The sequence below is a fragment of the Conger conger genome, chromosome 10, assembly GCF_963514075.1.
Source record: "Conger conger chromosome 10, fConCon1.1, whole genome shotgun sequence".
Classification (NCBI taxonomy): domain Eukaryota; kingdom Metazoa; phylum Chordata; class Actinopteri; order Anguilliformes; family Congridae; genus Conger; species Conger conger.
The window spans coordinates 31,902,405-32,046,583 of record NC_083769.1 but is presented as its reverse complement, the minus strand read 5'-3'; the positions used below and the strand labels follow the sequence as shown (position 1 = coordinate 32,046,583).

Here is a 144,179-nt window from a genome sequence, read left to right as displayed (position 1 = left end):
TACAACTTAAGTAGCTATACGACTGAAATAGTCTTAGTCCGAAATCCGGAAAGCTGTGGTGATCTAGAGAGCACTGTAAGACAGACTGACTGAAGTCATGCAAAGGTAACATTTATGTTATGGACACTCCAAAATGGGTGCGTGCTCACTATATGAACTTGGAGCACGGAAGTATGCGATTATTTATTTTGGATTACTACATTTCCCCTCGTTCTTTATTTTTCGGAATTTACCATTCGATCCTGTTGGCTGATTAAGCCATCAAGACCACCACAATCCAAAGGTGAAATCTCTCTAGAACTCACGCACTGCACTGTACACACATTCTTCTAACCCCCTATAAGCCTTTCACTGAAGCCGATTATATGGGAGTGCCCCGACTGCCTACAGTGACCAGAAGAACAGAAAACACAAACTGCTTCATTTGCTACCATATTGAACGGTTATGAACTAGGGCACTCACCATCCGTCTGCAGGGCCGCCACCAGCAGCTCCCGGCACTTGGTGCGGACATTGTCAGTGGTGACAGGAGGAGGCGGAAAGGTGGTGAACTTCGGGGTGGTGGGCGTGGTTGGAGTGGTAGGGGTAGTGGGAGTCTTTGGGGTTTCTTGTTTTTTGCTTGAACTGAAACAGAAAATAGCAAATACTTCAAACATGGTTACATATGTGTATTTAGATACAGAATAAATATTCACAGTTCAAGCCTGGTTTCCGATTAAGAGTGCGCAGTCCTGAACTGTTTTTCATTTAAAGCCGTCAACAGGAAACAATGCACTTGGCAGTTCTGAAAGGTTTACGGTGTGAAGCCATAACAAAGCCGTCATTCACTGCACTGCTAAAGCATGGTGGCCTCTGAGTCATTGAAATGCATTGTATGGAAACATTGCAATGATGTGTGAATAGTGGTATTAAAACAGCCATACCACAAAACCACCAGCAAAATGAGTCGCTAGCATGCATCTGAACCACCACCAGTTGTCATGCCCTGAGGAAACCTCAGCTGTTCAAAAAAACACCTAGCCCCTGGCTAAAGTCGTTGCTGAAATTCGTCCTCATTCTGTCTAAAAGCGTCTAGTGTTCGCAAGAGAGCTCCCACAGAGTCTCTGCATAAGTATTGCAGTGGTCAGACTGTCAAGATGACATACTTCTTAAGTCTACAACCTAATTTTCAGCTTCATACATTAATTATGGTAAGGTTATGCAAGAGAATATTTATCGTTTTATAAAATGATTGATGGTACTTCAGTTCTGCCCTATTTTCAGTTCAACACTTACGGCAAAATACATTTATAATTGACACTTATAGTTTGAAAGTTTATAAATAGAAAATTTATATTTACAGGTAAAAATACATGTGTATTGTACAGTTCAACCCACATTCACAACATGATTTTATTCTTCCAAATCGTCTAAACTGTACAACAGTACATAGAAGCAATGTGCACTGAAATATATGGAATGGCTGAGTTTGTGTCTAGAAAAATGCATTCCACCAATTACAGGTACTGACAGGCATTAACATAATATCAGTAAACCCAATGTCAAATGCCCATTCATGTTCATCAGTATTCACACTGCAGTCTGGGAGGATGCAGACGAGCAGGTGGTCTCCTCCTCACAGCTCCTCTCACTGTTGCTTACCAATCAGGCAGATACAGGCATTATCTGGAGAAACACACTTCGTTCAGAGCTCGAAAGGCAGGGCACAGGCACCACGTCCACCTTCTGGGCTTCAGCAATGGGACACAATCTCCTCAGCTGACTTAAATCTGCCCTTCCCTGTGCATGCATGCCCTGTGGGGCCACCGGCCACATTCTACACTACCACTGGCACCATCCACTCCATAGCAGACTGCGGGGGCGGTGAACGGTGCCTCAACAGGGTGAGCCAGCCAGCAGCTCAGATAATACATTTTGTAATTAAATGCTACAGTTACAGTACTGTAAAATAAACTGGGTTTAGAACTTATTCTAAATCTATGGCCAATAACACAGCCTTAATTTTAAAATATACAGTCGATTAACAGTTTCAATGACACCATTAGGCACACACATACCAATGTTATCCTTTGATAACCCAGTCCACTATTAAAGACACTGAAATGCTCAAATCAGCCAAGTTGAATTAATTTTGCCTTATTTTGCATGATATGTACCCACGTTTGAGAGTATGTGAGAAGGCAGATTGGATGACATTCAGAATCTTGGCACCTTTACTTTTTATTTTCCTTTCCAGACTGTCACACTATACACAACGGTGATAGGTTTTTGTTTTTGGCAAAAACAACATCTCTTACTTCTTGGTTGTTAAAGCCTAGACACTTGCCAAAAACGAAGCTTGAGCTCATATTTACTATATTCAAGATGAATGCAGATGCTGTACTTTCCCTAACCTGTGTGCAGCCAATGAGCACCTACCTCCCATCACTAGACCCTGGGCTGTCTCTGGAGGAGGACGTTAAAGGACAAGGGTCTTTTTTCTTCTCCATCTTGCTGTCAGAACCATCTACAGCCAAATAGAATGGTTTATTTTAATCATCCTCAAAACTGTATACCCTTTCACATTGCAACCAACAGAATTCAACATTATTTCTAGTCAAGCATGATTTATAGTCCTGTACCTTCCCATTCCATAACTTTAAATAGCTTATTGAACTACTGCTAAGAATATATATTTCAATTAGTATATTGAGCTCACCCCACATAAACAGCAGAATGTTTAAGTCACTGAAATATAAAAGTCAGTGACTCGCAGAGACAGAGACATCTATGCAGTACTTGCATTTCAAGACTATAACAAACAGTAGAGGCTCTGTTGAAAATACAAATGCTTCTTGACCCCACAAAAGCAAATGCACTTCACCCCAAATACGTTGCATCTGATAATGAAATAATGACAAATCGCTGTACAGCGTGCGCGTCCATACCCAGCAGTTTCTTCCATGACTTTATGAGGGACTTGGCCAAACTCTGCACTTCCTCCTCAGCGCTCTGCTTCCTCACCGCGTTCACCGACATGCCGATCCTGGTGGACTGCAAGCACAGCGTTTTCACAGAGCCGCACATCCATGGCACAAAGAGACAGAGTCTGTTCAACACGAATGGAATATATGCTTCAGTTCACCTGCAGCGTTTCCAATGACATTTTCATGTTTTTCAGCTCCTTCAGCAAATCAATAGCCCCGTCCTGAAAAGACAAAAAGATCACAAGGGAAGAAGGGAAATAACTTTGAAAACTGTTTTTAAAGCATAATGTTTTTACTGATCATTCAGCCTGTAGTTAAAATAATGGTTCACTAGAGTGCGCGTCTGACCAATTGGTCCATCTGGTTTCTGGCATAGCATTTTCTGAGGAAGAACTATGATAATCTTGTTTTTTCAGCTACCCATTAGGCAATTATTTTACAATAGAAAACAGAATATATTTTCAAATAACATCCCAAATCATTTACCATTTTTAAAGCTTTCTTTAGACCAATTTTAGTGTTGTGGGTTCTTCTTGCAAATATTGTATTGTCCATTTAGAATGGATATTGTTTTGGAAGGGTTTATGTTAATTAACGTGCAATCACTGGATAAACAATTTCAAGATATGCCATGTATCCCACATGTGCCTACATCAACATTGAATCCATCCAGAATCCACCCTTTCAGTGGGATGGATCTACATTATCTTGTATCAGTATCAAACCCATCCTAATCTCCACTTTAGAAATCGTTTTACTCCACGTTCTCTGCCCTTTAACCGGTGTATAATATTTAAATCATTGCCTATTTCCAGTTGATCATTATTGTAAAAATGGATACAAATCATTTACATAAAAAAAAAACATTTTAGCCATAGCGGTTTTAACCAGATTTCGATCGTTGTGTGTAATTTTGAGAGGAGGCCAGCAAAAGCATGCATGTTTTTTTCTGTCTACTGTGATTCCCCAAAAACCAATGCATTGTCGTTTAAGGCGATAACCGTTTGTCGCAAACAACAAACGCGAAAAGAGGTAAACACTCGCACTTCTTTAAGGTCCTGCAAATGTCACGGAAGACCGTTCTGGAGAAGAACCAGCTGCCACCTCATCAGCTGTAGCCTATCGTAAGACCAGGCAGATGAAAATCAACAATGAAGGCAAATGTTATGCTACATTTAGCGAAAGCAAATAACGCCGTCAGGTGTTATTAATGACACACTTGATTTGCAGTCAATTTTAATATCCGTATAGGTACTAGCTAATAGCTAGGTACCACTAACCAGCTAATCTTATAGGTACTAGCCCGCTAGCTAATCATTGTCTGACTCCAGCTAGCTACCGAAAGTAAAACCGTCCGTTTAAGGGAAGTCGTCTGATGTTTCAGCTTTAACACGTTTGTTTGGCAGTTACTAATGTGCTTAAGCTATACTACCGTTACCTATATCGCCACAGATCTTTTTTTTTCATTCCCTGAAGGAAGGTGTGGCAGGCACCGATAGGGTTGGATAGCAACGTTAGCTAGCTAGCAAACTGTCTACCACTGCTGCCCGTTTTAGTAACGTTAAGCAGCCTAATAAAAATAGCAAATAAAAATATATGTCGTAATATAAGATAGATGTGTAACAACATTAAACCTGTGATTAAATCAATATGCGATCACCATGAGCAAACACCTTGTTGTAACCTTAGCGAACTACTAACGTACATTAGCAATACCCTCTTGATTTGGTCATTCTCAATCAACCTTTCAATCAGGTGCAAATTAGCACCGGTGTAAATTATTCCGTGTTTGAGAAGCAAAAATTAAACAATCTCAGCAACTCACTAGCTGCTCTACTCAGCGTAACATTATGTGAGTCAACTTATTAGCTATGAATTGCAGGAGTTTAACAATTTAGAAGAAATAATGAACATGAAGATATTATAGAGTAACAGTTAACGCTCGTCTAATTATGGCTGATGGCTACATAGATAGCAAACTGGCCGGTAGTAAAACTCCAATCAAGAGCTAGCCAGGTGATGCAACAAAACGCTCAAAACCCTCTACTGCGGAGAACTTCCCAGAATTGTCCAGCTAAACAAATGAAAATGCAGGGTTAACCCACAATAGGCAAACGATACACGATAACATTACACGATTTCGAATGCTTGGAGGATTCGGCAAACTAGGCTGTCAGCTAATTAAGACTAGCATACTTACTGTATTTTTCTTATTCACCATCTTATCAAGCTTTTTAGCAATGCGCTCGACTTCTTGTTCCTTCGCCATTTTAACAATCTAGCTATGTTTTCCAAACACCCCCACACGCTACAACATCCTCCATTTATATCCAAAATGTGTCCACAGTTTGCTCTTCCCAGTCTACTGCGTAAACGAGGTGAACCGCTGCTATGTTATGCCGCAGTATGGCGCTCGCCTGTCAAGAGTCAGGGCCAACCATACGGGACCAACACAACAGACGAGTAGTAGCACGAAAGAGTTTGGGACCTGTAGTTTTTTCCACTACTACGGTGGCGGGGTCTGGGGGTGGAGTCACATAATTGTGTCTGTGGGTGGAGTTCTACAAGTGTAGGTGGAGTTGTCCTGGGAACCATAGAGACAGAGCAGGGTTCCATAGAACTGATCTTGTAGGATTCTGTCGTCGACCCAATACACGAAAAATTCGTACTCCTTGAGTTCACTACCACCCTCTACTTCGTGCCAGAAGCCGATCTTTTTGGACTCCCTCCCTCCACTGTCTCCACTATGTATAACATGGTTCCAACATGGATCACCCAATATGAATGCGACTACACTCAAATTGAAGGTGACCGTCTGCACCTCAGATTCATTGTTTAATTTCAAATCCAATGTGCTGGAGTACAGAGCCAAAAGAACAGAACTTGCACTTGTACAAATACTTACAGGCTGCACTGTACATGCTGTGATACTGTTGTACTGATTGATACATACTGTAACACACCCAAACCCAGAATACTGCACATTTACTGCATATTTACACACATACACATATTTACATATGCATTCAATGTATGGTTGTCAGGTAATATGTCTAGCCAAAGAAGCAGATCTTTGTGACCAGAAATGTGTCACAGAAAAAAATATTTGTGAATTTCAGGAGTTCTAACACATTGTGAGAATGGTTTATCAGAAATTAGAACCTACTAGAAGATTAAACGTTTAAATGGCTAGTATTTAAGCACAATTAACGATATAAATGAAAATACTTAACTTTTGCTACTTTTATTTGTACAAAACTTGGAATCTATAGCTAAAACTTTATGTACATGCATCGACGCTGTTCATTTTCAGGGCATAATGTGTATACAGTGCATATAGTAGCGTCATGAAAGGAAACTTTAAATGTGGATGAGGATGTTGCCACTAGAGGTCACTATACCACTGATTTTCAACATCCAATTTCTACCTACTGGTCCATGACCCACTTTTGAATAGAATGTATATTGGTGTGATTCTCGGGCTATTGCTATTGTTGTTGTCCTCATATGGATCATAATAACAAAAAAGAGGCAACAATTATCTTAAAAGCAAATGTACTGTGAGCTGGAGCCACTTAAATTAATCACAGAAAGTGCACGCACATCCAAAGTCTCAGTCAGGTGCCGAACTCAAAACCAGACCAAGTTGCAACAGCTTTAACTAGCATCAGAGATGGTGGAAGCTTAATTGCTATACTTATAGTAGTTGCAGCAGTGCTGGTGGGTTCCGTGCTAAGATCGTACTTGTAGCAGAATTGTAGCAGAATGATGGTGGCAGTGCAGTTGCAGTTGTAACTGTTGTACAACAATGGTGGTAAGGTTGTAGACCAAGCTGCACCGGTAGACAGTATTGTTGATGTGGCTTATTCACAGGATCTGGGGGGCCCTGCTCACATGGACTGTGTGGGTAGGGTGTAACACAAGGAAACCCCACCTCAGCGGGAGCCAACCTGCTTTACAGAAGACCCACCCATCGCTACTGTTAGCTTTTCAGATGAATAGATACATTCCCCATTGTGTCTGAATCACGTTTGGCATTTATGAGGGTTAATCTGGCCTGTTTGGCATTTTGAGATTCTCACAGTTCTGTAAAACATTTAGGTTGAGCTCCGATGATGTTAATTTGTTATTTTTGGCATTGCAAATCTATATAAGATCATACACAGTCAAATAGAGGGCCATATTATTTCACAATCTTTAAATCATAATAATATAAGATGACGACTCAAAAAAGAAAATATACACATTCTAGCGTAATAATAATCTGTTTCATCCATCTTCTTTTCATGGATTATTTATACATGACCATTTTTCTACAACTCAAAAGCATCAGTGTCAGTGCAGTTGTTGTCTTCACCAGGAAGGAGTCTGTTGAGTAATCACAGCATGGGTTTTAATGAAGTTTGTGATGTTGTGCTTTGAATAATTTATTCATTACAAGGTTATTATTCAAAGTTAGGCCTTTTTAACTAACTTAAATTCTGTGCACTCCCATTGAAAAACAAACTAACAGAATTCCACTGTTCATTATCAAATCAAATACTACTTATCAGTGATTCCAGTAGCCATTAATAATTGTCCATTACAATTATTAATATAACTTTTAAATTGCTGTTATAAAATTCAAGTTAAGCTAAAATCTGATAGGTCTCCAGATTTCTTTTTAATTTGGAATCAACGAATCAATGCATTTTATAGCATGTTTACATTTCTGTGAAAACAAAATTAATAGAAGTATTCTTGCCCAGGATGCAGAGATTTTGTTGTGATGAGAGAGATATTTTTCTGTTTAGCACTGAGGAAAGACATGTGATATCCTTATACCCATTGGTGTATTAGGTTTTGTGATTATTCCAGTTTATGAAACATTGATTAAATGATTGTAGACATTAAATGGAGAATATTTATTCTAAGGAAGACAGGCCTATCAATGAGTATACCATTCGTCAAGACACTGAACTCTTGGAGAGAACATGAAAATGTAAAAGATTGGGTTACGCCATAATCCAGTCTAATATGTATCAGATGTGTGTGTGTGTGTGTGTGTGTGTGTGCATTTGAATGCCTTAAACAAATAAATGTGCTGTAAATGCGGCATACAGTAAATGCTTTATTTTCAGTCTGTGCAATGCTTCCCCAGTAAAAACTGGTTTGCTTTTGGTCCACTAATAAAATTGCTTAGATCTCATAGACACACAAACAGGCGCATGAGTTTAAAATTGCGTGGATAAGTTGTATTGTGCAACACCACAGCAGTTTTAATGCACATGGACAAGACTGGGATATACTGTATAGGCGAGCTAGATATGACACTGTTGAAAAGCAGCATTTTCAGTGTAGATAGCAGTCAAATTACTGTATCAAAGAACAGAATGTCATCCTCCCAAAAAGCCCCAGATCTGTCTTCTAATGAATACTCATTTGCTTTAATTTGTTTCAGTAATTGTTTTCAGTGAGCAGTTTGTTCTATTTTTATGTGAAAAGATTGTTTGTCTGATTGAAATCGTGAGGAGGCTCAGTCTCTCAGGAGCCGGAGGCTCATGAATAGAATAGTCAGTGCTCAGAAGTTACACTAACACTTCATTGTTGAATTAAGCAAATTGGTTTGGGGAGTACTGTAGAGTAGTGTAAAGTTGTGTAGAATAGATCTGGTCAAATTAGCCAGAAATCAAGAGTAAAAATGGAAGTGTGTGCAAATACGCATGCTATGGGTGCTAAAAAAGAATTTTTATACCATAACAACTTTTTTTCTCCACCAAACCACTGTATAAAACATTTTTTCTGTAAATCCCTGCAGGGAGATCTGTATTCACACACTTTTGGGAAAGAAAGGAAAATAAATATTATGTATGTAATTTTGCATTCCTGTGGAAACAGATGAAATTGCTCATGTCACCACCACAAGCATTGTCCAAAGCACACATTTTCACATGCTGCCAACACGCATCCACTAAGGTCTATCTGAATGAGGTGAGGCCACATTGTCAATTCAAATATTACACCACAAAAACTACATCAAATACTTCATTTAATCAGGACTAACGTGTGTACAGAACATCTATAAATAAAACATGAATGAAGAATAATGCAAATTTCAATTTTCTTTCTCTTACATGTCCATATGCTGGTATGAAAACAGAAGAGCCTTGTCTAATGCTGTAGGAGACAGAACTTCTGGAACGGCTGTGGATTCAGTAACTTGGTCCTTTTTCTTGCATGAGGCCAAAAAGAGTATTTTCCCCTTTGCTTTTGAACACTTCAGAGTGGATGCATCTTTTCAGTTTGTGAGCACAATACTTGCTGCATGTATTTTACAGAAGATCATCAAATTTTTAAGAGCATATGTTATGTGCATGTTGATATGTGTTAATTATGGATTTGTGGCTCTTTTCCAACTAGGGCCCTGCCACAGCTAGCTTTAGCCAGCATGTATGCTATGCAAGTCTTTTTATTCTGTGTGTGCCAGCTCTACCTTTTTTGAGACAAGCACATCATGATTTTCTCGTATGAGGTAACAGAGAGGCAGTTGCTTTGACAAACGCTGTACAGAGTTGGCATGCTGTGCTGTGTTTGGTATATCGACTCTTTTGTCTCATTTGAAAGGCCCGTTCAGTGGGAAATCCTTTGGTGAATCAGACTGACAGATACGTGCATGAAGAGATACAGGCAAGCCACAAACAAGAGAGGACTGAAAAACATCCAAGACTATTCAAAACAATGAATCATTATCGTGCTTCTGTCAAGAGTCTTCACTGTCTACAGAAGTGCATGTTCTAAATTTCAAACACATGTTCCAAGGCAAAAAACATTATAAACAGTATCATGGACAATCTTGATAGTCCAAGTGAATAGTAATGATTTGTTTATGTTTTGTATCCCACAAAGTTACTGTATATACCTGTTAGATGTAAAAGTTAAGTTAGCCTATATAAACTTTTTTGCTGAATACAGCAGCTTATTAAAGTGGGAAAGTAAAATAGAGAGTAGCTTTATTGTGTTGAGTAGGTAATGAACACAATTTTGTCCTTCCTTTGTCCCATTTCATGAAGCAATATGGTGAAGCTCAGAATTTCTGCAGTATGTTACTGTGTATTTCATGCATTCTTGATGAGGATCCATGTGAATTGTGCTGTGTCAGAACTCTGCGCTGTGTTTCATGAAACAAAAAGGTCACATTCTCACATTAAGCACAGCTCCAAGCCAGAGACAAAGGGCATACTTGGTCCATGACTGATGCCATTATTTTTGTGTTTATCAACACACTTATCAATAACACCTCCCCCCCCCGCCCCCCACACACACACACACACACACGCACACACAAACACAGCACACGGCCCCACACACACACACCACAGGAGCCATGACATCACCATCCTGTCCCTGAGATTGAGATTTAACTGTCACACAAGGGCATTTTTTTTTGCCAATTCCAGTGGCAGGAAGTACAGTGATACAGTGCACAATGGTGCCATGCCACAATGCCCTGCCCCCCCATCTGCCCTCCCAGCACAGCACCCCCACCCTCCCCCCAGCACATCCTTGGCCGGCTCTGCTGGGGAATTATAGTACTTCCCTTTGGAAGGTGGCCGGTACAGACCCGCTGTGGGAAGGCATGGGTCGCTGAACTCTCACACAGAGTTCTTCCCATTCCACACTTCCTACATAGCCTGCTCAACACCAGATAGATGCGTTTCTCTTTTTTTCATAACAAAAAAAAAGAGTGCAGCGTCCAGGGGGGATTCTGAGAAGAATAGAAAAATGAGGCAAACTACAAAGTTGCGCGTTTCCTTCGCATGGCGTCCCTGGAGTTGGCTCTGGGGTGACATTAATGTCTTTTAGCTGCTACCATCACTCCATCACTCCTGTTACCATTTCAAATTTGAATTGACTCTATACTCCACACTTTCAGATGTGCAATCAAACAATTCACATGTCAGCTCCTGTTTTTCTTTGGGCTCTAATAGCATCATCATTTCTCTTTGCAACACATGCTCAATTGGATTCAGACTGGGTGGCTGACTTGGTCAGGAATTTTCTGGTATTTGACATTATAAGCCCCTTTGATTGGGATCATTGCCTTGCTATCAATGCTTCTTGTAGTATTGTCCAATGAGTTTTGAGGCATTTTCTGGGACTTGAGCAGATTTTTCTATTTATTTAAAATTATTTGTTTTAATTGTCCTTTATTTAAACAGATAGTCTCATTGAGATTGAGATCCCTTTTTCAAGAGAGATCTGCTGACAATCAACATGCACTCACTGAGCACAGGAACAGGAACACCTAGTTATTCATGCGTTTATCTAATCAGCCAATCGTATGGCAGCAGTGCAATGCATAAAAGCATGCAGATACGGGTCAGGAGGTTCAGTTAATGTTCACCTCAACCATCAAAATGGGGAAAAAGTTTGATCTCAGCGATTTCAACTGTGACATGATTGTTGGTGTCAGACAGACTGGTTTGAGTATTTCTGTAACTGCTGATCTCCTGGGATTTTCACAGACAGATTTAACAGTCTCTTGAGTTTACTCAGAATGGTAAAAATAACAAAAAACATCCAGTGAGCGGTATTTCTGTGGACAGAAATGCCTTCTTGATGAGAGAGGTCAATGGAGAAGGTTCAGACAGGTTGAAGCTGACACTAATGTGACAGTAACACAATTGTGGTATGCAGAAGAGCATCTGTGAACACACAACGCTTCAAACCTCTAAGTGGATAGGCTACAGCAGCAGAAGACTTAATAAGTCTAAAACTAAGTCTAATATGAAGAGGAAGCTAGTCTTTTTTTTATATATAATGAAAATAGAAATGGACCCAGGATAGACCATTGTGGGACACCTTTGCTCATTGCAAGAGACTTAATACCAGACTCAGCAACAGCTGTATTCTACCTCTGGTCTACCTGAGAGATGCATAAAACCAATTAATGGAAAGGTTTTCCAGTTGTCTAGAAAATAACTTGTACAGTAAAATATTATGACAAAATAGTATGCCTTTGATAGGTCAATAAAAAATAGTTTTCGGTTATCACCACTGTTGTAGCTGTTATTGTACTATGACCTGGTCTAAATCCTGATTGCTGGGATTGTTATTTGACATCAGGAAGGCCCTCAGCTCAGAACTAATAGGGACCCTAGAATGTTGGATAGGTAAGATAAATTTGTGATTGGACAATAATTGTTAATATCAGCGGGATCTTTTAGTTAAAGGGACAACCTGCAAAGCCTTCCACACATTTCGGATTTTACCAGGGATGATTGTGATGTTGATAATGTACATGAACAGTAGAGGACTTAAATGGGCACTGAGATACAGGAGATAGAGATCCGGATTATCTTCACCCTTAGACTTCTTGATATCTATGGTGATCAGGGCCTCATGAACTTCTCAGAAACGTCTATGGAAAAATATGTCCAGGGTCATAAAGACAGCTGGGGATGATTCATTCAGGGTGAGCAGTTTGGTAAACCATGTCATGTCATGGGTATGCACTTTGCACTTTGCACAGTTGAAATCTTTGCACATATCTGGGTTTTTTTTGTTTTGTAAAGGATTTGTAAAGGTTTCTCCTAAAATTCACTTCACCAATTCATCTTTCCGTACACTTTGGAATTCATTCATTTGCATGTTTTTTCTTTGTTTTCATGCATGTTTTAGTATCTATAGTTATGTATATTTTATAGTTTGGTCAGTGAGTGTGAGTGTCAATGCCCATTCATTTGTTTCTTTTTATGCTTGTGTGTGTGCCCACCTACTCTCTTATTTACACCTACTCTCTTCGCATACTTTTTCTTTTAGTCCTATTGGACTTTGATACTGATTGAATCTGCTCAAGTGTTTCCTCACAATTATAGTCTCCATCTGTTTCAGATGATGGCTGTCCTTGTGATGAACACATTGCTGTTGACTGATGATTTCTAGCACTAAAGATAGCTTCTTACCACAAATATTTGCACCTTTACCTTTTTCAACTACACTATTACACAGTTTTTTGTATCATGGCAATATATTGCAAACACACACATTTAATGTAATGCTACTGGTGTACTGGGGAATGATGGGAGAGAAAATGAGAGAAGCTACATTCAATGACATGTTTCTATCTTTACCAATTCTTAGTAAAAACCAAACCAAAATTATTCGAATAAAAATATATATATCTTAAATTCTTCTATTTTGTTTTTGGTATGTTTGAAATTCACATTGTCTCTGATATATTATTTAATTTTTTAATCAAGCATACCATATTCTGTAAGCACAGACAAATGAAAATATGCAAGGATTGCTGTTAGCATGTAAGTGCACATTGTTTCACCTCAGAGCCTGGTCTGACACTAATTCAGCGACAGGTGACTGCATGTTGACCACTTAAATTGGCCTCTGTTTTCCAAAATCTGAACATCCGCCCTTAGTGGTTGAAGTTAACAGGACATTTGAATTCCCAAACCAAAACTGAGGCTCTCCAACGCGTGCGTACAAAACTTTTTTGTGTCTCTATGCTCAATTAATATTGTTAGATCGTAATCCTAACCCTAACCCTAACCTCTGTTGCTACAATGTTTTTGCCATTTGCCTGCAGATTATGTGTAAGTACATATATTATTTAATATGTGTTCATATTTTATATGTATTATATTTCTCCTTGCAGTTGCTGAATGTTATCGTGGGGTGGCGGTTCTCCAGGATTCGGTATGTGTGAACCGATTTCCAGGGCATGAAAAATCGGCGCGAGATCATGTTGCACCTCAAACACATTGGCATTATGGTCTTGTTATATGACCGTGTGCCAAGATTAGTATCGGGGGGTTGGGGCAACAAGCCAGATGTCATGCAGCCAGTTTGATCTCATCCATATATGAGGAAAAAGTGAAAAGGCCACACTTCTTTTTTATTAGTAACAGTTAGACACCCCCCTGCTATCCCCACCAAAGCAGCACAATTCCCAGAAAGCCCTTGGCCTACCTTTGTCATCCTCATTCGGGAATCTCATGCTGGGCGATTAATCTGACAGACTCATCCAGCTCACAAGCCTTGGACGAACCTCATTTCCCTCACGACTCTCATAACTGTGTGAGAGGTAGTATGTGCGTTGGGACTGGATGTGTATGTGCGCATGTGTGTGTTTTCCACCCCTCGGTGTTGTACTGCAGAATCAGCACCTCTGTGGTCCTCTTCTCCACCCACGGTCCCCTCTGCCGGCAGCTCGGAGGCTCCAGACCTCGGTGAGTGAACCCTGAGGTCACACTGGAATATTACAGTGAGGTCCCTTTCAGATGTTAAACGTTAAAAGTGCTATATTTAAATCTAATTGTTGTTGTGGAGACTGTAAGAAACAACACTGTGTTTTCATTCTCCCAGCTACACTCCAAGCTCTTTCACACAGACTGTAGTTTAAAACCCCCTCCCTCATGTATTTAACATTTTCCAAATAGCTGTGTAGACCACAAAATAGTTTCCCTAGTTTTGTGGTGAGTGGAATCCTGGAGACTCTCCCTTTCTAAGATGGTTACAACTGAATTTAACATGCTGCTCTACTGTAAAGCTATACTCACTTATTTTGGGGGGTTGACAATTACAGCACTGACACCACAATGGATAAAAAATAATTATCTGGTGGTAACATGTTGTACTAGATCTCGGCTCAGCAATATAATAATTAAGTTTGAGACCTTCCATCAAACCTAAAAAAAATAAAAAATAAAATAAAATACTTACATTAAATAACACATATGCAAATAAATGTCACAATATGCAGTTGATTTCTAGCTCTCCTCAATGTTTTTTTTTCGTTTTCATAAGCTTTGGTCTTTCAGCAGGGTTTGGCATTGCATGAGAAAAAAGAACTGAACAAAAATGAGCTGAAAAGAAAACAAAAGTGAACAAAACGAAACAGCACACACCTTCCCAGTGCCTGCATGCAAAAGTTCCCCGACCTCTCTGTAGATAAAACTGCAGCATATCCAGACAAAGGTCAGAGCAAGTAGTGCAGCAGCTATCCCACTCCCATTCATTATCTGCTGTGCGTGAACTAAAGCCAAGTAGAAGTGTGTCCTGTGCTGATAGCATTGACTTGTGGGTCGGTTTGGGAATCACCAAAATCTGATTTACGTTCCCACAGCGTAATGACAAAAGAAGCGGGTTATCTTCAATCCAGTGTTAGCTTTGCGTGAAACATTTTTCTTATGACCAAATTCTCTGTTTCGTTTTGATAAGCATTCGATTGCAAAAAGAGATTTGTTCCGGAAATGGATATGCGGCAGAAAAATAGTCAGTTTACTGAAAGACGCCCACTCAGGAAAAAGCCAATGCTAGAAATCTTTTGTTTGAGCTACAGAGGGATATGTGAAATATTTCAAGTCAACAGAGAGATGGATATCTGAATGGCTTATCGAGATCATATTGAATTTGTAAAACATCTTTCTTAGGTCTTCATTTCAGTCAAGTAATGTTCAAGAAATGCTCAAGTGGCCCTGACCATGGAAATTAATTTAATAGCAAAATAATATGTTTGTTTACAGAATTTTTGGGGGATTATTCATCTTCCAGGTTGAGTGCTCTGGGTGGAATTGCATTTATTGCAGTAAAGCTGTCAAAATGAAGCAACCAGTTTTGATGTTTTGGCATAATGACATCACAATTGTGGCACAGTGTAAGCTTTAAGGTATTCTGATAGCATTTGGGTCAAACAAGAAATGTAATGCTTTGTAAGTGGTGTGGAACACCATAATGCTGTGTCTATAAAAAAACAAACAAATCTCCTTTATCTCTGTCCAGTTCCCTCTGTGATAATATGACCCTTTAGGTTTTAAAAAAAGGAAAGAGCAAGAAATTGAATTATCTGAGGCCAGCAGATAGCAGTGAGTCATTGCATGGGAAAGTGACCTGTACCCCACCCTAAATAAGTGAGCATGCACTTTTCTTGTCTTGTAACAGATATTTCTTGAGTGTATTGCATGGACAAGACATTCAATATAAATACACACTTCCTGAAGTGCTCTCCTTGCAGCAGTGGCATTTTTCAATCAAGTTAGACTCAACTTCCTGTATACTCTGTCTATATTTGTAGGAAGAGGCAGGAGGATGTCAGAAAGGGGAAATGTGATTAGATATCCTGACTTCGGCAGAATTACAGAGGTGACATTTGACTGGGTAAAAACACGGGGTTGTTCTCTTCAATTATTTAGAAGGCTTTGGAAAAGGAAGCCAGTCTTTTTTTTTACTGTTTTGTGCTGGCCATAAAATTTTGCTTCTCATGAAAATTGACTGAGTGGGAAAACAGAATTCTAGACGTCTTGACCGTCAGACCTAGCAGGTATGATAAATGAAAGTCTTGTTTTATTATTTATATCAGTGTTATGGTGTTTTTAAAGGGTGAATGGATAAATATGAAGTCATGAGGTGGAGACTGAACAGAATGTGTCACAATAGCTGAAAGGCGCATGGGGGCAGAGGTCATGGGCATGGGGTTGTATCGCTAGTGTGAGCTCCGCGTGTGTCTGTGAGAAGAGAGGGAGGGGAACTGGGGTGAGGGGGATTCCCGAGCACCATGTTCCATCCATCACCACACTTCCCTCCTTGAAGGGATCTAAAATAGCACCGTGTGTGAACCTGACCTCTCCCACTCCCAATGCACAAACTGGAGCACTCCTGTGTGTGTGTGTGTGTGTGTGAGAGAGAGAGAAAGAGAGAGGGAGAGAAGGATTGAGATTGAGAGAGAGAGTACTCGTGTTGGTATTCCTGTGTGGTCTGTGTGTGTTTGTGTCCCTTTGTGGTGTATGTATGTGCATGTGTGTGTGTGTGCTCGTGTGCTGTTTCCCAGTGTCTCCCTGTCAAAACGTCTCAGTGTGTGTTCTCTCCCTTACAGAAAAGAAAAAAAAGAAAAGAAAGAAAAGAACAAGAGCAGAGAGAGGTTCTTTACAGCCACTGAGTCTGGAGTCGTGGCCAAATTTCCGCTGTGGTGTAGGTGTGGTGCCCCAGCTCTCTGGCAGCATGCGAGGGAGACGGGGGTGGATAGAGACAGAGGAAGAGGGCGAGAGAGACAGCCGTGTGGAGGGGGGCGCTGGTCGGCGCACTGGGCCTGAAGCCAGGTCCGTCCGACGCCAGGGCTGGCACGGTAGCCGTGGGTGGGTGGGCGGCGTGGAGGTTGAAAGAGGTAACCCCCTCATCTCCCCAGCCACTCCGTCCCTCCCCGCCAGGCGCTGGGTCCAGCTCTCACCGCAGCCGATCTTATCGGGTCGAGCCACGGCAGCCAGCAGGAACATCCCTGCCTTCCTGTCCTGGGCTGGAGTGGGCTGGGTGGAGTGAGAATGTGTGAGAATATGCGAGGAGAAGCAGGGGGACGCAAGGCACTCTGTCACTTTTCTAATGTTCACCCATGACCATGACGCCACTTACCTCCAGAAGTCTCCCTGTCTGTCCCCTCTCCTCCCTTTCCAGTAAAATGACTGTTCGGCATGGGTGTGCCTCATATCTCCGTTAAGCAAGCGCACACACACTCACACACACACACACGTACACACTAACATACACACACACTCACGCACACACACACTCATACACACTCACACATACACTCACATAAACACGCACACACACACACACACACACGCACTCACACACACACAAATACACACACACACTCACACACAAATACACATACAAAAAAAAACCCAAACACAAAAACACACATACACACAAACACATACACACATCCACACATCCACACACCCACACGAAAACACACCTACAAACAAGCACACTCACACACACACACACAGACACACAGACACACATAGACTTACATTTGTGCACACTAACATTTTTGCAAACTCAAGTACACTTTTTTGCTAGCCTTGCTGATTTTGAAACCTTCAAAGAGTTAAAACAGTTAACTACTGTAAGTCTTTTGCCTTCCCTGCAGGAGACAGAGGACACACATCTGAGCCTGCAAAGTCGGTATTCCCAACACAGAAACATTGGGAACATTCTGCAGTTCAACCGTGGCTATACTGTAACTGCTGAGTTTCTATGCCAAATTTTATGACATTTTATACTATATTCATGGACATATAGTATGTCCCTACTTAAAAACAAGGCCAACATACAGTATATGACTCATATATTAGATTTCCATATGGGAGTAGCCAGATGCACTATATTTGAAAATATTTGTATTAAAATGAGACTTAAAAAAATAAATAATGTGACAATGTGACAATTTTCTGAGGTTCATAGAAAAGCGTTTTAGTGCTGTTTTAGTGCAGTTTTAGTGCACTGGAAAGTGCCATATGACCCCAGCTGACAATCAGGTATATGTGTTTGAACTGATAACCTCAGTGCTTTTGTTTCAGATTAGCAGATTGACACAATTTGACGGCATATATCCTCCATTAAGAGAAAAGGCAATATGGGGGTTAAATAGTTAAGTAGTTTTTTTTGCCATGTTGAAGAGTTGAAGAAAGTAGGATGCATTCAGCAGATGACTTCCGCTTGAATGATATTTGGGGGAATCCTTCGTGACATGGATTTAGTGTGATCTTTGTCACAGGAGGAATGAGGGGTAGCCCCTGACCCCACAGCACAGTGTGAAGGAGAGGGCTGTGTGCCCTGCAGCTCCTGGAGCCCATGTGAGGAAGAATGGAGCAGGGTCTGTGTTTGCAGTCCTCATTCAAGTTCTGCTTATGTTTGATATGATCGGATGGGCTCTTCATCAGTCACCCTGCCAGGTCCCTTTATGAGGGCATTTACAGTGCCATTCACATTGCCTAATGTTGTGCTGCTCCCTTAACACTTCAACAGTGGTACAAAATTAATTTAACCTATAAAGTGCTACTTCTGTCAGTAATAAAAAAATATTCAAATTACCCTTTTTTTCATTTCAGAAAGGCATTGAAATTGCAATATAAAATAGTTTTACATTAGTTAGTTCATAGTTTGGCATTTAAACAATTTCATAATATTTGCATGCCAAACAGCAAAACAAAATCCAAATTCATCATGAATTCATTTCATGAAATGAAAGATTCAGAGATTCAATTGTTATCTGAGATTCATTTGGAAACAAAATGAGTGTTTTTCTTTTAAGGGCTCTGGTGGTCACACTGTTAATTAATGTAAATTAGCACTTTCTCATTAACACAGGCCTCAAATGAGTATGACTACAGCTGAGGTCAGGCACAGAACTTCCACACTCACAGGAACCTGCTGGGTTTTCCTCCGCAAGTGTGCTGCTCAAAGTATTGTCCGGACTACTGTTCAGCGTAGGGTTCAGACTGCTGTTCAGAGTACTGCTCCTGCTCAGAGTACTGTTCTAAGCGCTGTTCTTGTTCAGAGCATGGTTCTGTGTGCTGCTCAGAGTACTGCTACTGTTCAGAGTACTGTTCAGCGTGCTGTTCAGAATGTTATGTAGTGTACTGCTCCTATTCAGAGTGCTGTTCAGAGTGCCGTGCCTGTTCAGACTGCTGTTCAGCCTCTGTAAGAGTGCTGTTCAGACTGCTGTTCAGCCTCTATAAGAGTGCTGTTCAGAGTGTCGTTCCTGTTCAGAGTGCTGTTCAGAGTACTGCTCCTGTTCAGAGTGCTGTTCAGCCTCTGTAAGAGTGCTGTTCAGACTGCTGTTCAGCCTCTGTAAGAGTGCTGTTCAGAGTGTCGTTCCTGTTCAGAGTGCTGTTCAGAGTACTGCTCCTGTTCAGAGTGCTGTTCAGCCTCTGTAAGAGTGCTGTTCAGACTGCTGTTCAGCCTCTGTAAGAGTGCTGTTCAGAGTGTCGTTCCTGTTCAGAGTGCTGTTCAGAGTGCCGTGCCTGTTCAGACTGCTGTTCAGCCTCTGTAAGAGTGCTGTTCAGACTGCTGTTCAGCCTCTATAAGAGTGCTGTTCAGAGTGTCGTTCCTGTTCAGAGTGCTGTTCAGAGTACTGCTCCTGTTCAGAGTGCTGTTCAGCCTCTGTAAGAGTGCTGTTCAGACTGCTGTTCAGCCTCTGTAAGAGTGCTGTTCAGAGTGTCGTTCCTGTTCAGAGTGCTGTTCAGAGTGTCGTGCCTGTTCAGAGTGCTGTTCAGAGTACTGCTCCTGTTCAGAGTGCTGTTCAGCCTCTGTAAGAGTGCTGTTCAGACTGCTGTTCAGCCTCTGTAAGAGTGCTGTTCAGAGTGTCGTTCCTGTTCAGAGTGCTGTTCAGAGTGCCGTTCCTTTTCAGAGCTGCGTTGCTCTCCTGCCTGCGCTGTCAGTGTGGGGAGGAACAATGGCGCTCTCAGATTACACCCCTCTGTCGAACAGTGGGGCGGGCTCCTCCTCCTGCTTTCCCAAAGGCAACCCCCTCCTGCCTCACTGGCGTCTGATTGGTGCAAGCTTCGTATATTTACACCACGGGCTTAACAAACCTCACCACAACTTTCAAACTCTGGGATAAAAAAAAGCTCTGGACAAGTTTTGTACCGTGTGATTTTTGTCAAGATTGATTTGTTTAGGTTTTTGCAAGTATTTTGCTGCCTATTAAAACCCTTTAGGTTCATTGAGTTTGTTGTTTTCTCTTGCACAATTTGTTTGATGAAGTTTGCTTTTTTGTTTATCTTACTTACAAAAAAGAACTACACAAAACGTTTGACAAACTGAAGGTTGTCTTGCTGGAATGAATATATCTGAGTCTAGTTACTGTCGAGAGGAGAGTTCTCACCCCGTGGGCGAGGGTTCATGGGTGCCCGTCCCCAGCCCCGGCTCAGACCGCGGGCTGGGATTTGACCAGACCCTGGCTGGAGACTTGGGGCCCACAGCTCCAGGGAGAGTGGGGCGGGGAGCCGGAGGGGGAGCGCAGGGCAGGACAGGGAGCCCCGATTCTGGCCGTGTGGGAGCTCCGGTCCTGGGCAGCCCTGTGGGAAAGACAGGAGCGGAGTCTCGTATCCGCCGGCCCATGAACGCCTTCATGGTGTGGGCAAAAGACGAGCGCAAGCGACTGGCACTGCAGAACCCAGACTTACACAATGCTGTCCTCAGCAAGATGCTAGGTAAGAGCTTCCACTTGCCTGTCATTGCGTCACTTTGCTGTGTTTGCACTAGCAGCATTCAGCATTCCCTTTACATTAAACTATTCAGATATGCTGTGACTGTGTGTTCTGATATTACTGTGTTTGTGTTAATTAAGTGCATACAAGTTGTTACAGCTCTACTGTAAAAATATAGGTACAGTTCGTAGACTATTTTCATGCGGATGGTATACGAAAAATAATTTTCTACAATCAGGAAGTAGCTGTTAGATGTAATTTTGGGCAGTTTAAGTACTGTATGAATTAAGTCTGAATGGACCATGGCTAGTTGCTAACGCTTGCAGTGTGTGCGTCTGCAGGCCAGTCATGGAAGTCCTTGAGCACCCCAGACAAGAGGCCCTTCGTGGAGGAAGCAGAGAGGCTCCGACTGCAGCACCTCCAGGATCACCCCAACTACAAATACCGCCCGCGGAGGAAGAAGCAGGCCAAGAAAATCAAACGCATGGAGCCCAGCCTGCTGCTCCAGGGCCTCTCCCAGGCCTGTGGGGGCGCGGCGGCCGGGGACAGCTACGGCCAGCCCAGGCACCCCCACCACCTGCTGCCCTCCCTGGGGCACTTCAGCGACCTGCACCCTGGCGCGGGCCCGGACTTCGAGAACTACGGCCTCCCCACACCCGAGATGTCGCCACTGGACGTGCTGGATGAAGGGGGAGACTCTGTCTTCTTTCCCCCACACATGCAGGAGGACCTGAGCCTGGCGCCTTGGATTAATTACCACCCCCATCATCACCAACACCACCCCAATCCTCACCTCCACCCTCACCACCCCCACAGTCACGGGCACGGGCACCTTCACCCGCTCCACGGCCAGAAGGCGCCCCACGAGCCCCGGCCCCAGAAGTGCCACCTCCCGGGAGCTACGAACGCTCACTACCCCCAGAGCCAGCCGGGCCTGCCCGAGGCCACGAAAGGAGGCTCATACTATGGTCACCTCTACGCTAGTGGCCCTCAGGGTGGCTTCACCTCCCACCTGGGCCAGCTCTCGCCCCCTCCCGAGTCCCCTGCCACAGCCACCACGTCCCCAGCCCCTGGCCTGGACTCTGTGGAGCAGCTAGGACCCCCCTCTGAGTTCTGGACTGAGGTGGACCGGAACGAGTTCGATCAGTACCTGGACACAGGCAGGACTCGCCTGGAGAGCCCAGCTGCAGCACAGGGCTATGGCGCCACCGTGTCTAAGGTGTCCAGCAGACACATATCCTGTGAGGAAAGTAGCCCCTTGATATCCGCTCTGTCTGATGCCAGCAGTGCCGTCTACTACAGCGCCTGCATTACCGGCTAGACCGAATGTCCAAAGTCATACCATTTCAGTGCTATAGATAAGAATGTGAATATTTTATACGTTGTATTGAAACCTATGTATCTACCTTATGTGAAGGATTTTTATGTGTTTTGTTGTGTGTTTTTACTTTTTTATTATACTGAATAACTGGGGTAAAAACTGCACTGGGTTCCGGAGGAGAATACTCTTTGAAGTGTACATACAATACTTTGTTGCGAACACCTTGCAAATACATGTGTGGTTTTTTAAATACTGATACGTTTTATACAGAAGACTGGAAATGCAATTAGAAAAGAGTATATGTTTTAAAAATATGGATTTATAATGGTTTATAGTGACTATAAATTATTTTCCATGAGTATTTTACTTTTACATTTAACTATTCCTAAAGTATTTGTTTTCTTTGTTAAATTGATTTTACATCCTGCTAGGCAGCACTTGGAAAAAATCTGATAGAAATCTGATATTAATTAAGTGTTCCAGTGCTTTTTGCGGTAATTGGTGGCAATAATCTATAAGTAATGGTTGGAAGAGAAAACAAAATAACTTGGAACATTTTTTTTAAATAAATTGAAAACAGCCTGTTGTGAATAATATACATTTTCTACGCTTTGCCAGAGAGAAGATTTGATTTTAGGAAGTATAGTTTTTTTGTATGTACATATCTATTTTTTAGAGACATATTTGCATATCAGGATTTGCCTTGATTTGTTTTACTAAATAAAATGGTTAATAGCAATATTGTCTGTGAGATTGTATTTACTACTGTATTGTAAGGATATGTGAAATACCATACTTTTAAAACATATTCTTAAGCATTTGTTCTTCTTGACATGTTCATGTTTACGAGCTGAAAGTCATTCCAAACATGAGACTTTTTAAAAAATATAGCCTCAATGTTTAAAATGGTGGATGTAATCCACTCTACTGTCTGATTCTATTTTCTTAGATTTTTGATCAACCACAAAATGAGTTTGGCTCATGAAGCATTTTTTCCCAAACCACTGACAGAAAGAAAACATTTTTTAACAGGGGAATACGCTTCAACTTTTTTCTTCCTCCTCGTCTTCTTTTATATAAAGAAGATTCTGTTTGAAGATTAAAGAAATGGCCCAGTTTAAGGAAAATAGAATGCCATTGTTCTGCTTGTAGACATGATTAAGTTGCAAAAAAGTCCAGCTTTGTAATGTTTTGGCATGTTGAGAAGGGAAAATAAAGCTACAGAAACATGTTTTCTTTTGAGTGCTGGGAATGCAGGAACATGTAAAGTCCACCAGGCAGAACCGAAATCTAAAACTTTTTTGAAAGTGGACACTTCAGTTTTTAAGAATTGCATTTATACGTCAAATAAGATCCCTATTTGTACAAGTATTTCGGAATTGTGTTGTATTGCTGTGGATGGTGTGGTCAGCTGAATTATTTGTTTTCATTGGATCTTAAGATGTTTGTACTCTCAAGCTGATGGTTCTTGCTGGCCAACGCGCAGAAACATGCACGCGCATAATCATGGTCAGTTTATTGTGCATATTTAAATGCGCTAATATGTGGACTGACTTTAATGTGCTGGAGGTGATGCTTCTTCTCCAGAAGACATAGGAGGAACGTAATGGGGGCAGGAATGGCCCTCGTTCTCTGTTGACCGGGGTTCTGGCAATGTGGCCAGTGTGGAAGCCGTGGTCAGTTGGGAGCCATAAAGTTTCATATGGCCGATTAATTAATGATAAAATTAGTGGGAATGGCAAAACAGAGGAAAATCCTGTCAACCCCCAGGAGGCGATGAGAGTCTGATTTTAAATGTTTTCCTTTTTTGGGGGGAGGGTAGATATGCCTCACCTCTGTGCACTGATGATGCTTCCCTTTCTGCCGAAAAAAAACAAACATTTTCCGGTGCATCGGCAGGTCGTCTGATTCTTCTTTCCCATCTGGATCCGCCCGTATTTTTATGTGCGTTTGTGTATCTGTACGCATAAAAAGTCAGAAATCCCTGAAAATTACTTGTAGGACGATTAATCTCGACACAGAATTATAAAGATGTCATATACTGATCTTCTGAATGATTTTTTCTGCTCAGAAAGGTGGCCTTTTGATTACACTGACTGAACCTCTATGGGCGGTTGTGCACTGCTCAGTTGGCTCTGGGACACTTATAATACAAAATACAATTCCCAACGATGGGCCACATCGTAGTCCTGAACCCCCTCCATCATGATTAGCTGGCAAAGAGGTGCATTTTAGACTACAATAATTACTGTGACGACTATGTATATGTCAAACATACAAGCAAATGATTTCTATATTATTGTTACATTATGACATATTAATGACTTCTACTAATATGTTGCATGTCCAGATCAGAAATAATCACCATAGAGCTCTTTCATATTTTCAGCATAGAGCTCTTTCTTACACTATAAACGCAAGAGAGAGGAGTTGTTATTGCTGTAGTTAGTCAAGCCCTCGCCCTCTGCTTTTCCATGGGCTCTGCTGTCTGTGTGCGGCAAAGTCAAGCGGACATCATGATGTCATCACATGAAAGAGCCAGGATGTGTGGCCCCTTCCATACCCTCTGTTCCCCTAAAAGCAGGACGTAGTCCTAGCTAGCCATCCTGTGCGTGGGGCCGAGGGGTTTTCAAAAGGAAATGCCGTCCTTTTATGGCGCGCTAGGTCAGACGCTGCTTCACAGAGGTTGACCAGCTCGATGGCTGAATGCTGAACACGAGCACTAATGTTATTTGACTGTTCTGATATCAGCGACGTTCATGGTCACATCCGCCACCCGTTAAGTTGTTTGCCACTGTCTCTAACAGTACTCCAGAAGTTTGTTGTGAAGTTATACTTAAACTTTCTGTAAACTTTACCAATGAAAACAAATGACACATTAGCATTTGCCTGTGCATTTAGGTGCAGTAGAAGTCATTCACTTGAAAAACTGGATAATTCATCAAAATAAATCTTTAAAATCAAATTAATCTTAAAATGATCTTTGACTACCCTGTTAATGATACATTCCAGATGGCACAGCAGGATTTGGGGGGTTTTGTCTTCCCCCCAATTTGTTCCTAAATTAAAATGAGTCATTGCTATGCCACCCAAACCTGAGCAAACAGCATCTGATGCAGTCGCTCCCAACTGACACACTTATTGAATATTTTCCCTACTGCTGGCATGTCCACACTCCTGGACAGCACATAGACCAGAGGAGAGGTGATGATATTACTGATGACTACTGGTTTCCTGCGCACACCACATGAGAGCTTGGGAGGGGCTAATCGAGCTGTAACAGTCTTGACTCAATGCTAGCCTGCCCTTGGCAGGATGAAGACAGCTGTATCACAGGCTGCTAATATTTTACGCAATAGGGTGCAGTTTGCACTTGTGATGAGTGTACTCACCAAGCCACTGAGAACACAGTGAGTGTTTTTACTGCACATAGGCTCCTGTCCATGACATAGGCACTGAATCATAAGTGTTCATGTGGAAACCTTAAAACCATATTGTATTAAACGGAACAATTGTATAGCCATTTCATTAAGATGTTAATCCCTGAGCAATATTCCCTGTGCGATATCTGCAATGCTCTTTGTAATATCCAGATGGCCTCTGAAATTATGGGCCAGTTTCTGTGAACCTCAGTGGTGGCACTGAGCAATGCTTTCGTGAGCGTCAAGCACAGAGGCCAGCGCACAGTAACAGTCCAACAAACTGTTTTCTCTCTTCGCCACTCTGGGGCTTTTTCCATTCCCACCATGGAACAACAGAAACCAGTACCCTTCTCCAGTTACCTCTCTCTTATTCCCAACATATCATTCTGTTTGCACCAAATAGGTCTGATGCACTCCAGCCTCTCCCACACACACCACCAGCAGCCCAGTGCCTCCTCAGACCAGGGCTGGAAACGTGGTCACGGCAGGGGGACAGTCTTTCCACCGTGCCCTCGGCAACCCCAGCTTTCATCCACACAGCGCCGTAAAAAAAGTGCCTTTCCCACAAATCACATTCATCAAATTTCCTTACTCACTGACTGTATGGAAAACACAAGTTGTTTTGTGTTCTGTTGTTGTATTGCATTTCTGCCATGTATAATTTCCTCCCACTTTAATATTATTGAATCAGATCATCTACGTACATCTGTAGCATTTAGCTTGTGATTTATTATTTGGATGGTAAATGACTGTCTCTGCTGTGATATGATGGAGCTTTTAAAAATGGAAAACATTTTTTTTTTCTGTTGTTGTTTGCTTTGAGTGGTTTCTGCTGTGAAAAAAATATTGCAACCACAAGAGTGTGGTGAGTGGAAGGTTGCCAGGAGAAGCTCTGTGTGAGAGAGAGAGAGAGAGAGAGAGAGAGAGAGAGAGAGAGAGAGAGATAGAATGAGGGGGGAAAGCTGTGTGTGTGTGTGTGTGTGTGTGTTTGCAAGTGAGAGAGAGAGAGTGAGAGAGGGGGGAAAGCTGTGTGTGTGTGTGTGTGTGTGTGTGTGTGTGTGTGTGTGTGTTTGCGAGTGAGAGAGAGAGAGAAAGAGAGAGAGAGAGAGAGAGAGAGAAGAAAATATAAATGGGAGAGAAATATAGAGAGTGGGTGCAGAGGTAGTGAGAATGACAGAGACAGGGAGAGAAAATGAGAGAGGATATGTTTCTTTATAGAGCTGTGTCCCATGGGAGCAGTGGGAAGAGGCTGCAGTAAAAGTGGCATTCATCCCTCTCCATTCCCACAATTTGCTGCTATATGCCTCCCCAAAGCCAGTGACAGCCAGCCATTCACTGGGGCAGAGCTTCCATAGGCCAGGGGGCATCAACAATGCCACAGGAGCATGACTCAGTTGATCTACCTAATTATCCTGTTTATCTCTTCATTCATTTGGGCTGTCATTTAGTCTCTCTGTTTGTATTATCCCTTTCTTTTTTTTTAATCCCATACCAAAACAGAAGGAATAATAGGAATTGTGGAAAGTTTCTTGCAATCCGGCTTCCCAGGGACTGTAAGCTCATCTACTATCCGCCCACAAGAGACTCAGAGACACATCAAACAGAATGTGAATTTCTTACTGAAAGCCAAACATTTCCTTTTTTCCCCTCTCAGCATCATTCTCTCTGAATGAACTTTAAAACACAGCACGCTCCAGAATGGCCATTCTGCATTGCAGCTGGCTGCAGCCTTTCTGACTGGCCTTTAACATTGTGAGTGACCACCATCCACATAATGTTTGTTGATGGCCCTCTGCTTCATGTCTAAACCTTAATGAGTTTTTTTTTTGTTTTATTCTTGTACACTTTCTCTGTGAATTTCTAATTACCAAGCATAATTAACTGAGTTGGCAGCTGTTTAGAATATTTGCATATTTTGTGCTGTTATGGACCATCCATTTGTTTGGTCTCATATCATTTTGTGACTTAGTGACTGATGTTATTGTTTATTTTTAACTCAAAGTTAATTAACATGGTTTAAAATTAATCAGTGTGGGAAAATGATGCAAATGGGATATTTCATGATTCATTGGATCGGTGGTGGGTGGTGTTCTTACCCTGCTGAGATACAACACAGATTTATAAACACTTAACATCTTTCCCCAAAAGCAAGTTCCATTCTCCCATTTGTTTATAACATTGCATGATAGCAATCATTAGTGAATCATATTCATTTCAGAGGGCAATCTGTTTCACTTGATTATTTGATATCTGTATGTCATTATTGGGACTCAAAATCAATATACTCCAGAATAAATATGATATACTGTATATTCTTTTTCAGGACAAGGCTGGTGTTTCCCTAAGAGGATAAATAAGTTAAAATAAAATCCAAAGAGAATATTTTGCATATACACCAGGAAGCCATTGGATTGATAAATGCTTATGCTTCATGTATGCCATGACACTCATTCCTGTTTTTGTTTCTTTGATTTGCTTTGTTTTACAGAAGGACCATATGTCCTCTCAAATGATATTACTCTCCAGAAATGGGATTTGTCTCTGCTGAATGCTTCCTTTACGAGATCTTTGAGCAGACATTTCATTCAGAACCTGGGACTCAATGGAGTTCTCTACAGAAATATTTGGCACTCCATGGCAGTGCAGGTAGTGGCAGTAGGACTGAACTGAAATAGACTGAGCTAAACTTCCATTGCCGCCCTTCCTTAAACTTATTCAGAAGTATTTCTAATGCCATTCTGCACTTATGAATTCCACTGGAATTATGAAAGTAGTCATAAGCATCAAAATTGAATGGCAGCTAGATGACCTATATAGAAAGAAGCTACACAACAAAAAAAAAGGCTCTTAAATCTTAAATCAGATGTGTATAATATTTTGCCTGCTGTTTTCAGCAATCTGAACACTTTACCGCAAGCGCCGGTGAAGCCCTGTTTATATTATCTGTAACAAGGACAATGACTGTTATGAGACCTGCACATTCTGAAATGTTTCTGTGATCTCAGTAATGTTCATTCATATTTCAGTGGGGTCCAAAATGTAGGCACCCCAGGTTTAAATATCTGTTACAATTAATCTGTATGTGATCGAAAGCAAACCAGAACTCTAAATGAGTTCAGAGTTAAACATGAGACCTTTCTGCCAATTTTAAAGCAAGATTGCTTTTTATTTTAATTTTTTACTGTTTATAAATTATTTTAAAAAGGAGAGGGCCCTGTGCAAAAGTTTGGGAACCTTTTTGGATTATACTTTTAAAAAGATGATTACTAAGGCCCAGACCCAGGTGATTTACTTGTTAGGGCTTCAATCAATCCGATGAGAATAATTCCAGGGCTGAAATTTTTATTCTGAAGTAACTCAATGCTCTGAAACCACACATCACTGCAAAAAAAGAGTAGTAGACACAGGTCTAGCTGTTCAAGGGACAACCACACAATGTACATTAAACAACAATGACCTACATGGTTCTACTGTTCCAGAAAGAATAACCTCAACATAAAATTAAGCATCTGCAGTATGCAAAAGAAAACACAGAGAAGCCATCACCAAAGAAGGTACAGTATGTTTGGAGGGTGAAGGGTGAAAGGGTGAAGTCTTTGTAGAGAAGAACACCTTGACAACTGTGAAGAATAGAAGTGGATTCATTATGCTTTGGGGTTGTGTGGCAGCACAGGGTGCTGGAAATATTGTGCGAGGGGAAGGAAGAATGGATTTCACCAAATATTAAGAAATTCTAGTGACTAATGTTCAAAGGTCAGTCCAGACATTGAAGTTTAAGAAAGCTTGGGTATTCCAGCAAGACAATGATCTAAAACATACCTCAACAGCAACCATGAAGTACCTCCAGGAAAGACAGATGAAGGTGTTGGAATGCCCACCACAGTCCCCAGACTAGAAAAATATGTGGAGTGATTTCAAACATGCCGTACATGCAAGGAGGCCGAAAGATATTGTTCTGCCAGGAAGAATGGGGAAAAATTCCCAAATGAGAATTGACCCCGTTGAGGTCAGAACTATAGAATCCCTCCCCACCTTCAAGCGCAAGCTGAAGACACACCTCTTCAAACAGCACCTCTCCCCATCCCTCCCTACCTCCCTGTGAACCTTAATTGTTGTCTCTGTGACTTGTGTATCAGTATTTTAGTTGGCTAGGTAAGCAGTGTTTGGATAGTTAACTTTGGTGACTTTTGCTCTGTTTGTTTGTTTGTTCAAAAAAAAAAAAAAAAAAAAAAAAAAAAATGGCCCTTGTCCTTATCTTTGTTGTACAGGTAGCAGTTGAAATTGTACTTACCTCTAGGGTCTTTCAGCGAACTTATCCCTGGTTATGGGTATGCACTTTGTTGTACGTCGCTCTGGATAAGAGCGTCTGCCAAATGCCAATAATGTAATGTAATGTAATGTAATGAAAGACTATAGTTGCCCGAGGAGGAGGTACATACTGACAGGGTTCCAAAACTTTTGCAGAGGGCCTTTTTCCTTTTTTTTTTAAATCATTTTGAAACTGTAAAGAATTAAAATAAAAAGTAATCTTGCTTTAAAATGAGAAGAAATATGTTATGTTTAACATTGTACCACTTAGAGGTCAGGTTTGCTTCTGTTCACTTAGATATTAATCGTAAAAGGCTTTTTGACCAGGGGTGCCCACATTTTTGCACACTACTGTAAGTGGGAAGCCTAGTTGGATTGGACTTTTTGACATGTTCCTTGTGGATCTTTTCATTTGGTGTCTTTTTAAGGTGAGATGGAGGGTGTTTGGGAGGTGAGCCTGAAATTTTCCGTGCGCACAGTGGGCTGGCCGTGTTGCACTCCCCTGAGGTTTGTAGCTGTACCTTGTTCCCCGTCTGGCTGCGGTGCCAAACGTTCACCCGTGTTTCTCCTGATTTGTTTAATCCAGCACTGACAGTCCTGTTTCCTCTCCCCTGTTATTCCAGTTGGTGCTCTGCTTCCTGCCCCCACCGCAGAACTTACAGTAAAACGACTGGAACGGAAACAAGCTTGGAAGACAAATCATGGAATTTTGGCAACCGGACATGTCGAGGCTGAACTTGCGTAATATTTAGTTAGTATTATTGCCATCATTATCATAGCTGCAATAGTTTGCCTCACTTGTACCTGCATTCCACAATGGATTTGTCATACCCCAAACAATGGCAGCTGAATTCCAGGATTCCAGGAGTATTTCAGTGAATTGTTGTTCAATGGTATATTCAATGTTTGTGTTTTCAGGAGCTGACTTGATAAATCTAGACTGCCAGAACTGTATGTGTGGATTTCATCATTAAGCAATGTGATTTTTGTTCTGGAGTAGAATCCCACTCAGGGTGTGTATTGTGTCATGATTACGGTCGATGGTGGTGAGCTGGTGTATGTGTCGGTTGGTTTCCTGGCTGTGTAAGATGAAACGAGACCATGCTGGGCGCACTATAGCAGCCCTGCCTTTTGACCTGCTTATGAGTGCTTCAGTCATGACAGACACCAGTCTGAGAACCCTGCTATTCTTCATGTTATGGTATTTCAACCTGATCCTCATTAATGGAAAATTGCAGCATCCTCAGGGACTGCTGAAAGCTGTGAGGAAAACAGGAAAATACGCAGAATGTGATGTTGACGGAGACACTGAGAGCGTTGCTTTGGGAGGGGTGTGGGGGGGGGGAGAGCACAAGGACGCTGACAGGATATTCTGAAATCAGGCAGCTTGAGAACCTGCGTGAGTAATACTTAAAACACCCTTGTGCATGTGTGCGTGCATGTTTGTGTGCGTGTCTGTGGGCATGCATGTATCTGTGAGTGCATGTCTGTGTGTGTGTGTGTGTGTGTGTGTGTGTGTGTGTGTGTGCGGGCATGTGTGTAACTGTGTGTGTGTTTTTGTGCGTGTGTGTGTGTGTGTGTGCGTGTGTGTGTGTGTGTGTGTGCGTGTGCGTGTTTTTGTGTGTGTTAGCAAGAAGTACATATTCGAGACAGGATCCGCTTGTTTGTAGGATGTGGTTTTGTCCACTAAACCACTAAGACAAGTTCACAGGACAAATGTGAAGCATAATGACAAGATGAGATTGCATCTCCAGATTGTTTGCGAATTAATAAAAGCTGCATGAGTGCATTGGTGGTTTATCAGATGATGAGCAGATTTTGTTTCTCATCCCTGGCCAGCGCCGGTCCCTGAACTTTCTGTGATTTCATGAAGTTCATGTCAGGAGAAATATAAATACAGGAGGCAGTCAGACTGAGGCAGAGAGCAGCAGAAGAATGACAGTCTGGCTCCTCTCGTCATGGACAATGACCAAAAGGGAAACGAAAACAAGAGCAGCACAAGTTCAGTGTGAGAATCAAAATTCCACACTACACCTTTTACATTTCCCCATTTAACACCAGAACAGGAGGGACAGTGGACTTCCCTGTGTTTATGTGTACTGTATGTATGCATCCATGCTTGCATGCACATGTGTGTCTGTTTAGACTATGAAACACAGTATGAAGAGTGGGACAAGGTAAGAGATGAAAGTAAGGGTGGGGGAACACACACGGACACTGGCAGGACACACAGACATCCATTCAGCGTGTATTTGCAATGATATACAGTACCTGATCATTTTTGTTTTTGCTAAATAAAAACGTCAACATATATAGTATGTCATAGGATTATATTCCTAGTCCGATGTAAGTATCTCTTTATAATGTTTGTATTGTTCAAGTATTGTAAAGTATTGTATACGTTCAATGAAATGAAATATTTACCTGCCTTCAGAATTATAATAAAAATGTATATTACATTTTAAATTAAATTTTAGCGAATTTGAATGAAGGAATGTGCAAAGATTTCCAAACTCTAAATGTAGAAAGCTAATACATCTTTACCTGAGAAGCTATAATTGCTACCCTACGTATCATGGCAACAAACACTTTTTCCATTTCAGAAAAATATCCTACCAGACAAATTTCTGTGTCAAGGGAGGGGGGAGGATATTAAATATTAAAACTTAAATGTGTAACAGGAAAAAATGAGAAAAAGTTGAAGAGGGGTGAGGCATGGTGAATCAATATTTACTGTATTTATTGGATTGCTGTATTGCTTCTGGATTGCCTAATTTACATAGCATAACATGCCATAACATGCATAACATGATATTTTAAATATTCAGTATAGTATGTGACCACACCTTCTCTCCTGGCATTATTTCAGAGAGCAGTCACAGATGGCCTTGAAGAAATGAAAATAACAATGACAGCATTGCTCAGGGACAGATACCGCACCACCAGCCCTGAAAGCAGGCCTTGAGTGTTTCACCAGACAGCGGGCTGGACTGCAGGGAGTGGATGGCTCCTGCCCATCTGCCCCTCCACTGCGCTGTAATAACAGAGGTCAGAGGTCAGCACACAGGCATCTGAGATGTAAAGGGCCGGTCTTGTGTCATCCATGATTGGGATGGCAGATGGAGCCAGGGATGGACACTCAGGGAGTTGAGCGGCAGAGGGGCAGTGAGGGAATCAGTACCGACGTCATGTTTTCGTTTATGTCATGTTGTTTCCTACAGAATGGGAAAATATGGTCCTCCGCCAGGTGTTTGAATCCCTCCATCTCAGACCCCCCCTCCCCACTGCAGGTTTTTCCTGAGTCCTCATTCAAACGGGAGGGGGGCAGGAGGGGCATTATTGACAGGATGCACTCCCTGAAACCCAGCCTGAGAAACACAACTCTGGAAAAACACACCGTGTCGTAAACAATGTCCACTGAGTCCCCCCATCACTTTAAATGGATTCTTTATGCAGCATTATTTATTTACTCCCTGATTTCTCTTTAAAATAATCTGTTCATTGTTTCGCAGATGCATAATGCACTGCTGCGGAACACCTGGTAAATGCATTCTGTTACATTTCACAATGGCTTTTCTTTCCATTTCCACAATGACTGCCATCTATATTTTCAATGTCTAGACAGGCTTATCTGAATGGAGCATCAATTGAGAATAATACGCACCTATAGAAGTTGTCTGTGGGTAATGATACTTCCTTCTCTAGAGAATTGTTGCTCTGTGTGTGTGTATATACACTACTGTATGTGTTTGTCCATACTCGGTATAACTGAAATATTTAATTCTGAAACATTATTATGCGAAATGTTACTTTGAGATTGATCTTTACCCATTGAACCCATGTTCCTTTTACATTATTATGCCATGTCCATAACACTGCAATCTGTCGGTCCCACTGAATTCTGACTAATCTTCCCAGGTCTGATTATCTGTTTGGCACTTTGCTTTTACAAACAGTAAGAGGCATCTCTGAGCAGTGCAGGGGACTGATCCAGTTGAGCCACTAGACTGGATTTATAAGTCTGTCTGCGGGGAGCTGCGACTGTTCACTCTCGCTCCTTCGAAGGCCCTTTTGTTGTGGCTTATCGGCTGAGACAGAAGCGGTGGGCCAAACCTCCGTCTGTTTACACGAGGCAGCTAGCCCGGACAGCTGCTGCAGAGCTGATAAGAGCAATCGTCTAGGGCTGACCTTGGCAGATGGACACGTTCCTGTCGGGAGCTAATCATAGAACTTCCTTCTTCCACCATTACACAAGGAGGGAGAGAAAAGCGAGAGAGAGAGAGAGAGAGAGAGAGAGAGAGAGAGAGAGAGATGCAGTCAGAGGGTTAGGTCAGCATAGGGGCAGAGGAACACATAGACTATAAATGCAGAGAAAGAGAGGGGGAATGGGGTAGAAGGTGAGAGAAATAGGGTGAGAGCTATGGTAAGGACAGAGCAGATAAATGGGTGGGAAGATATATAGTGAGGAAGGTGTATTGGGGCTATTAACTTCTATGTTTTGGGAACGTTTCCCCATGAACCATTTCCAACCGTTATAAACTTGTGATTCAAGATGCCGTCTGCCTTTCTTTTTGCAATGCTTTGGGACAGATTCCAGATGTGGTGGATTTTATTTTATGGCCACATGTTGTTAGCCAATGCTAGCCAATCTGAGTGTGCATGATTATGTTGACAGACATACGTAGGATGGAGAACTAATGAGTACTGGAGCTAATTAGCCAGCTAGACGGGTATTGCACCATGACACTCCAAGATACTGAATATGACTACAACATGTTACTTGTAATTTGTCTGTATATGATATGTTAAAATAGTACCATTATTGCTATCGAGCAGTTTCACTGTTGGCTGTCTACATAGCCTTAATAACCAATACTTAGCAGGCAAGTTATACAATTACTGTAAGAACTGCATTAACCAGCATAATACAGCAAATATAAGTTCACAGACATTTTCATTTAAGGTGATATATTCACCAAGTTTTTAATTGATTTTAAATAGATCTCTACATGAACTAATATTTTAGCATGTGTACACACTCCTGGGGACATTTTGTACATTGCTAGGTACAAGGCACAGGCATGCTGACGTCAAACTTTCCTATATCCTACCACCACAGCTCATTTCCCATCCTCTATAACCTTTGGTCTCTTGCAGCGATTAAAACTGCCCATGTGCAAAGTAATTGGATTTAATTTGGATGACAGAACAAGGAAGCAATGTGCTTCAGCTTTGCATATGCCATCCAGCATCGACATGCTTGCTTCATCTAAACCTACCGATGGTACATTGTAGTACAACTAAAAGCTGGACAGAATGGCAAAAGGACTGTATTTATACAGCACTTTTGTCCAAAGCCCTTTACATTTGATGCTTCTCATTCACCCATTCACACACACACTCACACCCCAATGGTGATAGGCTGTCATGTACCTATCGGCTCGTTGGGAGCAATTTTGTGTTGCTCAAGGGACACTTCGACAAACCCAGGGCGGGGGATCGAGCCGGTAACCTTCTGACTCAGGAGGACCGCCTTTACCTTCTGAGCCAATGTTTCCCCAGAATACTGCTTGAAGTTTTCAGAAAACAGAACACTGTTTGCAGTGAGGAGCTGGCTTATATTGCACAGTGTGTATGCGAGTTCCCATAAACACCAGTAGGTGGCAGCAGTGCAGCACCTGAGATAGCAGGAGCAGGGTTGAGAGCTGTTGGATTGTGAAGATGACTATGGTGCATTGATCGTGTTAGAGAGCCTTTGAGCTTGATGAGGCTACTCTAAGGAGGCAGTGAGTCAGGCCTGTGCACTGTCTCTGCTGATGGCCCTGTGTCTGCTGATGATCCTGTTTAGGCCCTGTCTCTGCTAATGGCCCTGTCTCTGCTGATGACCCTGTGTAGGCCCTGTCTCTGCTAATGGCCCTGTCTCTGCTGATGACCCTGTTTAGGCCCTGTCTCTGCTAATGGCCCTGTCTCTGCTGATGACCCTGTGTAGGCCCTGTCTCTGCTAATGGCCCTGTCTCTGCTGATGACCCTGTGTAGGCCCTGTCTCTGCTGATGACCCTGTGTAGGCCCTGTCTCTAGTGATGACCCTGTGTAGCCCCTGTCTCTGCTGATGACCCTGTGTAGGCACTGTCTCTGCTGATGGCCCTGTCTCTGCTGATGACCCTGTGTAGACCCTGTCTCTGCTAATGGCCCTGTCTCTGCTGATGACCCTGTGTAGGCCCTGTCTCTGCTAATGTCCCTGTCTCTGCTGATGACCCTGTGTAGGCCCTGTCTCTGCTGATGGCCCTGTCTCTGCTGATGACCCTGTGTAGGCCCTGTCTCTGCTGATGGCCCTGTCTCTGCTGATGACCCTGTGTAGGCCCTGTCTCTGCTGATGGCCCTGTCTCTGCTGATGACCCTGTGTAGGCCCTGTCTCTGCTGATGGCCCTGTGTAGGTGCTTTCTCTGCTGTTGGCCCTGTGTCTGCTGATGGCCCTGTCTCTGCTGATGGCCCTGTGTAGGCGCTGTCTCTGCTGTTGGCCCTGTGTCTGCTGATGGCCCTGTCTCTGCTGATGGCCCTGTCTCTGCTGATGGCCCTGTCTCTGCTAATGGCCCTGTCTCTGCTGATGACCCTGTGTAGGCGCTGTCTCTGCTGTTGGCCCTGTGTCTGCTGATGGCCCTGTCTCTGCTGATGGCCCTGTGTAGCCCCTGTCTCTGCTGATGGCCCTGTGTAGGTGCTTTCTCTGCTGTTGGCCCTGTGTCTGCTGATGGCCCTGTCTCTGCTGATGGCCCTGTGTAGCCCCTGTCTCTGCTGATGGCCCTGTGTAGGCGCTGTCTCTGCTGTAGGCCCTGTGTCTGCTGATGGCCCTGTCTCTGCTGATGGCCCTGTCTCTGCTGATGGCCCTGTGTAGGCGCTGTCTCTGCTGATGGCCCTGTGTAGGCGCTGTCTCTGCTGTAGGCCCTGTGTCTGCTGATGACCCTGTGTAGCCCCTGTCTCTGCTGATGGCCCTGTGCAGCCCCTGTCTCTGCTGATGGCCCTGTGTAGGCGCTGTCTCTGCTGTAGGCCCTGTGTCTGCTGATGGCCCTGTCTCTGCTGATGGCCCTGTCTCTGCTGATGGCCCTGTCTCTGCTGTTGGCCCTGTCTAGCCGCTGCGTCTGTGGGCTTTTTAAGAGGGCACTAGAAGCATGAGCAGAGCGGTGCGTTTGAAACATGGACTGGTGCCCTCCCCCCCTGCCCCAACGGTGTGATTAGACCACCAGCCAGATTTCACCACATGATGCTCTGCTCCCACTCAAACTCTTTATGTTGCATCTGCTTTTTTATTGTTGCGAGACAACTCACAGTGCAGAAACATATCAATCTCACAAATCCATACAGCTGCATTTCTACTTGGGTTATTGCTTTCTGGCTGCAAAGTTACAAGCTCCTTTCTGCAATACTGTAACAATGGCTCCAGTCAGATTCAAATCAAATGGTCTCAGGGCCCAATTTCCTGACTGAAGTAGTTTGTTTCCCTGTATCCAATGTAGTCTTAAAGAATATGAGGAGGAAAAGGGTGATAGGATCAATGTTCAATGGTATTATTGACACAAGAGTGTGTGCTGAGCAAAAATACTCTATACTGCATGTTTCTCTTGAATAGTTTCATTGAACATACGTTAACCACTTGAGTGTTAACAAGAATGAACTTAACATAAAACAATAGTTTTTTACTAAATAATTTACGTGCGTTCAATAAAATACAGCAGTTCTAAATTATTTAAATAATCGGCATCACCTATGATTACACACTACAAGCCACAAACCCCTGTGCATATTCACACCTGTATTATTTACTGTACTAAGTAGCAATATTATTTCAGTGCGTGCCACCATGAGACTGGGGTTCTGTAATAAATAATATAATCTCATAAATAGAACCACTGCAGAGAGCAAAAACATTGAAAAGGCATTTAAATTGAGTTATTGTCAAAGGCCCACAAATGAATCTTTGTGACTGTGGGGGAGCGAAGCCTTTGAGTAACCCTGCCTAATAAATAGGTGCACGGGCAGACATTACCTCAGGTGTTCCCTCCGTGATGCGGTCTGACTCCGCTCCGCTATCCTCACGAGTCGGCGCAGCCAGTTCCTGCCCCCGACGTCATTAAAAAGAGAGCGCGGAGCCACCAGCCCACCCCACGCCAGACGGGAGATGATGAGGGTCAGCGGGAGGCCTCTCTCTCAGCTGATTCACAGCTGAGCACTCCACTAAACGCAGAGACTCCCACCCCGGCACCCCCTGCCCTGCCAGCCCCTTGGAAATGATACATTTGGGTCCAGAAAAGGCCCTTAATGGGCATTACTTCATAAACTGTTTCACAATGAATAGAGACAGAAAAGTGGTCATTATTGTGCAATCATAACAAAAATCATTGGTCAAAGTCATTTTGAATAAATTGCTTTTTAGCAACTCTGGAAAAGGAATGAATGTGTTGTTGAGGCAAAGCTGTGTCTTTCCAAGCCCATGAAGGTAATTCATATTTCCCATATTTTCGTCTGCTGATATATTTCTGGGTATTGACAGGTTGGTACAATATGTACAGTATTCTCCTGAAATGAATCCTTCTGGTATTACTGCTGCTGGCAAACCCCTTATCCGAGTCACAGACAAATTAATGTGCAGCACATTGATCAACAACTCTGCCAATGTTCCCTCAGTTCACACTGTCCAACCCACTGTCCAATCCACTTCACACTAATACTCTAATACTCATACTAATACTCCCACTAATACTCTAATCTCTCTCTCTCTCTCTCTGTTCTCTTTCCATCTTCCTCACCCTCTCTCTCTCTGTCTCTCTCTGTTCTCTCTCTATTCTTCTCCATCTTCCTCACTCTCTTTCTCTCATCCCTGTAATCCTTATTCTATCTTCTCTCATTGCCATCTTTGTTGCTGGAACTTTCTCCTCCCTCCCCCTGCTCTCTCCCCAGGGCCATGTTTAAATGACAATTGTCTTCCACTCCAGTGCTCTGATGAGATTTTGTGTAGATGGTGATACCACAGACACCACTGTGGTTAGGGAAAAGAGTGGAGAATTATTTTTATTTTTTAATATACTTCCCCTGTGAGCAGGAGATAGGAGAAGCAGATCATTGGCTGATTGTTTCCTTTCATAGTTCATATTCCTTCTATTAAATTTCATTTTATTGCTGAATACCAAATAGCTATGAAAAACAAATTACATGAACGAGTAAGGTCAATTGAAAATAAGGAGTGTTTAATATAGGCTGAACAGTGCCTTTTATCTATTACTACCCTGACTTTGATGGGACCGTTAGATATCCTTGGTTTTCCATTGTGAACGGAGACTGGAGTGAAAATGTCACAGCCTATCTTTGTGAGAATTTTCAGGAGCTTGTACTGGGTTCATGCATATGCATCTTTTTGGCTTTTAAATATAGATACCATGTATATGCGTACATGGTATTTATATTTACTTTTTTTGGGAACAGACACATGCAAATACTCTCAGTGACCACATTATTAGGTAAACATGTACACAAGCTTATTAATGGAAATATTTTATCAGCCAATCATGTGGCGGCAACTAAATGCATAAACGCATGCGGTCAAGAGGTTCAGCTGTTTTTCAAACCAAATGTCAGAATAGAGAAGAAATGTGATCTAAGAGACTTTGACCTTTGAGAAATTGCTGATCTCCTGTGATTTTGTAAGTTTGTAGAGAATAGTATAAACAACATCCAGTGAGGAGTAGTTCTGTGGTCAGAGGAGAAGGGCCAGACTAGTCAAAGCTGACAGGAAGGTGACAGTAATGCTAATAACCACACATTACAACAGTGGTATGCAGAAGAGAATCTCTGAACACACAGCAGAAGACCAATATGTCTGAAAAATATGTCTAGAAAATACCCAATAAAGTGTTTATATTGAATAATTAAGAAATTGCATTCTTTTTATCCTGAACTACAACTATAATCAGAGTATATGAACCTAAATGGTTCTGATGAATGGATTATTGGAATGTTTTTTAAACACCTAAACAGAATTTGGAATATGCATTTTAAATTTACCACTTTCTTTTTGTCATTGAAAAGCATCTCTGTCAGACTTCACACAATCTTCTCTCTGCCGAGCTGAATTAGAGATCTGCAGAAATGTCGGAGCAGTTGATTTTCTGATTTGCGTGGGGCAGCCTGCCATTACAGCAGCATCTCCACCTGGGCTGCCCAGGGACTGTCAAACTGTGACGCATGAGTAATTACCATCAATCCCTTCATTTCGGACCTCAGCGCCCCAGCAATCTCCACCTGTCAAATCTGTTTTACTCACCCAACTCCCCACCTCCAAGCCGGAACAGAGGGGATTCGGCCCGCTTCTGTCTGAGAGGTTATTAATAAAATATACCCACAGCCTCCCCGCATCAATAATGCATGCTTTAGGGTTACAGTGCATGTCTCTGTGTCTCAGTCGCAGATTGACAGTGCACTTCTTCACGCTCGCTGCCCTCGACCCCCCCCCCCCCACCCACCCCCGCACCCACCCAAAAGAGAGAAACGCTGTGATTGGTCCCGAGGCCAGGGTCAAGGCAAAGCTATGTGACCCACTCTGTGATCTCTTATCCTCACGTTTGATAACTGCACATGGAACTTAAGAAGAGTTTAAGGATATGCGTTGAACACTCTTCCCTCTGCCCCAGTAAAAACTAATTTGACCCATGTGATAGTCTCCCGGCCTCAACCAGCTGCCCTCCCTCCCACTCGCTGGGTGTATGTGGGCCTGTTGGTTCATTTCCAGGGAAACACTTTCGCCACTGGCTCTGGAGTTTGAAACGTACCGTGCGTCGGTGTTCAGAGCCTAGACTCGACTGGAGCCCCCGGTTTGTATTGTCACCTGTAATCCCCTCGACTCTGACAGTCACACACATGCTCACTCAGAGCAGTAAAGCACCAGAGACTTCCTGCACTGATAAATGCCATTATTCCCCTAGGTGAGGGAGTCTGGATGCCACAGTTGTCTCAACCACAAAGCTGTGCTGTATGCTGTGTGATACCTTCAGCACACCTCGTGAATCCTGGCATTTCCATTCAGCTTTACCCAACTATTTTACATCCAGGTGGTGAATGCCATTCACCAGCATAGTATGACAAGTCCATTGCAAAGTGCTCTGTAAAGAAGTAGATACAATTGATTCTTGCGGATCTTGGGCAAGCCCCACTCCTCTGAAATCATCTCAGGATTGCACTTAATTAAGGTAAGAAGCCAATAAATTTAGCAAAGGAAGTGATTCACGCTCTTACACACATAAGGGTTTTTTGAAAGTGCTGTGATTGCATAGCGGAACAGATGACACAAGCAGCACAGAACTGGATCCCCACTGTGTGCATTAAGTAATTAAACTATAGAATAAAAAAACTTTCATAAATTAATGGCCCCAAATCAATTCAATGAAATGTATGGTCAGATGCTATAACTACTGTTTGGCAGATGAAGCCTGGAGACAATTTTCATTAAGATCCTGCCTAAACGCATTCAAAGTGCTGACTGGGACTCCAAGGATTTCCTGGAATTAATCTTCTTCTCCTGATAAAGACTTCACTCCCCTACTTAATTCATCTCTCAGCACACTGCCATACGTACACTCTTTCTCTTTTGCTCTATCTCACCCTCCCAGTTTGTTTTATCTCTCTTTCTCTTGCTCCCTCTCTCTATTCCTCTCTCCTCACATTCTACAAAATCATGATGAGAGCTTCACCATTTTAAAAAAGAGGAATTGAAATACAGTATTAGCAAATGTATTTAGAATTATTTACCTGCTTGCATCTTTCAAAAGGAATAAAAGCTTTTATTTTATAGGACCCACAGACATCTAGGTTTTGTAAGAGATTCATTTTCTTAAACAGTACAAATTGACAGTATGGTATTTCCACTCAATGAGCACTTTATTAGGTATTTATTAGACTTATTTTCTTCTGCTGTTGTAGCCTATCCACTTAGAGGTTTGATGTGTTGTGTGTTCAGAGTTGCTCTTCTGCATACCACTGTTGTAATGTGTGGTTATTTTCATTACAGTCACCTTCCTGTCAGCTTTGACCAGTCTGGCCCTTCTCCTCTGACCTTTCTCATTAACAATGCGTTTCTGCCTGCAGAACTGCTGCTCACTGGATGTTTTTTGCCTGAAAAACAGTTGAGCCTCTCGGTCATACATACATGCTTTTATGCATTTAGTTGTTGCCACATGATTGGCTGATTAAATATTTGCATTACAAGCGAATGTCCAGGTCTGCCGAATAAAGTGGTCACTGAGTGTATATTGCATTGTTGCATTACCTTATTGCAGCCCAGTTTTGCAGTTGGCAAGACAAACAGAAGTCTTTTTTTGTAGACATGTGGTCTTTCAAAGCAACATCACCTTATGCTTCACCCCCAAAAGATCCAGTTCAAAATCAACTTACTCATTTTTACCTCAGTTATGTAACCTGAATGTTACAGGCTGCTCCAGTATCAGTAAAAAGAGAATATACGGTATTCTCTGGCTATGCCACAGCACAGTGACACTGTATTGTATTTATCAGGAGTGATTCCCTTCAGTCCAGATTATTTATTTTAGCCTTGTATTTATTTTTGTAATATCTTTGAGTTCTTGGTGGGTTGTATTTTTATCTTTGCTATGGACTAATCTTCCCTTGGGACAATACATTTAAAAGTTGCAGTACAAGTATTTATTGCTGGCAAATGATTCAGATAAGAAGGCAATGCACCCCCCCAACCCCCGCCCCCCCCCCGACAAACCGCTCACCTCCCACCCACCATTACACACTTCCATCTACGATAAACAAGATGCTCAAGATTAAAATTACAAAAGCTGCTTTTGTGCCATTTAGATTCTTTTGTCATTCTATTCATGTTGAGTCATAAATCACTGGTTGAAGAGAAGTTGATAAAGTGCAGCTTAAATTCTGCCGAAAAACAATCGATCTTGACATGTCAGACAGCCCTCCATTATCACCAAAGTGGCGATGACAGCCCTCTAGTGATGTACTTTTCAAGCAAAGAATTGTATTGTATGGAGGAAAAAAATATTACAGCACTGTGTTGCATAGAACAGCATTCAATATGACCAAACCCTTATCTTGTAAGCAAAGGGTTAGGTCTGCTCTGACCCAGAGAAAGTGTTGAATTCAGTTTGAAAATCTATTAGAACTATAACAGAGTCTGCACTGACAGCTTGCACAGCCTTACATAGTTTTATCATTTATTTACTATGCAGACACAGCAGCAATATAGTGTAATGGTTAGAGAACTGGGCTTGTAACCAAAAGGTTGTTAGGACACGGCTGTTGTACCCTTGAGCGAGGTACTTAAGCTGAATTGCTTCAGTATATATCCAGCTGTATAAATATACTATGTAAAAATGCTAAAGTTGTGTAAGTCGTTCTGGATAAAAGCATCTACTAAATGCCTGCAATGTAATCCAGAGTAATTATTCAGGGGTGCTAAGATCCAAAAAGCAAGTTTTATACTGATTATACTATGCACTAAAAGTGATTAAAAACATGAAGACTGTTTCCTGTTAAAACGGGAGAGTGATGAGTCTGTGTCCCTGACTCATGAAATCAGGAAACTGCAATGTCAGAGCAGCATTCAGTTCATTCTACCGCAGCCAAGAATCCTATGCTCCACAGCATCTCAAAAGAGCTTCACTACGCTGAATCAGGATGAAACAAGTGTCCAACTTTTGAATTTATACGTGCTAAACTGGCATAGCTGCCCCCGATCTTTTATGGACATGAGTTGTCTTGCTGGGGATTTCTGCATGGATCAGCCCCTCCACCCCCACCCACACAGCACGATTTTTAAAAAGCTGTAATCCACGGCTCTGCAGTGGAGCTGACGGGGCAAAGGGTCAGAGCGAAACAACGAGAGGCTGTGGCAGCTGCCATGCTGTAGCAGCCCCGCCTGCAGACACACAGAAAACCCACGGAGAAGCCTGGGCTGAGACTTTGCTTCAGACAGAGCCTCTCCAGCAAGCTCCGGGCCAAACCAGCCCGTACATCCAGCCGGGCGGCCAGCAGGTACACTCGCTACCTCGAAAATTACAAGAATTAGTAGCGCAGTAAATGGTTGCTCACCTGGTCCTCTCTCCCTCACAGATCCTGCTTTACTCCATCACTCATGAAATATGTCTGTACCGGCAACCAGTTTTAAATCTTCTGGCTTCGGAGGGCAGTTTGTGGTGCGCGGTCTTGGGCCTTGAGGTTTGTGGGTTTGAGATGGTCTACTGCTGAATCCTTGAGAGAGGCAGTTCATCCCAGTTACTCCAGGAGATCTGAGACTGCTGGAGAAGAGCTGTCATCGTACCGTGAGCCTGGCAAACAGGAACAAAGACATGTAATCCCAAAGCTCATTTTCACCCACTCCTTTTGGTCTACCTGTGCCTATAGCAGAGCCTCACTATCTTTGTTTGGTGTTGAAGACTTAAAACAAAGTTCCTCAGCTGTGCCTCCTATCCCATCCCCATGAGTTCCTCTGCCTTGGGAACACTGGCTCCACATCTCCATCCCACCTTTCCATCACCCCAGGGGCTACATCAAATAATGCTTCATTTCATTACATATACACTTGATTTTAATTTGACTAAGCTCCAACTGAACACTCTGTGGTTATCTGCGTTACTGTCACCTTCCTGTCAGTTTTGACCAGTCTGGCCCTTCTCCTCTGACATATTTAATTAACAAGGTGGGGGTTTTTTTGCCACAGAACTGCTGGTCATTGGATGTTTTTTGTTTTTTTCAACATTCTCTGTGAACTCTAGAGACTGTTGTCCCAGGAGATCAGCAGTTTCTGAGATGCACAAACCACCCTGTCTGGCACCAACAATCACTCCACAATCAAAGTCACTTAGATCAAATGATTGGCTGAATAAATTATCACATGAATAAATAGATGTACAGGTGTTCCTAACAAAAGAGTTAGTGTATGTGAATAGAACAGGGTCTGTAGTCATTTAATTTCCATTTTAAAATTATTTTGGTTATGGAGCATTAAGTACAGTCCTCTCAATATTGCTTCAACTAGCATCAGCACAGACTCATGGTAGCTCATCTTATTTACCATACAGAATAAATGATTGATCAGTAATATCAGAACTTCATGAAGTTGGGGAGCTCCTAAAATATGTACTCCCAGGGCATTTTCTTCCAGTGTAAGTGGATCAAAGCAGCGTTTTAATTTGATGCCTTATCTTGGACTAAATTCAACAATGTTCAGCAATGCTATGTCTGTGCACTTACATAATAGTAAATGTCCATGTGATAGAACACAATGCTATCACAGAAACTGCAGACAGGAAGCTAAGGGCAGGGGTGTCACCTTTTACCGAGTCAGGGGAAATCCTCATCTGAAAAGTGGCTCTCCCCCAGGTTTTTACTATGGATACAGCCTAAGCAGCTTTTAGCTGCGTTGTGTTACAGTAGTTAACGAGCTTAAGCATTAAGTTGCTTGCAGTTTAAGAAATCATTAAATTGACTTTAGGCAAGTGAATGCGATTGCTTTGGTTTTCATTCAATCTAATTTATTATCTTTTCTAAGGATTAGGCTGTACTAGTTTTAAACATATGCACATCCGCTATAATTGAGCTGGTCAAGCAAATCATTTCTTTCGAATAAAATGTATAATGTGCTTTGTATTTGGAAGCATATGCAGCAAGCAATCTGAAGGCTTGACAGAGAAGCATTTGAACAGGATCCTCGCGTAGAGATGATGGAGCATAAAGGACATCATGCTCGAAATGAGTCGCATCTGTCTTTAATCAATACCTTATAACGGGAGCCCTTACAACACAGACGTACATACGGTATATCATGGAACCATGCTTTAACCATTAAGCACGGGATACTGTTTCTCCTGGCCTGCGCAAGGAGGAGCCTAACTGCACAGAATGCTCATACAGCTAGAACATTTCGTCACGGCTGTACGAAGCAGAAATTAAATACCGTAGCCTGCTAGATTAACATGCATTGCTGATATGGTCTACATAAGAATGGAAATGAGAATACGCTGTTCACAAATCAAATATGCATTTCTTCTATGGCACTAGTGGGTATGCTGTATTGAATTAAGCTACAATATTTGTTTAAAACAACCTTTAGCAGATAAAAATTATAAATAAAATAAAATAAATACGTTATTAATTATAATATCTGCCATAATGTGCAAGCAGCAGACTCTCCCAGGATAACACGAGAATAATTCGAGTTCACTCTACATTTTAAAACAGACTTAAGTTGTTTCTAATCAATTTTCTTTCCGGGTTGTATTACTGTGGACCTCCGCCCCTTTCCATGAGAACCAGGCCAGAACAGCGAGTCAGCAAACATTCGAAGCTCCACCAACATGCAATGGGAAGGAATGGCACTCCTTCTACAGCCGGGAGTTATTTCACCAAACATCTGAATATGTTATATAGAAAATACATATTCATGCAATAACATGGTTGGTTAATTTGTAAATGCAACCAAAGAATCTAAGCATAAATATATTAACCCAATTTGTCCCGAAGACCTGGCCTCGTACTCGCTTTGCCTCTCTCTCTCTCTCTCTCTCTCTCTCTCTCTCTCTCTCTCTCTCTCTCTCTCTCTCTCTCTCTCTCTCTCTCTCTCTCTGTGTGTGTGTCTCGCGCGCGCGCACATCACCCCCTCCCCCTACACTCTCTCGCTCTCCCTTTCCTACTCTCTTTTCTACAACAAACATGGCCGCTAAATCGGATGGAGCAGCCGTGTCTGTGCAGGATGAAAACCCACCTCGTTGTCTGGCAAACCTCGAACAGCGCCCACTTCAAAATCGCAATGCCGGAAAGCGCTATTCTCTCCTGGACTGCTGCTGGGTGCTGTGCGCCCTCTTGGTCTTCTTCTCAGACGGGGCCACCGACCTGTGGCTGGCCGCGGACTACTACCTGAGGCAGAACTACTGGTGGTTCGGGCTGACGCTAGTCTTCGTAGTGGTTCCCTCCGTTGTGGTTCAGGTGTTGAGTTTCAGGTGGTTTGTCTACGATTACTCGGATATCAACGGCAGCGGTAGCGGAGCTGCCGCCGTCAGTGCGGCTGCGGCGGCTGCAGCGGCATCGGGGGGAGATTGCAATTTCAGCACCAAGGGCAGCGAACAGCGGGGCGCTGGCAGCACTGCTGGGGCCAGAGTAGCGCCTGCGACGGGCACTAGGAGCGGTACCCGGAGGTGCTGCAGGATCTGCATGTGGCTCTTCCAGTCCATCATTCACATACTGCAGCTTGGGCAAGTCTGGCGGTAAGACATCTGCTACAGTTTATGCTATATACGCTACATATAAATAAAACACGTGTATCCAGGTAGGCAGAGGAGACTATCCAACAGCATCGTGCTACCTATATTTTAAATACTACAGTCCGTGGAATGTATAGTCAAGACATATTAGCATAGCCAAACTTATGTGGTACTTGAAATTGATAAAAGAATCAGCTGTGGCTCTTTGCTTTACTTGAGGTTTATGTATACCAATTTTCTGTTTGATGCTTTATGATTATGGTGACTGATGCATACCCAGGCTACATCACTTAGCCAGATTGGTGAATGAATCAGTGTGGTCATAAGCAGATACTGAACCTCAAATTGTTCCCAAAAACACATTGCATTGGCTTTGTCCCCATAGCCTAATAAATGGCTGCATAATGTATGGTGATATTATGGATGAAGACATATGCTCTGGGTTTGTGTGCTGTATGCAGCCCTTGTGCTGAATAGCATTTTATAACATGTTCATTTCATGCTTTTATCTAGTATTTTTGAGAAAATGAGAACTGGGTCTTCCTTAACTTACCTGGTTAAAGTCAAAATGAAAAAAAAAAAATCACGACAAAACTTGTAAGTGTATAGTTGAGGATATACCCCACTGTATATCATATGTTGTGACTTAAACTGACAAAAATTCATAAATGTTTGAACTTTGTGTTGTGACAGGGAAGAACTAAGCAATAGTGTGTTACAAGCTAGAACATGTGTGAAGGTGGCCATTCTTAACCTGAAATGTTTCAGTCGTGGGGTTTACATATCCACACTGTGCTGGGTGGTGTCTTTAGGGATACACGTGAGTTTGAAAGGCACCTTGTTGGGATATTAGTATCACATCACCTGTCTCTGCTTTGGTATAGTCATTGGGTCTCTGTCATATTTTTTTTAAATTTGGTTTTTTAAACGTATTTATGTTTTGTAGTCCTTGTGGCCTTTTCAGTTATTTACAGTGAGGCCTTGGAGAATGTGCCTCTCAGCATTTATGTGAGAGAGGGGATAAGATGTTTCCTGCCAACATGTCATTTAATGCGTCTCAGTCACTTATCTCCCCAGTGGGTGCAGACCTTCTCAGGAGAATCAATGGCTTCCCTCTTTCCTTTTTTACACTTAATGGTCAGTTGGGCGGTGTTGCAAATTAAATACCATATCAGTGGTGTTTGTGTGCATGTGTGTGCATATGCATATGTGATAGCAGGACATTTATTTTGCTCAAAGAAAACCCAATCAAGAGTATTTTAGCAGTGATTTGAAACAAGAAAAGTTAGGGTGGGTTGGGGAATTTTTGCAATTCCAATCAAAACAATGGAGAGCATGATTCTATTGAAGTATCCCCAGTTTCATTAGGTTAAACAGTCCTACTCTCAGTCCCCAGTGCTTAAGTAGGCTAAAAATCCACATTTGGAATTGAAGACACCAGACAGATTACAGTCACAGCAGGGTGTGTGCATTCACAATGAGGAGCACAGCCTGCCAGGTCCCATTATGAGTATCAAGATTCTGCCCAGAAAGGCAAAACCCTTCAGTCCCTGTGAGCGACTGGCAAACAAACAGCCTGTACCACTTTCCCCTAGATTTTCATGATGCGTTTCTCCTTTTGATCTCACATCTTGGATTTATGTTAATACTTAATCCCCAGGGGGATGTTGAGGCCTGGCACAGTGCTGGTAAAAGCACAGACAGACAGATGAGTGATTTCTGAAGGCTCAGCAACTTCTCAGCCTCTGTCAGAAGGCACACAGATGACAGAGGAGCAGACCAAGTCGCTCTCCAACAGTAAAACCTCACTTCTATTTTTCACACTGCTTCTGCCTGAATAGAACTATTGCTACATATCCGACAGCACGTATTTGTAGCTGGTGCAACACCAAGCAAAGTATGCTCAGGTACAGTACTCATGAGCATTTCTTTGAGCATGGTGAATTCTGTTTGCAGCCTAGGAGAGTTAGCCCAGCAAAATACTAGTATTTGATCGTATTTTTTGGTTTAGTCCATGTGGATTGTTAAAGATATATAAAGTGACATTCTCAGGAGTGGTTTTCTCACTCCACTAGGGCTTTTTTGGAATATCACTGCTGGGATGCCTACTGCCAGCTGTGCAAGACTAAGCCCTTCTGTTGTCCAGGAGACAACTAAGCTTAAGAACGTTCACAACACAGACTGCCACTTATGACAGGTGCACACCTGACTCCAGGAAGGCTAGCTTTGCATCTCCACATCGGTTTCCAAGTGCATCAGCTCTGTAATCAAAATGGTCAAAGCCCATGGTGGTCTCTAATCAGGACAGCCTGCAAGTTGTGAACCTCATCAAGCTTGTCCGTGCAACACCTCGCCAATATGGCATGACTCATTTATCTAGTTGTCATTGCTGTTACCCCAGTGCTCATGGACACTTTTAATGCAGCTTTAAAAAGCTTTATTGTTCCGATTCCCCACCTCTGACCCAATTTCCATTTCGCATTTTTTACTTTGCAAAGTGAACACGGTGTTTCAGTTCACCCCTGGCATTGAGGAATGGCTGCCCTGTGTGCCTCACTGGAGCCTGGCCCTGCTGGTCCCCAGCTGAGGGCTGTGCCACAGGGCTGGGGTGGCTGTTAATGTGCTTCAGCATTACAGTTTCTCTCAACAAGGCAGGGAATTATAATCTGGAGAGTCATATGTACAATTCTAAAGATTCTGGCATAGGTCTGTGAAATCTTGTTTTTCACTTCAGATATTTCATGTCGTTTAAGAAACGGCCGTTCCGCTCCAACAGCTCTTAATCTCCTGAGTTTTCCAGGTTTGACTTGAATTTTTAATTCTTCACCTTCAAGCAAGGCTCCAAATCATTAAAACGCCTGTTCATTGGTCAATAGACCCCACAGCTTCCATGGCTGCCGGTTGACAAATCAGTTTCAGGATCTGTAATGGGTGGACAGTTGGTAAGGGGATTTTGTAAAGCATATTTGTTTTCAGATTCACTTGTTCTGAGGCTTTCATTCAGAAGAGATTTTGTAGAATTAAATTATGGAGACACAGCTTGGTAGCTGGTCACCATGGACCTCTGTCTAACTCAAACAGATGCAGATGAAGTGACGGTTTGAAGTTACATTTTTAACCTGTAGGAAAGGTGCTTCATCTCAGCTGTTCTTCTTCGATTCAGCGGTGCTAATGTGGGAAAGATTTATTGTAGATAGTTTGTGATTACTGTGATGCAGAACTGCACATGCTGTTCCAGACAGCAGGCAATAATCCACAGCTTCTGATAGGCTGGTGAGACTAACCATAGTGTGAATTATGCTCAATGCTGCCCTCTCACCTGTGTCTCCCTATAAGCCTTTTTCATTCTTCCCAGTAGAGTCATGCAACAGTTCTGCTGTGGTGCTACAATAGCATACGATACAACCTATAGGATAGCAGAAGAGGAAAAAGAGAGACTGTGTGTGCGTGCGCACGCATGTGTGTGTGCGCGTATGCATGGGCGTGTCTGTGATATCACCATTTAGTTATGCCCAACCATTGTTATTTGTATTAAAAAAAAAAATTTTTAATTAGCCTTGGCCTTGCTATAAAAATCAAAGGAGTTAGTACTAAGATGGATAGATGTTGATTATGTTTAATGCCCGTGTTATGGCGGACCGAAAAAGTATGTCTATTCTTCTTTTTTCTCCTTTTTTCTTTTTGAAAAGTAGGGCAACTCTTTCTTTTGATGATGCATGACAGCTGTCATCTTTATTGTGAGCACAATGGCAGTAAACTCTGCCTTCAGCTCATGACAGTAGTTCAGCGCTGAAAGTAGGAGGATGTGTCAAAAAGTATTTTGAAAGAATATGTTCACTGTGGGATAAGTGCTTCCCCACTTGGAGAATGCATTGCTTTTTCCTGACAGGATACCGAAAAAACAAGCCTGATCTCACATACAATCTAATTCAGTTAATCTTCACATTTAATTAAGTTTTCTTTTAATCCCACATTACTTAATTTATTTATAGGCAAACATTCACTTGGTGAAGTGCATTGGGTAAAAAAAATTTAAAACTTTTTTTAAGTTTAACTTTTGCTGTGCTAAAACACCCTTTTAGAATGCAGACTTACTAGATCCATCTTTTAAGAGCTCATGTGTAGCCTACTGCATACAGTATATGCATACAGAGGTGGGAAACAGATTCATCTTGGGATACTCTTCCAGTTTGCTATTTCTGACACCTGCGGTAATAGAGGGATTGTGTTTCCTTCAGCATTCATATACATACAGTACAGGCCTTTGCAGAGCTGTGTGACTCTGCTGTGGGGAGTATCCCTGCTGGCCTGAAGCTTGCCCACTGAAGAATTTTAGAGTTGTGTGACTCTGCTGTGGGGAGTATCCCTGCTGGCCTGATGCTTGCCCACTGAAGAATTTTAGAGCTGATGTGACTCTGCGGTGGGGACTATCCCTGCAGGCCTGATGCTTTCCCACTGAAGCATGTTAGAGCTGTGTGACTCTGCTGTGGGGACTATCCCTGCTGGCTGATGCTTGCCCACTGGGATGTCATGCTGAAACCCATCCACTCGCTGTGTTTCACAGACACGGCAGAAAGCCGATCCCATCTGGTGCTGGCAGTACCAGGCCTGCTCGTACGGGCCCTGAAGCGAGGCGCTGTCAGTAACGCTCGCTCTCCCCATCAACAGACAGCCCTCGGTCTCCTTCTCTGCATCGCTCTGACAGAGGCCTGCCCCGGCCACTTTCAGCCAGCAGAGAGACCAGCCCCTCCCTCCTTTACTCCTCTTTTACTCACATATCTGTTCTCTCTCTTCTTACCATCTGCACTCCACTCGCCTCTTATCTCCACTACTTTTATTATTTCCTTCTGCTCCTCCCCTCTCCTGGCTTGTGTATTCTCCTCTCCTTTAGTGCCCTTCAGAGGAGATAGATACGCCATTTTGTAATGGAGGTTCTGGTATGATCTTGGACTAAATTTCCTCCCCAGTGAGCAACTTTACTGCCATCTTATTTCCCAAACACATTTCTAAAGGCTTATCAAATGTTGGCCCAGTCTATTACACAGCATCAATGCAACACTGTGAAGCACACACGTACGCATACGCTCACACTATCTGCCCAGCAGGACATTGTGAATCCCAAGTACACAGTGAACCAGTACATAATCTCTTTCTCTCCTCTTCTGCCATCCGTTCCTCTCCTCCCCTCTCCTGAACACGGGGAAACGAGAGAGCCGCTTTCAGTCTGAAACAAAAGGCAGATTATCCAAATCCACTTCATTTAGTGGAGCGGCTGTTGAAGCAGGAATCCCAGTCAGCATATTTCATACAACATCATTCCAATTCACCCACAAACCAGCCTAACTGGCGCATCTGCCTGTACAGGCACAGGCTGTGGGGATAGCTCCTGTCCACATCTCCCTGTGGGACATTCTTATTCGGTATTGCTGTTTTCCTTCACAGATAAGTGGGGGTGCTGACATGCTGAAGCGTTATAGCATTATATCCTGAAGGATTTTGGCTGCCCATTGAATAAAAAGCTCTCCTTACTAAACTGTGCGTGATGCTGATTTGAAATATTTCATTAGAAATGCTCTGCTCATATGCAGTGGCTGCCTCTCCCCTTCAGGCATACAGTAAGGAAAGGGATGGAACAAGAAACCGTTTAATTTATTTGTGAACACTGCCACCAAGGCTTAATTAGCTGGAAACAGATAATTTACAGAGGTGCAACAATGAAGCCCCAAAATGCTTTAGTGCTAAAGACAGCCTATTATTACCTCCATTGGAATCGAGAGTTGCCCAGCAGTTTTCTTATTATTGTAATTTATTATAATGGCCTATTCTCTTTTTGCTCTGCTGAATCTGGATCGTCGAAGCAGAGGGCAGAAACTGAAAGTGGCTTTTGGTAGCGGGGCCTGATCACAGGCCTGATCACGGGACATGGTGAAGGAGTGCTGTAACTTAAAGCCAGGCTGTGACGCAGTGGCAACCAAACCATGGGATCACAGAGAGCCTCAGTGGTGAAGAAATGACTTCCTCCACGGAGTATCGATTCAGATACTCCATTTTGCAGGGGTTTAAAAGGACCCCAAACGGCGTATGGTTACGGAGTCACTTGGTCTCGTGTTGCAGTAACTGAAGTGTCAGCTCTCTCGGTGTGTCTTACTGTACATATTCATCAAAGAAGAAAAGAACATGCAATGTGGAAAACAGTGCTTTAATTGTGCCTTGTAAGTAGGCTGATATCATGAGAGGGAGAAAGAGAGTGAGAGAGAGAGAGAGAGAGAGAGAGAGAGAGAGGGTGGATTAGCTTAACTTATTCCTCATAATACTTTCACAAAAAGGATAGGCTTAAGTTATTACCATCTCTTTTTCATCTACACTTCTATTTGGTATCAGAAATACGGTAATAGAATTTTTGTCTATTTATTATTTGTTTAAGGATAAGGAAAGTAATACTTTCTTGAGTACATTACCTATGATATATTTGATGTGGGTATGCGTGTGTGTGTCTGTGTATGTGTGTTTGCATTCAGAGCATATGTTTTCACTCTGGAGCATTGTCCATACTCCCAGCAGTTTTCTGAGCACTGTAGTATTTGCTGTGGAGGCACTTTTCCAACAGAAACAAACACAGGAAACTGCACGCTGAAGCTTCTGCTTTTCATACTGTCACAGTGATGTCTCTCAGATTGTGTGCTGCATGCTTAGGTTAAACTTAAGAGACTCTCTGTCACTCATTCCTGAAATCACACAACTGCGAGTGAGCAAGACTAGAAAGACACACAAAGGTCTCTGCGACTTGGCCTGAATGACAGATTTATTCCCCATTGCCTTTTGATGACACGAACCTCTTTCTTTTTGAGGCTATGACTCTGGGGAAAAGTGAGGGTGTGGCATTAAGTTTGGATTGGAATTACGGTAATGCTATTAGGGGCTCGGCTAGACAAGGCTCTGACAAGCTGGTTAAGCGCTTACCTGTGCATTGTCTGTGCAGCTGTGTTTAAGAGTGTTGTCAGTGGTAAGCTCTCCATGCAGCCGATCTTCCCTCTTAGGTCTGTCCCTGATGGCTGTAAAGCCGATTTGTGTGCACTGTGCGTGTCTGTACGTGCGGCAGATAGCTTAGGCAGTCAACGGTAAAGCTGCAGGAGCAGCAGTAGGTACTGAAAAGTGGTATTTGAAGAGAACAATGAATCCTTTGTGCCTCTGTGCCATCACTAACATTCCTCTTTAATGCCCCCTGGTGTGCAGGAGGACATGGTGTTTCTATACATTGCTTCTTGCTGTATTCGCTGTAAACCCAGTACCCCACTGTCAGTTGCCAGAGGCCCTACCTTAGAGCTCAGATGAGAGACATACTGATGAGAATTAAATAAAACTTTAAATGCCATTTACTCTCCTCGGCTGTAAGTCGTAATTACTGGTGCGTATGAGGAACTGCGCACTGAGATACACTCTCTGTGCGACCATATTTTCCTCCCAGAGTTTTAGCATGGAAATAATTGCCTACAGTATATTTCTGCTATAAGTGTGGGATGTGTTCTGTGGGGAAATTAATTATTTTTAAATGCCAAACAGAGTAATTGGGCTCTTACATATATTGTGAATGTCAGGGAACATTTCCATCATGGCACCTTTGAATAGCCTTCCGTGTAGGGAAACAATGCATCATGCCTTTTAAATAATGCTGTTTGGAGGGGATGAGAATGATCATTGCTTATTGCTAGTAAAGGTTAATGAGAGATGGAGCGAGCTCTGAAAAACGATCATGACTGAACACAACACAGGACATGGTCGATACAAGGACTTATGGAAATGGGTTGGGATCGTATTGTTGTGGGGCGGATCGTATCCCATGTCCCTGTGTCCATGTCACATCAGAGTAGCACACGTGTTCTCAGACACGGTGCGTTGGATGCCTGGGGCAGTGCTGCCCTTCACTGCGCCCCCGTGAGAGAGAAAGCAAACAGTTCAAGGGCAGCCTCAAGAAAGGCGTGAAGACACGGAAGGCATCCACACTCCATGTAGACATACATACAGCGCGTGAGCATGGTTAGTGGGCAGTCCGTCGGCTGGAGAACAGTTGTCTTGTTCAGTTAGTGATGTTGCTGACCTAGTGGCCTTAAGGATGCCAGAGACCTGTTACCATCGTAGTTGGATTTGGGTGCAAGAGAATGAGCTGGCAAGACAGCCCAAACTCACGCAGCCAGTTAGTCACTCATCAGTCCCGTCTCTCAGACCCTCCCACATTGTTCTCTGTTCCGCAGGAGATCCACTTTCCATTGTGTGAAGCTTTCAAAGCCTGTCCCTCTTCTGCTGTGAAGATACTCATGCTGCAGTAGGGTCAGCATCCCTCTCCACTTTTCCCCATGTCAACTCCAGTCCTCAGGACCCACTTACCAGAAGGCTTTTGTTCTAACCAGGATCTAACACATCTTATGTAATGACTGAACCAATCAAACCACCGAAAATGCCCCTGATTAGTTGGATTAGGTGTGTGAATTCCTGGTTACAGCCAAAAAATACTTTCAAGCAAGTGGGTCCCGAGGACTGGAGTTGAGAGACACTGTCTTAGATCACATGATAATGCATCTTCATTGTAGAGGGTGTCCTCCTTTCAATCACAAAAGAGAAAAGGGTTAGAGCAGAACACTCAAAGGACCTGGAGAGGCCCTGGAGCAGGAGGAGCTGCATTGATTCGAATGGGTCTGTGATTGCCACATCTTTGTAGGAGTGGAAACAGCTCTGGAGAGAACAGTAACCAAGCCAATTAGTGTCCTCTCACAACTGACCACAAGCTCTCAACATCCTCCCCGGTTTCCTGAGCCTCTCACATGCAGTGCGGTGCTTTTGCAGCTGTGGTGCTCTTCAACACTGCAACGAGATCCAGTTCTCTTTTATGGCACTCATTGGGGAGACATGCCACTCCATTCAGCAAGTCTAATACATGTACAAAACCGGTATGCAACTAGTGTACATTTGACACATTTCAATTATCAATTTGGGTCAAAGCCAGTGGCATTGGGTGTCTAAATGGCATCCTGTGTTCCTCCGGATGTTTGTACTTTTAGAACATTTTAGAACCAGATCGTTAGATCACCTTGCCTATTCTTATAGGTGTGAAATGTCCTGTGTGAGATACAAAAACCATAAAAACCAACCCTTAAAACAACCTAAAAGAATTATTCAACTAGTCGTGATCTTGGCAGATCTTCTTCTAGCAGTTACTGGCTAACTGCTTAAAAATTGTTAAAATATTCTAGGAAAGGGGATTTTGAGCTAAATGTACCATGGATTGTTCATTCGGTCAATTTGATATTCAGAAGGCATAAGAACTCATTATAAAGGAGAAAAAGAGACTATTAAACCCCATCAGTTCACGCCTTCAGAGTGCACTGTAAGGTGTAAGCCTGAGGCATCTCATAATTGCGCTTACATTTCATACACTGCCCTGTCAGGAAGTCTCACCTGCATTCCATTCCCAAGACCAAAATACAGCATTCCTCCAGCGCAATAGCCCTCAGAATTATTCTCCGTCTTCTTGTTGTAGCCCAGATTGACATTGGGTAATTTCCATAAAAATATATATATATATTCTTAAGAGGAGTTGTTAGGGTAAAATAATGATAATATCTCCCCTGGCGTTTTTTGTGAAGACAGTACATGCATATTTTTTCATCGGTGGGGAAGTACATGACATCTTTTGTATCTTTAAAGCTTCATTACTGCCGAAGAGGAGCTACATTTACTCATTTTGTGTCACTTGGAGATATATGATGCAATGCTTTATTGAACCTTGGTTTTAAATAGCCTGGTTCACTCTTGCAGAAACTCATCTTGTCAAAACTGAAGCAGCACGGGGTCCCCTACACTGCAGGAGGAGGCAATAAAAGAGTCAGACCAACAAACGGCAGGGTGGGAGCCTGCGCTGTTTCAGCGCTGAATGCAGCGCGCATGCAAATCCAGGCCACCCTAGTGCTCCATGCGTGATGAAATATCAGCAGCCGTCAATGTAAGTATGCGTGGAGAGGCTGGTGAGGGGATTAGGCAAACCTACTGAGGGGGAGGGGAGCACAGCTGGCACGACACCTCCTCTAAGTGTGGCTGTGACATAGCAACATAACAACATTAGCACGGTGCCTATCTGAACTGTGTGCAGATGTGTGCAATGCAGCAGGCCTGACCATGCTTCCACGTGAAAGTGGACCCACCATGTCACCTCACCCAGCACAGCGCACCACTCTCTGTAAGAGTCAGGGTTCTGCAGCGCAGTATGGAGATTGAGATGATTTTTTTGTCATGTCATAGTACTGGTACACAAATAAATGTTTAACATTGCCATTTTAAATGTAATAAACTCTTAACTTTATATTCTATTATATTATGAATCTGGTATGGTTGCTCCTGTCCCCTAGGAGTTGGGTTATGGCAGCCTTAAGAAAACCAGTTAGCTTAGCACTCCAAATGAGAGCCATCTCCTCCATCTTGCTCCCCGCCTGGGGAGGGAGGGCTAATTAGACAGGGTGGGAGTTGCTCAGGGGTAATGTACAGTGGTAATGCACTGACCTCTCCTCTGAGAGGAGAAGGCATTCCATAATTATTAGGGCGTGGTGTCCCTCAGGACTGATGATGAGGGATCGAGAGGGAGGCTTCCCTTTGCTGTGTGTGTGTGTGTGTGTGTGATGTACATGTGTGTGTGCGCGTGTGTGTGTGTGTGTGTGTGTGTGTGTGTGTGATGTACATGTGTGTGTGTGTGTGTGTGTGTGAGAGAGTCAGAGACAGAGACAGAGACGCAGATATAGAGTCAACATGCTTTGCGCTGCGGTAGACAAGCTATTATTATATCAGCAGTCTCAAGCAAGCCAATATATCAATATCATTGAGTATCTGATTTTTGGTTATAACCCAAGAAAGCAGGCTTGGTAATATCGTTCACTGACAAACTGATTCAGTGAGAGTGAGACGCTCCAACTATAATGATGTTTCCCTGTTAAAAGGCAAACCAACATGAACAATGCTTGTACAGTTCTTGACTTTGCCATCGTAATTGCAGTAATAAGGCCGGGGTCACATAATTAGCTTCACTCACTGGATGTCATTTCACATCAGCTGCATATGAAACACAGATTTTGAAAACTGAGGCTGAAACACTGAACACTGAGGCTGAAACACTGAAAACTGAGGCTGCTTATTCTCTGGGACGAGAACAGTGTTAATCCAGAACAGCTCAAGTCAAAGCATATGGTTGTGTTAAAATACACCAACGTGGCAGAATGCTTTGTGAACATTAAACCTGCTTGTTAAAGGAAGTGTTGCAGAATATATACGTTTTATAGATTCTTCTGCTGAAGTTCAACACTGAGCACTGGCCACGTTGTGTCTGCTGAATGGTATTTTCACAAACTCTCCTGCAGTCGGTGCACAGCCCAGACCAACAGCAGTGGGATCATGCCTCAGTGCCAGCCACCATACCTGCTGGACTTGAAGCCCCTTCTGCAGGTTTATGCTTGTGCCTGAGCCGGCTAAAAGAATGCCCCTCATGCCCTTCAGTTCCAGACATTTTTTACACCCATGGAAATCCAGAGGGTCTCCCACACACCGACACCAAGCAATCCAGAAAGCCTGGATCTGAGACAGTGGTGAGACAGTCTGCAGAAACACTATGATGAGACTGTGTATGCATGCCTGTGTGTGTGTGTGTGTGTGTGTGTGTGTGTGTGTCTGACAATGATTGCATTTTATGATTGGCTGTCCATTAATTAATTAAAAAAATTATAATTTAAGAGTCTGTAAAATGTTGAAATAGTATGTGATGGTAAAAGGATGGGTCTGTGTGTGAGCTTGTTTATGGGTGCATATACACGTGTGTACTGGCGTGTGTGTCCCTTTGCTGTCCTGCATTCAGGGCAGTGTGACAGCAGGCCAAACTGAGACATACACAATCTGAAAATGTGGCAGTGAAGATATTGCAATGGCACATGAAACTGATAATGCCCTGTGGACTGGGAGGCTGTGGAGGAGTTCTGTCCAGCCTTTAGTCTGGATTTAACCTTCAAAAAATAATGGTAAACCTTTGCTTCCTTACACTGTGTCTGTGTGTATGTGTACATTGGGGTTGTATCTAATTACTACAACATAACTGAATGCAGTAGACAGGAATTCAAAATTCCTCTGGCTTTTGTGAATGCTGTAATTTTGCTTCTTTTTCTCTTTATTCTTTATTCACCAAGATTCACCATGGTGTCAAATCAGGATAGATAACTGTTTGAGTTACATTAGGTTGTACTGGCAAACTACTTTCTGAACATCTATTTCCAAACTGATTTCTGAACATAGATTTATTTGAACTTAGTCATTCATTCATTCATTATCCTAACCTGCTTATCCTGAACAGGGTTGCAGGGGGCTGGAGCCTATCCCAGCATACATTGGGTGAAAGACAGGAATACAACCTGGACAGGTCACCAGTCCATCGCAGGGTACACACACCATTCACTCACACACTTATACCTACGGGCTATTTAGACTCTCCAATCAGCCTAACCTGCATGTCTTTGGACTGTGGGAGGAAACTGGAGTACCCGGAGGAAACCCACGCAGACACGGGGAGTGGTGGTTACGGTAAATGACTGGGACTCGCAAGGTTGGTGGTTCGATCCCCGGTGTAGCCACAGTAAGATCTGCACAGCCGTTGGGCCCTTGAGCAAGGCCCTTACCCCTGCATTGCTCCAGGGGAGGATTGTCTCCTGCTTAGTCTAATCAACTGTACGTCGCTCTGGATAAGAGTGTCTGCCAAATGCCATTAATGTAATGTAATGTTAACAATGTATATTAGTTAATATTTATTCATGCACATTTCAATCCCTTATGCTGTAAGTTATACGTTATCTGATTGAAATTATAAGGTAATACACTGAGACAATAGTTCCTGCTGTTCTTATCTGTTGGTACAGAGACTGAATGCAGAGAGCTATGGGTAAGTATAGTGACCATGAGTGCGCAATGATATTTCACAGGCAAAGAAGCAGAACTGAGCCTGACAGCTGAGTGGCATTTGGCAACAGCACATATTCTGGGAGAGAACTCACAACTTAGATTGGTGCATCAGAGCTAAACGTAGTAATTTGAACACAGACAGTGAAAGAGAGAGAGTGATGATGGGGATAAAGTTTCATTTTTTCCCACAAAAGAAGGGAGTCTCATATCCTCTGTCTTATTCTGCCAATTTCTGCCAAATTACAAGGTACAGCTCCCTAAAATCCCAAGATAGGAGATAGCAGGGCTTAATAACATTGTCATTAAGGAAACAATGAGAAATAATTCAATACAGAATTTTTAAGCTAAGATCTCACACTCACTTCAAAAGGTCCAAATAGGGTTATTCATTTTGGTCTTTATCATACATAATACTAGACATTTGAAGGGCAAACTTTATTTGAATTGCCTCAGGCTACTTCTGAAAGCTTTACATTTTAATGACAAAGTAGAAACAGTAAGATGGTGTCAACCTGAAGCAAGCTGAGTTACTGATGAAGCTATGGTCAACATGGCTGCCTTAATCTCTATGGGAAAAACAATTGAATTTTGTTCTGGGCTAAAGGTTCCAGAGAGAGAATGAACAAGGCAGGAAACTGCAGGCAGCTTTGACTTATTCCCTTATGAATTGGGAAAGGACTAGTGTCAGCCGTTTGTAGTGACCATGACTGTGGGAATAATAAACCACGATACAAATCACATGGACAAAATTACTGCCCAAACCAAATTTCTCTAGGGAGCTCCATAAGAATTTCCAGTCTAGTCTGTCAAACGCTTCTTCTGCATACAAAGGAATAACAGTGTAACATGCATTGTGCTGTCTCATTTCATTTATTACCTACTGTATATTTAAGTGCCAAATGCTATCAGCAGCAAAGTATCCATTGCTAAGTCCTGATTGGTTCATGTGAATACATTTCTCTATATATTTGTCTAGGCTTAAAGCCAAAGCCCTTGAATACAATTTAGCATCTGAGTGAAATGAAGACAGTGGATGCTTTGATTATTGAGAAGAGAATGCCATATTGCTATGTTCATGAAAACAGCCAGTCCCAGTTGTAGAATTCATTGCTACTAATAGAACTGGGCCTAGGATGTCCCTGAAATGTAGTAACAATTCTGGCAGTGTACCATCTGGGCTCTGTGCATTACCTTTGTTGTATCTTTCGGTAGTGATTCCAGTTCCCCGAGAGAAATAGGATGTCCTAAATCAGCTGATTCTTCTTCATTCACTAAGGGTGATCAAGAACCTATAAGAACCTGTTGGCACAGTCCCCTGACAGAAATTCTCAGGTTACTTCTGGGAATCTTAACACTACATTAATTCCATGTTGGTCAGATGTCATGCCTTTAGTGGGTAAATGGACAAAATTGATATGCACAATTTACTGTTTTAGTTTAAGGGCTATGAGCCTGCAAAAGGTTTACTTCCCTTGAAATAATAATTCTGTCACACACTGTGCATGATAAACTCAACCTTTCTTTCTCATAAATCGTGCAGTTCTCCTTGTACAACTTGTAAAAAAAATTTTTTTTAAATGCTATATTTTTTAAGTCTGTTCAAGAGATTGATATTGCTATTCCTGTCTTGATTTTATAATTCCTTTCATGTAGGTGAAATGCATAGATGTAAAATCCCAAACAAAGGCCTTAGTTGCCGAACATATTCATATAGTATATGTGACTCATTCTATCATAATCAGTTGTAAGTCGCAATGCACAATTTCACATAAAATGCAAGTGAAAAAGTGTAAATATTTGGCTTTTTTATGCTTTCATCTTCATTTTGTAGAACAATATCTTGGCTTGCATAATCTGCATGTCTTAATGCCAAATTCAGGGTAAAAATATAGTTTTTAAAAACAAAATATCAAAGTGAAAAGTAACACCAAAGTTGTTCATTGTTTGGAGGCTAGCAAGCTTGTCACTGTTCACAAACAACCACATCAGCTGTGTTCGTGGCTACTTGTTAATGTATTTGCTTTCATGGTCTGTCTTGATGCCTCACAGCAAGGAGGTCCCGGGTTCGAATCCCCGTCGGCCGGGGCCTCTCTGTGCGGAGTTTGCATGTTCTCCCCGTGTCTGCGTGGTTTTCCTCCGGGTCCTCCGGTTTCCTCCCACAGTCCAAAGACATGCAAGTTAGGCTGATTGGAGAGTCTAAATTGCCCATAGGTATGAGTGTGTGAGTGAATGATGTGTGTGCCCTGCGATGGACTGGCGACCTGTCCAGGGTGTATTCCTGCCTTTCGCCCAATGTATGCTGGGATAGGCTCCAGCCCCCCTGCGACCCTGTTCAGGATAACCGGGTTAAGATAATGGATGGATGGATGGTTTGTCTTGATGTCAAGAGTACAGTTTCAGAGTAAAAATATCTTTTTTAAAGGTTTAAACATGGCAAGTTATAGCCCGGAAGTTTTGTTAGCCCAGTGTCGTTAGTCTCCCACTCTCATGGTTTGGTGGCACTCAAAACGCAACACGACACTTCATATCTGGAGTAGAGAGATAACTTTTTTATCATTAGAAAGCTTACATTATCCTCTTTCGAATAGTTTCTAAAACTGAAAATATGTTTTGGGGTCAATGCGACTGATTTTGATGGAGCAGGTCACATATGATATACAGTGAGCTCCATAAATCTTAGGACAAAGACATATTTGTGATTCAAGTTCAGATTTTCAGGTTTTATTAAAGAGTATTGCATGCATATAGAAATTGCAGCAATTGTTAGTACCGAACCCCCCCCCCCCCAACCCCATCCCGCCCCCCCATTTCATGATTGCATAATACCTGTGGCAAATGGCACATGTGTTTCTGATTAGTCAAGTGTGTTCAGATGCTTCCATAGAGCTTTCTTATCTTAATTCTAGGTTTTTGATCGCCTTGGAGTCTGTTGACATTTGTCAAATAAATGCTAACCAAAATATTTCAGCAAAATGCTATGTGAATAACACAACTGTATACCCATGGCAGACTAAAAAAAATAATAATAATTTAGTTTAAACAATTCTTGAAATTTTGAAATTGACACATGTCAGGGTTTCATTATTTCCATATTTGTTCTCATCCACAAATTAAGGTTAATCTTATGGCAGAGGAGAAATCAACCGCATCCTGGTATCCCGGTCTGTTCTTTTGCACATGTAATGTTGACAGAGGGATCATAGCCTCCAGTAGCATGGTCTCTGCTGAGACGGAGGTACTCAGCAGCCAAGGCTGCATGTGGTTAAGCAGGGATGACTGTTGCTTTCCTGTTTATTTTTGCCTTTTCAAGGCAGCTTGGGAGAATTCAATTTCAGTCTCAGGTCTGGTTTATTTTGGAGAACAATGGGACACATTGAATGGATTCCCAAGGCTGTGTGAGAAGCCTAGTATGCCTACTGTAACCAATACCTCCCTTTCTTCCCCTGTAACGCTGCGAGAGATTCAGCGGCGGATGCCATGCTGTGTTGTGTGGGATCAGGCAAACAGAGAAAAGCATGGATCAGAATCTGCAAAAAGGCCCGTGTTGTTTCATGGATATAAATCTTATTTGGACTGTCAGTCAAAAAAGAGTGTGAAGGTGTACGAAACTGTCATTATGACACCCAGTTCTGCTTCATCAACAGGAAATATAGGGGAGATGTTGTATTACAGAAAACCTGCTCTTTAGATGAAAAGAGTATTTGACCATATTGAAGGTCCTTCTTGCACTTTGCCATGTTGTAACAGACAGCCTGCATTCCAGCATTATGCAAGACATGAGATGAATGATACCAAGATTAGGCTTTTCGTCTTTCATGAGAGAAGATGTGCTGCATGTCAGTCTGAGACTTCTTGTCGATGACTGAAGACGTTTCTTGTTAGGATGCATGGATTCACATTTTTTAGGGTTATCAAACATCACAGTGATGCATTAGCAAGATAGACAGCCACAGGCAGCACGGGGGTGGTCTCTGGGTTCGCCCAGGGCGGCTGGCTGGGACTCAATCTGGGGTCATGCATGCGGTTTTTGGTCTAAAAACTTCATAAGAAAAAGAGAGAACATTTTTGAGAAAGGAAGTAAGGATGTAAAGACAAGAATAGCAAAATAGATTTCTGATATTCCTTTTTAAATTGAAAACAGACAAAACACAGTCTCAGTTCCCAAATGTGTCTCATCTTTCAGGTATCAGAGGTTAGAAAAAGGCCTTGGGTATTCATTTCTTCCGAGGAATGGAGGGGGAGGGTGGTCTGGGGGCTAGTGGGAGACATGACCTGTTCACGAGGTGGAGGTGCAGAAAGATCCAACATGGCGGATTCTTTCCAATTCCTGCCTACATTATTATTGTATATATTGTATTATAATTATTGTTCAGTTAAACTGTGGGGTATGTGTTGTACCTAATCCACAATACAGAATGTACTCTTATGCATGTGCTGCTGTCACAAAGTATGAAGCTATGTTGAATGTTAGGAATCAATTTGGTAATGTGTGGCATCAAGCATAGTGCTGTGTAGAGCTTGGGATGGGAAAGCTGATCATGGAACAACTGCTGGGGTTGGTGCCAGTGGCCAACCACAACTTCCTCTCTAAAAAAAGAGAGGCAAGGTTTTATCAGAAAACTGTAAAGGAGGGCAGAGCCTGTGTTATTGAATTAAGTGCCCAGACTAGATCCCACCCTTCAAATTGGCTGTGAACCAGACAGATTAGTCATTTCAAAAATATTTGAATTTTTGATGGAGTGTTCGTGGAGTGTTAGATTTGGCTGTAAAGCTACAAATCCTTACTGCAAGGGCTGCTGTCATCTCTGCAGTGGGAATGTGCAGTGCCTATGCGGTGTATGTGCAGTTCCTCACAGATACCAGAAAAAAGTGCTTGTGTGACCCCAGCAGACAGGGAGGACAGATGCATTCTGGGAAATTGGACCAGGGCGCTGTCGGATCTCCTTTTAAATGCAATAGCAGATCATATATATTCATATCCATTCCTTACATTGTCAGCTGGTACAGTGTGTGTGGTCTGCAACATGTTTAAGGGACACAGACAGCCTCTGCCTGCACAAACACAAGCATTTATACACCTTAAAAATACTGTGCAGCTATCTTACTCATGTTCAAGCTTAGAAATATTAATGAAATCATTTAACTGGAGCCAGAGATTTAACAAGTATTGTGACTGAAACTAGGAGTGGGGGCAATACACAGCCAAGCAATGTCTGCCTACACTTTTTTGGTATCTCTTTAGTTAAAAGCCCTGTGAGCTGCTTAATTGCCATTTGGAAAGTCTTTTGGGCCATTTGGCATCTTTGTGCCTTTTTTGCTTTAATGAGGAGATTTTTTTTTTTTTCTGAGGCTATAAGACAGGGAACAGATAGAGTTGGTGGTGATTGAAGATCTGATGTGATACATGCATAGTAGGAATGTCTCCTTTGAGTCAAACAATATGTAATTCTGCAGCATTTGTCTGAGGAACAATGTGTTTAATCAGGCCTTTACATGTGGTCTCGGTCCTCTTCCCTGAGCATCTCAGTTTGATTACGGATTCTTAATAACCGCACCTCTTTTATGCGGGAAATCTGCAAAAACATAAAGCGTCATTTAACTCGTGGCTTTATGTATGTGTACGTGAAACCTCATTAGCGAAGATGCGCATGATTTATCTAGGAAAAAAAAAAAAAATCATATCTTCTTCTTCCTCGCTCTTTTCCTGCTCTGTGGAACGCTGTTATTTCCCCGCGAGCCCAGAGGGGCAGTGCTCACAGCACAGTTAATCACGCAGGCTCTGTGCACTTCTGCTCCTGCCGCACTGCCTCTTATCTGATGTTCTGTTCAAGGGGACCGCGCCAGCCGCTGTGTGCAGGCCCGAGATTGAGCCGCCGTTCCCCGCCTTAGCCCCTCCGCTTTTATTGGCCTGCTCTTAGAAGCGTGCCCCCAGGCACAGATTAAGACAAAACATTTGTCCGCCTGCTAATTACAAAGTATGACCCCCATACTTCAGTTGGCAGAGCTGCTCCGTGGTAGAAATCGGATCCCTTGTACGAGTATATAAAAAACACATTTGCAAATAAGGTTTTCATTATTGAGAGAATGTTAGCCTGGTGTTGAATACAAGTCACAAACATAATTGTTTTTTGTTGCAGCGTTTATTGTGGGGTTTTATTGACTTCACTGATGCTGTGCTAACGGAATTTCAGATATTCTCCTCTGCAAATACAGCACTGCATATTCTGCTGTGGTACTAGAGTAAAATTGTTATTCTCACACATAGCTATTTTCTGCATGTCTTTACTCAGACATGGACCTTCTCAACACTTAGTGTTCTTGTTTGCAGTCGACAGTATGCATATGAATCAAATACAAATATAGAAATTAAACAGCACCAGTGAGTCTCTTTTTGCTGACAGTAGAATTCTAATTGCATTAATTGAATAATAATTCACGGGATGATCACATTTCATCACAAATCTGAACAGGAGTTCAACCAGAGTGGACAAGCTGAGCACTTGTTACTGAACTTCTGTGCTAATTAAATGTTTTTCTGAACAGCGAACCACCAGTAAATATATGGTATTGTCCTGAGGGCGACTGAGAGAGATAGAGAAGGCATGGTGGTGGGAAGCAGAGAATGAGGGGGTGGAGTGTGCTTGGACACGCTCATTTATTAATATCGCTATGAAGGAGTGCCTCCAACAATATATTCAAGGAGGTGATACTGCATGAGCACCTCAGATTTGATAATAAGGCTGTGCTCAATCCCAGTCATGTCAACCTTCCACCTGGGCCTGGTAGCTGCAGTAAATCAAATGGATGCCTAATTATGTAGCTGTGTTCCTGGAGGGCATAGCAACATGAAGTACAGTACGACGTACAGTTGAAAAACAGGGCATGTGGTTTGCATCAGTGCTGTGACTGCGGAAGTCAACACAAAAAAAATTAAATTCACTATTTTGCAGCCAGAACTTGAAAAAGATACCATCGGTCTCTACATCGAGCTGATGCCTTTACCGTCTCATCCAAGAATGGGGCCTTAAAATGAGGTGGATACATGAAGGCCGTTTGAGAAGCAGCCACAGTGACAACATCAAACCCCCCCAGACCACTCCTCTGTGATGACACCATTTAGCGGAGCGACTCCTCTCTGTGACGCAGATAGAAATGCAATATTAGAAAGTCCAAATTGACAAATGAGAAACACGGCGAGATAGTGACTTCTAAAGATAAGATCGGGAGGCCTGGAGGGAAGCAGGAAGTAGTGGAGGGAGGCTGGGGTATGACAGGAGCAGGACAGGGTTTGGTTATATAAGATTTGGAGAGGGGAAGAGTGATGAAGGTGCTATCATGGACAACCACGAAAGCTGGGGTGGGGTACGACGCTGTTGCTAGGAAACAGATCGAAGGAACAAGACAATTTAAGAGGGAGTGCTTGTCTAGAGAGAAGTGAGGAGAAACAGGCCCAGGCGGCACTGTGGAAAGAGAAGATGATTTAAACGGGGGGTGATAGAGGACGTCCGCTTTTGTGGGAAGAAAGTCACACTCCCTGATTCAAGGAAAGGTGGGATGGTAATCTTTGTGACATCTGCCATCTTGATAAATGATTTGAAAGTGCAGGCATAAACTTTTTTGCCTGTATGGGCTCTCACTAGCTAATGGGCCCTATTGATGTGGCTCATTCCACAGCTGATTTAAGGCCTAGAGCCGGAGCAGCCTGCCTTCTCTTCCTGCAGGATTTACCTCACACCTTTTACTGCTTACAGCCTCTCTCCTGCCTCCCTCTTTCAGGCCAAAGTAATCGCAAATTCTGGGCAAAAAAAGAGCTATTGACCCGACTGCAACGCAGAGTGGAAAAGAAGCCAAATGACATATTGGTACATAAATTCTTTTATCGCCAAACAAGTCAGTGTGCTTGTTTAAGAAATGTTTCCTTTTTTTTCTACAAAAAAGTGGAGTCTCGGCCTTACTACCCTGGGAGTAGCAATGGTATTATAGGCCTACCTTAGGGAGAGGCCCTATCTACTCACTTGGACACTCAGTTAAGAACAAGAGTTACCAAAAGGTTTATCACACTTGATAAGGTACTGCTAAACAAATTATAACACTGTAATGAAAAGGCATATGAGTGTGCCTTGAGGTTTAGAACATTCAAAGCAGCCCTCTGGAAAGATAGGTTAACGCACACTCACTTTTATTAATGGTGAGCTTTTGTAGCTTTTATTGCTGAAGTCATGGAAACTAGGCGGGAATGTAATGTCTCATGCCGAACTGGATCTCCCATGAGAACAAGAGCCGGCAGATCCTCACGCAGTATTCTACTTTGCTCTTTTTGCTTGGTCAGTAAAGAAGCATTACTTCTGTGCAAGATGCTGTGTGTGTGTGTATGTGTGTGCATGTGAAAGAAAGAGCGCACTATATGCTTGTTGGCATGTGAGTGTATTGTATGCAGTCTGTGCAGTATACTGTATGTACTGTGTAAGGTGTGCGCTACATGGGTTGAGATAGGTACATGGTAACAGAAGCTGAATGAATGACATGTGAGTCACAGTTGGGCTTAACACAAGCCCCATATGCATAGCAGTGCCAGATCATGAGCTTTCAAGCGGTGGATTACTCTCTGTATTATTAAGGATTACAGGATATCAGTGAACCAAAGCTTGCCGCTGCTAATAGCATCAGATCTATAAGGTAAGAGAGCTACATATGATGCCTTCAACTCATACCGGCTGGCTGGTGGTGAATTTTTAGAGGTTGAATTTTTGAAGGAGAAGAATGTGGATTGTGAATCACGACAAGCTAGTGAATGAAGACAAAAGGGTTTATCAGTTTAAATAAGTTCATGAAAGATGGAAACATGAATAAAAAGTCCTAGGAAGAAATATTATTCTGTGAGATGATCAATATCCCTTTGGAAGGGCACAAAAGCCCTTTAATTACTATCAGTAATTTTCCTTTCTTCTGGAGAGTCTGGAACATGGAGGCAGATCTCGGGGCAGTGAGCCATTATTTGCGGTTTCATATACGGCTTTGAGGGAACAGAAATAAAGGGCTGGATTGGGTAGTTATTCTGATTTACTCCATTAGGTTCCTGAGAATACAAGGATGAAGTTTTGAAAATACATTGGAGGAGGTGGAGAATAGTTATCAATGGGCATTGTGCAATAGCACAGAGCACAGATAACTCAGATGCTGTCTGAATGGTGAGTCGTTTTGCAGTTCAGTCTCACACATATTGAGAATGAAGCCCAGGGTCCAGGTATCTAATTCATTGTCTTGATTTGAATGAGGGTGGGGCCTATTGAAAGTGTTTTAGGGGTTGAGGTTTCCATACTTCTTGCACATTCAAGTCAAGACAAGCAGCAAAATGAACATAATATGCTGTTTGATGTTATATCAAGAGAGCATGGACAGAGCATAATTAATCGATTTAGTATTAATATGAACATATAAATATGCATTTTCCACATGAAGTGTAATGTTTTGTTTGTGTGTGTGTGTGTGTGTGTGTGTGAGAGAGAGAGAGAGAGAGAGAGAGAGAGAGAGAGAGAGCGATAGAGAGAGTCTTTTTTATTTGTGTGGCATCCATCTTTCCCTACACCCCTGAGCTGCCTTTCTGAGTGGATGCTCATTGCTCTGTAAATAACCCGGTCCAATGGGAAGCTGTTTTGTGTTGGGCCCACAGTAGAGTCCTGTTCAAACCCTCCCTGCTGGTGTCGTGTTACCTATGTGATTCCCTATTCACTATAGCCTACATAAAACAAGCTAATTGTGTAGTGGCTCTCAAGCTGCCAAATCAGATAGGGATGATTTCCACTCCTCAGGCAAACAGTAAAATCATTATTTTGGGAGTATGTTTCCCTTTGTCATCCTGCAGATATAAAATAAGTGTTTTTATATGTCACTTTATATACTCTCATAAAAACTGATATATGTTCTTGCCACTGTACCCCACTCCACACACACACACACACACACACACACACATGCGCACACTCACACCACACACATACACACACCTCTGTGTGCTACTCCTGCATTTACTGTAAATCACACTACCAGTCCCAGTGAAGCAAAGTTACTGACCATCCGTCAGAGGTCTTTTCACAACCACCAATCCAGTCGTCATTCCAGAAAATTCTTTAATATGGAATAACGGGGGAGGATTCAATTCAGCAAGAGATCCCACCTGTTTTCCAAACTGACTGACAGATGAAGGTGAAGGTATTTGTCAGCATTACTGAGATCGATGCGCTGTCACCACCATGTCCAGTGCTGCTGCCTGCTGAACCTCGTGCTGGTCCACCCTTCTCCATGCCACCATCTCCAGACATACAGTAACTGCAGTGGTCCCAGCAGAGGATTCTCATGGGAACCAGCACTGTACTTACATATCATAAAAATTGCCAGCAAGAGCATAAATAAGCAAACCTCATTCACAAAAAAAGACAGTACCTGTTACATGAGTGTGCCTTTCAGCAGGAAGCCTGGCATGCAGAAGACCTTTTTTTTTTGGACAGTAACTAGACTACAACTAGGCCACAAACAAACTTTCACACAGAAGATGATTTCCCAAACCTGGAGTTGTGGGGCTCTAAGAGCCTTTGCAATCTGTCACAGGGATCTACACACAGTGAGCTGAGCCCAGCAGTTCATTACTGTTCAAGGGTGTGAGAAAAATGAGTGGGCGGTTTGATTACCTCACCATTATGAATTTGCTTTCCCTCACTGACCATGGGATAATGTATTTATAGGGGTTATAACCCACCGGTTGGACCGCCGAAAGCTCCAGGTAGGCCTGCTTTTCAATCACTGCCATGGAGAAATAAAGATCTCAAAGATTATTTCTTATTTTCCGTATTCCATATTTTCAGCATTCACTTTTCCCCTGTATCACTCACGATATAAAAACATTCCAAATGATTCCCTCACCTGGATTTTTCCATTGATAGCATTTGAACTGAAATGGAAAATACAGTGAGCTCCATGTTTGGGACAAAGACATATTTTTGATTTGACTCTGTTCTCCACAATTTTACATTTGTAATCAACCAGTTTAGATTCTCAGCTTTATTACAGATTTTTCGGTGCCAGATCAGAAACAATCTTCAGGAAGCAGGACAGCCATGGATGTGTCAGTGACTACTGTCAGCAGAAGACTTCACAAACAGAACTATAGAGGATACACTGCAAGACGCAAACCATGAGTTAGCCAGGTTACAGGTTACAGTTTTACAGTACCTAAAAGAGCCTGCAGAGTTCTGGAAAAAGGTCTTGTGGACAAATGATGCCAAGATTCACTGGTATCAGAGTGGTGGTAAGAGCAACCTGGGAGGCGTGCCAGAGCAAAGCACCAAAGGGAACTGCCCAAGTTCTGAAGCCAGTTCAGTGTTCTATTAATGGTTATGTTAGGTCTGCTTTTTTGGATTGAACACCCTGCTGGGATTCGAGACTGGTTTAAATGTTTTTGACACTTCTGGCTGGTCATAGCTGGTCTCTAGCTGGACAAAGCTGATCAAAGCTGGTTAAGCTGGTCGAGTAAAGTGGTAGTGAACTGGTGGACTAGTTAACTATATCGGCTTGTCAGCTGGTGAACAGCTAACACATCTTTAACCAGCTTGACCAGCAGGGCAGCATTAGCAGACTGAATATTCAGGGAATTAAGCTATTTTACATGATCAATCACATTGCTATGCATGTGTCTTGTTAGATGTAATTATGTTAATACATTTCTCTAACATCAAAATATTCTTTTGACAGTTCAGACCATACAAAATGGTAAAAGGAAAACAGATGCTGGTTAAATGCTGAAAAGAACTAATAACAGGCTGGCATTTGCAGATATCCTTCAATCAACATCAGCCTTCTGTTCATTCATGTGTAGAAACAAGACCTGCTCATTTTAATCAGGTTTTGATATTTATTTAAAGGTGTTACCAATAAGGTTTTATGCCATTTTTTGGAACAAGAATTTTACTAAAATAATTATATCCTACGATTGTTAGTGGAATATTCTCATCATAATGTTACCATTACTGAACTACTAAAAATGCAACTTGAACATTCCCCAATTTTCGAGGGGCATTATCACAATGAAATGTTGAAATGTTCAACAGTTGCTAGGTTTCAGGTTTCTACACTACATTTGCTGCTTCTGTTTGCCAGGGTCAAGCCAAAATGTAATAAGTGTGTAAATATATAGATATATAGATAGATGATGTTGGTAGAAAAAAAGGGCTGGATTGCTGCATTGTGTTTCAACTACTAAACCCACTGCCCCATGTGAAGAAGGCTGGGAGGATAGGATGGGGGAGGGGGTGGTGGTGGATAATGTGCACTCAGGCGAGGCCTAACATAACCCAGGGAAAGGTTGTAGGGTGTGTGTGTCTGTGTGTGTGTGTGTTTGTGTGTGAGTGTGTGTGTATGTGCGTGTGTGTGTGCTTGTGTCTGTGTGTGTTTTTTTTGTGTGTGTGTGTGTGTGTGTGTGTGTGTGTGTGTGTGTATGTGCATGTGAGTGTGCGTGCGTGTGTGTGTGCGTGAGTATGTATGCGTGTGTGCGTGTGTGCGTGTGTGTGTGCGTGAGTGTGCGTGAGTGTGTGTGTGTGCGTGCCTGCGTGTGTGTGTGTACGTGTGTGCATGTGTGTGTGCGTGTGTGCGTGAGTGTGTGTGTGCGTGTGTGTGTGTGTGTGTGCGCACGTGTGTGAATGGTGGAAAAAGTCATGCTAAATTACGGAATGGATGTTTATGGAGAATAACACAAGCAGGCACAGTTCATTGAGTTTTGGGGAAGCACAACTGCAGTAAGTGCACTTGAGTGGACATGTTGAGGGCTGAGTGGGTACGGGGGTAGGTGGAGACACAGTGCAGTTGAATGGGCATGTGGGCCAGTGCAAGGAGAGCCTGCTCATTCAGAACGAGTGGATGAGCAGCAGTGAAGGAAAAGATACCTTCCCAATTGCTTTCACCCCCCTACCCCCTGGCTTATTGGCCCGTTTTGTTCTGCAAGAGACTGAACAAGGTGGGTTTCTCTTTTGCAAACATGACTTTCCTTGCTCCATTAGTGTGCTTTATTTTTTTAATCAAGCAGCACAGTGTTCTAAACACCTCTCCAGCTGAACTCTGGAGCAGGAGCCCTCAGGGCAGAGAGAGGAAGGAGCAGAGAATCAGGGAAGGAGGTGCCTGGGAGAAAAGGGAGCACGTGTAGAGGTGTGTGCGTCATTCTTTCTCTTCCCCCGGGGATGCGGAGCACATGGTCTTTCAGCAGGGCCCTGTGCTGGAGGGGTACACCCAGCCTCTGTGTCCCCCTCACACAGCTTAGCAAGTATTTTTCTCAACCGCACATTTCAAATCCTAGTGTGAAAAATGTCACTGCTGTCTTCCTCGTACATGAGTGCTGAAATGCAACATTAAAAATGTCACTGAAATCCTTGGTATACTGTGAATTCTAGGACTGAACAGATACCTGGAAACGGATAATGAACGAAAACTGATTACTGTACAAACCTGTCCAATTTGCTGAACGCATAAGCAATTTTCTGCCTTTAAATATTTCTTCTGAAATCAACTGTCACACCTATTCCCATGGCTCTCTCTGGGTACGTCAATGACAATCCTTCGCAAGGCCCTTAAAATGCAATTCCAAGGCATCCATTTAATGGGGAGTGGAGGGAGGGGGGTATAGGGGGAGTGATGTGGAGTGTGGGGGTCTGTACTTAATCAGTGTATCAACGAGTACAATTGACCCAGAAGATTGTTCTCATCACGTCCCTCTGCTGGGATGCTGGGAAGTCCTTTGATCTGTTTCTCTTTGATGTGCTGATTGGGCTCAGGGAAGATGTCGTTTGTCCACCGCTCTGCAGGATTAAGCTGCCTGTTCCCGATGTGGCGTGTGTGTCGGGTGCGCGCGCGCGTGTGTGTGTGTGTGTGCGGGCGGGGCGGGGTGGTTGTTGAAGTGTCCTCCTTTGTCCTCGCTTCGCGTGTGGTCAGTCAGCCTTCTTGCCTGCCGGACCTGGGTGTTTCTTCCGCTAAGCCAGGGTTAATGCAGGGAACTGCGCAGGAAGTTAATGTTGTCCAGAGATCGCCCGTCCTGAGCCTGTCAGCGACACGCCTGGCCTTGTGCCAGTTTTGAAGGCAGTTTTTCCAAAGGGCACCTTTTCAGTCAGCAGCTGATTAACACTTGATCAGAATTTGTGATTAAATCTTCCTTCTCCAGTTTCCTGTCTGAAGAGGGGGATGGAAGACTCCCCCGTCCCTGTGGAATGGCGCTGCCCATGCAGCATCCACTGGCGCCTGACCTCAGGCTCTTTCTGAACGCTTATTCTTATCTCCCTGTTTCCTTTCCTCGCCTCCTCTACTTGCTTCTGGCTCCAGCGCTAAGAGGAGGTATGGAAAGGAAGCGAGGACAGAGGAACCGAGGAAACATTTATGAGGAAAGCAGAACGTCCTTCCTCTTTCAGGCGTCAGTGTGAAGGCATGTCAATTTCAGACATGGCAAATGGGGAGAGGTGGATCCACAGGTCAATCATTTATACACTCAGTGATCACTTTATTAGGTAGAACTGTACACCAGCTTACTAAGGCAAATATTTCATCAGCCAATCATGCGGCAGCAACTGAATGTATTAAAGCATGCAGATGTGGTCAATAGTTTCAGCTGTTTTTCAGACCATGGAATGATTGTTGGTACCAGACAGGGTGGTTTGAGTATTTAAGACTGTTGAGCTTCATGGGATTTTCATGCACAACAGTCTCTAGAGTTTGCAGAGAATGGTGCAAAAAAACAAAAGTGAGCAGCAGTTCTGTGGTCAGAAATGTGTTCTTAATGAGAGAGGTTAGAGGAGATGGGCCAGACTGGTCAAAGCTGACAGGAAGGTGACAGCATAAATAACCACACATTACAACAGTGGTACAACACACAACGTGTCAAACCTCAGGTGGCTAGGCTACAGCAGCAGAAGAGTTAATAAGTATAAAAAATAAGTCAGTGAGTGTATGTCACACGTTATGAAAAAATACTTGCTTCCTTCCTTAAGAATCCTTCAGGAGCCACCTTGCCCCTCACCCCTCGCTCCTGCAGTGAGCACTTTACAGGTTGGAATGTCCTAAAAGGAGGCTGACTTTCATTGATTTACAGGTCTGTCAAGGAATGGGGAGACAAGGAAGGAAAAATAAGCAGTTGGAATGATCCCTATGTTTACCATGCACAGCTTTTCCCCTTGTACAATACATAGCCATTGACCCAAGCTTCAGCTGGCATTATGTCATACCTCCTCAGACAGATTGACATTGACATGCCCTAATATTACCAACAGGTATAATTATGATTATATAATATTTCAGTTTATAACCCTCACAAATCAGTATAAAAATGTGGTTCACCAACCATAAGCCTCGAAGTTGCTTTGAAGTCTGAACATCTTTATCTCAGCTTCCACAAGGGCCTCAGCCAGATGCTCATTACTTCATTTTTTGGCACAGCACACTTTTTCCAGGTAAATGTATTTACTTTTTAATGCATGACTGGTTTATACAGTTGCTTTATACTTTACTGAAGCAGGTGAGTTTAAGTGCCTTCATCTTGAAGACCCCAGCAGTCCAGCAACCTTTGACCGCAGGCCCCACAAATCTCACAGAAGTTTCCCATGGGTCTGTGCAGTATGTTTGACTGCTTGGGCCCACAATGGTAGATAAACTGCTTCTTTTAATGTTGAGCAGGAAAGGCATTGAGAGGCTGCATTAGCATTTCATGGGGCGGCCTGTCGCGTAATGGTTAAGGTAAATGACTGGGACAGAAGAGTATGCAGAAGATCATCTCTGAACGCACAACACATGGAACCTTGAAGTGGATTAGCTATAGCGGTAGAAGACCAATAACTTTAATAAGTACCTAATAAAGCGGTCACTGAGTGTATATTATATACTATTATATTAGTGAAGGGACCATAAAGCAATTGACTCACATCATAGACGTGATTTAAGTATTTAGTTAAATAAAGCCTTTCATTGGGATGGAGTTCTAATATATTATAAATATGGACTCCAGCATTAGATTCATGTGAAGAGCAAACGCTAAATCAGCAACTACCAATCATCCTGAGTATTTTGTTGAGTAGCCATGGAAATCTAACTACACAGGGCTAATCCAGAGCCAACATCTTCCTGAAAATCAATGTTAATTGTGGTACAGTTTCTGTAAAATGCAACTCCACTAATGATTCAAAACCAATTTCCTCCTGATTAGGTAATGAATGTTATTGTATCATCAGCACACTCCATGTGGCACAAAGCCTTAGAACAAAAGAAAAACAAGAACAAAAATAAATACAGTCATCATGTTAATTAAGACCTCTCCTTTTTCCTCTCCTCACATTCCTCACAGTGCTTATTAAATGAGTTGGGCAAACTGCTGCCTTCATCACTGCTTTTTATATAATATTAATGAACTTAATGAATTTACAAAGACTTTTAAAGTGATCATTATAGGAGGTGAAATTAATGTGGTAGTGTGACAAACAAGGCAAAAACAAAATGAACAGAGTGTTTAAATTGGCACATGGGATTTTAAAATGCAGTGCATAGAACACTGGAATTAATTTAAGAAAGATTGGATCAGAAAAGGTGCATTCCTTTTAAATGATACATTTTGCACAAAAGTAGGTATTTATTAGACTTATTTTTATGACTTTGTATTACTTTTACTTTTATTTATCTTCTGCTGCTGTAGCCGTAGACCTGTAGCCGCTGTAGAGGTTTGAAGCGTTGTGTGTTCAGAGATGCTTTTCCGCACAAAACAAACCTAAAACTCCCGTATTTACTTGAGTTTTCTGGGGAGAGAAATGTCACAAAGCCCACTGAATTGGACCAACACTAACCATTGCTAAATATATTATCATGCTGCTTTTCAAGTTTAGTAGCATGCAGGTATTGGACAGAAACACTCATAAGAATTCACTTAAATGGCTGTTGGATCACCAAGTGTACAGCCTGTATTTGTACCGGCATAGAGTTTATAATCCATAATTCAGCAGGAGAAGGCCATGCTTAGTTGGTGGAGATAGAGAATATTGTTTTTAGGTGTTGCTCCGGAATATGCCATACATGTTCTGGTCTGGTGACTGAGAAGGCCATAACATAATAGAAAACAGCATTGCCCTGCGCTTCAAACCTGCTCTGTGGATGGGAGCATTTTTGTAGGAAAGAAATGCTTTAACATGGGGAGAACATGGGCACCTGCTGCCAGTAAATAATCTCGGACATCTTTGCCTTCTAAAAGTTTAAGTGCCCAGTGCCAGGAAAACATGGCCCTTGCCATTACAGAACCACTGGGACCCTTCACTGTTGATACACTGTTGTGTATTTTGTGTTCACTGCTACTGCACCTCATCTATTTGTTGAGATGAATTATCTCCGGAGAGAGACTTTTTCCCTGTTGTGCTATTGTGCTGTATGTCTGCAGCAGGAAAAAGAAACTGCTGTGTTATTTTCTGAAGGCCTCCACTAAAACAAAGCGGCTCCAAGTTTCATCTGAGACCACGTCGCCCTGGACGGGCCCGTTAGCGGGAGACTTCAGCTGTTTCAGAATTCTGTGGACACAAGAAAAGTGTGCACAACAGGAAATAAATAATATTGGGTCTATGAGTTTAAACCTTGGGATGAACGGAGCTGTTCCCCAGTGCTTTTGCCTGAAGAACCTGACAGAACAGCAGGAGAGAGTGGGTGGGAGATCCTGCTCGATCACTGGAGGGTGACTGTTCACTTTCCTGCTCCCAAACAGCCGTTCCTCAAGGGGAAACAGTGTATTTAAGCCAGTTCCACACAGACAGGAGTCGTGTAGACAGTGGAGGTTTCATTCTGCCTGGGCGACATGTTTGGGCCTAGCCGCAGCTGCGTCAGGGAGGGTTTGTGAATGTTTGTGTGAAAGAGGGTGTCGCTCCTCTTCAGTTTCATAGTGAGAAAAGCTTGGTGAATATGTGCATTCTGACACAATCACAGCAAGTAATACAAGGATGGGAAGAAGTTGTGTGAAAGGAAGCTCAAAATGTGTTACCTGTAATATTTCCATACTGTAAATCATATCAGGATTTTTGTAAAATATTTATGTATAGCAATGGCGGCTGGTATAAATGGGCTAACAGGGCTAAGCCCTCCCTATCTTTTGAAGAAATATGTTTTGAAAAATGACCCTTGTGTAGGTCTCGTTTGTCGTCTTATTTCATGTCAATAAATGAATTGAAGCGGTTTAGTTTGAATTATAGTTTTTTCTCAGACCCCCGGTCAGCATATTACAGTGCCAAGTGTGTGATGTGCTTTACATATAGTGACACGCCCCCTTGACTTGTTATCCATTTGGGCTAAATGTATTCAGCCTGTTACAGTCTGAAGCTTAGACTGTATAGGTCTGAAGGTCTCACGCACCTTCAGTTTGTTATCCAGTGAAGACATTTGAGTAGTGGCAAATTAACGTGATGGTGGGCACAAATATGTACAAGGTGGACTATGTACTTTGCTAATCATCTGTTTTATAAGAAGTCTCAAAATAAAGAGATTGAGGACCAAGCGATGTACAGCTCAGGCAACAGGACAAATGACAAAATCCTAAATTATTCTTAGAACATAGCTAAGAATAGGCTTTTCTGCTTCCCATGTTTGCTTTTTGGAGTAGATCTGGCATGGACTCAGCAAAGCATTACAGATTTGAAGTATTTATTAGAGACAATTTGGAAGCACGATTTGGAAACTCATGTTGGAAATAGCATCAATCTGTCAGCTGGCCGGTCTCATGGGACGTACCAAAACATGGGGGGTTTTTCCTCAATTGTGCTTGACATCGGGTGCATGCTGCCATCCATCGATAGGCTACTGATTACACAAATGTATGGCTTGGTTTCATAGGTTTATTGTTCTAACAGAGTAGGGGCCTATATTGTAGTCCTGGTGCCAGCCATCCTGAAAAATGTATGAGCTCATTGTATTGTAAGGTGCTTTGAATAAAAGTATTCATCAAATGGCATATATTTCAATGGCATATGTTCAAATGCAATTCTGGAACGTGAGCTCTTGATAGGTATTAGACTTTTAGACCACAAGCCGCCGCTGATGTATAGCTTTGAATAACATTCTAAAGATTTGAAGAAAAGACAACAAAAGAGAAAGAGAGAGAGAGAGAGAGAGAGAGAGAGAGTGAGAGAGAGAGATGACATCCAATATTTTGTTGATCCATAGTCCTGTGGTCTTTGAACAATCAATCGATGTTCTTTCTTTCAGGATTTTGCACTCTTGCCCAGAGTGCATCATGTCATTGTCCACATTTAATTGCATATTATAAATACATTGAACCAAAACTGAACTCTTATAACATTGCATATTCCACAATGTTTCTTTTAAACATCATTATCTTGTTTCATAGTCCCTGTAGGCCTACAGTCTATAAAAGCAGTCAATCAATGTTGCATGCATACTGTATCACAAATAAATATATTCTTGATATCATTCTGTTCATCTGTTCAATGTCTAATATGATGCTATTAGACAAGCAAATAAGTCTGTGCCATTATAATTACCGTGCTGATCCTGGAAGTTGTGAATTTAACGATCATACCGCAAACTTTAAAATAGTAACCACTTACCTCACCAATAATTACCACTATGTTTCACAAGGATGAGCTTGGCTGACATAATGTGATTTGTAGCATGTCCATGATGGCTAAAGAACTTGGCAGCAAGTCCTCTACTCAGTAGAAAGGCTTGTTTTGTGCAAACACTTTGTCCGATTTATATAGTGACCTTTACAGTCTGAACGGTCACAGAGCTCTTACATTTTTTTTCAAGTAGATATTGTCATAATATATATTATTATATTATATAACTATTGGATTCCATCATTTTTGGTACTTTGTGTGGTTTATGGTTCCATTGACCTAAAATAGCCACAAGGACAAGTAAATGCAAAACAACACAATAATATCAAGCCACAATGAAGTCCTTGTGCTTGGGGGCAAGATACATTTGTGTCCTCTACCAGGTAGGTTTACCACTGTTGTGGTGGTTTTAAAACTCTTCTTTATTGCCCTAAGAATATTAAGTAGTATATTTTGTTTTTTTACTTCCTTTTCTACCCATTGCCTGCTGATGTACTGTAGGTGAATAAACGATTTGTCTATTTTCATTTGTGAGTCATTTCCTACCCCCCGGTAACAGACTTTACTTCAATTAATATCAAATGTGCTGCTGTGTTATATTTTTATATCCCAGTAAAACAGGAAGTCATGAATATCCACAGTAAAGTTCCTTAAGACATTTATTGAGAAGATATTTGTCCTAATCATGCTGTTACAAATGAGCATAGTCTTTCTGTATTGGGAGCATAAAATATAGCTCATTTCATGTGTTGTTTATTTTATTCAGCCTTTTTTGTACATTTTGATCGAGGGTGCTGACAATCTTTCTGTATCTTACCACTGAGAAAAGCATTGTAATTTCCTTTAACAAAAAGATGTAGGGCCTGGAGACAGGCAGGCATTTTATTAAACATTGGATGCTAACTATAATCTGTTATGCATGAGATTGACTATTTTAAATACTTACCCTGCCTACACTTATACAGATATTTGTTTGCTATGCTGTAGTATTTGGTACTATTGCTGTGCTAAAAACCAAAAATTATTTAAAGTAGCTACTCATTTAAAATACTGCAATTACTCAGTTCATTGTCTTGAGTAAATCTTGTAATCTTGTATCTTTCTATACTGATGGATCAGAGTAGAATCAATGTGGATGACTGAAAGGCATAATTAATCATGTAAATCTTTTGAACTTATCCAATAACACTTCAAACACAGGTGCTTAAGATCTGAGGTGGCTCATTGTATCACTGTCAACCTGAATATACAGTCACTGAGTACTTTATTAGGTAGACCGGTACACCAGCTTGTTAATGTTATATTTAAGCAGCCAATCATGTGGCAGCAACTAAAGGCATAAAAGCATGCAGACATGGTCAATAGGTTCAGCTGTTTTTCAGACAAAATGTCAGAATGGGGAAGAAATGGGATCTAAATGACTTTGACCATGGAATGATTGTTGGTGCCAGACAGGGTGGTTTGAAAATCTCAGATCTGATCTCCTGGGATTTTCATGCACCGCAGTCTCTAGTATTTGCAGTAAATGATGTGGAAAAAAAAAAATGTAAACATCACGATAGTTTAATGTCTTCATCCGATGGAGTATTCTCGTGTATGACTGATGTCAAGTCAGGTTGCCAAGCCTTCATGGTTGAAAACAACCTCATATTCTTGATGGCCCACCCTCCATTGTTCCTTTCTCATTAGTTTTGAAATGGTTATCTATTGCTAAAATTGAATGGTTGTTCCAAGCTGGGTGCATTACCAACTCAAAAAAATTTCAAATGAGAAATTGATTTAACAGGCCGTGTTGGTGACCCTGTCTCTGGTCTTCTCTCCCTCCCTCCATCTTTTCGCAGTGGAGCATTCTTTTTGAATGACAAGTAAAAGTACAAGTCCACAGGCACTTGTTATTTCTCAGGGGGTGTGATGTGATAGAGGAAGAAGATAGAGGCCTGGCAGTTGGTGATAACATCGTGCTCACCCCCACAGACAGGCCCTCCACCACAGAGCTGTGTCCTCAGCCCTCTACAGGACTCATTCTCTCCCTGATTAAACACCGCAGCGCACAATCACATCTTATCATCAGGAAAGGTTGACAGGACATATCGATTCTCTCTCTCTCTCTCTCTCTCTCTCTTTGTCTCTCTCTCTCTCCCTCTCATGAAAGTCATTCCCTAAGTTTATGATACTTTCAGTAGCTGAAGATTATTTTTTGGTCACTGAATTCTATCTTGTTTTCTGTTGTTCTCTGATAATGCACTCACAGCCTTGTTTCACCGAGTAAAGCCAGCAGGTCATAAATAATATGAAATGAATCTAAAATGAAGTTTTTTCACATGTTGTTCTTATAGTGTGTGTGTGTGTGTGTGTGTTTGCATGTGACTGCAAGGACAGTGTTGAATGTGCATTAGAGGACTATTGAGTGTGTGAGACAACTGTAGGGGCACTGTAAGTGGAGGTCCATATGTGTTCTTGGAATTCCCAGCTTATTAATGGAGAAGACTAAATTGGCTGACATGGAACATAAGTCTCTTTCACTTTGAATCAAATTTAGGAACAAAATCTAGAAACTTTGACAGTAAACCATGAGCCAAAGGCATGAATTTCCAATACAGAAACTCTTTGCTATTGGGGTCAGTGAAGGACAGCTCATTAGATCTGCCTGTCTGCTGGTGTCATTTTAGGCATTTTTGGTGGGCCTTTAAAATGATTTTATGCATCGATCCATTTCTAAGCACCTTTCATTCAGTGCTGATATTGTCTCACAAGCATGCGTTCCCCCAGTGCCATTGCACTGTATCGATAAAACACCATTCAGTAAATAATGTCTCATTGATCAGCCATCTCTTGCTGTGTAATGGTGGGTAAGACCATTTGGACATTGTCAATGGGAGCAGTTTCTACACTAACACATTGACTCACTATTAATCTCTATTGCTTTTGCTTCACAAAAACTGTTTATTTTTTTCCGCAACCACCAAAATGACAAAAAAGTGCTAGTTGCATCTACACTTCTGTAAGTCTTCAGATCCAGCTAGTTTGATCAACTATGACCTTACATTCATATGAGCACTATGTTTATGTTGCATTTTAGATAAAAACCATCTACAAAATTATTTTTTTAATTTTCATTCAAAATTTTCATTTTTAGTTGTGACAAAAATATATTTAGAGATTAAATAGGTATTATATGATTTATAATTGAACAGTAAACTCAAATATAAATTACCACATTTCAACTCCAGTGACCAATGAACCCCGTACTGTACAGTAGATGACAATATGGCTTTTGCAGTATAGTCTGTTGTGAATTTTGAAATTCTTCCTTTAAAAGAATCAAAGAACGACTATTGTACTTCTGAGAATTTTCCATGGAAACTGCCGGGGGAGCTATTATACCTATTTCACACAGTGGACTTCATCTCCCTTCACACAGAGTCAACTTGCCGTGATAATTGTCCTTAACTGCTGTGCACAGTCACAATCGACATTTAGCTACTCCCTTGATTTCCATTTCATTTTTCATCAACTTTAACTTTTGTCATTTCTCTTCTGCTCCTGTATAATTATGCCTCCTGTGACATTGATGCAAGTTTGTCAATCCCATAAGTCTCCATGCAAAGCATGCAGTATACTAGTATGTGATATTCAATACAGCATGCATGTTACATGGAATAGTCCAGTTTATTGGTCTTCTGCTGCTGTAGCCTATCCACTTGTTGTGTGTTCAGAGATGCTCTTCTGCATACCACTGTTGTAATGTGTGGTTATTTGCGTTACTGTCACCTTCCTGTCAGCCTCTGTCTCCACTGACCTTTCTCATTAACAAGGCATTTTTGCCTGCAGAACTGCTGCTCACTGGATGCTTTTTGTTTTTCGCACCATTCTCTGCAAACTCTAGGGACTGTTATGGGTGAAAATACCAGGAGATCAGCAATTTCTGAGATACTCAAACCACCCTGTCTGGCACCAACAATCATTCCTGGGTCAAAGTCACTTAGATCACATTTCTTTCCCATTCTGAACAACAGCTGAACCTCTTTACCACGTCTGCAGGCTTTCATGCATTTAGTTGCTGCCACATGATTGGCTGATTAAATGTTTGCATTAACAAGGTGGCCCTGCGATGGACTGGTGACCTGTCCAGGGTGTATTCCTGCCTTTCGCCCAACGTATGCTGGGATAGGCTCCAGCCCCCCTGCAACCCTGTTCAGGATAAGCGGGTTAAGATAATGGATGGATGGATGGATGGATGGATGGATGGATTAACAAGGTGGTGTCCACCTAATAAATTGCTCACTGGGTGTAGTTTAATATTATAAATCACTGATTATGTGAGAATTAAAAAAATAATGGCATTCCTTTTTAATATAAAATATTTCTGATAATAGATAAAGATAGAACTTCCTGGAGAAGGCTGCTAATCTTGTTCACAGGTGTAATTAACCTCTTCATCACATATAAAGCGATATGTAATTACATGGTAAGGAGAAGAATGAAGGGTAATTGTAATTATAAGTACTGATCATTTCTTGAAGAACAACAATGAGGCCATTTAGGCTTGTTGTGCTGCAACTCACTCTGCCCAGCAGCTGGGGCCCTGGCCCCATCCAACTTCCTGCCATTTATAGCAGCTCCCATTGCTCGCCAGCTCCATGCATAGTCATTTACATGTCTAATATTTCTGCTGTTTGTGTGTGAGAAATGGGCTGTGTGTGTGTGTGTGTGTGTGTGTGCGTGCGTGTGCATCAGAGGAATGACCTTTCATCTTCAAATGGGAATGTGAAATTGTGATGATGAAATAGTACAATTGTTTTCATAGTTTGGAATCACATCATCATCGCTGAAATGTGTTCCACCAGAAGGTCTTGAAAGAATGGCAATTGCGGTATTTAATAATGATATCCTCAAAAATCAATAAGCAGGATGTTGGAGGAAGAGCATAAGCTTAGCTTGGTAGCCAGACAGACAGACAGACTTCCAATTTCTTACCATTTCCCATTTAACAAATGGAGTAAACAATGGCATAAGACGCAGCCCACATTTCCTGGAGGAAGCAGGCTCAGTCATTCAGTTGGTTAGCCGTGCGCTTGCTCTGCTGTACGAGAGCACAGAGGTAGCTCAGTCCCCCGTGGTCACTGATACTGGCCTGTAATGGAGCTGTGGGGTGAGCTCATCCAGTAGTTTTAGTGCATTGACTCACCAGCCCCTAAAGCACAGGAGACACTCCCACTCATCAGTGCATTTCCTTCACTGTCAAAAAATACAAACATTAAAGGTAAATCAGGTATATAATTGGGTAACTTAATAGCAAGTCAGACGGGCCATATCAGTTCAGACAAGTTTGATTGATGCCGCATTTCCATGTTATACCTGAATTACAATGGAGGCAGCAGTGTGGGATTGAAACCAATAGGTTAATCCCAAAATGATATACCTTAGTGGCATATTTGGGTATGACCATTTTTAAGGGTCTTGCTTTTAAGTCACTATGTAGGAAATATCATGTTCCCAGACAGGGAGTAATAGAGTGGAGTAGATCCTCAGGAGATGTGAGTGGGTGTGTGTGACTGGCCCAGGTTGCAGAGCCCAAAGAGTATGAGACGGGCCCCATTCTCCTCTTTCCTGTCCTCCCCTAATGTGGTATAATGGGCCCTGCAGAAGCTCCATTAAATACCCATTACACTCATTAGGATGATCACTTTGTCAGAATGGGGAGGACTTGAGCAGGACGGAGGCTGCGGACGGGCAGGTGGAATGGGCCTGCCAGTGACGGATGAGTGAGTGAGAGCGCGCGCCTCGCTTTCAGCCACGCTAACATTTCAGCCAATCATCACATCGTGCTCGGCGGAGCAAAGTGTTTTGAGTCATACCTGCCAGACGCTGACAGCACATGGCTGCGCTCCAGCGTGTTATGGGCTTCCTCCAGCCTCAATCTCTCACCTTAAGACAGGCAGCTGGGAAAGCTCAGCGCAGGCCTGTATTTATTCAGCATGTCAGCGGCAATTATTCAAGCCTTTTAAAAAAGAAGTATCATAAGCCTATACGATAATCAATCAGTCAATGAAAGTGAAAAAGCTATAATAGCAGGAAACATTGCCGTGCTCCACAGACAGCTATTTTTACCAGTATTGTTCTCTCAGGGCTTTTATGTCCGTACTGAGTCTCGGGACTGAGGCTGTAATCGCTCTCTTATGTAGGGATCATGCTGTGCTGTGGCCTCTGGTAACAGCAAGAATAAAAGAAGAATATTAGCACCAGTGTCCAAATAATGGTTAGTTTGTTTAGGGGCCTCTACAGTATATGATCTGTAAACATTATTCAGATGAATACAGTGCGCTGTGTTTGTATATGTGTGTGGATATTGGCACCGTTTAGAGAAAGTTTAATATATTAGGCGGTGGAAAATGATAGCCCTAAGTACCGGGAAGTTAGTTCTCCAGTATGTGTTTTTTGAATTATGTACAGTGTAAGACTTAATCCAGTAGGAGTTTTGCTGCAAATGAATTCTACAGCTAGCAAGCTCGTATTCATTTCAGTTCAATTCAATATATCTTATTTCTTCCAATCGGTATACATGTAGTTGGGCCTCAGTACTTCCAAATGGCAGAATATATAAACCAGGCATATGATACACACTGCATCACAACGGTTATTGCGCATACACTCAGTTTGTAGACCCACAGACCCGCAGGCACACATGCAGACGTGCAGGTAGCCCTCAGGCGAATGGGGTTGGGAACGTGGGACGGCTCCCTCGCAGAGCAGGCATGTGGGATGGCGGTAGGGAGCGATTGCGGGTGCACTCTCTGTCACAGCGACTCCACACAGGCCTGTCAGAGAAACAGAGCAGGCCGTCAGCCAGGGGAGGGTGTGAGGATACGATACGTCACACCACAACTCCCCTTTCCTCTGAGTACTGCTTATTCTCTCTCTCTCTCTCACTCTCCCTCTCTCTCTCTCTCTCTCTCTCAGACTGTCAGTCACTGCAGTAGACCTGCACTCATTAGCCACTGAGAGAGCTGGTATCAGCCCAGGTGGGGGGAGCAGGGAATGATGTGTGACCTCACTGCTGTCGCCCACCAAGATGTAGCAGAAAACAGGCAACGAAAACAGTAATAGACAGGCGTACACATGCATGATGACTGTGATTAAATATTCCTGCAAAATGCATGCATTTATTACCGCAACAGTTTAGTACATAATCTCTAATTAATGCAACAGGAGAAAAAATGTTGTTATATTTATGATAATGACTAGATACATGCTTACCTGATACTCAATCTGAGCACTTTTTAAAAAGCATGTGGTCCTTCACTTTACTAAGTGCAGTATTCACTGGTGCTATGCTATTTGTTCGTATGTTTTAGTGTCAAAGCACTACATTAGTAGTAGTAGAGAGAACTATTCCTTGAACTATTCCCATTTCAGATTACTTATTGACCGCAGGGCCCAACAGTAATCACTTGTAAACTTAATTTACTGCCTTGACTATCTATTCAGGAACCCATTTACGTAGATTTATCACATAATCACGTAACACCTGTTTATTTACTTAAAAATGTCCAATTTACTGTATTAATGTACTGGTGTAACTCATTTAATTCAAATTCATCATTAAAATGACCTATTGTAAGTATGATTATAACAGCACTGTTAATGGAAATGTTCCATGGATTATTTTGATTGTAAAAATAATTAAGGTTTACGACCAGTGAAATGTCAGTGAATTAATATAATACCAAACACAAATTATTTCCAAGTTATTTTGATTTCACAGGATGAGGTTTTTAAAACAAGAGCTCTCAGCTCTGCAGACACATAGGTGTTATGGTGGCGATCCTCAGTGGACATTGAAGGTGGCCTTGACATCGGTAGCCATTGATTTCCTGGCAGCTCCTTCCTATGAGACAGAGTCACTGGCTTAAATCGAAGGTGGGCAATTAATTCAAACTGTGGAGAGCAAAATTATTTTCAATCCAAGTCATAATGAAGCAATCTAAAAGAGAATGAAATCAATTGTATCCTCATCTTTATCTTTTCTATGGACTTTTGTTCACACCCCTGTCTTAGGTTTTCTTGCCTTTTATGTTTTTAAAACTTTTATTGTTTCTGACGTGCTATTTGTTTTCAGACTGAAATTAAATGCAACAGTACTGACTTCCAAAAGAGCATAGTGATATCATGAAAATTCTAATTATTTTAATTTGAATTAAAACTATCAAGAAAGGGTGGATGAGAAGTCCATTTTCACTATCATAATTTAAGAGACACTGGTGCAAGAGCTGTGCCATTTTATATGTTGGAGAAACAGAAGTGACTGGCCTCTATTGTGCTACCACAATCATCTTACCTACATATAATGATTCTTTCTGATAATGATCCTGAACCTGTCTTTGCATGATTGACAACCTTTACAATTTGTATAAAGATTAGCCACCTATGGATGATGCCTGCTTATTAATGGTCTCTGACAAGGTACAATTATGTGCCTGCACTGCACAGTGCCCACTACATAAATGTAATTATGAAAAGAGATCAGATTACATTAAGTAATTTTGATCTCAGCAGAGCCGATGTCAGTTTTCATCTTAACCAACAGTTTTCTTTTTCATTATAACTTGTTCATAAAAACAGTCGAAAGAGTTCTTTTTTAAAGATGCAATCAACTAAATATGAAATGTGAAGTTTATGTGTGCTTTCTTTAAATCATGCAGACCGAAAACAGATCCAGGCTCGTTTTAAAGTAAAAGTCGGTTGACTCCGAGGCTCACTAACCTCATCTGACAATGCTATAGAAGCCATCTGCATCAGTCAGTTGTTTCATGTGAACCTGCCTTTGCTCAATATCTCACGTAATAATCTTAACGATCTCAGAATTGTCTATTTTGAGCTTTCATACTAACGGAAGAAGCACCGTACATAACTTGACAAACTAAGGCTTGATTAGATTTTACCTTTCACTGGCAGTCATGCTGAGTTCCTGCTTCCCTGATAGCCTGATAATCTATGTGAATAAAATAGAGACTTTGGGAAACGCTTTAAGATGTAAATTAATCCCTGTGGTTCAATGGGCTTTTCTTAAGGGAGTCTTATTAATGCTGAATAGTGCAGGCTGAGTGTCTACTTATTTCGATATGATAGTTGTTTGTTCATTTATTCAGTTATTAATTGCGCATTCATTAAGACTCTTTATATGGTGTTTCATTTTTGTAACGGAGGAACCATTTCGAGAGTTTTGTAGCCTAATAGGATTTCCAGCCAAACAGAATGAATGCTGTAATAAGCATTCGGGAGCTATATTCAATCCCTGATCAAATATGCAGTGCTTATCCTATTTTCAGTTAGCGTGCAAGTGTCAGTATGATAGCGGTACTCTGTCATTTCCTGAACAGGATGCCAGGGCCTGTGTAAAATCAAGTGCCAGGTGTCAGTGTTAGCAGGGCTTTTTCTGTGGCAGGCAGCGCAGAGCATCCTGTCGAGGCAGAGCCACACAGCATGCTTATCAGCCGTGTGAGAACGGCAAGCACGCTACTGACATGGAGCATTCGCTCATTAAAATGGCTGTGTGTGAGGTACAGACCAGGCGTGGACCTGAAGTAGCACTGTCAAAGTCAACTGCACAGTTTATACAATTCACTGTACTGAACATTGTAATATTACACTGTGGGTTTGTCCCTGCAATAGTGATAATTTCATATTTTAATAATGAGAAGGGAATTATTATTATTATTGTTATTATTATTATTATTATTATTATTATTATTATTATATTCTAATGAATACATGAAAGACAGACCAATTTTGTGTCATTCAATTATTTTTTCTACCACTCTGATGTCAACCTGTTTGCCCAAGTAATAATATAATTGGGGGGGGGGGCTGTGGCATAGCTCATGAGTAAGATCATTTTAATAAAGAATTTGTTTAAGAAAGGATTGGAATCTTCAATTTATCCACACCAGTTTCAGTAATCATTCATCAGTAGCCTTTCAATAGCCAGAATGTCCCTAGTCTGACTGTATCATCAGATAGATCATCTAGTGAGGTTTGAGGTTTAGTCATCCTGTGGTAAATGCTACCTCTAATACAACTAATAATAGAAGAAAGATTTATTCCTGATAATGGCAAAATAAACACCACGCATTGGAGGCCATGACTGTCCGAGGCAGTGCTCACTGTTTAATTATTTTCTCTGAGTGGCAGGACAAATACTTTTGGATAATGGAAGGTTCCAGCCTAAATGAATGTGCCAGTTGATTGCATTTACTCATTCTCAGTTAAATGTGTTCAGCTCCAGACATGTGGAACAATATTCAGGGAGATGCGGCATATTTAATTTGGTTGTTTTGCAAAGCGAAGGTGCTGAATAATTTTACTCTCAGCCTCAGTAAACCTCCAGGTGATTTGCCCAGAATTTGCTTGTAAAGTTTTATAATGGTTTTATAATTCGAAAGAGCGCAAAATCCAAATAACTCTACATCTCTCCATTCCCAACAGTCCCCCCGGCTGCCACTAACTCACTCAGCACACAAACACACAGACAGGCATCCAGTGTCATCACTTATCCTTCTCAAGCGAGAATTATTACGCTGCATTATGAATTCATATTTGATTTGAAAGTTGTTGTGACCCAATATTTATCCCAAAAAAACAAGGTGGTGTTTGCTGTGGGTATTGGGGGTAGAAGGAGCGATTGTGGACAGACATCTCTTTGATCAGTCGTGATGAGAACAGCATGTTGCCTATTTATAAATTGCTTTGTATTGCATTCCCTCCCCCACCCACTCCACCAGTCTCACATCTTTATTGGCACCAGGAAGGGAAAAACATAATGCGCTGTGGGGGATTGGATTTTTGTTGCCTTTTCTTGTCTGAAATTCCTGTGTTTTTCCATGGGTGAGAAACGTTAGCGCTGCTATGCTGTCCGTCTCCGATCCACCCCACCGCCCAACCCTCATTCCCACTCTCCCATCCAGCGGGATCCCACCTCTGTGCTGTGCTTTTATTTGTCTTTGTTGTTGTCTTTCAAAGGCTTGGCTCATTATCAGAGAAGCTTTTTCCATTATTTAATTTCACCCTTGTTATTTCATCGGTAGGCGTAGTGATACACTATGGCCAGCAAAAGCTGTCAAAACAGACATGGCAGGGACGTGGAATAAGACAGTGGGGAAAGATATTTTCCTTTATCAGCTTCTAATATGACAGGGAATAACATGATTTTCACGTTTCCAAAATGTGCAGGAGCAGAGGCTTAAGGATGTTTGGCCTCCTGCTGTGAAAAGTTGCATCTGTGCTGAGACGCCTCTCTTCTTTGTGACCAGATTAGTGGAAAGCAGAGGAAATGTGCTGAGAGTACAGAAGAGTGTGTGGATTAGAGAGGCCGGAAAATCGTGTTGCCTGAAGCCCTAGCCGCCTTGTTCAAACCAAGTCTGACCACTGTGTGTTCAAAAGCAGCTTTTCTGTCAGTGCGAGAACCTTTCATCAGTTTACATAAAACAATTGTGCGTTTTGCCATTAAAACAGTCCGTTTAGCAGGCAATAACAACTTTACCAGGAGCAAACATGACTACCGGCTAGAGAATTATGTGGTCACCGCAAGTAATGTGGACACTGCCCATTTTTAAATACCTAAAAGTAACGCTAGCCTTTTGGCCAGTTCACAAAGTGGTTGAACAAAGGAGGCAACAAGATATTTTCAAGGATGCAGCACCTAGCAAGCCCATAATATTTTGACTTGTACATCAAAGATTTATTTTTATACAGAACATTTATAATGTCAATGAACAATTTATAAAATTCTATACTTGGAGATTGTTCAGCTGCTTGGGAACTTGCCATAAAATGACACGGTGATGGAGACAGGTAGATCCAGATTTATGTAAGCTTCCCCCTGTCATCCTGCAAATAGCTCAGGGCTTTTATGGACATTATTGAAGAGGTTAACTGAATCAAATTGTTCAATTTTTGATGTTTGGAACAGATTTCAGAATATGTCGTGCCATGCGTTCCATCAAGGAATCTTTCATTGTCATCACGTTCACAGTAAAATCAAGTTTGTAAAACATCATTCAATTTTTTTCGTTTTCTCCCTCCTTTCTTCTCATGAATAATTATCTCCATAGCTCCCTCTGTCAGGGTTTTTTCAGTTAAAGATTAGACCTTTCTACACATTTGAAAGAAAGATTGCTTTTTATTTAAATTTTTTACTGTTTATTCATTATATTAATTATTAAAAAAGGGAATAGGGCCCTGTGCAAAAGTTTTTGTTTTTGCTTTTGTATTATTCTTTGTTACTTTTTAAAAAGATGATTACCAAGGCCCAGGTGATTTATTTGTTAGGGCTTCAATGAGTCAGGTGAGTATAATTCCAGGGCTGATGTTAACAATCATGGGTTCCTCTAAACAGAATGAGGATGGTTCATTTCCACCAAGAAGGAGAAGGCTACAAAAACATTGTTTGTACCAATTAGAGGTCAAGTTTGCTTACTGTTCACTTAGATATTAATTGTAATAGACCTTTTCACCATTTTTGCACACAACTGTATATCTTATACACAGCATTGTTTACTCCTACAGAAATGTATCTTATTAATCATAAGATAATAATAGTGGAAAGTTATAATGGATGTTAATGAATAGGAAAAATGTAAGTAGTCGGTGCATCATTTTAGATGAAGCCTGGAACAAAAACATACATCAGCACTGATCTCCCCTCAGAAAGATATGTTGCTTTTAGGTTTTTCTTTTACTTTCAGAAATGGCTGTGAAGAAATGTTTTACGCATTAGTACAAAACCTAGAGTGATAGATTACTGTGAGCACTTGCACAGGAAATGGTGGTGAATAGCTGTAATGTTGACATGTTTCCTTGGTTTTCCTAGGCACTCATCAGTCTGACTCACCAATCAACCACCCCACCCCCCAATCCTGCTATTTCTTTAATATGTTGAGTACTTTTCCCACCCTTAACCCGAGAGAGAGAGAGAGAGAGAGAGAGAGAGAGAGAGAGAGAGAGAGAGAGAGAGAGAGAGAGAGAGAGAGAGAGAGAGAGAGAGAGAGATTGCATTTTGATTGTGAGCAAGGGAGGCAGATTGCTTCCCAACCAGCACCTTTGGGAATGGTTAGTGCTACTTACTGGGAAGAATAAATGACAGGGATGCAATATTGTGTAAATATTCCTCTCTGCCATGAGTCGTCATTCATCCACAATTACACTGGTACAGATAAATCCACTCAGGAATAAAGACATATCACCGCCATGCACAGTGCAGCTCTTCAGCCAGTCAGGGTGTACATAGTCAGGTTGGATGTGGTTCATTACAGAACAGAGTTTACATAGTCAGGTTGGATGTGGTTCATTACAGAACAGAGTTTACATAGTCAGGTTGGATGTGGTTCATTACAGAACAGAGTTTACATAGTCAGGTTGGATGTGGTTCATTACAGAACAGAGTTTACATAGTCAGGTTGGATGTGGTTCATTACAGAGCAGAGTTTACATAGTCAGGTTGGATGTGGTTCATTACAGAGCAGAGTTTACATAGTCAGGTTGGATGTAATTCATTACAGAACAGAGTTTACATAGTCAGGTTGGATGTGGTTCATTACAGAGCAGAGTTTATATAGTCAGGTTGGGTGTGGTTCATTATGGAGTAGAGTTTACATAGTCAGGTTGGATGTGGTTCATTACAGAGCAGAGTTTACATAGTCAGGTTTGATGTGGTTCATTATGGAGCAGAGTTTACATAGTCAGGTTGGATGTGGTTAATTATAGAGCAGAGTTTCATAGACAAGGTTGGATCTGGCTCATTACGGAGCACAGTTTACATGGTCAGGTTGGATATGGTTCAGTATGGAGCTGAGTTTACACTGCCAGGTTGGATGTGGTTCATTATGGAGTTTTCATGGTTAGGTTGGAGATGATTGTTGTGGACTCAACCACCAACAAATCAACCTCATCCCGCACAACATATATGCAAAGACAGAACTAAAACACTTGCACATTGAAACCAATTGTGAATTAAGCTAATGACAAAGATCGCAGTACCGCATGCCAGGATTTTTATATGACACAGGGTTTACTGGTAAATATATACAAAATATGAAAATTGTGAGCTTATTAAGAAGAACCAGAGGCTGTTTTTCTGGATGGGCATTTGGCATTTTGCAGGCTTCTCCAGTGGAACTTTCATTGGATTTTTCCCCTTACTTTTGAGTTACTGTAAGCAGAACTGCTTGGCAAAAGCCCTCTTAAAACCTTCAAAGCCAAGTTTGCCAGAGTACTGTGTTGTGCCCTCATGTTCTTCAAAACAGCTAAAACAAAAAGCACTGGTGCCTTTCAGATAATAGAGCTTGCCCAAAGCGGTTTGAGTGTAAAAGAGGATATAAGGCTCAAGTGGTAACTGAGAGAGAGACACCAGACAGACAGAGCTGCAGACAGTCGTGTGCGTTACTTTTCTCCAAGACAGTTTCCTGCAGAAGGGGATTTTCACATGCTGTTCAAGGCTTGATGATGATGATGATGGACAGGAGAGTTAAGATGCTCCTGAAGCTGGTTGAGGAAGATGTCTTGAACATAAGCATCCTTCTTCTGATGCCCAACCAAGGAAGAAGAAAGCTTATGCTGCAAATAATGCCATAATACAGAAATATGGTGGTGGGTCATTGATGTTATGGGCTTATTTTGAATTTACTGGTCATAAAACACTTTACAGAAGACCATTCAGTAGTATACTTTCAAAGGGAGAGTACACAGAGTACAGTGAGTGTGTGGCCTCTCGTGTGTAAATGATATGCATCAGAGTGGATGTGCAGATGTTTAATGGAGCTCCTCTGTGCTGCTGCAGGTATGTCCACGCCCTGTACCTGGGGGTGCAGAGTCGCTGGCAGGGGGAGCACGAGCGCCGTCACTTCTACTGGCGCATGATGTTCGAGAGCGCCGACATCAACATGCTGCGTCTGCTGGAGACCTTCCTGAAGAGCGCCCCCCAGCTGGTCCTCCAGCTCAGCATCATGATCCACGGCAAACAGATCCTGCCCCTGCAGGGTGAGAGACTATCTGTACATATCTGTCTCTCTCTCTCTCTCTCTCTATATATATATATATATATATATATATATATATATATATATATATATATATACATACTCACTCACCGAGCACTTTATTAGGTATTTATTACGTAGTTCTGATGCGTTGTGTGTGTGTATATATATATATATATATATATATATATATATATATATATATATATCTGTCTATCTCGCTGTCTCTCTCTCCCTCTCTTTTTCTCTCTCTATCTAACAGCAATGATATACAATATTAATACAGATACAAGAGAAGAGAATATGAATACAAGAAGGCAATAAACCAAAACGTGGTATTTATAAAATCAGATCTTGTTTTGTCATCGAAGAATTTTTCAAAACTGCCTATAAGACAGAATGCTAAATATTGTGAATTTCTTCCACTTTCAGTATGCTTTTATGTGGTTCTTTTAGTTTTTATTATTCTTTTTAAATGGGCTGTTCAGTATTTGTTTCTAATGATCTTTAGAAATCATCTCTCTCTTTTTCTCGTTTCCTTCACATCCAGTACATTTAGGGATTTGTATCTGTCCTGAATAATGCTTATGTCTGTGGTATGAGCACACCTTGTCCCTGGGCAATCAGCTCTGAAGGCTCTGGTAATGACCCTCATCAGCTCAGGAGGTTCACCGTGTCCGGGCTGGCTGCTGTCAGAGGGCTCCAGCAGCCTCGTCGTGACTCCTTTCACAAGCTGTCTCCCTGTGTCTTAAGCCCCACTGCCAGTCCTGAAAAAAATTGATATATTTTGTGCACAGAATTTTTTATGGTCCCAAAAATGATTAAACAACTTACTGCATTTTCTGCTTGAAAAGGAAAATGCACTTTGCATTTCATCCACAAAATGTAAAATACATTTAAGATTTTGTGCATGCATTTTGTTAATGCATTTTTTATTATTATATCATTATACAAACATTGATGAGTATTTTATGGTACAGAATGAATTTCACAGCCAAGAAAATGCAATTGTGTGAAACAAGCATTCTGTGGCCACTAAATGCACTTTAGTGACACATGGCAAGAATTTTGTGCACTGGCTAATGTTTGGGAGAGAAAAGTAAAGTTCGCCCATTGCAAATATTGGCCAACCTAGATCTATGGTTAAATAAATATGAATAAGAACCACAGTTTGTGTTTTCTGGATGTCTTGCCCAGGTACATTGATTTATGTCTGCAGGCTGTGTCTAATTGTTAATGTTGTTGCACTGTAGGGTGGGATGATCAATGATTCATTTTGTCTATTTATCGGTAGATGTGTGCCAGCACTTCATTTTCTTCCCTTTTGATTAATGTTAGTCTTACATAATTGTCTTTGGACTGCTTTAAACAAATTGAGGGCCAATATTCCAGACAGGCTAACATTACATCTTAATGTTCTCTCTGTCGAGTGTTAGCCAGACAGCTAGCGCTAAGTGAATCCCTTTGACAATCGCCTAGCAGCTAGCTAAGTAAAGTAGCCACCATGTTAGCTCAAGCTACTGCATGTAGACTTCAGATGCTTCAAGAGAACCAGAAAACAAAGAGTTATATGATGTTCATATTTATTTGGCCTTAGAACTTGCCTTCAACTGCCCACATTCCATGTACCATGAGTAAGTCTTACAACTGTTCACAAGAATACAAGATCAAAGGAATTTCTGAATTGAGATCTGTGATGGTAACTCAACAATTTGACAACTAACCTCAGCTCAGCTCAGGAAAACAGCATCATTTCATCTTAAAAAGACTCAGTGAGCATTGTCATAAATTGTACAGGTTTGTGTATAAACTGTGGGAGAAGTAAATTATTAAGCATTACAAATCATTTTCATGAGATGTAAAATATGTTCTTTAGTAGCTTTTCCTTGTGCCCAGTTTTAGTAAGAAGTCAAAGCACCAGTGGTGTTCTGCAGAAAATTGAAACAAAAAAAAGAAATAAATCAAACCAGCCTGTTTCATTTCCAGCCACTGCTACTGAGAGTGAAATTATCTCCTTGAATGGAAAAGCCCCTGTAACCTTTGGCCCTCAGAAGCTCTGCTGTCCATTTCTGATCAGATCAGTCCAGAGACAGCATACCTGAGGGGTGGGCCAAGGGAAGTAGGCTTTAAAACAACTGTGGAATACATTAAGTAGGTTGGGACAATTCTGTGTTGAATTTTTTCTTCATTTCTTTTCAATTTTTTTCAAAGCCAGGAGAAACTGAGCAAAAATGCCAATGCATTCTGGAAGGGTATTTTTACACCAGTGACATTTTCTGAGCTGAAACCGAGGTAATTTTCACATTCCTCAGCTTCTTTTTTCTGTGTTGAGTGATTAGCAGAGAGTACAGCAGTTTAACACGGCCCACATGTAGCCGATTGCCTGCTGTTTTTTCCTGATTCCATGTTTGCAACAGAAGCATCACCTTTTTGTGTATAATGATTTCACTGTGACTAAGGGTTTTATTTACATGAAATACACATGACTACAATATACTAAAGCAGTCAACTTGAAGTCCATTCCCATATTTTTATTTAATATTTTAATATTTTTTCATTTGAAGTGAGCAAAGGGCAAAAGTAGATGATTGATGACAAAATACAATAAGGTGATTAAAAAGTGAATACATATTAAAAAATTAAAATTGAGAACATGAATACAATAAAGCAAATATGTGCTGAAGGAACCATCTGCTGACAGCATACTGGCCCTCTTGTTTTTCATGCAGTCAAAACAGATTCAGGACAATTAGCAGTATACATATGTGTGTTTTTAGCTATTAGTCTGTGCGCCTAGAGTGCAGTATCAATAGTGTGCAATAGAAATTCTGTATCAATGTGTGTTCTCCTGAGAAGCCTTTACCCTGTGAGATGTACGAGTCATTCCGAGGATCTAACCCCAGGTTACTCATTTACACAGCGATATGATTACTGGAGTCACTGAGGCGAGAGAGCTCACTCAGGAGAGTAGCAGCAGCCTTCAGTTTACTGGACTCAAACCCAGAATCTATGGGTTCAAAGTCCACTTCTCAAACTGCTCCACCACATGCTGTCCCCGCCTGAGTATTTCAGTGTGTCTCTTAAGTAGCAGATGGCAGGGTTTGGTAAATGAATCACAGGGTGCTGCATTGATGCCCCCTGTGATAAAACATGGAATGAAGCAGCCAATTCCCCGAGTCTCTCCAGCCCCCTGTCCGACCAGGAAAGAGCTGCAGGTCAGTGGCCTTAGTCACTGACAGAGCCTGAGCAGAACCAGAACCCATCCCTCTGGATCCGCTCTGCCCAACCCCACACATACACTGCTGACAAGGGCTGGCCACAGAGCCCTAATCCAGCTCACTGCCTGCAGTATCACCCGGTTCAAATTGTAAAATACACAAAGTAACTATGTAATAAACAGAAGAGCCAACAGTCCATTTATGCCTGAAGTGCTATTGATGTTTTATTCATTGTGAAAATAGCCTAACCATCCCTCTGTATATTAACACTTAACTATTATAGTTAAAGAACCTTATTCATAGCCATAAGGGTGCAGGGTATGTTGAGCCGGTAGATATTCAGCCATTAGGTGGATTATATCTGAATGCATGAGCTGGGTATGAGCCAATGGAGGATGAAACATGAATTGTATTTTTAGAACTAAGAACAAGAACAAGATGAATAGGCTAAATTCATCAGAGGTACAAAAATGTCAAATGTTTTTATTAAAAGTCATATTTATCCATTCACAACTTTCCAAGTTTCCTGTTCTCCATGCAGGGTGCTGCAGTGCAATGGTTCCCTTTCTTTTATGCCTGTCCTTTTATTTCTCTCTAATGTTCAGTTCTTCATAAAAGTGTGAGATATGCTCTTTGTTATGTTAGATTTAATTTAGATTGCCAGGTGTGTCCCTGTCCGACTGGATAGTAGACGCAGACGAAGACTTTAAAGTGTTGACTAATGCTCTCAGTCAAGCAGCTAATTAAGATGTTTCTTAATCTGCTATCTCCTCCAAATGGAGGGGCAAGGACGGAGAGAGGAAATGAATCAAATATTTATGAGAGCTTCAGAATCTCTAAAACACTCAGCACTTTCACCAAAATGAGTTCCTTTTGCACAAAGTTCCCTTTTCTTTTTGCAGGTTTGGAAACTGCACACAACTTGGTGCCAGAAGTAATTAATCAGTATTAGATTCTGAAGGAGTGAATGAATGAATGAATGCAGGAAGGCAGATTTCTCTGTATAGGAGCACAGGACAGTTGACAGGTAGGCTTGCTGAGGATTTACTGAAGAAAATAACTATAAAATAGACAAGAACTTGCATTGATTATAATGGACAGTGGTAATGGGAGGAATGGGTGTTTAGAGATATAGCATGGGCACATGATTGCAGAAACTAGATATGAGTTCTGTAACATCTGCAAAGGTGAGCTGAAAGGTGCTTTTTGCTTTTTTGCTACCTTATGGATATCTGCAGTATGTAGTAATATTTTCATTACTCTTGTGGGTAAAACTGTCAGATAAAAAAATAAATCAAGGGATAAATATGATTTCAACACCTCTGTGAAATACAACATCAAGTCTGGAATGGTTTTGGGCTAAATTTGATTTCTTTCAAAGTTTTATGTTTAGATACTTTTCCCACAGTCTGTTCATTGTTCCAAATCCTTAAAGGGTCCTAGAGGGGCTGTGGGATACACACGTGAACAAAGACAATCTGGAAACATATTAAAGAGCTGATCCTTCTGATATCAGCACTTCTTTGAGCTACTGAGGTTCTGTGTGTGTGTGAGTGTGTGTGTGCATGTGTGTGAGTGTGTGTGCGTGTGTGAGTGCGTATGCATGTGTGTGTGTGTGTGTCTATGCGTATGTGTGTGTGTGTGTGTGTGTGCGTATGCATGTATGTGTGTGTTTGCGTGTTTGTGCCTGTGTACAGTACGTGCTAGGTTGTGCACGCAACATTCGGTATCATATTTCCCCATTGGCTTCATACAGTTTCTCCATGGATATCAGAATTTCTGCATATGGCATGATTTCCATCCCGCATGTGCTTGCTGTTTTGGAGCTGAGGGATGAGTTGCACTGCGTTAGCAGTGCCAGTGTGACAGTGATATTAGAGGCCACAGTGCGCTGCAGTGGTGTGACAGCAGAAGAATGCTACGCCGTGACAAGAGCAGGAACTGCATTGTCCTGCAGTATGCTATGTGACAATGCGTTCTGCTCTCTGCTCTTATCTTATTTTATTGTGACATTACTGTGTCACTTCAAAGGTGCTTCTTAAGAATGGTAACCAAAGGTACGGTAACAGTTGTTTTCTCTGACATGGATTTTAGCTTTGTGCCAATGTTTATTAAAACCTGTACAGTCTGCTTGTGGCTCTGTGATGTGTATTTACTTATCATACTCTACCACATTAGCCTTGCAAGTTGCTGTAGATACACAAATCTACTTAGAAATATACTGTACATTTTTGTTTATTATTCGTTATTAATGTTTTGAATCTTGTTAATTTGCTATTTCAGTAAGATATAAATATATTTATGGAATGGATACAATTATTGTACAGTATGTTCCCACTAGCAATAAAATCAATCAGTCTTCAGTGTAGATTGCAGGAGTTCATTGAATTGATATCACATGGTAATTTGAGATGTGTGTCTTGTAGTTTTTTCCTCCAATATTGTGATGTATCTAATTTGAATACTTATTTTGCCATGGCCAAAGTTATTCTTCTGTCTGTGGAATAGAATAAATACAATGTAAGGATTGTTTTGATGATGATACTAATACTACTACTACTACTAATAATAATAATAATAATAATAATAATAATAATAATATGTATAAAGTGTAATACATATCACCCTCTCAAGGGCCTCTCCTTGGTATTGAAGAGCCATTGAGGAGGTTCTATAGTCCATTTAAAAATCAGCTTAATGTGAGTCTGAACTGATTCTCTTGTCCATTGTTCAAATATAATGCTTCAATTTGATGTAGGATTTCAAATAACTGAATTTTGTAATTAAAACACTTCAAATATGTTTTTTTCATAAGGCTACACAGTGAGCTGGAGATTAGACTGACTCCATTTCATATCATACTGCTGAAGTGAAGGAAATATTCATAAGCTCATAGCAGGCCAGCCACAAGCGGCAAGAGTCATAATTTAGAACATAAATTATTCATTTCAAAATGTTAATAATTCAAACAAATGTCCAATTAGTAATTAACTACTTCATAGGTAATAAAAAAAGAATGCCAAAACCCAGTAAATGTGGATATATGTATTTTAAATTGAATTTTGTATTGCATTCCTCTTATACAGTACACAGCATTGTATAATTAATGTAGGCTTAAAATTGGTATGATTACAATTTTACAATTTCCAATAAAATCAATAGTTAGACTTTAGAGAGCCTTAAGCACATGGGCTTCCTATGCAACATTCTGCAGAAGGTTATAGCCCCTGTCAAGTACCACCAAGATAGCTGTGGACAATGAATCCATAAATATTGTCCACAGAAACTAGAAGAGCCTTGTGTGTGACAGGTAGCCTTAGACCGAAAAAGAGTACCGGGTCAGTTAGGTTGATACACTTGACTTCACAAAATCATCAATATGTAACTCTTTCTTCCCATCTCAACCTTTTTCCTTCACTTTCTTCCATTTTGTGATTTTTTTTCTGTGGTCTCCAGGTCTGTCTGCTTCTGCCTCCTTGGTTTCTCTGGCCTGGATGATCGCGTCCTACCAGAAGGTGCTCCGGGATTCTCGCGATGACAAGATGTCCATGTCCTACAAGGCGGTGATCGTCCAGATGCTGTGGCACCTCTTCACCATCGGCGCACGCACCATCGCCTTCGCGCTCTTCGCCTCGGTGTTCCAGCTCTACTTCGGCATCTTCATCGTCACCCACTGGTGCATCATGACCTTCTGGATCATCCAGGGGGAGACGGACTTCTGCATGTCCAAGTGGGAGGAGATCATCTACAACATGGTGGTGGGCATCATCTACATCTTCTGCTGGTTCAACGTGAAGGAGGGCCAGACGCGCTACCGCATGTTCATCTACTACTTCATCACCCTGGTGGAGAACGCGGCGCTGACGGCACTCTGGTACCTGTACCGCAACAACCAGACGTCTGACTTCAGCGCCCTGATCGTGGTGTGCGTGGTGGTGTGCAGCTTCGCCCTGGGAATGTTCTTCATGTTTGTCTACTACTGCCTGCTCCACCCCAACGGACCCATCTTCGGGGGGCAGTGGAGGTGCGTGGAGGAGGGGGTGGTGGAGCCGTGCATGACGCCGGCCCCTCCCCCGGACGTGGTCACCAGCCCCCCCAGGACCCTGCAGAGGACTACGGGGGCGGAGCGGGAGCAGGTGCCCGGCGACCGGGACAGCTGCCTGCCCGTCTTCCAGGTCCGACCCAGCCTGCCCCCCACCCCGGTGCCCCGCACCCCGCGGACAGAAGGGCCGGTCATCCGCATTGACCTGCCCAGGAAGAGGTACCCGGCCTGGGACGCCCACTTTATCGACCGCAGGCTGCGCAAGACTATCCTGGTGCTGGAGAGCACCTCCCCCGTCACGCCCCGCCTGCAGTACCGCAGCCTGGGCTCCCCGAAGGAACTGATGGAGTATGAGACCACCGTGTAACTCTCATACCTTCCACACGGGGGCGCACCTCCTGCTGCCACGCCCAGTTCGAGGCCTCCTGTTTTAGTGGGAGAGAGAGAGGGCAGAGGAGTCATGCGCACTGAGAGAGGGAGAGCAGAGAAGTGGGGTGGTGGTGGCAGCAGAGGTCTCTTGGCTTGACCTCACCTGGCCTGGACCCCCCCCCCCTCTATTCCACCCCCTGGTACTTTTGCATGCATATGGATTTATTGTGCGGCTGTGTATGCGGATTCTGTAGGGCCTGTTTGAAGCAAAGGGGGCTGGAGGGGCGGGGCCAGCCGCAGAGGACCCCGGCCCATAGGAACTGCTGGAGGGAGGAGCTATGAGCGCTGTGATCCTAGTATTGAAATGACTGTCTGAGAAAACAATGATCATTCTAATGATGGCGAAAGAATGGTGACAGCAGTATGGGGGAGGGGCTTAGTAGCTGACTTGGTAACAATGTGGTCACATCCATAAAGAGTCCAGTGTTGACTTGCTTCTGTATGGTGAGGTGTAGCAAACTTTATTATCTGTTATTTATTTATGTATTAATAATTTATTTAACTTTTTTATTATGTTTTTACACAGTGGCCATGTCTTTGATATGATTCTTATGGTATAATTATGTATACATATGATAATTTATTATATGTATATATTAGAATGGTGTGACAGACCTGTTGAGTGTTTTCTGTTTGTTAGAATATTGGACAACCTGCTTCTTACATCACTTGATGATAAAAGCAAGAGTATGCAGTTAAAGGTATATTCAAAAAAAATATTCAAGCTGTGATCAAAAATGTAGTTGGAAAAATACCGTAGTAAAAATGGCTGAGTGAACAGCCTTAAAAACTATATAGCTTGTGAGCAGTTCTTTTTAATCTTGATCTTGGTCATTACAGTGATTTTTCTCATTCATTAGAAATGAATCTGTGCATCTCTTTAAGCATCGCATAAGTACTTGAGTATTGCTCTGCTCTGCCTGCCCCGGAGGGGGCAGAGCCTCCCATTCTCATGTTCAACACTCTCACGTAGTGTGAGCTTTCACCATGTAGACTGGCTGTATGGGTGTCTCGGCATGCTTTTGGTGGGTTTGTGAACATGCCATTTTCGCTGTTGTCTTAAGTGTGTGTGACTTAAGCAGCTGTGACTTTTTTTACCTGTAATAGATTAAAAACATGCAAAAGCCATGAGTTTGAGTCGGAGAGGGATGGGGTCGGAGTGAGGAGGCTTGGCAGGAGAGGAGGATGTACAACGGGAAGTTAGCTGTGTAAGATTAATGTTTTTGATGTTGTCAAGCAAGATCGGAGTTTATTTACAATGATCGAATGGTGCTCATTATCAATGAGTGTGATGTCGGTGCTAACAATGAGTCAAGGTTCATAGCAGGTTGTGATTTTATTGATCTGTCCTGGATTGTACTGTTCCCTGAAAGTGAACTCTCAAGTTCAGTTAAGGCTCAAGAAGCAAGGCCTTATTCTCTGCATTCCTGGCCATAGGCAGTCTTGCCATTTACTGCAGACAGGTTCATACAATGACAGTAGTGTTGGTATACCATGTGATCCGGGGGTATACATTGTGGTTTTGTTCCCTTCGTTAAAATGACCTGATACTGCCCTATTCTCAGTAGCCCTTTACAAGATACTCAAGGCAATAAGCCATAGTGCTCAAGCTTTGTGCGTACCAGTGTTCGTAACTCGCCAGTTGGAGGCATGGAGTTTGTATCAGTGTGGCTGTCTGCTGCTTTTGATACCAATGCCAAGAATTATACCACTTCAGTACAAATCCAATCCCTACACTGATGCATCAATGTGTATGTGTGTCTATATAACACTGTGCACAAACAAGGCCAAGATTGGGTGTATCTACTATGAGACAAATCAAACACAGACCCAGACTGAGCATGTTCAAGACCAAGACTGGGAACTGCTTTAAAAGCAAAAGAGCTTTTCCGTGGTTTGGATCCTGTCATCATAATTCTGAATGCTGAAGGTTTTTATTTTCTCAATGCATTTATTAAGGCAGGCTTCTAGGGAAAAGAGTTTAATATTTTCCTGGATCAGTTTTTGTCTTTTTATGCTAATATATGAATTATCAGTCCATTTTTCCTTATGATGAGGGTATTGAGGGTCTTTTTGTGCGTGTGGTTTTGAGTCTGCGCTTTTATCAGTCCTCGAGCATATTGGACACTTGAAAGGAATCCCACTGGACAGACTCCACCGTCTGAATACTTAAGGTTCTTCTTTTGGGGTTTGGGCTGATCACAGATGGAAGTAGAGCGGGTATAACAGCAATGGTAGTGGTTGTAACATAAATAGCTGTTGAGCTTATTTTGCTTTATATTTGGTCAACCACAATATCTATACTGTAGGTATACTTTCTATTATTCCCCCGTCTGACAGCATATTGGCCCAAAGACCTAGCGTCATAGTCCACACCTATGAAAAGTACTGTATGTTTACATATGTTTATCTGTGATATATAAACATTGAAATTACATTTTCTACAGTGTTGTCAAACAGTGCTGCCCTGTTACAATACCATCCCTCCTAAACAATACAGTATAAGCTATGTTTTACACTTGAATGAAATGCTGTCGCTCTGTACCATATTATTTACTGTTAGGTGCTTTATGAGAGTAAAAATGAATCATTTGTATGTATGTATATTTCAACATGATTAGTATTTTGCCATTGCAATGCATTGCTGTTCATATCTGAACATGTTGTTTTTTCATAAGGCTTCTCTCTCTTCCTTTTTAACTCTATCTCGCTCCAGGGCCGCAGACATGGGGGGACACTGGGACACTTTCCACAGGCCCAATGGGGGTGCAGGATATAGGATGCAGATATTTTTCATTTGTTACAAAATATAGTGGGGCGCCTGAGAATTCGTAGCTCTAGTACTGTCTTGCCTTCAGATGAGTGGTAAACTCACTCTAGAGTTAGGTGTTAAAGAGTAAACTATTTAAGGTGGACAGCTCAAATCCTCAAAAGACACTGTACAACTGTTCACATGTGGAGATTTCCCAACAATGAAATACTTTTCAGAGATAGTCCTGAGCTACAATGCATGCTACCTGCCAGAGTAAGACAGATAAAGAAGAAAACATATAGGTTTTAAAAAAGCGTTGAAGGTATAAAAACGGCCACATTATCCAAATTTCAATCATAAAATTGTCTTCATTAGGGGAATATTCACCACTATAATGAAATTGGTCTTGCTGCTGAAATGTGAGGAAGGGATAGGCCTGTTACCCCTTCCCCCTTTGATCTCAGATAATCAGGATATGATGCTTTGTTGAATGACTAAACATCTGAAAGAGTCAAAACTATTTATTTGATTCATCCACACCTCAAAGGAAACCATCCTGATACAACTTGTGCTCCTGTGTGTATGAATTTGTGTGTGTGTGTGTGTGTGTGTGTGTGTGTGTGTGTGTGTGTGTGTGTGTTTGTCCTGGCATAAACATAATATGAACAAGAAGTATAAAATTTTGGTGCTGAATTTTGATCCAATTCACTCAAATTGCCTGGAGGACTACAATGTCACTACTTTTTTGACATTTAATGTAAAATGACTTCACACATTTTAGATGTTTCAGCTGTAACCACAATGAAACGTGAATGTAAATTGTGAAATATTAGCGTAGTTTTAAATGAAAGGTTCAATCGCTCATGCCATACTTACGTAGCAGATGAGCAGTGGGTTCCCGTAATACTTTACCACCGTGCCACAACACTGTCCTAACAGAGACTAATCTAACAGGGTGGGAGAGAGTCTGTTCTGGCTCCTTTCCGTTAGATTGGCAGTGGTTCCAGGCCAGCACTCTCTGGGGGACAGGAGTTGGGAAATGGGGGAGGGCAGCTTTTCATCACTTCATCAAAAAGTCCAAACTGAGGGAATGGCAGGATTTATTTGTTTTTAACTCAAACCAGCAACTCTCAGTTGTTTGCTCTGGGCCACCATACTTTTCTCAAACAGAAACCCATAGCAGTCTGGCTTTCATCCTTTTTTCCCCCTTCCAAGCACAGGATTGCTCTTTGTTAATGCCGAAGGTCCTGTAAGGACTTGCCTTTGATATTTGAGAGTCTGAAAAAAAGTCAATAAAAGCAACATTCAAAGACACTGGGGATAATTGGTTCAGACACTTTTCTCACTGTTTGTGGAGGATCTTGGCACTGTGTCCCAGTCCTGTTCTGTTCGCGTTCTGGAAAGAGCAGGCGTGGACATCGATGTGCCTGGAGGTCCACAGTGCCTGCTGCTTTTTAGTCTCATTCTTAAACTGGATGTATTGTTTAGCTGGAAGTTGTCACTTGGAATGGCATGGGCAGATGGATCTTAATTGAAAGGCGATTGTGGGAACTGCAGCGCGGGAGAGAATCGTTCAGACCGACATTAGAGCGTTCTCCACCAAGAACGCTCACCGTGCGCGCGGCACTCAGCACGCAGCACCTGGCTCTGCGTCAGCCATGAAAAGGTGTGGTTCGGGTGTGATCGGGGCACTAGACCCTGCAATATGGCTCCATAAATGCAGCCAATTACATCAGCTTCTGAGGCACAGATATCGGTGCCAGCGCTGTTCAGGATGGCGGAGCTGGCTGTTACCGCTAGCGCTCTTATCGGTCAATGGTGGGTTGATAAAGGAATGGATTAGGTTTTCTCACGCTGTGTGCCCTCTCCACCCCCCCGATGAGGAAAAGATACACGCAGCGCTCGGCCCAAAAGGCTGTGCTTAACAGTAAAGCCTTGGAAATAACGCGTGCACTTGCTATTATTCTTCTATGCATCGGATACGCCCAATATATCTATTCAAATCTCAAATGTATGTCTGCATTCGCTCCATTTTAACGCAGGTGCAATGAAATGCATTTATGATGCCAGACTTTCTTGGGGGAAAAAAAGTTTCATATCTTCCTGGATCTCCTTTTTTGTCTCATTATGCTAATATATGCATTATCAGTCTATTTATCTTTATAACGAGGCTCTTACCTTTGCGTGTGGTTTGGAGACTGCGTTTCTCTCACAGCGAGCACATCGGACACGTGGAGAAAACCCCGGGTCGCAGGAGTAGACAGACGCCGCCGTCACACCGTAGTATTTACGGAGATGGTGTTCCGGCCCTGTGGCTGCTTGGACAATCGCCCACCCACTGTAAATAAAGGATGAGCTGCTTCGCTAATGGTCTCCCCAGAACGAGGGCGCGAGAGGAGTCCAGACTCAACTAGAGATGTGTGCAGGACTGCGCCTCTGTTGAAAGGTGTCAAATTTGTAAACAACACGGCTTAGGTTGACATTATTATACAGGGACAAACTGACGATCGTGTGCTTATGCACATATGCAATGCTGACCTTCAGAACTCTTTTTCATGGTTAACGTGGACAATTATCAGTGCATCTGCCTGCCACGTAGAGCCACGGTTACCCTGCTGAGAGAAGGGGACTGCACGCGCTGTTCCAGCCTGCATGGTGGACGCAAGATTCACCCTCTTCATTACATTTCCCTTGAAACTTCCAGGCAGACTGAGAGTAAGAATAATGAACACCTCCTAAAGGAAAGACACAAATGTCTCAATGTCGCCGGTTGCCTTGGAAACCAAAGAATTATAAGTCTGGTTTTGAGCAGTTCCTGTAGAGTGGTACGGCTCTCCTGGGGCATGACCTGCAATTTGTTCCACTTGTCTGGTGCTACTCTCTGTACCAACCTGGGGTTAGCAGCACTTTTTCAAATGGTGTCAGCAGCACAAGTGGCGAGAAGTGGCATCCGTAGAGGTGCATTTCTGTGTTTGATCTGTGGGGGGACTCCCATTGTTGTGTAAACAAAACCTTAATAGGCTGTGAATCATGCACAGAATGTGCATGAGATGACAGAGCAGGCGGCTGGCACATGAACAGGTGTCCACATAACTGATCTGTACCGTCCCAATTGACCAGGGTGTTTTTGTACAGTCTGCTTTGGGGTCTTTTTGAATTGCTGTTGATCAGGCATGCTTTTTATCTGCAAACTGTGTGTGTGTGTGTCTGTGTGTGTGTGTGTGTGTGTGTGTGTGTGTTGCAGAAGCCAGACAACAGAGTCTGCCTCTTTTCAGAAAGAGCAGATGTACCCCCCGTTCCCCAGAGTTCTGTGGTCAACTGCAGTCAGTATAATGGTATAATGAGAAACAATAGTCTTAGTTTTCATGCTATTCATTTCCAGAGCTAGCTCTACTGCATGTACCAGTTAACAGAATATGAATGGGAATGACACAAAGCAATGACATATCTTCATATTGAGGACTGTGTTTAAAATGTTAAGGGCAGTGCTAGAAACAATATGTGCATTAGTTGAGGCGGTGTTCATCTCTCCTTCCCCTGCTCCACGCCCAAATGCTGGCATGCTACGCCTGCCTCCCATTGAAGTCTAAGTCAGACACTGCCCTCCTGTGGACTGACACAAAAACTGCAGCTGACTTGCTCGAGTGTGCCTGAAAATGTTGATCCTCAAGGTGTTAGTTCTTGCAGGTTTTAGAAGCACCTCACAACTATGAAAATAGGGAAGCTTCTTTTACATTGTGTTGATAATACCTCAGTATTTTTTCCATTAACTGGTTCAGTAATGTTCTCATTAACAAGTCCTTTTAGATTGTGTTAGCATCCTCAGCTGTTTTCTGAAAACATCAGGTAAACAATTTAACACATTTATATTGCATTTACATTTACAACCGTGGCATTTCATTCTGAAAATACCCTGAGAGCTGAAATGAGCATCCAGAGCTCTCAGCAAGGAAGGAGGAGGAACTGAAACAGGCTTTCACCCTGTTGTGCAGCAGGCTTTGCAGAAACTTCCTGTTATTCCTTTTTTTCTTCTTCTGTTTTGAAACAGTGTTTGACCATATCTTGGGTTTGAGGGCTCCATTTCTGTGTTGGATTCATTTTGTGTGTGTGTGTGTGTGTGTGTGTGTGTGTGTGTGTGTGTGTGCTTGCTGGTTTACATACTGTACATACAGAGTTCCAGACCCATTTTGGAGAGAGTAAATTTTTCAGCATTGATTGTAAATGTGCCATGTGGATCATTATTATTTATTTATTTTGTTATTTTGGACTTTTTACCAACTTGTTTTTACTTCACTGTACAGTTTTGAATTCATTCTTAAATGAAGATTTATTTTATCTACCTCAACAATTATTTTATCTATAGGTTTGTATCCTGTCTTCATTTGAATATTCTTGTTAGGAAAATAATATAACATGTCAAAAAAAAGCAGCTTAGTCATGTTGTATAGCCAGCAGTTTCAGCATTTCTGTATTTATTTTACACATTGTGTCTTGCTAGAAATGTTTAAAGAGGAACAAGTACATGGTTTTAATATCCGACAACATCACAACTTTATTTCTATCAATCAAACAATAAACAGAATTGGGAAAACTGCTGTGTGGCCATCCTTTGTGAACATGAAAATATTGTCACTCTGGAAATGTTTATTTTTTGTGATTTTGGAAACGTTAACACACACCTTAAAATATTGCTGCACCGAGCTCACTCGCATTTCTCTTACATTTGCTCAGCCAATTCTGTAATATCACGTTGCCTACAGTACTTAGCCTTATCTTCAGCTGTCTTCAGCCTAGTAAAACTGTTGATTAAAATTTGCTTTTGTACAGTACAGTACATTCTAATTACATACTTGTGTAAAAATACTTATACCAAGGTCCACATTTCTTTTGCTTCAACCCAGTTATACCAAGGTTAGAGCAGTACTGTAATTCAAGCAGTAATGGCTCTCTCTTTCCAACACCAGTAAACAAAGCATCAAGGAAGACTACTTACGAAATGTGTTCAGTCGATAAGTGGCAAGCACATGACCTGTTGTTTTGCTGTGTAGTGCAGTGCAGTGGAACACAATGCTGTGCAGAATCACATGTTACATACTGAACTCAAACTGGATGATTTAAATAACACTGCATCTTAATATATATATATATATGTGTGTGTGTGTGTGTGTGTGTGTGTGTGTGTGTGTGTGTGCTTGCTGTGCATGCGTGTTTGTGAATCTGTGCGTGTTTCTTATCAGCGCAAGGAACATGGAGGGTATACTGAGTTTATATCAGGATTTCTGGTGGAGTTTCCTCTGAAACAGGAAAAGTGAATTTCCTCTGTTCCTCTGTGGACCCGAGGGCCTCAGTACTGCCCAGGACAACAGAACAGGCCACAGATCGCCAGGACAGCCCTGCCTCTCCACTGACCAGTGGCGCTGAGATGGAGTACGAGCCCAAGAAAGCCAAAAAGGTAGGGTCTCCCCACCAGTCCCAAAATCTGCTCTGCTTCAATGGTCCTTTATTCTCTGTCCCTTCACCATTACTCAGGTCTGTAAGCTGGAGACCAAGCCTGCGACTGTCGCTCGGATACTTTACTTGTCATTGTCTGCTTGGTTTGTTGGAAGGCTATGGTTCATGGAAATGAAAAAAGAACTGCATTATTTGTGTCAGTGAGTACCTTATTGAGTTTATGCTTTATTTACACTGGGGCTTTGGTGTTTTTGTCTGCTGACAAAACTTTCAAAATCTTTCAGCAATTTATGAAAATGTAAATGCTAGAGAACAATACCTTATTTTTCCTGTTGAACTTCCTTTCGTTACTATATTTTTACCGTTCTCTGTGATTTTCTGTAGGCTATTTTGATGCGTTTTTTAAAATACAAATATATTTTAAGCCGCTCCAAAATAAGCAGAAAGGAATCTCTTTGGAATATCCTGCCTAAGGATAAGTAAAAGATCAAAAGATTTAAAAGAGCCTCCTTTAGATGCAATTCAGCTTAGCTGAGGCAGACCTGGGTCATATACAGATAATAATCAAATACTTTTCATTTAAAATATTTGTTTTGCGTGTTTCAGTTCTTTGCAAATAAACCAGGGAATACCAATTCTGAGTACAGCAGAAAATGTCCTACTGTATCTGGTATTTGAGCACACCTTAGATTAACCAAGTAGTTAGGGCCTGCTTACATGCACCAGTGTGGAGTGTTCGTAGTGTGTCATTTGATTGGCATAATTTGTGATGTGCATTTCCCTGCCTTCATTTTGCATGGCACAAAATGTGCATAATCATGATAGAACAATAAAATGCTAAAAGTCTGACTTTTGATGATGTGTACAGTGACTCAGCGGATATACCTAAAAGGGTTAATAGTGATAAAAGAGACAGTCTGCTTCCTGATAAGGTATTGGTGTATATGTCGTGAATTAGCTTTATCTATGTACAGTTTATCAGGTAGAATAGTGTTGATCTCTCTTTCTAGTTGTGTTATTCACCATTATATGTGTGCAGGGCATACTGTATGTATTTATGTGACGTGCATGTATGTTTGTATTTATGTATTAAATATTCAAGGGAATATATTTAAATTTTATAGGTGGCAGGTATTGTCATTCTCTTTATGAGTCCTAACTGCAGTATCCATACATTAAACCATGCAATGAACTAGGAGGCTGATTGACTTTAACACAAAAGAGATTGCAATGTGTATCATCAGTGCCAATAAAGCCTGTGGGTAATTCTGCATGCTCAGAAATCATTAGTCATTGCAGTTATTGTCTGTGACATATATCATCGATATGGTCATATAACATTGATTTTGTTATTGCTATGTGTGTGTGTGTGTGTGTGTGCATACATACTTGTATGCGTACATGTGCTGAATGTGTGTGTGTATGTGTGTGTGTGTGTTTGCAGAAGAAATTTGCTCTATTAGAGTTAGAGAAAGTTAGAGAAAGTTAGAGGCCGAATTTGACCATGAGAACATATTTGAGAAGTCAGTAACCATACTGTCCTGTACATTTCTTAAAGGAAACTACTGAAGCTGAGTAAGCATAAGTTTGTTTTATGCTGGGACACAAGGCTAAGTGTAAAAACTGCTGGAAAGTGTTGGTGGAGCAGTAGAGGGCACCCTTACCCCTGGACCAAACATAAATCCATTTTCCAGTACAGTGAAGAGGCACAGTGCTGTAAAATGTGCTGTCCTGCAAATAAAAAGTTGAAAGACAAGATTGTAATACACTGTGGTCTGTGTCTGGTATTTTTTCCAAAGTATAGTGGAGTTAAGCCTGACATCCTGGTCAATTTCTCAGAAAACTAGTCATCTAATATGATTTAGGTCTTAACTGGCTACAATATCCCTTGCATTCCCTACCTCATTTGATTCCCCAGAGTTCTCAGTTGACCTACCTGGACCTACATATACTGCAGCTCATTGTGACTGTAAGGAGTGGCAGAAGATGCAATTAGGACAATAATGCTGAATCTCTTCATCAAACAGAATGTGATTGACAGTGACAGTCAGACAGTGTGTCACCGTGGCAGCAGCGTGACGTGACATCACGACAGGGTGAGAGGGCAGTAGTGTGACATCACGACAGAGTGAGAGGGGAGTAGTGTGACATCACGACAGAATGAGAGGGCAGTAGTGTGACATCACGACAGAGTGAGAGGGCAGTAGTGTGACATCACGACAGAGTGAGAGGGCAGTAGTGTGACATCACGACAGAGTGAGAGGGCAGTAGTGTGACATCACGACAGAGTGAGAGGGCAGTAGTGTGACATCACGACAGGGTGAGAGGGCAGTAGTGTGACATCACGACAGAGTGAGAGGGCAGTAGTGTGACATCACGACAGAGTGAGAGGGTAGTAGTGTGACATCACGACAGAGTGAGAGGGCAGTAGTGTGACATCACGACAGAGTGAGAGGGCAGTAGTGTGACATCACGACAGAGTGAGAGGGCAGTAGTGTGACATCACGACAGAGTGAGAGGGCAGTAGTGTGACATCACGACAGAGTGAGAGGGCAGTAGTGTGACATCACGACAGAGTGAGAGGGCAGTAGTGTGACCTCACGACAGAGTGAGAGGGCAGTAGTGTGACGTCACGACAGAGTGAGAGGGCAGTAGTGTGACGTCACGACAGAGTGAGAGGGCAGTAGTGTGAAGTCACGACAGAGTGAGAGGGCAGTAGTGTGACATCACGACAGAGTGAGAGGGCAGTAGTGTGACATCACGACAGAGTGAGAGGGCAGTAGTGTGACATCACGACAGAGTGAGAGGGCAGTAGTGTGACATCACGACAGAGTGAGAGGGCAGTAGTGTGACCTCACGACAGAGTGAGAGGGCAGTAGTGTGACGTCACGACAGAGTGAGAGGGCAGTAGTGTGACATCACGACAGAGTGAGAGGGCAGTAGTGTGACATCACGACAGAGTGAGAGGGCAGTAGTGTGACATCACGACAGAGTGAGAGGGCAGTAGTGTGACATCACGACAGAGTGAGAGGGCAGTAGTGTGACATCACGACAGAGTGAGAGGGCAGTAGTGTGACATCACGACAGAGTGAGAGGGCAGTAGTGTGACATCACGACGGTCTGACAACATGACAGCTGAAGTGTATCAGCGTGACCATGTCCACTGCCCTTTCCAGGGCTTTGTGTCCCCAATCAAGCGCCTGGTCTTCCCCAAATCGGGGCGCAAGCAGATGGACAAGGGCAGCCTGTACCGGCGCCCGCTGCACACTGTCCCACTGTACCCACCAGACTACCTCATCCATCCCGAGAGGCTGATCTACGATTACGTGGAGAAAGAGGTGAAGGTACGTGGCCCTTGTCGCATGGGAGACACCTCTGTGAGTGAGAATCCACTTTGCACCACTTTACAGAAGGCCCTAAAACACCCTCACCCCCAGTGAGATGCCATCCCATGCTCAGGCTATTCATCAAAGAGAAACCGTCTCCTCTGTAAAAGAATAAGCAGAAGACATAGACCTTGTTACCTTATGCAGTAGCAGAATGTGTCAGCATTTTCCATGGCTGCGTCCATTGTTTCAGAATGTTGTTCACTTCCTCAGCTCTTAGGTCACCTGACCTGGGTGTCATGCTCTCTGAACCCCTCCAGCCGGGATGAGCTGCTGCAGCTCCTGGACACAGCCCGGGTGAGTGGAGCACTGCTGCCCCCTTCCCGATTTCCTCTATTTTTGCATATTCGTCACACCGAATGGTCTAAGATCTTTGGAAAAAAATATACTGTTAGACCAACGGAACACAAAACATTTATTTATTTATATTTTGTACTATTTAATTAAGAAATGGTACACCCAAATCCACCCTGTGAAAAAGTAATTGCCCCCTTAAACCAAATAACTAACACTTAATTAGTATATTAAGTAGATAATTTCATATCATCTTTTATATTGCCGTGGAGGAATTTTAGCCCACTCTTCTTTGCAGAACTGCTTTCATTCAGACGAATTGGTAGGTTTTTGAGCATGAACCGGTCATTTCAGGTCCTGCCACAGCATATGATCAGTGAGCAGGGAGCACCAGGGACTCTTTAACTGGGTGGAGATTAGAACATCAACAAAATAGCTCTGTGGTAGTCACAGCAACGTCACAAGAGGAGACAATGCTATGATTGCTGTGTGATTCTAATCTAATATCTCTCCATAAATATCCAGCTACAAAAGTAGATGAAAATCTACTCATAACTTATGAGTCATAAGATAGAAATGCTGTTCAGTCACAGAGAAAATACTGAAAGCAATCAATTTTATGATGCATAATACATCCATTACAATAGTGTACCCCCCCCTCCCCAAATCAAAAAGTGAAAAATTAATCCCCTCCAAACTGCTAGTCCTCATTCTCAGATTAAAGTAGGCCAAGCCCCCCAAGCTTCCATTCTCAGAGGAGAGTGTTCATCAGTAATGCGATGGATCGCTCAAAATGGAAGCAGTGGATGGATTGTACCAATGGCCCATTGGGTATCTGTCCTATGTGATGCACCTGACCCTGACCAGGCCCTGTGTGTGGCCCACAGACCCTGAAGCTCCTGCCTTTAAAGACGAGCCCAGAGCAGGACTGCATCCTGAGCCTGTCCGCCCGCTGTCTGCTGCTCACCTGGAGGGACAACGAGAAACTGCTCCTGAGGATCCCTACACACGAGATCGCTGCCGCCTCCTACCTGCGGGATGACGCACTGCATCTCCTGGTGCTCAAAACAGGTACTGCAGGGAGGATCTCCCGTGCAGTTCCCAGCCATTTGAGGAGAGGGGTCTCTCATGAATCTGATGTGTTCCTAATTGTCCACCAACTGTTTCAGATACATGATCCCAGGCCGGAAATACCGTGAATGGGACACTAGTCCGTCACAAGGCACATGCTTAAACCTGGCAGTGTGTATTCTTAGATGCCAATTCTTTTCACAATGTGTCAGAGGAAAGCGGAAAGAGCTGGGCTAAATCAAATAATGAGATTTAGTCATTAACTGCAATAGAGACAGCCAGATTCAAACCTAAAGCCCCTGTACAATGGAAAGCATTATACACTAAGTCATACTGGAATACAAGAGCACTGATCCTGCCTGTGTGTGTGTATGTGTGTGTGTCTCTGTGTATGCGTGTATGTGTGTATGTGTGTGTGTGTGTGTGTGTGTCTGCATGTGTGTATGTGTATGTATGTGTGTGCATGTATGTGTGTGTGTGTGTATGTGTGTGTGTGCGTGTATGTGTGTGTGTGCGTGTGCGTGTATGTGTGTGTGCGTGTGTGTGTGTGTGTGTGTGTATGTCTCTATGCGTGTGTCTGTGTGTATGTATGTGTGTGTGTATGTCTCTGTGTGTGTGTCGGTGTGTGTGTGTGTGTGTATGTGTGTGTATGTCTCTGTGTATGTGTGTGTATGTCTGTGTGTGTGTGTATGTCTGTGTGTGTGTGTATGTCTGTGTGTGTGTGTGTGTGTGTGTATGTCTGCGTGTGTGTGTGTATGTGTGTGTATGTCTGTGTGTGTGCTCACCCCCAGGTCTGAATGTGGACACGGTGCTGGCTGACGGCAGTTTGGAGAGGAAGCCCGGTGGCATTGAGAGCAGGCGGCAGACAGTCAGCAACACTGACCCACGGCCAGCGGGGGGCACTATGGAGCGCAGGCACACCATCTGCGGGGTGGACTGGAAGCCCTCGTCCCGACACGAGCCCAAACAGGCTGGGGCCTCGGGCGGGGCCCAGGCCGCAGTGCAGGCAGGGGCAGGAGCAGGGGCAGGGGCAGGGACCGGCAGCGGAGGTAGCCTGGAAAGGAAGAGGGTGAGCGGGAGCTGGGAGCGGCGGCAGACCCGGAAGGCTGGCGGGAGCTGGGAGAAGAGGCCCGTCAGCGGGAGCTGGGACCGGAGGCCTGTGGGGGGCAGTTGGGAGAAAAGACATACGGGGAAGCCCGGGGGCAGCTGGGAGCGGAAGCAGACCCAGGGTGGGAGCTGGGAGCGCAGGCAGGCCTGCACGGGCAGCTGGGAGAGGGGCAAGTCCTACGGCAGCTGGGAGCGGCGCAACCACAACCCCCTGGAGCCCACACCCTGTCCCGACGCCTACTGCAACCTGGTGATCCTGGCTGTGGAGAGCAGAGTAAGGAGGGGCCCAGCCTCTGAAGCAAGTCCCCGGTCGGCTGGCTCCTGTTGTGCAACGAAGGCAGTGCAGCCGCTGCACGCATGACCGCTTATCTTATCCTCAGAGTAATGTAACCATGGTGAAATCCCATCATGCCGTCCTGCCTGCTGCAGCGTATTATGTCACACTGGAAGCCCACTGTGACACAAGAAGCAGCTTATGTAATGTGGGCTTGTTAGGCTCACAGCTATGCGCCACCCTCAGCGCCCCTGCTGTGAGGGTTTAGGCCTGCGCTCTGAGCTGATCCCTGTGACGCACACTGCTTAGATGGGGGGGGTTGGTTTCGCTGAGCTCTGAGACCCATCTCTGAGGTGTAAGCCATTCAATGGGGAAAGGCGTTTTCCGTGCCATGACCGGGATCTCTCTGATGCATGCTGTTTAGATGAGGGGGTGATTCTCTGTGATGTGGATGCAGTACATGATGCATGATGTCTTTGTTTTCTGGGGGATGGAGCTGGTTGGGGTTCTCCTTGCTGCAAGCCTAACATCAGTACTGCATGCTGAGACTGAGAGATGTGTTACAGACATTAGGGGGAGACAGACTCAGTGAGAGTTTGGGAATAAGGGAGGGATTTGTGAAAGGATTTGCATTTGCCTGATTTCCCTGTAGGATGCTGCTGAAGAGTACTGCGCCCTGATTTGTCAGATGTTCCAGATTATATACGGCCACCAGACCATCGAGTGCGTGGACCGGGCAGGCTACCACTACACCACCTCTGACCGCTATTGGCTTCAGAGAAGTGAGTCAGTTTATCAACATGCGGTCAAACACAAATACACAGAGGGAACCCTTTCAGTCAATCTCAGTACACATTGAGATTGAGAGAAGAAAGATTCCTTTTAGAGTTAGTTACTGACGAATAACATAATATGTCGGCCTTCTATGCTTTTGCCGAGGATACTCTCTATGGATTATTCCTGCTTGTTTCCTAGGTGACAGCTGTCTGACAGATATGACATATGGCTATGAAGCAGACTTCAGCTGCTGTAGCTCTTAGTAAGTACACTTGTGAAATCTGAAGGGAACTGCTGGCCTGGGATGATTTGCTGTGGTTAAGATGACCTTTTCTACATTATGTAATTTCCTTTCATTTCATTACCTGTTCTCCACCCTCTGAGTCAGATTTCCTCAATATGAACATCCTATAAAATGCTATTTTCAAGACAATTGCAAGGCATTTGCAGAGAACTGCTCTGCCCGTCATGGCAAATATGTAAAGCTGTTTTAAAAACTAAAGAATTCCATGGGGCGGCTGTATCTGCTCCCATAGCGACGGCTCCCAGGAGACCTTTGACCCCTACTACAGTGAGAACTACAGCGAGGGCTCGTCCCTGTCCCCCCACGACTCGCACCGCAGCCTGGCCTCCCTGCACAGCGACAGCGACCCCAGCACCATGGGCCTGCAGCTCATGCAGGAGTACATGATCACGGTGAGACAGGACCACCGAGCACTGCCCCGGGCATACACCAGGCATGAAAGAGACACATACATATACATATATTCACTAATAATCCCAGTGGCATGCAAGGGCTGTGAAATGGATTAATAAATATGAATGAAAAAATAATGCTTTAAAACAAACTGACCTTAGTTATCCAGCTGATGAACCATCTGATGCAATATTGCCACTATGCATCTCCCAAGCGGGCGGTATAATGGCAACCGATCGCCGCTGTGAATTTCTGATTTGCGTCAATGAGACTTCAAAGGCGTAGGCAATGACACTGCCCACTGCTGATCAGCAGAGGCTTCCTCTGGGCCCTCCTGGTTGAAATGTTCCATCTGACGCACAGCTGAGGAGCAAACTGAGTCCCCAGGAGATCCAGCAGTTCGCCCTGCTGCTGAGGGAGTACCGTCTGGGCTCCCACATCGAGGAGTTCTGCGCCGACCTGCTCCAGCTCTACGGGGACACTAGAAAGTTCCTGCTTGTGGGTAAGGCCACTAAACAAAAAATACTCCTCCTGTCATTTTTAAATACCATCTTCCTCTCTCAAAGAGCTCTGGCAAAGATTACACTTTTCACTCTGCTTATGAATATTCACGATAGCCCAGTCTGGGGTACATCACAGAACAATTGGCTGTGGGTGATGATCAAAACTGATTAGAATCCAAATTTAAACAAGTAAACTATGAGTAAAATGGGTACAAAGGAGAGCTGTAGCTTTGAAAGCAAATGGCATGACTTTGGCCACACTCTTAGTACTCAATGCCTACTTATTCATTCATTAAAGACTGGGGCATCTTGTGATACAAAGGACATAGCTGCCAGCTATGAGCAATGCTGTTTACTATTTTGCTGCCAGCTACATTGGGGGAAAAAACTGGCATCCTCTCATGTTCTCATGGGAAAGAATGAACTGCTGACAAATCTGCTTAATGAGTGTTTATTCTGGAAAAGATTCTTAAAGTTAATGCTTCTGTTTTTCAGAGATGTGAGTTCATACATTAGGCACGCTCGTCCCTGGACTTTAAGATTGTTAATTTTAGTCACACCATGATATTCTAACAAGCTCTCATTAATTACCATTAGTACACATACATACTGTACATACACACACATACAATCATACATACACAAAATTGTTGGTACCCCTCTGTTAATGAAAGAAAAACCCACAATGGTCACTGAAATAACTTGAAACTGACAAAAGTAATAATAAATAAAAATTTACTGAAAATTAACCAATGAAAATCAGACATTGCTTTTGAATTGTGGTTCAACAGAATCATTTTAAAAAACAAACTAATGAAACAGGCCTGGACAAAAATGATGGTACCCTTAACTTAATATTTTGTTGAACAACCTCTTGAGGCAATCACTGCAATCAAACGATTTCTGTAACTGTCAATGAGACTTCTGCACCTGTCAAAAGGTATTTTGGCCCACTCCTCCTGAGCAAACTGTTCCAGTTGTCTCAGGTTTGAAGGGTGCCTTCTCCAGACGGAATGTTTCAGCTCCTTCCACAGATGTTCAATAGGATTTAGATCAGGGCTCATAGAAGGCCACTTCAGAATAGTCCAATGTTTTGCTCTTAGCCATTCTTGGGTGTTTTTAGCTGTGTGTTTTGGGTCATTATCCTGTTGGAAGACCCATGACCTGTGACTGAGACCAAGCTTTCTGACACTAGGCAGAACATTTCTCTCCAGAATGTCTTCATAGTCTTGAGATTTCATTGTACCCTGCACAGATTCAAGACACCCTGTTCCAGATGCAGCAAAGCAGCCCCAGAACATAACCAAGCCTCCTCCATGTTTCACAGTAGGGACCGTGTTCTTTTCTTGGTATGCTTCATTTTTGCGTCTGTGAACATAGAGTTCATGTGCCTTGCCAAAGAGCTCCAGTTTTGTCTCATCTGTCCAAAGGACATTCTCCCAGAAGCTTTGTGGCTTGTCAATATGCATTTTGGCAAATTCCAGTCTCGCTTTTTTATGATTTGCTTTCAACAGTGGTGTCCTCCTTGGTCGTCTCCCATGAAGTCCACTTTGGCTCAAACAATGACGGATGGTGTGATCTGACACTGATGTACCTTGACCTTGGAGTTCACCTTTAATTTCTTTGGAGGTTGTTCTGGGCTCTTTGGTTACCATTCGTATTATCCGTCTCTTTTTGTCATCAATTTTCCTCTTGCGGCCACGTCCAGGGAGTTTGGCTACAGTCCCGTGGACCTTAAACTTCTGAATAATATGTGCAACTGTAGTCACAGGAACATCAAGCTGCTTGGAGATGGTCTTATAGCCTTTACCTTTAACATGCTTGTCTATAATTTTCTTTCTAATCTCCTCAGACAACTCTCTCCTTCGCTTTCTGTGGTCCATGTTCAGTGTGGTACACACCATGTCACCAAACAGCACAGTGACTACTTGTCACCCTTTAAATAGGCAGTCTGACTGATTACAAGTTTGAAGACACCTGTGATGCTAATTAGAGGACACACCTTAGTTGTCCCTATGGTCAAATCTTTTCTAGGGGTACCATCATTTTTGTCCTGGCCTGTTTCATTAGTTTGTTTTTTAAAATGATTCTGTTGAACCACAATTCAAAAGCAATGTCTGATTTTCATTGGTTAATTTTCAGTACATTTTTTTTTATTATTACTTTTGTCAGTTTCAAGTTATTTCAGTGACCATTGTGGGTTTTTCTTTCATTAACAGAGGGGTACCAACAATTTTGTCCACGTGTGTATATACCGTACATATACACACACACAATCATACATACTGTACATATACACACACGATCATACATACCGTACACACACACATACACACACACACTCTCACACACACACACACACACACACACACACAGGAATAGACAGTGGGCGGATGTAATGCTGAAACTGTGCCGAGCTGTTCCTCTGAGGCACAGGACTGAATCACTTGACAGGGGTCTTGTAGTTTTTCCATTCCCACCATCTGCCCTGTCCTGTTCATATTTAGGCATGAGGCCGTTCATCCCAGACAAAGACGTGGGCGTCTTCGAGAGTTTCCTGGAGGGCATCGGCATCCGGGAGGGAGGCATCCTGACGGACAGCTTTGGCCGGATCAAGCGGAGCATGAGCAGTACCTCGGCCACCGCAGTGCGGGGCTATGACAGCTGGTCTTTACCCTCCGGCTCCCAGGACTTCAACAGGATGATCACCAACATCACGCATGATATTGAAGCACTGGGCTTTGAGGAGGGGGATGGGGACATAGAGGAGGAAGACTACTACCTCTAAGTGGGACCAAGCCAGTGGACGCACTGAAACACTGGAAATATGTGATTTCCTTTTCAGGGACTCATTCCATTGCACTAAAGCGTATTCAATAGTGCATTTGACACACTACTGTGTCACATTAGCATTGTGGTTGCGCATTGTGTATTTGATTTTTAGATTTTAGATTTTTTAAAAGGGGCACTGCATTTTCTACTCAGATCAAAATACTGTAAACTGAAACTATAGAAATCTATAACTGCTCCTCGAGATTTTAGGGGACAACTAAATTCAGCATATGAATACAGGTTTGGCTCAGGTTCTGATAAATACTCAGAATTTTCCACTGTATAAAATATGCCTAAATTAAATAACAATGTGTCTTGCTTCTTGGCTCACTGGTAAAACTACAGCATATAAGAGAGTATATGATGACTTCAGTCTATTAATATTCATGATAAACAGGGTTCAGCCGGAATTTGCACCACCTCATTTGCATACATTCACATCTGATTGCAATGCTGTGTGTGGATACCAAGCAACCTACCTCAATCCCACATGAAAATTACAGAGAGAGAGAAAGAGAGAGAGAGAGAGAGAGAGAGAGAGAGAGAGAGAGAGAGAGAAGAAAGAGAGGACACTGTTTACTACAAACAATAAAAACATTTGAAACAGCCAGCATAGCACACATGTGCCTTAAGTGAAACGATTATGGAAAAGCTGACAGTGCTGACACTCTTCCCGGAACAGTGGCATCACAGCCTGCCCTGCTCCAAACTCCAGCACCTCTGCTGAGCAGAGGAGTGCTGCGGGTGGCAGCATTCTCCTGAGGTCCTCCATCACTCTCCTGTCTGTCTGCTCATGATGTAATTAGGCTCTGAACGCTCACAGGCAGAGACAGAAAATAATAAATATCTTATATATTTGAACCCAAATGTCATTATAGGACCATGTCCGAACATTCTGTGATGCGCCTTTCATTTTGTTTCCTTTCTTCTGTAAAATGAACATTGTACAGCCCTGCAGTGTAACTGAGCATATGTGCAGTGTCTTGGTGTTTTGAACGGCTCAAAAATTGCATAATTGAGATCTCTCTGCCAATAAGAACCTGTTCTAAATTATCTGAAAATCCACAGTAAGCCATTCCCACTAATCCATAATAATGAATTCTATAAATAGAGCTAAAAATTACCTCCTAACAATACATAGTAAAATGTCCAGTGTCAATTCAACTCTCAGTAAATATTAATTTTAAAATATCATTATCTTTTTTTTTCCAAACTCCAGGCCCATGTACAGTGGAAAGCATTATTAATTTAGATATATTGAAATACAACAGTACTTATCCTGTGTGTGTATGTGTGTGCATATGCATATGGGTTTGTTTACTGTAATTAAAATACTGATTTTTTTAATAACAGAAAGGTTATTTGAAAAGATAACAGTGGTGGAAACAGTTTTGAAATCTTGACATAGTCAAAATAAACTACCTTAAACAGCACAACACCAAGTTCACTTGCAGATGATGATGGTGATGCTGAAGATTATGATGATGATGGGTGCATGTGAAACGAGCACTTTTTTAAATTATAGTATTGTTTTTATCAAACCCAGCAACGAATCAGCTTCATCCAAATGCTATTGAATTTACATAATTCAGTGGGAGCCAATTACATTCTAGGGGGCGTGGATAGGTCCTCACGCCGGGTTGATGTTTTCAATTTGTGTTTGTTTTCTTCATTTGAGAATGGCGACTGCTGCGTGCGGTACACACGGCACTTTAGGTATCGATACAGCCAAACCGAGTAAAGAGCACTTGCGGAAAAGTAAAGACTCACGCAGGAGACAGGCAGCTCTCTTGTTCCTGAATAACATCTCGCTTGACGGACGGCCCATATACCAACTAAGCAATGGGACCAACAACCACGCAGACAATGAGTTTCAAGGCATCAACGCCGGTGAGACAGCGGCTAGACTGTCCACAGCTAGCAGTTATGGAACGGTCGCGCATCTGTCACCGTCTGTGAGCGGGGGCATAGCAACTCCTGTCCCAAGGATCGGGGTTATCAACGTCCCACCTATTCTTGTCCTACCAACAGACTCAGGGTTCAATGCTGTTGGGAGTAATGAAACGTTTTTGGAGAGGGGAAGGGTCGGCTCGTTCTGTTCCCAGGGAAACCTCCTTTCCCCGTCTGGACACCAGACTCCGTTTGGAGCAAGGAAATCGCCGACCCTGCTGTCAGTAGACAGTTGCAACTCCATGACTTTGGATTCTCGGCAGAGCAGGCAAGTCAATATATTTATAGCAATTCAACTTGTTTAGCAAATAGCTGTCAGCTATATTACCAAATACATGGCTAGTTAACAAGTCCACTGACCATAATATTGTGTAAACATCGCATTGGCATGATTCAGTGAGTTAGCTAACATTATCTTGCCAGATATCTGTTTATGTCAACGAGTTGTCAATTCAGATCTATTACGCGGTTTGACCTGCCCTAAATTTGTTGAGGCAGCACGTCAGTTGTCGTTTTGCGATGCTGGCTAACTGGCTAGTGAAATGTCTTTGTTAGATAACTTTAGCTAGATAATATACAACCCCTCTATTCTCGAATTATAATAGTAATCGTTTAGCTAGTCAGCATCTTTTGGCTAACTAGCTAACGCTTAACAAAGTGTCATGTTACATCCGTGAATTTGGTATGACAACTAACGTTAGCTGGCTTAAGTTCGTGTGAAACTAACTTTACTAAACTGTTCGGGGGAAAAAACATGCACAGTTAAAGTTATCATTAAGTCGGTGTTCAATTAGTAAAGTTATAGCAGCACTAAACTAATCGCTCTTGTCATTAATTCAGGAGCATTTTCTACTATAATGTTAGCTAGCAATTTCATTTTTAAAAAAGTGAAAGGAAGCAGAAACTGTACGAGAAATAGTTCATATCAGAACAAAACTAACTTAATGGTCTTAGGAACACTCACACCCTTTTGTCACACCCTGCGTCCACTCCATTTGTCAATACGGCTGCATAAAAGAGCAAGCTGGAGTTGCATGTCTGCACTACATGAAACAGAAGAATGACGTAAAAAAGGGTGCCTCCATAAAACATAACGTTACACCCGGGATGTTTTTTTAGGACGTAACCTAACTATATGACTAAAGGTCATTTAAATTTCCATTAAACTTCCATCTCGACTATACCTATGTGAAACTAAAAACTGTTTATGTTAAATCGAATTTGGTTGTTTTTGTGATGACATTATGTACTATCAACTTACAGTTTGTGCATGGTGGTTTCTTTATTGAGATACTGAATGTAAATGTCGTGGCATTTGTTTTACCCTGTCATCCACTTAGCACTTAGGATCAGCACTAGTTTTTGGTTGATGAATGAATGATGCAGTATGATTCTTGGTTTTTTAAAACAAACCAATCAAATAAATCTGCAGAAAAGTCTGTGTTCATAGGTTTATCTATTATGGTATTTAGTTCACTCAAGCAAAAAGCAAAGGACAAAACTGCTTAGCTGCTATGAGTCTTGCACAGCTCATCTCAGTACACAGGAGTAGTTGCCTGTCTTCATCCAGTCTTCATGCCTTCCAGTTTTCATTGGAAGGCATTTACCCTCAATCAAGTGCAGATGCCATTTCTGTGAATCCCTTTAGTTTATTTAAGGGGGATATTTGACACGGAGAGCTGAAGGCACCTATATGCTGGAGGCACTTGATTAATCACCCCATTTTGACATGGACCAGCTCCACAAACCCCCACCCCACCATGAAATATGCAATGCAGCTCTGTCTGTCTGGGCACAGGGTCATAGGTAGTCAGACCACCTATTTGTCAATTATCTTCAGTTAGCAGTGTGTTTCCTGTTACTTTTAAATCCACCAGCAGCAACTCTTTTGAGATAAAATGTTGCTGATCTCCTGGGCACATATTTGGAGGTTTAGTCACCATTTGTTGATCAAGGGCAAAAATTTCATATCATATTATCTGTCTCACTCACAAATCAAAGGTCAATTCATTTTTCTGGTTCTCTCTCTCTCTCTCTCTCGCTCTCTCTCTCTCTCTCTCTCTCTCGCTCTTTCTCTCTCTTTCTCTCTCTCTCTCTCTCTCTCTCTTCCTTGTGCAATGAAAGAATCAGCATGCATAAAAAGATTAATTCTGTTATGTTAATTCTGTTTTGTTTTGTTTTTATCTTATTTATTCAGTTCCAGGTTGGCCACAAACTGAAGTCTGTGGAAAGAAATTTGAATACAATATTGCAAACAAAAGTAACCATGACAATCCATTGTATTAAGTTCATAATTCCTGAAGGTTGAATTGAATTCAAGTGTCTTCTTGACCCCTATTTACAATATAGCTATCACTCCACAAGAAAAATAGAACCAAAAAGCTTGGCGATTTGTGTTCACTTTAGAAGAATGCAAAAAAAAAAAAAAAACTCTGGATCCAATTACAGAGAAACTTTGCTGAAAATGTGCATATGTTTATATTTGTTGTTCACAATGTGGTGCTCCATTGTGGCTTTTTTTTTGCCTTCTTGGTATTCACTGAATGTGTAGAATTTAAATATTATCAAATAATGTACAAATATAAGTATCTGGAGAGAAGACAGAAAAAATGAGCGGGCTATTTAAAGTACAGCAAGGTTCTGGCTATTAGGCTAGGCTATTTTGAGGAAGGAAATAATCCATCATTCATCCTGCTGACATTTTCTGGATAAAAGATGATAAACATCAACTAAAAAAATTATGTTTTCTCCCCTTGTCCAAAAATGGACATTTCCAGAAGGGGAATGTTATCACGCATAGAATTCCAGGGAAGGCTTTCTGGAATGCAATGGACCCTAAGGAGCAGTAGCAGGGCTGTAACACATTCTGTGTGCTATACAGTCCTATGATAGATTATTTAAGGTTAAACAGCTTTTTTTATAATACTGAGAGTTTATGTCTTGTTAAAACATTTAGATGATAAAGATGATTGCCCCACCCCCTTGTTATCTATCTAAATTGTATGTGATCTTCTGCAAAACACAACAAAAAGGGTTGCTACACCACCATCACCACAGTTGTGATCTCACCCTGTAAGCTTGTTTTTGAAATTCTCATTTGCAGAAAATGTCAAAGCAGATCTGGAACCCTCTATCAGATCAGGGAAAGAAAAATCTGTTCTGAATAAAAGGAACCCCCCCAATCTCTAGAGTGATCTAAACTCTAGCACTCCAGCAATTGTATTGGGCTGTATGTGTATGTATGTATGCGTGTGTGTGTGTGTGTGTGCGTGTATTGGGGATTGACGGCTGTGTAACAGTTTTGTGTCCCACACACTTCCAAGCTCAAGGTACATTATTTTGACAGGGGTGTGTGTTGCTGAGGCCATGAATATTAGGGTCAGTTACCAGTCAGTTACCTCTTATACAACAGAGGCCATGCTTATTAGGATGTCTGCCTGTCAGTGAATGGGTGTTCTATCTGAACTCCTGCTTCACCAGGTTATTCTTTCAAAATGCCACCTAGGAAAACCGAGCCTTGCTTTACTGTTCCAATTACAATCACTCCACATTTAATTGGGCCCAGAGAGGAATTGGAAACGGTGACTAAGAGTTTGGTCGGGTGAACCAAATGCATAATCATGCTTCAGATAGCCCTTAAACCCAGGTGTCCTTGCGGAAGCTACATCCCTGTTTCTGTTGTGACCTGTCTCTGATGAGTCAGGACATGTCAGCAGTAACACCGGCACCATTTGGACACAGCACTGTCGGTGGCTATGCTGGTTCTATCTGAGATGGGGTAGTGCTCTTGATCTTATCAGATCTCATGTGCAGCAGGTGGAAGTGTGTAAACCTGTCCCTCAGGCTTAGATATGAAGCAGAGTAACAGTAGCCATTGTTTTCCTTCTCACGCTTCTTTGGCCCCAGCCCAGGTGGTTACAAAAGCCATTCTTATGAGGGCTGCACCATGTCTTTGACCTTGCTGTTAGCTTAAGCTGGAATAAGCTAGGAATGGTGGAATTTAATGTGTGGGTCAGCCTTACTCATGTGTGTTGAAAATTAAAGTGCTATGGGCTACGTAAGCTAACTGCACTGATGCTGCACATACTCTGAGATGGGAATGGAGATGAGGAGGCTATCATTGGAAGACTCATTTCTCCCTACAACTGATGTGCAGCATGCTATGGGACAGACAGGGCTGTGAATTGGATCCCAGCATCCCGAGTGTTTCCCTGTGGAAATCATCCAGTAGCCATTTTTATACGACACATTATTTGAATGTGTGAGTGAACGATCAACTTCACTCCTGGCCCATGACTTGCGAACACACAGACTAAGCATCAGCTCAGCTCCCTAAGGATTATTATTCTCTTTCTTTGTTCAAAATGTTCTGTTTGGGGATGTTGGGCTCCAGTAAGAAGGCACATCTGTCTTGAGCTAGTTACACTTGGTTTATTATGGCATGCAGGTAAAACGCACTGCTAAACGGAGCAATATATCAGGGCTGTTTTGTTGTTCAAATTGTCAACTTGAAATATTCTGCTTCCGTTCACCATGGCACCATGGGGGACCGCAGCTCACTGTGTCCAGGCTCATTTTTCGCCCGTGTGCTGAGACAGGTCACGCAACTCATCAGGCTCCCCCAGGCCCCGGCCGGTGAAGAAGGTCCACTTCATCAAGAACATGAGGCAGTACGACACGCGTGGCAGCAGGTGAGGCCCCCTCCGTCTCCATCCGCTCCCTGACCCGCAGTTAACCCCGGCGGTCAGCTCGGCCATGTCCACACCTTTCTGTTACTAACTCTGTTTGGAGGTTCATTGTCCGTTCTTCAGTGTGACACACTGTGCTTCTCATTAACTGTAGTGATACCTCTAAAATTACAACCATTGGTTGTAAACCACGGTTCTCCGTCCAAAAGACCGAACAATGACACTAAATTTAGAGCCATTGTTCTGTGGAGCGCTTTAGCAAATATACGAGCAAATAACACGAGATTGTTTAAGTGCCGATATCCAATGCATCTATATTTGGAAGAGCCATTCATGCTTTGAAATTTAGTTTTGAATCAACAGGAAGGGAGTGAATTTCTAGTGAATTTCTATGGAGCTCTGGTCTGATGAAAATCAATTACTGATCCCACGTATGCCTTTTCAAAGAAGGCACTGTGCATGTCCTTAGAGAGGTGGTGAAGTGACACTGACCATAAGGGAGACTAAAAAAGCTTGCGACAGGTGACGTGGCTGTAAGTGTTCATTCTCACTCCGTGTACTCGTACTACTTTTGGACACAGGTGGATACGCTGTGGCGTGTTTTCACAGAAGCCTCTTCGCAGGAAGTGCCACTGAAATAGCCATGCCAGATTGTGCGTCATGGACGGCACGGCGGGCAGGAGCCGGTGCCAGGGAGGGTGTGGGGAGAGGGCACACTGGCCCAGCTGGCACACGTGTGTCCGGGCAGTGGCGTGTCAGAGAATCAGCCCCTGCAGTGAGGGCCAGGGGGGGTGTGTGGAGAGGGCCAGGGAGGGTGTGTGGAGAGGGCCAGGAGAGGGCCAGGGAGGGTGTGTGGAGAGGGCCAGGGAGGGTGTGTGGAAAGGGCCAGGGAGGGTGTGTGGAGAGGGCCAGGGAGGGTGTGTGGAGAGGGCCAGGGAGGGTGTGTGGAGAGGGCCAGGGAGGGTGTGTGGAGAGGGCCAGGGAGGGTGTGTGGAGAAGGCCAGGGAGGGTGTGTGGAGAGGGCCAGGGAGGGTGTGTGGAGAAGGCCAGGGAGGGTGTGTGGAGAGGACCAGGGAGGGTGTGTGGAGAGGGCCAGGGAGGGTGTGTGGAGAAGGCCAGGGAGGGTGTGTGGAGAGGGCCAGGGAGGGTGTGTGGAGAGGGCCAGGGAGGGTGTGTGGAGAAGGCCAGGGAGGGTTTGTGGAGAGGGCCAGGGAGGGTGTGTGGAGAGGGCCAGGGAGGGTGTGTGGAGAGGGCCAGGGAGGGTGTGTGGAGGAGGGCCAGGGAGGGTGTGTGGAGGAGGGCCAGGGAGGGTGTGTGGAGAGGGCCAGGGAGGGTGTGTGGAGAAGGCCAGGGAGGGTGTGTGGAGAGGGCCAGGGAGGGTGTGTGGAGAGGGCCAGGAGAGGGCCAGGGAGGGTGTGTGGAGAAGGCCAGGGAGGGTGTGTGGAGAGGGCCAGGGAGGGTGTGTGGAGAGGGCCAGGAGAGGGCCAGGGAGGGTGTGTGGAGAAGGCAGGGGGGTTATGTGAGGAGGGCACACTGGCCCAGCTGGCACACGTGTGTCCGGGCAGTGGCGTGTCACAGAATCGGCCCCTGCAGTGAGGGCCAGGGAGGGTGTGTGGAGAGGGCACACTGCAGGGAGGGCCAGCTTGCCTAGCCATGTAACCAGCCCATAAAGCTCCTGCAGTGCCCTGGTGTTACAGCGCAGGGAATGAAACGAGTCTCAGAAACACGTCTGAAGCCCAGCATGCCACACATCAAAGCGCCAGTTTAAATTCCCCTTACATAAGGAGGACGTGAATGAAATATCAACCTCTCACTCCTCTGTACATAAACAGCTTCAGATCGCCCATCTGCCAGACTTGGCTTTATTCGCCCAATATTTTTTTCAATAATAAATACTTTGGCCCGACTGCCCTGTCCCACAGCAGAACTGGCGCAGTGGAAAAAGGCGAGACGTGAATTGCAAAGGGGCGATTCCTGTCAAACAACCATTTTCTCATCAGCAGTTGTTTTTGTTTTCCTCCTGCAAGTTCCCAAGGTTCTTTCCCCCAAAGCTTAATACTTTTGGGTATTGCACATATTGCTGTTGAATAGAGAGAATAAACACTGCGAGAGAGGAGCGGAAACAGAAAGTCAATGTTTCATTGATTTGTTCTGGTTACTGGTGACAGGCCTGTGTGCGGTTCCTGTGGAAATGGGCAGTACAGAATGTGAGTTGTGTTTTCCCTCCAATTATATATGCTATTCTAAAGGTCAGAAGTATCAAACTCATCTCTTCAAAAATATCATCATGACTATTCTAATACATAATGTGTTCAGCCTTTCAACTTTTAGAGAAAGGTAAACAACATTGCACACTGCAAACAGCTGGTCTAAAATCAGTCTTATATTGAGACTCATATTGAGACTTAAAAGAGACTCTTATTTCTGTTTTGCTAAATAAAATAAAAATATTGAGGTAAGACAACTTGACTCAAAAAACAAAAAGATTTTCCAAAGGCATAAGAAAATGTCACTTGTAACTTAAAACAAGCTAATATTTTCTACTTGAGAGGAAAAAATTACCATAAGTCTTATTCCAAGACTAAAATGCTTGTTACGGTTGTAATTTTGTTCAGTGCAAGTGCAGCCTCCTGTGTGTGCGTGTCCGTGTGTGCATATGTGTGTCTGTATGGAATTGAGTGTGTGTTTTTTGTAGTCCCAGCACCTGACTACTAGAGCACTATTGCATTGGTATGGCAGTGGACTGACCGCTGTTATTCTGTGTTCTGTGTTGCAGAATCGTATTGATATGTGCCAAAAGATCTCTGTGTGCTGCTTTCTCCGTGCTGCCATATGGGGAGGGCTTCTACATCAGGTACAGACTGGCGTACACCTGCTCTACTCTGAGTGTTTTTACTGCATACTCACATATGCTGTCTCCCCTGCTCACAAAGTCAACACAATGAGAGAAATGCTTTTGTTTCGTGTTCCCAAATTCTGCTTCTCAGGGGGGGTTTGTTATAATTGCTAAGGTCAGATATTTCCCGTCCCATTTCCTTGTTAGTTCTGGGGCCGCATTCCGGCGGGTTCCCCTGGGTATCACCAATTCCCAGATCCTGTCAAAACCCAGATATACAGTAAACAGCATCCCCCCCTCCCGCAAATCCTCTTAATTACAGTGGCCTACCCAGGCCTTGTTTTCTGCTGATAAAAATAAACAGAGCAGGCTTACAACGCACAGCACGTACGTGCAGTTTATGAGGGTCAGGCTGTTTACTCAGTAGGGCGAGGATTTGGTGGTGGGAAGGTTTGGACGGTATGGGGAGAGAGCAGGGAAGTTTCCCCACATGTGGCTCCAGCTATTCTGTGGCACAAAGCACATGCAGTATGACCCTGCCTACTGACCTGACTCATCTGTACTGCTACATCCTTCACACGCTCTGTGGGACTCTGGGAAATGAAAAAAAGTCTTGTAATGTAAAGAGGAAATTGCATTGCAAGTTAATGCAAGCAGCCCAAGAGGAAATGAGAAGGAGATTTCCCCGGTTCTGGACTACATCACACTGAGAGCTGAGAGCAGGGGACTGTAACAGGGAGCGCTGTGCAGCCAATCAGGTCAATCGAAAAGCCATCTGTCACTGCAAAGCCTCTTTGCCTGCAGAGTTATTGCAACAGGACAGATGTCATTCGGAGATCCAAGAGAGGACTAATGAGCCAACTGCTGTGAACCTCTGTGTAGCCCTATCTGTGGACATTTTATTATTAGCATTTCAGCTCTAAGCCTATATCTTAGCCTCAACTCCTCAGACTGCCAGCTCAGATTTCAATGCGGTTGTCTCTTTCTGTGGATTGACCTAATGTGCATTGAATGATATTTTGGATACATACAGAAGTCTCTGATGACCTGCCAGCTTTACATTGATGGATCTCAGAGCATTCTGGGGTCCGTAGTGTAAAGCAAGATAATACACACGAGGTAACTCCAAAGCAACTTTGGAGCAACGGTATTTCCAAAAACTCCCTTAGCCAATTGAAAACAACATACACTTAAAACATACACTAACATTGTAATAATGTTAAATAACTCCACAAAGTTGGCACCACTCCTATGTCAATGTCTGTGAGTCTTGTAAACTGCATATCTGCATCCCCAGCAGTATAAATGCACATGTAAATGAGGCTAGGTAAGCAGGTTTGCTCAGAAAGTCATCCTATTTTTGCATTTCCCCTGATGCTTCCTTAATGTTCCTTTATTACTGGCTCTTTGGTGGTGAAGGGCAATGTGTGTTTGTATATCCTCTACTCTTCTCTCCTCCTCCCCCTCTGTCTCTCGCTCTCACTTGTCTCTGTGTGTGTGTGTCTCTCTACTCCTCGCTCTCCATCTCTCACTGTTTCTCCCTGTCCACCTCTCTCTCTCTCTCTCTCTCTCTCTCTCCAGTGAACCGAAGCTGGAGACTCGTGGACGGAGGCGTTCCTCTGGGGCCACTGCCCTGGAGATGCTGCCCGGGCTGGAGGGTGTGGAGTTGGGGGCTTATGGCAGGGTGAGCTGGTCCCTTAGGGTGCAGCCCAAACAGAGTTTGTAATACTCTTAGGTTCAGAACTATGTGCGGCTTCAGATTACTGTACATCCAGACTGTAGTGTAACCAGCTGATGTACAGTGCTGTTATTTCAGGGTGTGCCCCTCCCTTCTGTAGTGTACGTTACTCTGTGTATTCATGAACCTGGCTGGTCTCCATGCTCACTTTGTCCATGTTTGTTCAGAAGTAGGTTTCAAAAACGTCCCACTGATTTTCGACTAGATCTAAATTGGGCTTCTCTATGACGTTACATTCTAGATTTGAGCCACTCATGTACAGTGAGTTGTGTGTGCCATGGCAATACATTTTTCCTGTGTAATTTTCTGATTAATTAATTATAATAATGGCTAGCGGAGCTGTCCTGAATGCAGTCTGACTGCCTGACCTTTCCTCAGACGGTGTCCTACGCCAGGTTCCTCTTCCCCACCAACGCCCTGGTGAGACAGAAGCCAGTGGACATCACCATTCAGATGCCCCTCTCCCGCAGGAGCTACGCACCTTCCAGGCTGAACAGCACCATAGGCCTGGACCTGGGTGAGCTCACACAAACTGAGTGGGTGGAGCCTCTGTGAAAACTGTGCCAGTGTTTTACAGTCCTGAGTGGGTGGAGGCTCTGTGAAATCTTTTCCAGGGGGGACAGTTTGAGGCATCCGTTTATTTTACATGTGAGTGGCCATCCTGTGTCACTCCGAATATAGTTTGCTTTAGGTGAGTACATTATTGGTGGAGGTCATTCAGCCTAGAATCTCCTTTGAGTGGTCCCATTGGGCAGCTCTCTGGGCTTAGACTGGGAGGAGATCAGAGTTGTGCCTAAGGCCGGATATTCTGGGCTTGTGATGACTGATGTGTGAAAGGACACTCAGACCTACTGGGACAGCTGAATGTAAAGACATTGCGCAGCTGAATGTAAAGACATTGAGCAGCTGAATGTAAAGACATTGAGCAGCTGAATGTAAAGACATTGAGCAGCATGGTGATTTACTCTGTGAAACTCTGGGAAAGCTTGTTCCTCGAGCATGCTCCTACTGCTGGCCTGTTCCATGCAGTGATGTTCCAGGCCAGTGACCATCAAGGCAAGGCTCCACTGTCCTCTGTTGTCACTCCTACCACAGAAAAACAAACTGCCAGATTGCAGTCAGTCTGAAACCCATGGGCCCTGTGGCCCCCAGGGTCCTGGTGGCTCCACACCCATTCTCGCATCAGGGAACTTGCTTTTACTGTACTGGGTTTTTGAGCACATGGTGACAAACAGGAAATTAAACCTCACCAGCTTGCATGATTGATCAGAGAGCTGTTCTAATAGCCTGACTGCAGATGTTTGGTGTCAGCACAACCTTTCACCCGACTAATTCTCTATATCCTTGTCCCTCTCCCAGATTCAGCAGCCTCTGAAATTAAGACTTACACAGTAAGCCTGGTTTGTGTGTGTGTGTGTGTGTGTGTGTGTGTGTGTGTGTGTGTGTGTGTGTGTGTGTGTGTGTGTGTGTGTGTGTGTGTGTGTGTGTGTGTGTGACTGTGAGTTTGTCTGTGTCTTTGCAGAAGCCAGACAGCAGAATCTTTTCAGAAAGAACAGATGCACCCCCCCTCACCCCATTCCCCCATTCTGTGGTCAGTTGTAGTGTCTGTAATAATGAAAAACAACAGTCTTTGTCTTCCTGCTATTCATTTTCAGAGCTAGCTCTACTGCAGGTGCCATTTAACAGAATATGAACAGAACTGAAGAGGAACTTGCTTGTACATTTCTGATGGTGAAATGGTTCACCCTCCAGGTGTGGATGAGCTGCCGGACTATGACCCCAATCTGCTGAGTGACCCCCAGTGGCCCTGCGGCAAGCACAAGAGGGTCCTGATCTTTTCCTCCTACATGGTGAGAGATTCCACACAGCTGTCCCATGTCTCATGGGTTAATGGTACCCACACAAAGCTTAGCTCTCCCATTGTCCTCCAGCATTATCACTGTCCAAGCACACACATTGTGGTGGTAACTTTTCTAACTCCCAGCATGTCACATTAGCAACAGTGAAGCTGTTTTCCTTTCTGAACATCCATCACTTTAAAGAGTTTTACGAAAGATCGTTTCACTTTTCCTGCTCTGTGAATTGGTTCAATGGTACATGCCAGCACACGACTCAGCATGTACAAATAATGCAAAAGGCCCCAGTTTCTAATGGAAAGGCGATTTGTTAGCCAATGTCAGAATGACAAAGGAGAGGCCACCACACTGGCTTATCCCCCTGCTGGTGGAATGAAAATCCGGGCTATTTATTTTCCTCCTCTCCTGTCCTGCCCTCTCCTCTCCCCTCCTCTCCCCTCCTCTCCTCTCCTCTCCTCTACTCTCTTCTCCTTTCCTAGAATGCTTCAAAGGGCCCTCTGCTCTGTCATTGAGACTCTGCCAGCCTGCAAAAGAGGCTCAGTGATAAAGCATCCTTAATACCAGCAACCTCACTCACACTAAATATAAACATAGGGCCCAGCGACCTACATACGTCCAGTGCTCCCGCCCCAGGCTCGTAGTGCAGATTACAGACCAGCTCATTTCATTATCCAGCATAGGGAGCCTGGGCTTGTGTCACGCCATACCATAGGAGAGCTATTTATTTACATTACCTCGCTAGCTATTTTGCTCTCTGCAATCCATACTTAATTGCAAGGGCTTATTATATACGTGCAGTGTTTTTGAACACTTAAACACAATATAAATCCTTTCTTTCAAAATTTGGATCAAAGCTTTTCTCCGGTAAATTTAACAGTGTAACTTCTGCCCAAATGTAAATTACACATTTCATTTGACCTGCCCAGAATTTCCCACATGGTATATCATGGTATATCATATCCAATTGTTAAAAGTATTTAGATATTAATTTTTTATGTTAGCATTCCCCTCTTTTTTTTCTTTCATGTTTATTCAATTTGTCCCCCAGTAATCGCATGTGTTACTGCGGTCATGTTTATTTTTATATCTGAAATGTAGTGCCATATTGCTTCCCAATGTATAGTACGCTGCCACGTGGGTCAGCACGTCAACTGAAATCAATCATGTCTCTGTCTCTAAACAGCTTATGATTTAGTAGAGTAGAATCCCATTTGCCCATTAAAACAGGCTTACCCTGGGCTATCTGTTTTCCAGACAACCGTGATCGAATATGTAAAGCCTTCAGATCTGAAGAAGGACATGAATGAGACATTCAAGGAAAAGTTCCCACACATCAAGTTGACACTGAGCAAGATCAGAAGGTAATATAAACGCATACCAAGCAATTAGTGTCAACTGGGAAGCCTGAAGCCTTTTGGAACAATGTGCTTTTGACTGGTGAAACCAAAAAGTAACTTTTTGACCTCCACCAAAGAAGGTATGTTTGGAGAAAAAATGGTGATGCCTTTGTAGGGAACAACACCTTGCCAACTGTTAAGCGTTGGGGTTGTGTGGCAGCTGGGGGCACAGGAAATATTGTGCGAGTAGAAGGAAGAATGGATTCCACCAAATATCAAGAGGTTAATGTTCAAAGGTCAGTCCAGACATTTAAGTTGAAAAGAGGTTGGGTATTCCAGCAAGACAGTGATACAAAGCATACCATGAAGTACCTCCAGGAAAGACAGAGGAAGGTTTGGGAATGGTCACCACTGTCCCCATACTTACTATTATTGATAATCTGTGGAGAGATCTCAAACATGCCGTATATGCAAGGAGGCCAAATAATATTTCTGTTCTGCCAGGAATAGGAAAAATTCCAAAAGCGAGAATTGAAAGACTCTTAGCTGGCTACAGGAAGCATTTACATTCTGTTATAGTTGCCGAGGAGGAGTTACAAAGTACTAACTGACAGGGTTTTGACCAGGGGTGCCCACATTTTTACAGACCACTGTAAACTATGCCTTGATTTTCAAATATATTATCTTTCTCTCTGCAACCAGCCATGTTGTGTGTGTATTCATGCAACATCAGTGTCTCCTTTTGTCAGTTGCTCACTTTTCCTGTTTGTCAGTGTGGAAACTCTGCATGTCTCTTCCTGCTAGTCTGCTTGCATGTATTTTAGCACTGCATGTCTATTTGTGTGCATATACTTAAGCACACCCTGTGGGTCTGTTGGTCTGTATGTCCGCAAATGTATATACGTCCGTTTGTATGTGGTGTCTGCCTGTCATTCTGTCTGTGACAGAACCCTGCATGCCTGTGTCTTTTTGTCTGTGCCTGTGTGTCAGTGTGCCTATAGAGCTTAAACTGTGTTTCTCGCTGTCACTCAGCCTGAAGAGGGAGATGCGCATGGTCAGTGAGGAGTGTGTCTGTGCCTGTGTGTCAGTGTGCCTATAGAGCTTAAACTGTGTCTCTCCCTGTCACTCAGCCTGAAGAGGGAGATGCAGATGGTCAGTGAGGAGTGTCTGTGCCTGTGTGTCAGTGTGCCTATAGAGCTTAAACTGTGTCTCTCCCTGTCACTCAGCCTGAAGAGGGAGATGCGTATGGTCAGTGAGGAGTGTGTCTGTGCCTGTGTGTCAGTGTGCCTATAGAGCTTAAACTGTGTTTCTCGCTGTCACTCAGCCTGAAGAGGGAGATGCACATGGTCAGTGAGGAGTGTGTCTGTGCCTGTGTGTCAGTGTGCCTATAGAGCTTAAACTGTGTCTCTCCCTGTCACTCAGCCTGAAGAGGGAGATGCGTATGGTCAGTGAGGAGTGTGTCTGTGCCTGTGTGTCAGTGTGCCTATAGAGCTTAAACTGTGTCTCTCCCTGTCACTCAGCCTGAAGAGGGAGATGCACATGGTCAGTGAGGAGTGTCTGTGCCTGTGTGTCAGTGTGCCTATAGAGCTTAAACTGTGTTTCTCGCTGTCACTCAGCCTGAAGAGGGAGATGCGCATGGTCAGTGAGGAGTGTGTCTGTGCCTGTGTGTCAGTGTGCCTATAGAGCTTAAACTGTGTTTCTTGCTGTCACTCAGCCTGAAGAGGGAGATGCGTATGGTCAGTGAGGAGTGTGTCTGTGCCTGTGTGTCAGTGTGCCTATAGAGCTTAAACTGTGTTTCTCGCTGTCACTCAGCCTGAAGAGGGAGATGCGTATGGTCAGTGAGGAGTGCACCCTGCAGCCTGTCACCGTGGCGATGGCCTTTGTGTACTTCGAGAAGCTGGTTCTGCAGGGACGGCTAAACAAGCAGAACCGCAAGCTGGTGTCAGCAGCCTGTGTGCTGCTCGCTGCCAAGATCAGCAGCGATATGAAGAAGCAGGAGGTCAAAGTGCTCATCGACGTCAGTCACTTTCTTCTGTTACATACAAATGCGCTTCGTGTTTATTTCTCGTTATTTATATTTCTTAGTATTGTTTACCCTGCAACAATTATTTTTATTGTACTCTATTTGGTGACGTGGTAACAGTAAAAATACTATGTACCATACATTAGTACTTCTAATGCCCATGTGTTATTTTCTCTCTGGCTTATTAAAATTCACAAGAAGCCAGAAGCTAGTGCAAGTGTTACTTGAATGCCCTGTAACCTTCAATAAAATAACTCCAGTTTCACAGAATGCTAAGGGAGGGAGAGCAGATGTTGGAAATATATTGGGGTCATTATCTCTATCAGAAAAGAGTTGACCCTCGCATAATGAATTAGTCATTTCTGTATGTCAGATGCCTAGTCGACCTCCCATCTGATCGAGCTACCTGTGTATGTAGAAGCTATCTCCGCTTTCCAGCTCTCTGGAACAGCATTTCTCAAAGGGATAGAGCTTTTACCATTTCAACATGTTCTGACTTTCTGTTCCATCACTCTTATTTTTTTAGTCTTTTCTTTTCCCTAATGTGTTGCGTTTTTTATGATTGTGCTCTAATGTTATTTTTATCGTTCTTCCTTAATCTCTCTTCTGTTATTTTTTGCTCCCCCTCTGTGTGCAGAAATTGGAGGAGCGTTTCCGTATCAACCGCAGGGAGCTGATCCCATTCGAGTTCACCATCCTGGTGGCCCTGGAGATGGCACTGTACCTCCCTGAGAGCAAAGTCATGCCACATTACCGGCAGCTGGTGCAGCAGGCCTGAGTGTGGATGGCGTGGCCTGAATATGGGCACAAACGCACGACATGCAAGCAACACGGCCGGCCAGGCAAACCAAGCAGGGGGAGGCTTCACAGGGAGAGGAAGGGAGAAGGTGGAGGACGAAGAGGAGGAGTGGGGGAAAAAATGTGGCTTACTTGGACCCTACAAGGACAGAAACCGGCACAAAATAGAGATCTCGCCATATTCACATTTTTTATTTATTTTTAATTTTAAGAACTAAATATGATTACTTTAGCTTTTTTCTATTAGCAGAATGCGTTCTTCCGAAGTTCATATTTCTCTCAATCATAGGTACAGCTGACCGCACTGATGCTGGCTGGAGGCAGCTGGGTGTTAGTGTCTTATGTAACGACACGCTAGGCCATGGTTTATGCAAAAGAGTCCCACGCTGTGGCCACCATGCTTTCATCACGTCTCACTGGAAGGCCTTTTCCCAGTGTAAAAGCACAATGATGCCAGGTCACCATATAGGCAATGTCCGGGGCTCATTCTAAGTCTTCCTTGCCCTCAAAAAACCTCTAATGTGCTTACCAGTAGATTTTGTCCTGTGATTTGGCTCTCTTTTCAAATTGAAAGGTTCAGCTCTCCGACTGTTCTCCAAGATCCTCCTTACATATTCGGTAATTAACAAAAAATTTGATATTAGGGAAGTGTCCCAGATTCCACTGTGTATGAATGAGTATTAATTGATATTTCATCAAAACATTTAACTTTTAAATATATTGTATATTGTTTTTTGAATTTCTAATTATTTTATTTAGACAAAGATGCACAATAACCAAAACTTTTTTGCACTATCCATATAATATATTTTTCTTTTGGTATCATGTTTGTTTTTTGGCTTTTTGGCTTCTTTTATATTGATCATTTTATTTTTGGGTCATGTATTCATACCTTTCCTGTATGTGTTATAAAGTATATATTAGTAAGTGCACTGATCTTAAAAATATACTTGTCTGTCTATTGCAAGCTTAAATGTGTGTTTTTTATATAATATGCTTGTTCTTCCAAATCTTGGTGTGAAGTATTATAGCATTAAGATGTCCGTCCTGTCAAACGTAATGCTCTACATTAGAGATATCATCAAGAAGCACATTAATAGTGCTGTTGCGTTATGACTTTCAGTTTTTATTGTATTGTCAGAGCTTCATTATGAAACATGGTAATGGTGTTGTTATGATCCCTGCACCTCTACAGTTTCTGTTGTATTGTCAGAGCTCCATTATGAAGCATGGTAATAGTGTTGTTAAGATCCCTACCCTTATACAGTTTCTATTGTGTTGTCAGAGCTTCATTATGAAGCATGGCAATGGTGTTGTTATGATCCCTACCCCTCTACAGTTTCTGTTGTATTGTCAGAGCTTCATTATGAAACATGGTAATAGTGCTGTTCTGATCCCTACCCCTCTACAGTTTATATTGTATTGTCAGAGCTTCATTATGAAGCATGGTAATAGTGTTGTTAAGATCCCTACCCCTCTATAGTTTCTATTGTATTGTCAGAGCTTCATTATGAAGCATGGTAATAGTGTTGTAAAGATTCCTACCCCTCTACAGTTTCTGTTGTATTGTCAGAGCTTCATTATGAAGCATGGTAATAGTGTTGTAAAGATTCCTACCCCTCTACAGTTTCTGTTGTATTGTCAGAGCTTCATTATGAAGCATGGTAATAGTGTTGTTAAGATCCCTACCCTTCTATAGTTTCAATTGTATTGTCAGAGCTTCATTATGAAGCATGGCAATAGTATTGTTAAGATCCCTAACCCTCTATAGTTTCTATTGTATTGTCAGAGCTTCATTATGAAGCATGGTAATAGTGTTGTAAAGATTCCTACCCCTCTACAGTTTCTGTTGTATTGTCAGAGCTTCATTATGAAGCATGGTAATAGTGTTGTTCTGATCCCTACCCCTCTACAGTTTCTATTGTATTGTCAGAGCTTCATTATGAAGCATGGTAATAGTGTTGTTCTGATCCCTACCCCTCTACAGTTTCTATTGTATTGTCAGAAAATGTGTGCCACAGTCTTCTCCTCTCAATCAAATGTTTATGCATTTCATCTTGGGTTTATGAATAATAAGCACAGCCTAGTGGACTTTTACTATGATGAGATGTATAAAGTTTATTGTTTTTTACAATAATTTGTAGAAAAGGGATTAGGCACTGAATCTGTATTGCTCTGTGTGTTTGTGTGCGTGTATGCGTGCTTTCTTGTGTGTGATCATTGTGTGAAAATCAGATGGAAACATGCATGGTTTCAGTTTAAGTAAGGTGGTGTGTGATTGAAAATTATGCAATGATTCTTCATTCTATCATGTCTTTTATTTGTATAAAAAGTTATAGTTGTTATAGCGACAATCGTTATTTGCTATTAATCAAATCTAGAATCACATTTAGTCACTTGCACTTTCTTTACAATGAGGTCAGTACATCACAGTACCACAGTGTACATAGGGAAGATGTGTTCATAATAACCTGTGTGTTAATCGTTATTTAATCTGAATTCCTGTCTGTTATATTGTTGTTTGAAAAGCAATGTTGAAAAATGCCATTGCATTATACTCAGTGAGCACTTTATTAGGTATTTCTTACATTTGGTCTCAACAACAGCTGAACCTCTGGACCACATCTGCATTCTTTTATGCATTGAGTTGCTGCCACGTGATTGGCTGATTAAATATTTGGATTAACAAGCTGGTGTACCGGTCTACCTAATAAATTGCTCACTGACTGTATTTTGTGCTATTGATACATATGCCACCTTGTGGTGAGAATTGCAATAACCATGTAAATGTATTAATGGAACAAAGTATTTGTCATCAAATATATAGCTAGTTTTCTCAGGAAACATTTACAAGTAATACAGATATGTATTTTCACATTTTTTGTTATCTGTGTTTATTCATAGTGAAGCTGGTCTTTGTGAATTGTAATTCAAGTGACGCGGTGCTGTTTAGCTGTAACCCTAAACAGGAAGTACTGTTCTATAACTACCTAATAGAAACTTCCTCATACAATGGAAGTTTATTGGCAACAAACTTTATTTTCACTGAAATATGCATAGATGTATGTTTTTTCTTATATGTTGAACAGGACCGCAAACCAGAGGGCAACAGGAATGGCACAGTAACTCACTGTGGTTTGGGTAAAATTAGATTTTCAAACCTTTCTCAGTCAGCAGTGGTTAGGTTTATTTTTTTAACTGGTTACACTTCTTGTCAGCTGCAGAGTGTGAAAGGTTGAGAACAGGTTTCAGTGGACAGAGAAGGCCTTTATCACATCTCCTTGCATTATGAGAGGAAACGCGTACTGAAAGAAAAGCATACTGATGTAACTCATGCTGGGGAATTTTGCACGATGCCGTAAAATGACTGAAGGATGTTTTTGTATTGATTTGTATTTTTGATTTCATCCTAGTTTTATGCTGCACACTGCAGCAACACACAAAGTGCCTGAAACAAACAAACAAAAAAAAACAACAGATTTGCCTGTACTGAATTATCAATTCATACAGGTCAGAGTGCCAATTCTCTGTAAGCTATGTTGCTTCACTTTATTAAGGTCTTGGTTGAGAACTCGGTGTTTGCATCGTTACACTGTGAATTTTTTACCAAAGCTTTGACACTCTGGCCCCCATTGTGTTCCTATAGCTGTGGTTCAATAGAGGACAAATATGATTGATCCTGCTAGGTAACTCACCCCAGCATGGGTTAAATGTGTGTAAATATTCCCCCTCCGTATTACATTAGGTGTTTAAGTAGTTTGCCATGCTGCTCCTCTACAAAATGCTCACATGACAGGAGATAAATACAAGTCTTTCTTAAATTAAGAAGGTGTAAGAAGAGTAATTGGTACTGTCATTATTTAAAAAATGGGTTTTGCATTTATGGAATTTGCAACTGTATTATTACAAGCACCATTAGACTATCCTGTGTGTGTCTTAGGTGTATCTTCTCTTCTTAGGAGCCCCATTAATTATGTCCTCAATGGTGTAGAATGCATTTCAACTTCTTATGCTGTATTGGTGTGAATAAATCAATTATAAATGTTTTTTTAATCACTAAGGAAATATTTATCATTAAAAAAAATTCTGACTTCATCTTGTGACTTTTTACTTTGTGGTGGCAGAAAACAAACACCGCATGCAAATTTTACACTCCACAAAATAATGTAATGATCAGTAACAAGCATGCTGGATGCTGCTGTAGTGATATACACTCTGTGAGCATTTTATTAGGTCAAAAAAGTCTAGTTTTATTTTATTAAGTCTAATAAATACCTAATAAAGTGCTCCCTGCGTGTACTGGACTAAAACACCACTGCAGCCTCTACTCCTCTGTAAACTGGTCATGAATACTGTACTAACCAAATTAAAAACTCACTGGTCTATCCTCATATGCAAGTCCCTTCTAGGCCTGACACCTTGGTGCATCGGTTCTTCTAGAAATATCTACATTTACTTACAAAATCAGATCTAGCTACATCCAACTAGTGACCCCCAAATTCAGCACTACTTCGTGCCGCTGCTCGTTTCAGTAGAGATGGATCATCCAGGGTCCAGAAAGTAAAAGCCTGCCATGAGTTTCTTCCACCCATAAACCAGCTGATTTCACCGATTAGTCCCACCTCCCGGCTAAGGAATTGTGCTAATTAGCGAATCCAGGTCACTGGGATAAAATACAGGAGGACGTTTAGTTTCTGAATTTCAACATGCAGCAGACTCAGATTGGAACATTTTGTTGCTGTCTTTGAGCATGGGCGTTTTTATAGAAATGTAGCCTGCTCCTGCTACAAATTGCGCATAACTATAATGTCTTGATTTGATTTAATGTCGGCGCCGTATTTTAAATGGCTTATTTTATTGTGTTTCGCTGTGTTGGGCTTCTTTGTTCTCAATTAACTTGACTGGTAAAAATAAAAATTAGCCTCTTGCTACCGGCCACGGGATTCCATGCCAGATAATAGGGCCCATCCACGCAACAGGTGCCATAACAGGACGCACCATCCCGTACCCCCCTTATTGTAACTTTTACAATAAGGAAATCTAAATCTTGCTTTCACATCAATCAGACAACACGGTGAGATTGAAACTATTGAATTGTGAATGTTAATTAAAAAAATGAATGGCTGTGGAAACAAATCTACTGTTTCTTTTCGGTATTCAGCTCCGTGAAATGCAAATTGAAAATACCAACCAATCTACACCGGAAGT

At 42.6% G+C, this 144,179-nt stretch overlaps 5 protein-coding genes across 8 annotated transcripts in view; 4 read left to right on the top strand and 1 right to left on the bottom strand.

Annotated features, from left to right (window-relative positions):
* The window catches only part of tcea2 (transcription elongation factor A (SII), 2), a 10,987-nt gene extending 5,533 nt beyond the window's left edge, over window positions 1–5,454 (bottom strand). Inside the window, exons 1-5 of one of the 2 annotated variants that reach the window (XM_061258307.1) lie at window positions 5,167–5,454; window positions 3,125–3,187; window positions 2,928–3,033; window positions 2,419–2,506; window positions 464–624 (exon numbers count right to left, since the gene is read on the bottom strand). In XM_061258307.1, coding sequence (XP_061114291.1) covers window positions 464–624; window positions 2,419–2,506; window positions 2,928–3,033; window positions 3,125–3,187; window positions 5,167–5,235 — 487 coding nt within the window. In that variant the 5' untranslated portion in view covers window positions 5,236–5,454. Of the gene's footprint in view, window positions 1–463; window positions 625–2,418; window positions 2,507–2,927; window positions 3,089–3,124; window positions 3,188–5,166 lie in introns of both variants that reach the window. The other variant, XM_061258308.1, reaches the window with a different exon arrangement.
* Window positions 5,455–20,024: 14,570 nt separating this feature from the next.
* sox18 (SRY-box transcription factor 18) lies at window positions 20,025–23,013 on the top strand. Its single transcript, XM_061257948.1, has 2 exons — window positions 20,025–20,956; window positions 21,295–23,013. Exons 1-2 carry the CDS (start codon window positions 20,584–20,586, stop codon window positions 22,272–22,274), a joined length of 1,353 nt encoding a protein of 450 aa, XP_061113932.1. The 5' UTR covers window positions 20,025–20,583; the 3' UTR covers window positions 22,275–23,013.
* A 23,719-nt stretch (window positions 23,014–46,732) lies between these two features.
* xkr7b (XK, Kell blood group complex subunit-related family, member 7b) lies at window positions 46,733–102,539 on the top strand. The gene is made up of 3 exons (XM_061258572.1): window positions 46,733–47,283; window positions 94,714–94,913; window positions 101,587–102,539. Exons 1-3 carry the CDS (start codon window positions 46,733–46,735, stop codon window positions 102,537–102,539), a joined length of 1,704 nt encoding a protein of 567 aa, XP_061114556.1.
* An 8,157-nt stretch (window positions 102,540–110,696) lies between these two features.
* ccm2l (CCM2 like scaffold protein) lies at window positions 110,697–122,226 on the top strand. Of its 2 annotated transcripts, none has more exons than XM_061258305.1 (10): window positions 110,697–110,805; window positions 113,981–114,148; window positions 114,404–114,487; window positions 115,372–115,555; window positions 116,347–116,936; window positions 117,589–117,718; window positions 117,912–117,975; window positions 118,250–118,409; window positions 118,774–118,912; window positions 121,421–122,226. In XM_061258305.1, exons 1-10 carry the CDS (start codon window positions 110,776–110,778, stop codon window positions 121,699–121,701), a joined length of 1,830 nt encoding a protein of 609 aa, XP_061114289.1. In that variant the 5' UTR covers window positions 110,697–110,775; the 3' UTR covers window positions 121,702–122,226. The 2 variants fall into 2 exon arrangements, with proteins under 2 accessions (XP_061114289.1, XP_061114290.1); XM_061258306.1 differs by lacking the exon at window positions 121,421–122,226 and adding an exon at window positions 120,169–120,347.
* Window positions 122,227–123,424: 1,198 nt separating this feature from the next.
* On the top strand, window positions 123,425–143,066 carry cables2b (Cdk5 and Abl enzyme substrate 2b). Of its 2 annotated transcripts, XM_061259044.1 has the most exons (9): window positions 123,425–123,963; window positions 128,294–128,386; window positions 131,160–131,237; window positions 132,801–132,903; window positions 133,336–133,474; window positions 134,710–134,807; window positions 136,068–136,174; window positions 137,963–138,167; window positions 138,811–143,066. In XM_061259044.1, exons 1-9 carry the CDS (start codon window positions 123,425–123,427, stop codon window positions 138,949–138,951), a joined length of 1,503 nt encoding a protein of 500 aa, XP_061115028.1. In that variant the 3' UTR covers window positions 138,952–143,066. The 2 variants fall into 2 exon arrangements, with proteins under 2 accessions (XP_061115028.1, XP_061115029.1); XM_061259045.1 differs by lacking the exons at window positions 137,963–138,167; window positions 138,811–143,066 and adding an exon at window positions 137,377–137,504.
* Window positions 143,067–144,179: the final 1,113 nt, after the last annotated feature.

What these genes read in the sequence shown, in the direction of transcription:
- cables2b (XM_061259044.1), top strand. Translation starts at nt 123,425, where the DNA reads ATGGCGACTGCTGCGTGCGGTACACACGGCACTTTAGGTATCGATACA. An exon ending in TTGGATTCTCGGCAGAGCAG is followed by an intron (nt 123,964 to 128,293) that starts GCAAGTCAATAT and finishes GTGCTGAGACAG; the next exon opens with GTCACGCAACTCATCAGGCT. An exon ending in TACGACACGCGTGGCAGCAG is followed by an intron (nt 128,387 to 131,159) that starts GTGAGGCCCCCT and finishes TCTGTGTTGCAG; the next exon opens with AATCGTATTGATATGTGCCA.
- xkr7b (XM_061258572.1), top strand. Translation starts at nt 46,733, where the DNA reads ATGGCCGCTAAATCGGATGGAGCAGCCGTGTCTGTGCAGGATGAAAAC. An exon ending in CAGCTTGGGCAAGTCTGGCG is followed by an intron (nt 47,284 to 94,713) that starts GTAAGACATCTG and finishes GTGCTGCTGCAG; the next exon opens with GTATGTCCACGCCCTGTACC. An exon ending in ACAGATCCTGCCCCTGCAGG is followed by an intron (nt 94,914 to 101,586) that starts GTGAGAGACTAT and finishes TGTGGTCTCCAG; the next exon opens with GTCTGTCTGCTTCTGCCTCC.
- sox18 (XM_061257948.1), top strand. Translation starts at nt 20,584, where the DNA reads ATGAATATATCTGAGTCTAGTTACTGTCGAGAGGAGAGTTCTCACCCC. An exon ending in TGTCCTCAGCAAGATGCTAG is followed by an intron (nt 20,957 to 21,294) that starts GTAAGAGCTTCC and finishes GTGCGTCTGCAG; the next exon opens with GCCAGTCATGGAAGTCCTTG.
- ccm2l (XM_061258305.1), top strand. Translation starts at nt 110,776, where the DNA reads ATGGAGTACGAGCCCAAGAAAGCCAAAAAG. An exon ending in CCGCTATTGGCTTCAGAGAA is followed by an intron (nt 117,719 to 117,911) that starts GTGAGTCAGTTT and finishes CTTGTTTCCTAG; the next exon opens with GTGACAGCTGTCTGACAGAT. An exon ending in TTCAGCTGCTGTAGCTCTTA is followed by an intron (nt 117,976 to 118,249) that starts GTAAGTACACTT and finishes CTGCTCCCATAG; the next exon opens with CGACGGCTCCCAGGAGACCT.